Source organism: Gossypium raimondii, chromosome 6, assembly GCF_025698545.1.
Source record: "Gossypium raimondii isolate GPD5lz chromosome 6, ASM2569854v1, whole genome shotgun sequence".
Lineage (NCBI taxonomy): Eukaryota > Viridiplantae > Streptophyta > Magnoliopsida > Malvales > Malvaceae > Gossypium > Gossypium raimondii.
This window is the reverse complement of record NC_068570.1, coordinates 4805866-4920486: the sequence shown is the minus strand read 5'-3', so window position 1 is coordinate 4920486 and position 114621 is coordinate 4805866. Positions and strand designations below refer to the sequence as shown.

Below are 114621 nucleotides of genomic sequence, written 5' to 3'. Positions count from 1 at the left end.
ATAGCTCAAAGATATCAAAGTTTCAGTTTTAGTTTCAGATAATCCTAACTTTCCCGGAGCAAGGGTGTCTGTCATTGTGTCTCTGTTTTTTATTCACTGTCATACCTGTACGAACGAAAAATAGAAAATTTGTTTTAATTGAAATTACTAATTTAAGGTAAAATTCATCAACTGTCTTTAAATTTTATTTAACATTACATATTCTAAAGGCAGCACCAATACACGGAAAAAAAAATTTTGTTGGTGCTGACCTGTCAATAGCCGGCACCAGTAAATGAAAAGAATTTTTTTTGAGTGCTGGCTTGTCAATAGCAGAAACTAGTACACGAAAAAAATAATTTAGGTACTGACCTGTCAATGGGCGGCACCAGTACATGAAAAAAAAATTTGGTGCTGGCATGTTATTATTATTATTATTATAGTTTTGAGTCATTTTTGTAAGACTTTTAGGCTTTAAGGTGCAAAAAAAAGAACAAAATATAAAAGCCAAAGAAAGAGTAGGTAGTGAAAGTGTTTTGAGCTTCGAAAGACTAAAAAGGCAAGGATGGTCATATTTTTCCAACTTTGTGAACAAAATATATAGAACCCGTAACATAAAAAACCAAAGCTCAAGGGTATCAAAGTTTCAGTTTCAGATAATCCAAACTTTCCTGGAGCAAATGTGTCTGTCATTGTCTCTGTTTTTTGTTCACTGTCATACATGTATGAACTAAAAATAGAATATCTGATTTAATTGAAATTACTAATTTAAGGTAATGTTCATCAACAGTCCCAAAATTTTATTTAACATTACATATTCTAAAGCCAGCACCAGAACACGGAAAAAAAATATTTTTTTTGTGATTGCTTGTCAATGGCCGGCACCAGTAAATGAAAAGAATTTTTTTTTGAGTGTTGCGTTTTCAATAGCACAAACCAGTACACAAAAAAAAAAATTTTAGGTACTGGCCTGTCAATGGGCGGCACCAGTACATGAAAAAAAATTTTGGCTGCTGGCGTGTCATTATTATTATTACAGTTTTGAGTAATTTTTGTAAGACTCTTAGGCTTTAAGGTGCAGAAAAAAAATATAAAAGCGAAAGAAAAAGTAGGTAGTGGGAGTGTGTTGAGTTTCGAAAGACTAAAAAGGCAAGGATGATCATATTTTTCCAACTTTGTGAACAAAAGATATAGAACCCGTAACACTCAAAAACAAAGCTCAAGGGTATCAAAGTTTCAGTTTCAGATAATCCAAACTTTCCTGAAGCAAAGGTGTCTGTCATTGTCTCTGTTTTTTGTTCACTGTCATACCTGTATGAACTAAAAATAGAATATCTGATTTAATTGAAATTACTAATTTAAGGTAATGTTCATCAACAATCTCAAAATTTTATTTAACATTACATATTCTAAAACCAAGACACCGATTACATGGAAAAAAAATATTTTTTGGTGATTGCTTAATGGCGGCACCGATGTGAAAATTTTTTTTGAGTCTTTGGCTTGTCAATAGCGTAAACCGATTACGAAAAAAAAATATAGATGCTGGCCTGTCAATGGGCGGCACATGAAAAAATTTTTTTGGGTGCTGGCATGTTATTATTATTATTATTATTATTATTATTATAGTTTTGAGTCATTTTTGTAAGACTCTTAGGCTTTATGGTGCAAAAAAAAAAAGAACAAAATATAACAGCTAAAGAAAGAGTAGGTAGTGGAAGTGTTTTGAGTTTCGAAAGACTAAAAAGGCAAGGATGATAATATTTTTCCAACTTTGTGAACAAAAGATATAGAACCCGTAACACAAAAAACCAGAGCTCAAGGGTATCAAAGTTTCAGTTTCAGATAATCCTAACTTTCCCGGAGCAAGGGTGTCTGTCATTGTCTCTATTTTTTGTTAACTGTCATACCTGTATGAACTAAAAATAGAAAATCTGATTTAATTGAAATTACTAATTTAAGGTAAAGTTCATCAACAGTCTCAAAATTTTATTTAACATTACATATTCTAAAGCCAACACTAGTACACGGAAAAAAATATTTTTTTGGTGATTGTACATCAATGGACGGCACCGATAAACAAAATTTTTTTTTGAGTGTTAGCCTATCAATAGTAGAAACGATTACATGAAAAAAAAGTTTTAGGTGTTGGCTCATTAATGGCCGGGCACCAAGACATGAAAAAAAATTTTGGGTGGTGGCGTGTCATTATTATTATTACGCTTTTGAGTCATTTTGTAAGACTTTTAGGATTTAAGGTGTAGAAAAAGAAGAAAATATAAAAGCCAAAGAAAGAGTAGGTAGTGGGAGTGTATTAAGTTTGAAAGACTAAAAGGCAATGATGATCATATTTTCCCAACTTTGTGAACAAAAGATATAGAACTCAGTAACACTCAAAAGCAAAGCTCAAAGGTATCAAAGTTTCAGTTTTAGTTTCAAATAATCCTAACTTTCCGGAGCAAGGGTGTTTGTCATTGTCTCTACATTTTTTGTTCACCATCATACACAGTATGAACTAAAATAGAAAATCTGATTTAATTGAAATTACTAATTTAAGGTAAAGTTCATCAACAGTTCCTAAATTTTATTTAACATTACATATTCTAAAGCTAGCACTAGTACGGAAAAAAAAATTTTTTGTTGGTGCTAGCCTCTCATTAACCAAGACCAATAAGCGGAAAGAATTTTTTTGAGGGCTTGCTTGTTAATAGCAAAACGATTACGAAAAAAAAAAATTTTACGTCTTGGCGCATTAATGGTGACACCGATTACATGAAAAAAATTTGGTGCCGGCATGTCATTATTATTATTATAGTTTTGAGTCATTTTGTAAGACTCTTAGGCTTTAAGGTGCAAAAAAGAACAAAATATAAAAGCCAAAGAAAGAGTAGGTAGTAGGAGTGTTTTGAGTTTGAAAGACTAAAAGGCAAGAATGATCATATTTTTCCAACTTTGTGAACAAAAGATATAGAACCCTTAACACTCAAAAGCAAAGCTCAAATGTATCAAAGTTTCAGCCAGAGATAATCCTAACTTTCCGAAGCAAGGGTGTCTATCATTGTCTCTATTTTTTGTTCATTGTCATACCTGTATGAACTAAAAATAGAATATCTGATTTAATTTCAATTACTAATTTAAGGTAAAGTTCATCAACAGTCTCAAAATTTTATTTAACATTACATATTCTAAAGCCAGACACAGACACGGAAAAAATATTTTTTTGGTGATTGCTGTTAATGGCGAGCACCGATGACACAAAAAATTTTTTGAGTGTTGGCTTATCAATTGTAGAAACCATTACGAAAAAAAAAAATTAGGTGTGGCTTGTCAATGGGCAAACACCAAGACATTAAAAAAATTTTGGGTGGTGACGAGTTATTATTATTATTATTGTCGTTTTGAGTCATTTTGTAAGACTCTTAGGCTTTAAGGTGCAAAAAAAGAACAAATATAAAAGCCAAAGAAAGAGTAGGTAGTGGAAGTGTTTTGAGTTTGAAAGACTAAAAGACAAGAATGATCATATTTTCCCAACTTTGTTAACAAAAGATATAGAACCCGTAACACTCAAAAGCATAGCTCAAAGGTATCAAAGTTTCAGTTTCAGATAATCCAAACTTTCCCGGAGCAAGGGTGTCTGTCATTGTCTTTTTTTTTTGTTCACTGTCTTACCTGTATAAACTAAAATTAAAACATCTAATTTAATTGAAATTACTCATTTAAGGTAAAGTTCATCAACAGTCTCAAAATTTTATTTAACATTACATATTCTAAACCCAGCACCAGTACACGGAAAAAAATATTGTTTTGGTGATTGCCTGTCAATGGCGATACCAATCTAAAATTTTTTTTGAGTCTTGGCTTGTCAATAGCGAAACCATTATCTGAAAAAAAATTTAGATCTTGGCCTATAAATGGGTGGCACCAATTACATGAAAAAAAATTTGGTTCTTTGCGTGTCATTATTATTTTTACAGCTTTGAGTTATTTTTTAAGACTCTTAGGCTTTAAGGTGTAGAAAAAAGAAGAAAATATAAAAGCCAAAAAAGAGTAGGTAGTAAGAGTGTTTTGAGTTTTGAAAGACTAAAAGGCAAGGATAATCATATTTTCCCAACTTTGTAAACAAAAGATATAGAACCAATAACACTCAAAAGCAAAGCTCAAAGGTATCAAAGTTTCAGTTTTAGTTTGAGAATCCTAACTTTCCCGAGCAAGGGTGTTTGTCATTGTCTCTATTTTTTGTTCAACATCATACTGTATGAACGAAAAATAGAAAATTTGTTTTAATTGAAATTACTAATTTAAGGTAAAGTTCATCAACAGTCTTTAAATTTTATTTAACATTACATATTCTAAAGCCAAACCAATACACGGAAAAAAAATTTTGTTGGTGTTTGACTGTCAATAGCCAACACCGATAAATGAAAAGAATTTTTTGAGTCTTTGGCTTGTCAAAGCGTAAACTAGTACGAAAAAAAATAATTTAGGTCTTGACGACTGTCAATGGTGACACCGATTACATGAAAAAAAATTTGGTGCTGGCATGTTATTATTATTATTATTATAGTTTTGAGTCATTTTGTAAGACTCTTAGGCTTTAAGGTGTAAAAAAAGAACAAAATATAAAAGCCAAAGAAAGAGTAGGTAGTGAAGTGTTTTGAGCTTTGAAAGACTAAAAAGACAAGGATGGTCATATTTTCCTAACTTTGTGAACAAAATATATAGAACCCATAACACTCAAAATGAAAGCTCAAAGGTATCAAAGTTTCAGCCAGATAATCCAAACTTTCCCGGAGCAAATGTGTACATCATTGTCTCTGTTTTTTGTTCACTTGTCATACATGTATGAACTAAAATAGAATATCGATTTAATTGAAATTACTAATTTAAGGTAATGTTCATCAACAGTCCCAAAATTTTATTTAACATTACATATTCTAAAGCCAGCACGAACACGGAAAAAAATATTGTTTTGGTGATTGCCTGTTAATGGCCGGCACCAAGAAATGAAAAGAATTTTTTTGAGTGTTAGCTTGTCAATAGCACAAACCAAGACACAAAAAAATTTTAGGTCTTGGCTTTGTCAATGGCTGACACCAAGACATGAAAAAAATTTTTTCTGGCATGTCATTATTATTATTACGTTTTGAGTAATTTTGTAAGACTCTTAGGCTTTAAGGTGCAGAAAAAACAAAATATAAAAGCGAAAGAAAAGTAGGTAGTGGGAGTGTGTTGAGTTTGAAAGACTAAAAAGGCAAGGATGATCATATTTTTCCAACTTTGTGAACAAAAGATATAGAACCCGTAACACTCAAAAACAAAGCTCAAGGGTATCAAAGTTTCAGTTCGAGATAATCCAAACTTTCTCGAAGCAAAGGTGTACATCATTGTCTCTTTTTTTGTTCACCATCATACCAGTATGAACTAAAAATAGAATATCTGATTTAATTGAAATTACTAATTTAAGGTAATGTTCATCAACAATCTCAAAATTTTATTTAACATTACATATTCTAAAACCAAGACCAAGACGGAAAAAAAATATTTTTTTGGTGATTGCCTGTCAATGGCCGGCACCAATGTGAAAATATTTTTTGAGTCTTGACTTGTCAATAGCGAAACCAATTACTAAAAAAAAATATAGATCTTGGCTTTGTCAATGGGTGGCACATGAAAAAATTTTTAGGTCTGGCATGTTATTATTATTATTATTATTATTATTATAGTTTTGAGTCATTTTTGTAAGACTCTTAGGCTTTATGGTGCAAAAAAAAAAAGAACAAAATATAACAGCTAAAGAAAGAGTAGGTAGTGGAAGTGTTTTGAGTTTCGAAAGACTAAAAAGGCAAGGATGATAATATTTTTCCAACTTTGTGAACAAAAGATATAGAACCCGTAACACAAAAAACCAGAGCTCAAGGGTATCAAAGTTTCAGTTTCAGATAATCCTAACTTTCCCGGAGCAAGGGTGTCTGTCATTGTCTCTATTTTTTGTTAACTGTCATACCTGTATGAACTAAAAATAGAAAATCTGATTTAATTGAAATTACTAATTTAAGGTAAAGTTCATCAACAGTCTCAAAATTTTATTTAACATTACATATTCTAAAGCCAACACTAGTACACGGAAAAAAATATTTTTTTGGTGATTGTCTGTCAATGGACGGCACCAGTAAACAAAAAGAATTTTTTTTGAGTGTTGGCTTGTCAATAGCAGAAACCAGTACATGAAAAAAAAGTTTTAGGTGTTGGCCTGTTAATGGGCGGGCACCAGTACATGAAAAAAAAATTTTGGTGCTGGCGTGTCATTATTATTATTACAGTTTTGAGTCATTTTTGTAAGACTTTTAGGATTTAAGGTGCAGAAAAAAGAAGAAAATATAAAAGCCAAAGAAAGAGTAGGTAGTGGGAGTGTATTAAGTTTCGAAAGACTAAAAAGGCAATGATGATCATATTTTTCCAACTTTGTGAACAAAAGATATAGAACTCGTAACACTCAAAAGCAAAGCTTAAAGGTATCAAAGTTTCAGTTTCAGATAATCCTAACTTTCCCGGAGCAAGGGTGTTTGTCATTGTCTCTGTTTTTTGTTCACTGTCACACCTGTATGAAAGAAAAATAGAAAATCTGATTTAATTGAAATTACTAATTTAAGGTAAAGTTCATCAACAGTCCCTAAATTCTATTTAACATTACATATTCTAAAGCCAGCACTAGTACACGGAAAAATTTTTTTTGTTGGTGCTAGCCTCTCAATAACCAGCACCAATAAACGGAAAGAATTTTTTTTGAGGGCTTGCTTGTTAATAGCAGAAACCAGTACACGAAAAAAAAAATTTTACGTGCTGGCCTGTCAATGGGCGGCACCAGTACATGAAAAAAAATTTGGTGCCGGCATGTCATTATTATTATTATAGTTTTGAGTCATTTTTGTAAGACTCTTAGGCTTTAAGGTGCAAAAAAAAGAACAAAATATAAAAGCCAAAGAAAGAGTAGGTAGTGGGAGTGTTTTGAGTTTCGAAAGATTAAAAAGGCAAGAATGATCATATTTTTCCAACTTTGTGAACAAAAGATATAGAACCCGTAAAACTCAAAAACAAAGCTCAAGGGTATCAAAGTTTCAGTTTCAGATAATCCAAACTTTCCCGGAGCAAAGGTGTACATCATTGTCTCTATTTTTGTTCATTGTCATACATATGAACTAAAAATAGAATATCCGATTTAATTTCAATTACTAATTTAAGGTAAAGTTCATCAACAGCCTCAAAATTTTATTTAACATTACATATTCTAAAGCCAAAGACCAATTACACGGAAAAAAATATTGTTTTGGTGATTGCCTGTTAATGGCGGCACCAAGAAAAAATAAATTTTTTGAGTCTGTGGCTTGTCAATAGAAACCATTACAAAAAAAAAATTAGTTCTTGGCTCACAATGGGCGACACAGAGACATAAAAAAATTTTGGGTGCTGGCATGTGATTATTATTATTATTGTCGTTTTGAGTCATTTTTGTAAGACTCTTAGGCTTTAAGGTGCAAAAAAAAGAACAAATATAAAAAGCCAAAGAAAGAGTAGGTAGTGGAAGTGTTTTGAGTTTCGAAAGATTAAAAAGGCAAGAATGATCATATTTTTCCAACTTTGTTAACAAAAGATATAGAACCCGTAACACTCAAAAACAAAGCTCTAGGGTATCAAAGTTTCAGTTTCAGATAATCCAAACTTTCCCGGAGCAAGGGTGTCAGTCATTGTCTTTTTTTGTTCAACATCTTACCAGATAAACTAAAATTAAAACATCTAATTTAATTGAAATTACTCATTTAAGGTAAAGTTCATCAACAGTCTCAAAATTTTATTTAACATTACATATTCTAAACCCAGCACCAGTACACGGAAAAAAATATTGTTTTGGTGATTGCCTGTCAATGGCGGACCAAGAACTAAAATAAATTTTTTTGATTCTTTGGCTTGTCAATAGCGTAAACCAAGATATCTGAAAAAAAATTTAGATGCTGGCCTGTCAATGGGTGGCACCAGTACATGAAAAAAAAATTTGGTTGCTGGCGTGTCATTATTATTACAGTTTTGAGTTATTTTTGTAAGACTCTTAGGCTTTAAGGTGCAGAAAAAAGAAGAAAATATAAAAGCTAAAAAAAGAGTAAGTAGTGGGAGTGTTTTGAGTTTCGAAAGACTAAAAAGGCAAGGATGATCATATTTTCCCAACTTTGAGAACAAAAGATATAGAAGCCGTAACACTCAAAAGCAAAGCTCAAAGGTATCAAAGTTTCAGATTAAGAGAATCCTAACTTTCCCAGAGCAAGGGTGTTTGTCATTGTCTCTATTTTTTGTTCACTGTCATACCTGTATGAACGAAAAATAGAAAATATGATTTAATTGAACTTAGTAATTTAAGGTAAAGTTCATGAACAGTCCTTAAATTTTGTTTAACATTACATATTCTAAAGCCAGCACCAGTAAACGGAAAAAACTTTTTTTTTGTGCTGGCCTGTAAATGGCCAGCAACAGTACAACAAAATAAAAATTTTTTGGGTGCTGCCGGTTATTATTATTTTTCCAGTTTTAAGCTATGTTTGTAATGCTCTTAGGCTTCAAGGTGTAGAAAAAAGAAGAAAATATAAAAGCCAAAAAAAGAATAGGTATAGGAGTGTTTTGAGTTTTGAAAGACTAAAAAGACAAGGATGATCATATTTTCCTATCTTAGTAAACAAAAGATATAGAACCCATAACACTCAAAATGATAGCTCAAAGGTATCAAAGTTTCAGTTTCAGCTTCAGTTTCAGATAATCCTAACTTTCCCGGAGCAAGTGTGTCTGTCATTGTCTCTGTTTTTTGTTCACTGTCGTACATGTATGAACTAAAAATACAAAATTTGATTTAATTGAAATTACTAATTTAAGGTAAAGTTCATCAACAGTCCCAAAATTTTATTTAACATTACATATTCTAAAGCTAGCACCAGTACACGGAAAAAAAATATTTTTTTGGTGATTGCCTGTCAATGGTCGGCACCAGTAAACGAAAAGATTTTTTTTTTGAGTGCTAGCTTGTCAATAGCAGAAACCAGTACACAAAAAAAAATATAGGTCTTGGCCTGTCAATGGGCGGCACCAGTACATGAAAAAAAAATTGTTTCCTGGCATGTCATTGTTATTATTATAGTTTTGAGTCATTTTTGTAAGACTCTTAGGCTTTAAGGTGCAAAAAAAGAACAAAATATAAAAGCTAAAAAAAGAGTAGGTAGTGGGGGTGTTTTGAGTTTCGAAAGACTAAAAAGGGAAGTATTATCATATTTTTCTAACTTTGTGAACAAAAGATATAGAACCCGTAACACAAAAAACCAAAGCTCAAGGGTATCAAAGTTTCAGTCTCAGATAATCCTAACTTTCTCGGAGCAACGGTGTCTGTCATTGTCTCTGTTTTTTGTTCACTGTCAAACCTGTATGAACTAAAAATAGAAAATCTGATTTAATTGAAATTACTAATTTAAGGTAAAGTTCATCAACAGTCTCAAAATTTTATTTAACATTACATATTTTAAAGCCAGCACCAGTACACGGAAAAAAAAAATTTGGTATTGCCTGTCAATGCCCGGCACAAGTAAACGAAAAGAAATTTTTTTTAGCACTGACTTGTCAATAGCAGAAACCAGTATACGAAAAAAAAATTTAGGTGCTGGCCTGTTAATGGGTGGCACCAGCAAATGAAAAAAAAGATTTAGGTGCTAGCGTGTCATTATTATTATTACAGTTTTGAGTCATTTTTGTAAGATTTTTAGGCTTTAAGGTGCAGAAAAAAGAAGAAAATATAAAAGCCAAAGAAAGAGTAGGTAGTGGGAGTGTTTTGAGTTTCGAAAGACTAAAAAGGTAAGGATTATCATATTTTTCCAACTTTGTCAACAAAAGATATAGAACCCGTAACACTCAAAAGCAAAGCTTAAAGGTATCAAAGTTTCAGTTTTAGTTTCAGATAATCCTAACTTTCCCGGAGCAAGGGTGTTTATCATTGTCTCTGTTTTTTGTTCACTGTCAAACCTGTATGAACGAAAAATAGAAAATCTGATTTAATTGAAATTAGTAATTTAAGGTAAAGTTCATCATTAGTCCATAAATTTTATTTAACATTACATATTCTAAAGCCAGCACCAGTACACGGAAAAAAAAAATTTGTTGGTGTTGGCCTGTTAATAACCGGCACTAGTAAATGAAAAGAATTTTTTTTAGGGCTGGCTTGTCAATAGTAGAAACCAGTACACGAAAAAAAATTTAGTTGCTGGCCTGTCAATGGGCGGCACCAGTACATGAAAAAAAAAATTTAGTGCTGGCATGTCATTATTATTATTATAGTTTTGAGTCATTTTTGTAAGACTCTTAGGCTTTAAGGTGCAAAAAAAAGAAGAAAATATAAAAGCTAAAGAAAGAGTAGGTAGTGAGAGTGTTTTGAGTTTCGAAAGACTAAAAAGGCAATGATGATCATATTTTTCTAACTTTGTGAACAAAAGATATAGAACCCGTAACACTCAAAAGCTAAGCTCAAGGGTATCAAAGTTTCAGTTTCAGATAATCCAAAATTTCTCGAAGCAAGGGTGTCTATCATTGTCTCTGTTTTTTGTTCACTGTCATACCTGTATGAACTAAAAATAGAATATCTGATTTAATTTCAATTACTAATTTAAGGTAAAGTTCATCAACAGTCTCAAAATTTTATTTAACATTACATATTCCAAAGCCAGCACCAGTACACGAAAAAAAAATATTTTTTTGGTGACTGCCTGTCAGTGGGCGGCACCAGTAAACGAAAATATTTTTTTTTAATGCTGCCTTGTCAATAGTAGAAACCTGTACACGAAAAAAAAAATTTAGGTGCTGGCCTGTCAATGGGCGGCACCCGTACATGAAAAAAAAATTTTGGGTGCTGGCATGTCATTATTATTACAGTTTTGAGTCATTTTTGTAAGACTCTTAGGCTTTAAGGTGAGGAAAAAAGAAGAAAATATAAAAGCAAAAGAAAGAGTAGGTAGTGAGAGTGTTTTGAGTTTCGAAAGACTAATAAGGCAAGGATGATAATATTTTTCCAACTTTGAGAACAAAAGATATAGAATCCGTAACACTCAAAAGTAAAGCTCAAAGGTATCAAAGTTTCAGTTTCAGATAATCCTAACTTTCCCAGAGCAAGGGTGTTAGCAAGTGCTGGCATATCAATTGCAGAGACTAGTACACGAAAAAAAAATTTAGGTGCTGACCTGTAAATGGCCAGCAACAGTACAAGAAAATAAAAATTTTTTGGGTGCTGGCGGGTTATTATTATTTTTATAGTTTTAAGCTATTTTTGTAAGACTCTTAGGCTTAAAGGTGTAGAAAAAAGAAGAAAATATAAAAGCTAAAAAAAGAGTAGGTATAAGAGTGTTTTGAGTTTCAAAAGACTAAAAAGACAAGAATGATCATATTTTCTTATCTTAATAAATAAAAGATATAGAACCTGTAACACTCAAAAGGATAGCTCAAAGGTATCAAAGTTTCAGTTTCTGTTTCAGATAATCCTAACTTTCCCGGAGTAAGGGTGCCTGTCATTGTCTCTATTTTTTGTTCATCGTCATACCTGTATGAATGAAAAACAGAAAATCTGATTTAATTGAAATTACTAAATTAAGGTAAAGTTCATTAACAGTCTCTAAATTTTATTTAACATTACATATTCTAAACCCAGCACCAGTACACGGAATTATTTTTGTGCTGCCTGTCAATAGCCGGCACCAGTAAACGAAAAGATTTTTTTTTGAGTGCTGGCTTGTCAATAGCAGAAATCAGTATACGAAAAAAAATTTTAGATGTTGGCCTGTTAATTGGTGGCACCAGTACATAAAAAAATTGGTGCTGGCATGTCATTATTATTATAGATTTGAGTCATTTTTGTAAGATTCTTATGCTTTAAGGTGCAAAAAAAAGAACAAAATATAAAAGCCAAAGAAAGAGTAGGTAATGGAGTGTTTTGATTTTCGAAAGACTAAAAAGGCAAGGATAATCCTATTTTTCCAACTTTGTGAACAAAAGATATAAAACCCGTAACACTCAAAAGCAAAGCTCAAGGGTATCAAAGTTTCAGTTTCAGATAATCCTAACTTTCCCGGAGCAAGGGTGTCTGTCATTGTCTCTGTTTTTTGTTCACTGTCATACCCGTATGAACTAAAAATAGAAAATCTGATTTAATTTAAATTACTAATTTAAGGTAAAGTTCATCAGCAGTCCCAAAATTTTATTTAACATTACATATTCTAAAGCCAGCACCAGTACACGGAAAAAAAAAATTTGGTGATTGCCTGTCAATGGCCGGCACCAGTAAACAAAAAGATTTTTTTTTGAGTGCTGGCTTGTCAATAGCAGAAACCAGTACACAAAAAAAAATTAGGTGCTGGCCTGTCAATGGGCGGCACCAGTACATAAAAAAAAATTTGGGTGCTGGCGTGTCATTATTATTATTACAGTTTTGAGTTATTTTTGTAAGACTCTTAGGCTTTAATGTGCAGAAAAAAGAAGAAAATATAAAAGCCAAAGAAAGAGTAGGTAGTGGGAGTGTTTTCAGTTTCGAAAAACTAGAAAGCAAAGGATGATCATATTTTTCCAACTTTGTGAACAAAAGATTTAGAACCCGTAACACTCAAAAGCAAAACTCAAAGGTATCAAAGTTTCAGTTTCAGATAATCCTAACTTTCCCGGAGCAAGGGTGTCTGTCATTGTCTCTGTTTTTTGGTCATTGTCATACCTGTATGAACGAAAAATAAAAAATTTGATTTAATTGAAATTACTAAATAAAGGTAAAGTTAATTAACAGTACCTAAATTTTATTTAACATTATATATTCTAAAGCCAGCACCAGTACACGGAAAAAAAATATTTTTTTGGTGATTGCCTGTCAATGGCCGGCACTAGTAAACGAAAAGATTTTTTTTTAGTGCTGGCTTGTCAATAGCAGAAACCAGTACACGAAAAAAAAATTTTAGGTGCTGGCCTGTCAATGGGCAGCACCAGTACATGAAAAAAAAATTGGTGTTGGCATGTCATTATTATTATAGATTTGAGTCATTTTTGTAAAACTCTTAGGCTTCAAGGTGCAAAAAAAAAAAAAAAGAACAAAATATAAAAGCCAAAGAAAGAGTAGGTAATGGAGTGTTTTGAGTTTCGAAATACTAAAAAGGCAAGGATGATCATATTTTTCTAACTCTGTGAACAAAAGATATAAAACCCGTAACACTCAAAAGCAAAGCTCAAGGGTATCAAAGTTTCAGTTTCAGATAATCCTAACTTTCCCGGAGCAAGGGTGTCTGTAATTGTCTCTGTTTTTTGTTCACTGTCATACATGTATGAACTAAAAATAGAAAATCTGATTTAATTTAAATTACTAATTTAAGGTAAAGTTCATCAACAGTTCTAAAATTTTATTTAACATTACATATTCTAAAGACAGCACCAGTACACGGAAAAAAAATATTTTTTTGGTGATTGCCTGTCAATGGCCGGCACTAGTAAACGAAAAGAAAATTTTTTTTGAGTGCTGGCTTGTCAATAGCAGAAACCAGTACACGAAAAAAAATTTTAGGTGCTGGCCTGTCAATGGGCGGCACCAGTACATGAAAAAAAAAAATTTTAGTGCTGACGTGTCATTATTATTATTACAGTTTTGAGTTATTTTTGTAAGACTCTTAGGCTTTAATGTGCAGAAAAAAGAAGAAAATATAAAAGCCAAAGAAAGAGTAGGTAGTGAGAGTGTTTTCAGTTTCGAAATACTAAAAAGGCAAGGATGATCATATTTTTCCAACTTTGTGAACAAAAGATATAGAACCCATAACACTCAAAAGCAAAGCTCAAAGGTATCAAAGTTTCAGTTTCAGATAATCCTAACTTTCCCGGAGCAAGGGTGTCTGTCATTGTCTCTGTTTTTTGGTCATTGTCATACTTGTATGAACGAAAAATAAAAAATCTGATTTAATTGAAATTACTAAATAAAGGTAAAGTTAATTAACAGTACCTAAATTTTATTTAAATTATATATTCTAAAGCCAGCACCAGTACACGGAAAAAAAATATTTTTTTCGTGATTGCCTGTCAATGGCCGGCACTAGTAAACGAAGAGATTTTTTTTTTGGTGCTGGCTTGTCAATAGCAGAAACCAGTACACGAAAAAAAAAATTTAGGTGCTGGCCTGTCAATGGGCGGCACCAGTACATGAAAAAAAAATTTGGGTGCTGGCGTGTCATTATTATTATTACAGTTTTGAGTTATTTTTGTAAGACTCTTAGGCTTTAATGTGCAGAAAAAAGAAGAAAATATAAAAGCCAAAGAAAGAGTAGGTAACGGGAGTGTTTTGAGTTTCGAAATACTAAAAAGGCAAGGATGATCATATTTTTCTAACTTTGTGAACAAAAGATATAGAACCCATAACACTCAAAAGCAAAGCTCAAAGGTATCAAAGTTTCAGTTTCAGATAATCCTAACTTTCCCGGAGCAAGGGTGTCTGTCATTGTCTTTGTTTTTTGGTCATTGTCATACCTGTATGAACGAAAAATAAAAAATCTGATTTAATTGAAATTACTAAATAAAGGTAAAGTTAATTAACAGTACCTAAATTTTATTTAACATTATATATTCTAAAGCCAGCACCAGTACACGGAAAAAAAATATTTTTTTGGTGATTGCCTGTCAATGGCCGGCACTAGTAAACGAAAAGATTTTTTTTAGTGTTGGCTTGTCAATAGCAGAAACCAGTACACGAAAAAAAAATTTTAGGTGTCGGCTTTGTCAATGGCTGCACCAATTACATGAAAAAAAATTGGTGCTGGCATGTCATTATTATTATAGATTTGAGTCATTTTTGTAAAACTCTTAGGCTTTAAGGTGCAAAAAAAAAAAAGAACAAAATATAAAAGCCAAAGAAAGAGTAGGTAATGAGAGTGTTTTGAGTTTCGAAATACTAAAAAGGTAAGGATGATCATATTTTTCCAACTTTGTGAACAAAAGATATAGAACCCATAACACTCAAAAGCAAAGCTCAAAGGTATCAAAGTTTCAGTTTCAGATAATCCTAACTTTCCCGGAGCAAGGGTGTCTGTCATTGTCTCTGTTTTTTGGTCACTGTCATACCTGTATGAACGAAAAATAGAAAATCTGATTTAATTGAAATTACTAATTTAAGATAAAGTTCATTGACAGTCCTTAAATTTTATTTAACATTACATATTCTAAAACCAAAGACCAATACATGGAAAAACTTTTTTTGTGTTTGGCTTTGTCAATGGTCGACACCGATAAACAAAATTTTTTTGAGTTTTGGTATCAATTGTGAATACGAACAAAAAAAATTTAGTACACAAAATGGCCAGCAGATGAAAAAATTTCAATGGGTTGCCACATGGAAACCGATACACGAAAAAAATTTTGGGTGCTGGCTGGTTTTCATTATTATTTTTACAGATTTAAGTTATTTTTGTAAAACTCTTAGGCTTTAAGCAGTAGAAAAAAGAAGAAAATATAAAAGCCAAAGAAAGAGTAGGTAGTGAGAATGTTTTGAGTTTCGAAAGACTAAAAAACAAGGATGATCATATTTTCTCAACTTAGTAAAAAAAAATATAGAACCCGTAACACTCAAAAGCATAGCTCAAAGGTATCAAAGTTTCAGTTTCAGTTTCAGATAATCGTAACTTTCCTTGAGCAACGGTGTCAGTCATTGTCTCTATTTTTTGTTCACTGTCATAGCTGTATGAATTAAAAATGGAAAATCTGATTTAATTAAAATTACTAATTTAAGGTAAAATTCATCAACAGTCCCTAAATTTTATTTAACATTACATATTCTAGAGCCAGCATTAGTACACGAAAAAACTTTTTTGTTGGTGTTGGCCTCATCAATGGCAACACCGATGAATCTTAAATATTTTTTTTGAGTGCTGGCTTGTCAATAGCAGAAACCAGTACACGAAAAAAAAATTTGTATGTGATGGCCTGTCAATGGGTGGCACCAGTACATAAAAAAAAAAAATTTGGGAGCTGGCGTGTCATTATTATTATTAATGTTTTGAGCCATTTTTATAATACTTTCAGACTTTAAGTTGCAGAAAAAAGAAGAAAATATAAATGCCAAAGAAAGAGTAGGTAGTGAGAGTGTTTTGAGTTTCGAAAGACTACAAAGGTAAGGATAATCATATTTTTCCAACTCTGAGAACAAAAGATATAAAACCCGTAACACTCAAAAGCAAAGCTCAAAGGTATCAAAGTTTGAGTTTCAAATAATCCTGTTAATGGCCGACACCAATAAACGTAAAGAATTTCTTTTTTGAATGATGGCTTGTCAATAGAAGAAACCAGTAAACAAAAAAAAATTTATGTGCTGGCCTGTCAATAGGCGGCACCAGTACATGAAAAAAAATTTTGGTGCTGGCGTGTCATTATTAATGCAGTTTTGAGTCATATTTGTAAGACTCTTAGGCTTTAAGGTGCAGAAAAAAGAAGAAAATATAAAAGCCAAAGAAAGAGTAGGTAGTGAGAGTGTTTTGAGTTTCGAAACACTAAAAAGGCAAGGATGATCATATTTTTCCAACTTTGTGACCAAAAGATATAGAACCCGTAACACTCAAAAGCAAAGCTCAAAGTTATCAAAGTTTCAGTTTCAGATAATCCTAACTTTTCCGGAGCAAGGGTGTTTGTCATTGTCTCTGTTTTTTGTTCACTGTCATACCTGTATGAACTAAAAATTGAAAATCTGATTTAATTGAAATTACTAATTTAAGGTAAAGTTCATTAACAGTCCCTAAATTTTATTTAACATTACATATTCTAAAGCCAGCACCAGTACACGGAAAAACTTTTTTTTTGTGTCTTTGGCACATCAATAATGGCACCAATGAACTAAACGATTTTTTTTAGTGCTAAATTGTAAATAGCGTAAACCATATCTGGAAAAAAATTTTAGGTAATCTTGGCTCAGAAATGGGCGGCACCAGTACATGAAAAAAAATTTTGGGTGCTGGCGTGTCATTATTATTATTACAGTTTTGAGTCATTTTTGTAAGACTCTTAGGCTTAAAGGTACAGAAAAAAGAAGAAAAAATAAAAGCTAAAGAAAAAGTAGGTAGTGGGAGTATTTTGAGTTTTGAAAGACTAAAAAGGCAAGTATAATCATATTTTTTCAACTTTGTGAACAAAATATATATAACCCAAATCACTCAAAAGCAATGCTCAAAGGTATCAAAGTTTCAGTTTCAGATAATCCTAACATTCCTGGAGTAAGGGTATCCGTCATTGTCTCTGTTTTTTATTCACTGTCATACCTGTATGAACTAAAAATAAAAATCTGATTTAATTGAAATTACTAATTTAAGATAAAGTTCATCAACAGTCCCTAAATTTTATTTAACATTACATATTCTAAAGCCTACACCAGTACAAGGAAAAAACTATTTTTTTTTGTGCTGGCCTGTGGATGGCCGGGACCAATACACGAATTTTTTTTTAGTCGTTGCCTATTAATTGCAGAAACCAGTACACGAAAAAAAAAATTAGGTGTCGCCTAAAATGGCCAACCGACCAAGAAGAAAAAAAAGTTTTGTTTCTTTGGCGGGTTATTATTATTTTTACAGTTTTAACCTATTTTTGTAAAACTCTTAGGCTTTAAGCTGTAGAAAAAAGAAGAAAATATAAAAGCCAAAGAATGAGTAGGTAGTGGGAGTGTTTTAAGTTTCGAAAGACTAAAAAACAAGGATTATCATATTTTCTCAACCTAGTAAACAAAAGATATAGAACCCGTAACACTCAAAAGCATAGCTCAAAGGTATCAAAGTTTCAGTTTCAGTTTCAGATAATCCTAACTTTCCCGGAGCAAGGGTGTCAGTCATTGTCTCTGTTTTTTGTTCACTGTCTTAGCTGTATGAACTAAAAATGGAAAATCTGATTTAATTTAAATTACTAATTTGAGGTAAAATTCATCAACAGTCCCTAAATTTTATTTAATATTACATATTCTAAAGTCATCACCAATACACAAAAAAAAAGTTCGTGCTGGCCTATCAATGGCCGACACCAATAAAGAAAAGAATTTTTTTTTAGTGCTGACTTGTCAATAGCAGAAACTAGTACACGAAAAAAAATTTTAGGTGCTAGCCTTTCAATGGGCGGTATCGGTCCATGAAAAAAAGTCATTTTGGGTGCTGGCGTGTCATTATTATTATTAAAGTTTTGAGCCATTTTTATAATAGTGCAAAAAAAAGAAAAAAAATGTAAAGGCCAAAGAAAGAGTAGGTAGTGAGAGTGTTTTGAGTTTCGGAAGACTAAAAAGGCAAGGATGATAATATTTTTCCAACTTTGTGAACAAAAGATATAGAACCCGTAACACTCAAAAGCAAAGCTCAAAGGTATCAAAGTTTCAGTTTCAGATAATCCTAACTTTCCCGGAGCAAGGGTGTTTGTCATTATCTCTATTTTTTGTTCACTGTCACACTTGTATGAACTAAAAATAGAAAATCTGATTTAATTGAAATTACTAATTTAAGGTAAAGTTCATCAACAGTCCCTAAATTTTATTTAACATTACATATTCTAAAGCCTGCACCAGTACACGGAAAAAACTATTTTTTTGTGTCAGTGGCTCATGGATGGCTCGCACCAAGACACTAAATTTTTTTAGTCGTTGCCTATTAATTGCAGAAACCAGTACACGAAAAAAAATTTAGGTGCTGTCCTGTAAATGGCCAGCACCATACAAGAAAAAAAAAGTTTTGGGTGCTGGCGGGTTATTATTATTTTTACAGTTTTAACCTATTTTTGTAAAACTCTTAGGCTTTAAGCTGTAGAAAAAAGAAGAAAATACAAAAGCCAAAGAAAGAGTAGGTAGTGGGAGTGTTTTAAGTTTCGAAAGACTAAAAAACAAGGATTATCATATTTTCTCAACCTAGTAAACAAAAGATATAGAACCCATAACACTCAAAAGCATAGCTCAAAGGTATCAAAGTTTCAGTTTCAGTTTTAGATAATCCTAATTTTCCCGGAACAAGGGTGTCTGTCATTGTCTTTGTTTTTTGTTCACTGTCATACCTGTATGAACTAAAAATAGAAAATCTGATTTAATTTAAATTACTAATTTGAGGTAAAATTTATCAACAGTCCCTAAATTTTATTTAATATTACATATTCTAAAGTCAGCACCAATACACAAAAAAAAAATTTCGTGCTGTCCTGTCAATGGCCGACACCAGTAAATGAAAATAAATTTTTTTGAGTGCTAGCTTGTCAATAGCAGAAACCAATACACGAAAAAAAAAATTAGCTGCTGGCCTTTCAATGGGCGGCACCAGTACATGAAAAAAAGTCATTTTTGGTGTTGGCGTGTCATTATTATTATTAAAGTTTTGAGCCATTTTTATAATACTTTCAGACTTTAAGGTGCAAAAAAAAGAAGAAAATATAAAAGCCAAAGAAAGAGTAGGTAGTGAGAGTGTTTTGAGTTTCGGAAGACTAAAAAGGCAAGGATGATCATATTTTTCCAACTTTGTGAACAAAATATAAAAAACCCGTAACACTCAAAAGCAAAGCTCAAAGGTATCAAAGTTTCAGTTTCAGATAATCCTAACTTTCCCGGAGCAAGGGTGTCTGTCATTGTCTTTGTTTTTTGTTCACTGTCACACTTGTATGAACTAAAAATAGAAAATCTGATTTAATTGAAATTACTAATTTAAGGTAAAGTTAATCAACAGTTCCTAAATTTTATTTAACATTACATATTCTAAAGCCAACACCAGTACACGGAAAAAAAACAATTTTGGTGCTGGCCTATCAATGGCCGACATCAGTAAACGAAAAGAATTTTTTTTGAGTGCTAGCTTGTCAATAGCAGAAACCAGTTAACGAAAAAAAAATTTAGGCGCTAGCCTGTCAATGGGCGCACCAGTACATGAAAAAAAATTTTGGGTGCTGGCGTGTCATTATTATTACAGTTTTCAGTTATTTTTGTAAGACTCTTAGGCTTTAAGGTGTAGAAAAAAGAAGAAAATATAAAAGCTAAAAAAAGAGTAGGTAGTGGGAGTGTTTTGAGTTTCGAAAGATTAAAAAGGTAAGAATGATTATATTTTTTCAACTTTGTGAACAAAAGATATATAACTCGTAACACTCAAAAGCAAAGCTCAAAGGTATTAAAGTTTCAGTTTCAGATAATCCTAACATTCCCGGAGTAAGTGTGTCTGTCATTGTCTCTGTTTTTTGTCCACTGTCGTACCTGTATGAACTAAAAATAGAAAATCTGATTTAATTAAAATTACTAATTTAAGGTAACGTTCATCAACAGTCTCTAAATTTTATTTATCATTACATATTCTAAAGCAAACACAAGTACACGGAAAAAAACTTTTTTTGTTGGTGTTGGCCTGTGGATGGCCGGTACCAGTAAAGGAAATTTTTTTTTAGTGCTGGCCTATCAATTGCAGAAACCAGTACATGAAATTTTTTTTAGTGCTGGCCTATCAATTGCCGAAACAGTACACGAAAAAAAATAGGTACTGATTGTCAATGGGCGACACCAGTACACGAAAAAAAAATTTTGGGTGATGGAGGGTTATTATTATTTTAACAGTTTTAAGCCTTTCTTATAAAACTCTAAGGCTTTAAGGTGTAAAAAAAAGAAGAAAATATAAAAGCTAAAGAAAGAGTAGGTAGTGGGAGTGTTTTAAGTTTCGAAAGACTAAAAAAGCAAGTATGATCATATTTTCCTAACTTAGTGAACAAAAGATATAGAACCCGTAACACTCAACAGCATAGCTCAAAAGTATCAAAGTTTTAAGCCATTTTTGAAAGACTCTTAGGCTTTAAGGTGTAGAAGAAAGAAGAAAATATAAAAGATAAAGAAAGAGTAGGTAGTGAGAGTGTTTTGAGTTTCGAAAAACTAAAAAGACAAGGATCATCATATTTTCCCAACTTAGTAAACAAAAGATATAGAACCCGTAAAACTCAAAAGCACAGCTCAAAGGTATTAAAGTTTCAGTTTCGCTTTCAGATATCCTAACTTTCCCGGAGCAAGGGTGTCTGTCATTGTCTCTGTTTTTTGTTCACTGTCATACATGTATGAACTAAAAATGGAAAATCTGATTTAATTGAAATTACTAATTTAAGGTACAGTTCAACAACAGTCTCTAAATTTTATTTAACATTACATAATTTAAAGCCAGCACCAGTACACGGGAATTTTTTTTTTTGGTGCTGGCCTTTCAATGGCCGACACCAGTAAATGAAAAGCTTTTTTTTTGAGTGCTGGCCTGTCAATAGCAGAAATCAGTACACGAAAAAAAAATTTTAGGTGCTGGCCTGTGAATGGGCGGCAACGGAACATGAAAAAAAAATTTGGGTGCTGGTGTGTCATTATTATTATAGTTTTGAGCCATTTTTGTAAGACTCTCAGGCTTTAAGGTGCAAAAAAAAGAAAAAAAATATAAAAGCTAAAGAAAGAGTAGGTAGTGGGAGTGTTTTGAGTTTCGAAACACTAAAAAGGCAAGGATGATCATATTTTTACAACTTTGTGAACAAAATATATAGAACCCGTAACACTCAAAAGCAAAGTTCAAAGGTATCAAAGTTTCAGTTTCAGATAATCCTAACTTTTCCGGAGCAAGGGTGTCTGTCATTGTATCTGTTTTTTGTTCACTGTCATACCTGTATGAACTAAAAATAGAAAATCTGATTTAATTGAAATTACTAATTCAAGGTAAAGTTCATCAACAGTCACTAAATTTTATTTAACATTACATATTCAAATGCCAGCACCAGTACACGGAAAAAAAAAAACTTTTTTTTGTGCTGGCTTGTGGATGGCCTGCACCAGTACATGAAATTTTTTTTGAGTGCTGGCCTATCAATTGTAGAAATCTGTACACGAAAAAAAATTTAGGTGCCGGCCTATAAATGGGAGGCATCAGTACACGAAATTTTTTTTTGGGATTCGAGTCGGGACGCTTTAAATTGGATGTAAAAACATGAACCGTATATCTTTTTGTGGAATCAGCGACATTCAAGGCATACTCCCTTATATGTCTTAGAGGAAGGGTTCCCTCCTACGCCCGAGTACGCAGCGTGGTATATGGCACACGGGAAACCATTTATATTTCAAGGCCAGTACATGCTGATCCAAAGAGACGCGCAACCTGAATTTTCTCGATGGCAACCATGAATGCTCACCCGCGCAGTAACCAACTTCTGCCATTCGTGAACATCGAGTCTAATACTACATTGAACCCCGATCTCGAGGCCCAATATGAAGCATCCTACTCATCATCACACAACATGGATCCGGATCCGCTGCGTGAAATTCCTCACACAACAGCCGAGTACACTAGAACTATCCAATATCATTAGAGCTATAATAACCGTTAACAATACTGTCATTATACATTTCAAACATATTAGATAAATTATTTAAGGTATGATTTGGAACGAGGAAGACGACAGGCTACAAAAAAAGTTCCTACCGCTACTACAGTGGCAGCAAGTGTAAGAAGCGATATATGAGTAGGCTCCTCCATGGCATTAGGCAACCATACATAAATGTTGTCAAGGATGCAAGGTGCACTCTGGGAGCTAGAACCCTTATATTGCCTCAGGCGTAGGGTGCAAAAAATGTGCTAACTTAAGTTAAATAAAACGCGACTTTGAAATGTAAAACCCACATTACAAAATCATTTCCGCTTTCCTTTTTTCCTTCTCCGTATTTTTTATCATTTGTTTATAACCCATAAAGTCTAAAACCCTAGAAAATTCCAAGCCCCCAAAACTATATAAGAACACTAAAATACCATAAATCAAATTCAATCAAAAATTCCTTTCAAACACATATAAGGGAAAGCAATTACATTTAAAGCACACCTAAAAAATAATTGTACGTATAAAGCAGAAATTCACTTTCTGCTGCCAAAAAGAAAATTGAAATCTAATACTTACTGGAAGGAAGTGAATGAGGCAAACGACAAGCTAAAGGCGGCACATTGGAAGAAGCTACAACCAACGCTGAAGTTTGATTAACGAGTTTGGGTTGAGTAAAATATGTTGAAGGATTCTCCATTTTATGGAATTTTTCTTTCTTTCTTTACTTGATAAGCCTTCTAGGTAGATAGTTTATTCTAAATGCTATCAATTTTTGGGGTATTTTACCAAACTGACCAGAAAAATTTGATATTTTAAAAAATAACTCAGGTTTAAAAACAATCACCAAAAAAACCTAAAATGAATAGTAAAAAGGGGTTTCAACTTGTCAATGGCCGGCACCACCTGGTATTTTGGACCCATGATTATCTTATGATAGTTCAGACTTTAAAAAATTGAATTTTTTTGTTCTGGCCTGTTAATGGCCGGCACTAGTGTTTTTTTTAAAATCATTATTGGGAATTATCCATATTTATGGAAAATCAAAGATATGGGTATCAAATAATAGAAAGTCAAAGATATGGGTATCAAATATTAGAAAGTCAAAGATATGGGTATCAAATATTGGAAAGTCAAAGATATGGGTATCGAGATATTGGCATAATAAAATCTGAGATATTTGCAATATATGGTCCCCAATTGTAAAGTGACTTTGCAAGTTGATCCCTGAACCTCAACTATAAATAAGCATGACCATCTCTCATTCTGTATCTCAAACTTGCCATTCTCTACTTAAGGCATTGTTTTCTCTCTCTCTCTTTGTAAATTCTCACTTGTATTTTTGGAGTGAAATATATTTGGTAGTGCCCGAGGACGTAGGCAAAATTTGCTGAACCTCGTTAAATTCTTGTGTTCTTTATTGTATTATTCTGCATGAATTGTGAGTGTGATTGTAGTGATTTATTGTGCTATTAAATTACGATTAAGGGATATTCTGGTTAGGAAAGACCTGGTACTTAAGCGATCCTTGTGATCCACCTCTCTTTCCTGGGAATTGAACTTAGTGTGTGTTGACACCATTTTTTTGATTGAAAAATGGGGTCGACTTGGGTTTTAAAAATAAAAACAAAAATGGGAGTCGCCACCAATCTTTTTTGATGAGGTGTGATCGGGTCACCTTGAAAAGTGGTTGTTTTTAATAAACGATTTAATTTTTATTAAAACAACGATTTTGGTCTACGAAATTCAGAAAACGGGTTCGGAGTCGATTCACATACGAGGAAGGATTAGCACCTCGTAACGCCCAAAATTGGTACCTAGTTGATTATTTAATGTCTTGATGTCGAAAATTAAAAAAAACTTGAAAATAATTTAAAAATACGATCCCTCTTTATATTGTGTTATTTTAAAAATACCCGAACAAATCAAAATGAAAAATGCCTCCTTATCTCGAAGTAACAAGATGTCACATCCAGTGAGTTAGGACACGACACCTCGTATTTTGAGAGTAAGCTTGTCTTTTTATTTTTTATTTAACCTCATTTGTTTTAATTTTAAAAGGATATTCGATTATTTAGGATCAACGCGAAAAAATCGAAGCCCAGTGTAAGTTAGGGCACGATTTCTAATTTTCTAAATATAGAATATTACCTTTATTTTGAAATTTTGTGTTTGGAAAATTAAAAGGATATTTCGCCATTGAGGATTAACGAGAAAATCGAGACCCAAGAAGATAGGGTACAATTTCTCAAATTTCCAAAATACAAAATATTACCTTATTTGAAATTATGATTTTTTGAATAATAACGTGTACAACATTTGAACGAAATATATTTATTAGGTTGTGAAGAAAAAAAAAATGAATGCGACTTTGAAATGATGAAACGAAATGGAATGATAATATATAACATGAAATAGCAATTTATGAATAAATGATACACAAAATATACATGAATATGAAGGAACAAATTATGGTACACATAATAACAATGAACACCCAATGCATATTACTTCAACCAATATTAATAATCAAATGAAAATAAGACAAGATAACATATAAATCAATTTAAAGTAAATAATAATTTAAAATAAATGAATTAAGAATGACTCAAAATAAATAATAAAAATTATATAAACAACTTTAGGAAAACTTAACACAAATAAAAATAAAATAATAAATATACATGGCATTCGTTTTCAAAAGAATATGTATATATAAAAAATTTGAAAGATATGTATATGTATATATTTAAAATAAATAACGTATATATGAAAACTTGGAATAAATAATGATGAGTTTAAAACAGTTTACAATAATATCATAAAAGGAACTCTTAAATACTATAAAATAGAAACAAAAGCAGTAAAAAAAAAAAACGTATATATAAACAAGAAATGGGGTTAAAGTGTATGATTGGAATCAAAATAAAATTGAAGGATAATTTTAAAAATAAAAAGGAACGGAGGGCCAAAATGAAATGCTACTGAGGACATGGGGCCATTGCATAATATTTCCGGTCCCTCACAGCATCGTTTAACGTGGACCGATTGGAACAAACGAAAATATGTGGCCAAAATTAAAATGAAACAAAAGGCAAGATTGAATACGCCATGGATTAGAGGGACCAAAGACGCAAATTTCCCATTAGGGCAATAGTGCATGTGTCTTCCTCCCTAAACGGCGCCAGATGGAATCTTATGAATAAAAAAATAAAGCCCTAAAAGAAATCAACCCCATTTCTTTCTCCTTCTTTCGACAATCCAAGAACCCCAAATCCCTCAATCCCTTTTCTAGACCGCTCCAAGTCACCGCCATGGCGGTGGTCGGCCTCATGTGATGGAGTTCTCGATCCGTGGAAGTCTACTCGAGGGCCCGAACTTTTGGAAGGGAGTCGAGGAGAAAACAAGACCTCTGCCCTCTCGAGCTGCGGCGAAAGGACCATCGCCGCCGGTCAAGTGCCGATTCGGGTATTTTTTTCTTTTCTTCTTATTATATTTTTTTTGTTAAAACCGATTTGTAAAATGAATAAATAAATAATAAAAGAGGAAAAATAAAAGAAAAACAAAAAACCAAATGAGAATAATCGATTCAACCTTTTCAAATCTTTGTTTTATTTTTGATTTTTTCGATGAGCGTTAAAAAAAAAATACAACGATTAGATTCGAGCTTTTATAGCCAAATTAAAAAAACACTTTCTTCTTCTTTCTTGTCATTAACTACCCGCGTGCCTTCTTTTTGCCATTGTATTTAATTTTTGCGATGTCGACGCGTGGACGACCGGTGGTTGGCGAGCCTTGGCGGTGGCGTCGTGAGGAGGTGGAACGCGCGCATTGCTTTGGAGCTCTGGCATGCGGCGCTGGGCTTAGGGTTTGCTCCCTTCTGCCGAAACTTGTTAAAGTCATTTGGGCTAGGTTTTTTTTATTTTGGGCCCGTTGGGTGTTTTATTTGGGCTAGCAAAATTGGGTTTTTTTTAATGTAAAATGAACTGTTATTTTTGTATCTGGGCTTGGGTAGAAATTGGGCTTTTACAGCTGCCCCTCTTTGCTTATTTTCGTGTAACGAGAATAAAGCAAAGACTAAGAAAGACCAATTTTGCCTGTACTCGCCGAGTTCTGACTTCTTGATGCCTTTCTTCTTCAAGTGGCCTTATTCCAATCTACTATGTCTTGCCGCTTTGATCCACTTCGCGGCATATTTAGAGAGATTTAACTTCAATCCACTCTACTGCAACTCCGTGGGGATGAAATTTGTGATTTTAGTCAACTCTCACTGCAACTTCAGAGAGATGAGATTTGTGTCTTTGTTCGCTCCGCTACTGCTTAGGGAGATAAGACTTGACGCGATCTGCTCCACTATTGCTTAGGGAGATAAGATATGTGGTTTTGTCCGCTTCTCTACTGCTTAGGGAGATAAGACTTGATGCGATCTGCTCCACTATTGCTTAGGGAGATAAGATCTGTGGTTTTGTCCGGTCCGCTACTGCTTAGGGAGATAAGACTTGATGCGATCTGCTCCACTATTGCTTAGGGAGATAAGATCTGTAGTTTTGTCTACTCCGCTACTGCTTAGGGAGATAAGACTTGATGCGATCTGCTCCACTATTGCTTAGGGAGATAAGATCGTGGTTTTGTCCGCTCTCTTACTACTTAGGAGATAAGACTTGATGCGATCTGCCCACTATTGCTTAGGAGATAAGATCGTGGTTTTGTCCGGTCCGCTTCGCTTAGGAGATAAGACTTGATGCGATCTGCTCCACTATTGCTTAGGAGATAAGATCGTGGTTTTGTCCGCTCCGCCATCGCTTAGGAGATAAGACTTGATGCGATCTGCTCCACTATTGCTTAGGGAGATAAGATCTATGGTTTTGTCCGCTCCGCTACTGCTTAGAGAGATAAGACTTGATGCGATCTGCTCCACTATTGCTTAGAGAGATAAGATATGTGGTTTTGTCCGCTCCCCTATTGCTTAGGGAGATAAGACTTGATGCGATCTGCTCTACTATTGCTTAGGGAGATAAGATCTGTGGTTTTGTCCGCTCCACTATTACTTAGGGAGATAAGACTTGATGCGATCTGCTCCACTATTGCTTAGGGAGATAAGATCTGTGGTTTTGTCTGGTCCGCTACTGCTTAGGGAGATAAGACTTGATGCGATCTGCTCCACTATTGCTTAGGGAGATAAGATCTGTGGTTTTGTCCGGTCCGCTACTGCTTAGGGAGATAAGACTTGATGCGATCTGCTCCACTATTGCTTAGGGAGATAAGATATGTGGTTTTGTCCGCTCACCATCGCTTAGGAGATAAGACTTGATGCGATCTGCTCCACTATTGCTTAGGGAGATAAGATATGTGGTTTTGTCCGCTCCGCTATTGCTTAGGGAGATAAGACTTGATGCGATCTGCTCCACTATTGCTTAGGGAGATAAGATCTGTGGTTTTGTCCGGTCCGCTACTGCTTAGGGAGATAAGACTTGATGCGATCTGCTCCACTATTGCTTAGGGAGATAAGATCTGTGGTTTTGTCCGCTCCGCTATTGCTTAGGGAGATAAGACTTGATGCGATCTGCTCCATTATTGCTTAGGGAGATAAGATCTATGGTTTTGTTCGGTCCGCTACTGCTTAGGGAGATAAGACTTGATGCGATCTGCTCCACTATTGCTTAGGGAGATAAGATCTGTGGTTTTGTCCAGTCCGCTACTGCTTAGGGAGATAAGACTTGATGCGATCTGCTCCACTATTGCTTAGGGAGATAAGATATGTGGTTTTGTCCGGTCCGCTACTGCTTAGGGAGATAAGACTTGATGCGATCTGCTCCACTATTGCTTAGGGAGATAAGATATGTGGTTTTGTCCGCTCCGCTATTGCTTAGGGAGATAAGACTTGATGCGATCTGCTCCACTATTGCTTAGGGAGATAAGATCTGTGGTTTTGTCCGCTCCGCTACTGCTTAGGGAGATAAGACTTGATGCGATCTGCTCCACTATTGCTTAGGGAGATAAGATCTGTTTTTTAATCCACTTCCTACCAATATAAGAAGATAGGACCTGCTATCTTTGATCCACTTCACGCTAATACATGAAGACAAGATCTGCTTCTTCGATCCACTTCGCCACCTGTATGGGAAGACAGGATCTGCATCTTCGATCCACTTCCTACCAATATAAGAAGATAGGACCTGCTATCTTCGATCCACTACACGCCAATACATGAAGACAAGATCTGTTTTCTTCGATCTACTTCGCCACCAATATGGGAAGACAAGATCTGCATCTTCAATCCGTTCTCTGGGAACATGACCTATAAAATCAGTTTTATAGACCTATTTATGCCTAGTGTTTAGGATGACATGATCAGAATAAATCAAATGCTCCTAACTAGATGTGTATGAATGTAGAATGTCATGAGAATGATCCCGTTTTAATGTTTGGGTTGTCATTACTCGAAATTTATTAAAGGTTCTATCACCGATGCCTTCTCGTTTAGTTGGCATCTTTGACAGAAAAACCAAGGAAATAGTTGCAAGTTAGACTATTCTTCCTCCAATGCTTCTAACCCTTAAGTTTGGTCAGTTCTAAACAACAGTCTTGTTTTAGGTCCTCGTACTATTTAGAAGCTTTCAGAGTAATATGTAGAACTCATTCTGCTTGAATATTATTAGTCCAGTAATCGTTATTTCAATGAAAAATGCTTGAAAAAGATTATCAAAATGGACAAGATGAGATTTTGTTGAGAGCAAAGCTCGAAATGAATAAATCAATCAAGATAGCAAATTTTGCTGAGATACGAGATGAATAAGATGAAAATGATCATCACAATGGATAAGATGGAAATTTATTGAGAGCAAAACTCTAAATGAACAAATAAAAATTTTGCTAAGATATAAAAATGAATAAGATAAAAACAGGTGCCCCAGATATCGCAGTATGAGCTTCTCCGTACAAACTTCTTGAGGACCCTTTTTAAACTTGATATGTGTTTAGAAGTCCTAGAAGACTTTGTTGATGCCCCGAGGTGTAGCATCTCTCCTTCTTGTTAATCCAGAGAAGACAAGATTACCGTATGCCTCATCTTTGATCAAAAATTTAAACTGCCCATTCCTGGGTTTTCAATTCAAAACCCCTTTGGTCTCAAGGTGCCCTTTACGGGTTTTCGCCTTAGCCTCTCCTTTTTTTTTTTTTAGGCAAAGTACTTCTTCACTGAATCTGAATTCACAGGATTGGGCAAGCTTTTGCCATCCATCTCGGTTAAAATTAATGCCCCTCCCGAAAAGGCTTTCTTTACTACATAAGGTCCCTCCCAGTTTGGCATCCACTTTCCTCTAAAGTCTTTTTGTATGGGAAGGATCTTCTTCAATACCAAGTCCCCTTCAAGGAAGTCCCTAGGACGAACTTTCTTATTGTAAGCTCGTATCATTCGCTTCTGGTACATTTGACCATGACGGACAGCTTTCAGCCTCTTTCCTTCAATCAAGTTTAGTTGGTCATATCGGGATTGGACCCATTCTGCCTCGTCTAACTTTAGCTCTGATAACACTCGAAGAGAGGGATTTCAACCTCAATTGGTAGCACCGCCTCCATTCCATAAACCAAAGAAAATGGTGTTGCCCCGGTGGAAGTCCTGACTAACGTTCGACAAGCATAGAGGGCGAATGGTAACTTCTTGTGCCAATCTTTATAGGTCTCAGTCATTTTCCTCACAATCTTCTTGATATTCTTATTGGCCACCTCCACCGCGCCATTCATTTTTGGACGATATGGTGATGAGTTGTGGTGCTTGATCTTGAATTGACTACAGACTTCTGCGATCGTGCTATTGTTCAAGTTCAATGCTTTGTCAGATATAATCCTTTCGGGCATTCCATACCGACATATGATTTCCTTTTTTAGAAACTTGCCGACGGCTACCTTTGTGACGTTGGCGTAAGAAGTAGCCTCTACCCACTTAGTAAAGTAGTCAATCACTACAAAAATGAAACGATGTCCGTTTGAAGCCTTTGGCGATATTTGTCCAATGACGTCCATGCCCCACATGGAGAAAGGCCATGGGGAGGTCATGACGTGAAGAGGTGAGGGAGGCACATGAATTTTATCTCCGTAAATCTGGCATTTATGGCACTTCTTAGCATATTTGATGCAATCTCCTTCCATGGTAGACCAATAATATCCGAATCTCATGATTTGTCTGGCCATTGTGAAACCGTTAGCGTGTGTTCCACAAATACCATCATGGACTTCTTCCAAGATCTGCTTGGCCTCCACAGCGTCCACACATCTTAACAGCACCTGATCCTTTCCTCTTTTGTACAGGATCTCTCCATCTAAGACGTAGTCATTAGCCAGCCTTCTCAACGTTCTCTTGTCATTCTCAGTTGCTTGGCTCGGGTATTCATGATTTCTCACATATCGTAATATGTCCTGATACCAAGGGTTGTCATCTTTTTCCTCTTCCTCGTCAACGTTACAACAGTGGGCTGAAGCATCATAATGCTCATTTGGATAGGCTTTACATCCTCTTGTTTATTTACTTTCATCATGGAAGCCAATGTAGCCAAAGCATCGGCCATTTGATTCTCATCTCGCGGGAGATAACAGAAAGTGATATCATCAAATTCTTCAATCAATTCGAGAACCAGCTTTCGGTAACTAATCAATTTGGGATCCCTTGTCTCCCATTCGCCTTTGAGCTGATAGATTACAAGTGCGAAATCTCCATACACTTCTAGTATTTTGATTTTACATTCAATAGCCGCACGGATACCCATAATGCATGCTTCGTACTCTGCCATGTTATTTGTGCAATCAAAGTCTTATTTGCTGGTGAATGGATAATAATCTCCATTCGGAGATACCAAGACTGCCCCAATTCCGTTGCCTACGGCGTTTGAAGCTCCGTCGAAGTTTAATTTCCAAACATCGCCTCTTTGGCTATCATCTTCAGCGGTTGCTACATACATCAGATCCTCATTTGGAAAATCAAAGCTCAAAGGCTCATAATCTTCTAAAGCTCTGCTAGCCAAAAAATCTGCTATTGCGCCTCCTTTTATAGCCTTTTGACTCACATAAACTATGTCAAATTCAGACAGTAAAATTTACCACCGGGCCATCCTTCCGTTTAGAGCAGTCGATTCCATCATGTACTTCAGAGGGTCCAACTTTGAGATTAACCAAGTCGTATGGTATAAGATGTATTGTCTCAATCTCCGCGTAGTCCAGACCAAGGCGCAGCATAATTTTTCAATTGTTGAGTATCTCGTTTCATATTCAGTGAACTTCTTGCTGAGATAGTAGATTGCTCTTTCTTTCCGTCCTGACTCATCATGTTGGTGAGCACAAACCCCATGGAATTTTCAAATACTGTCAAGTATAGTATCAGTGGCTTGTCCGGGCATGGTGGCATTAGTACTGGGGCATTGGACAGGTAATGTTTAACTTTTTCAAAAGTCTTCTGGCACTCCTCGTCCCATACACCGGGATTGTGTTTCCTAAGAAGACGGAAGATGGGGTCACATTTCTCAGTTAACTGCGAAATGAATCGAGCGATGTAATTTAGTCTTCCCAGAAAACCTCGAACTTCTTTTTGAGTACTTGGCGGAGGTAATTCTTGTATGGCTTTAACTTTGTCTGGGTCGATTTCAATTCCCCTTTCGCTGACTAAGAATCCCAGCAGCTTTCCTGATCTAGCCCCGAAAGTACACTTGGCTGGGTTAAGTTTTAGCTGGAATTTTCTTAACCTTAGGAACAATTTTCTCAACACTTGTACATGCTCTTTTTCAGTTCTAGACTTCGTAATCATGTCGTCAACATAGACTTCGACCTCCTTGTGCATCATGTCATGGAATAGGGTTACCATGGCTCTTTGATAAGTTGCCCCGGCATTTTTCAATCCGAATGGCATCACCTTGTAACAAAACGTTCCCCACATAGTTATGAATGTAGTCTTTTCCATGTCTTTAGGATGCATTTTTATCTGGTTGTATCCTGAGAAGCCATACATGAAGGAGAAAAGTGAGTATCCAGCCATGTTGTCCACCAAGGTATCAATATGAGGCAGTGGGAAATTATCTTTTGGGCTGGCTTTGTTCAAGTCTCTGTAGTCCACACACATTCGGACCTTCCCATCTTTCTTAGGAACAGGGACTATATTGGCTACCCATTCTGAATACTTGACCACCTGTAAGAAACTAGCATCAAACTGCTTCTTAACTTCTTCCTTTATTTTTAGCAAGACATCAGGCCTCATCCTTCGAAGCTTTTGTTGAACTGGCTTACATTCTTCCTTTATAGGCAGTCGGTGTACCACGATATCAGTACTCAACCCAGGCATATCTTGATAGGACCATACGAAGACATCTTTAAACTCTTGAAGTAACTCAACGAGGTCTCGCCTTGTTTCCTTAGTAATGCCAGTACCAATCTTTACATTCCTTCCATCTTCTAAGCTCACGACTTCTACTAATTCCTTATAGGGTAGGATTTGTTTTTCTTCTTCCTCCACCATTCTCAACAGATCTGGAGATAAAACGCTGTCTTGGTCATCTTCAAAATCCTGAGAATCATCTATACTCACGTATTGTTCAAAAAGGGATTATGAGTCAGTAACAGCGTCACTCATCTCGTTGATATCTGAAGACCTGTTATTGGGACGAAAAGAGGCCCAAATAAAAGAATCTAAGAATACTTGTGTGCACAGTATGATTATAAAATGGAATGAAAAATAATGAAAGAATATTTGCTCAATGTGAGACTGAATGATAAGTTTTCATTGAAATTAGATTTTGGACATGTGCCTTTTACAAAAGATTCTTGTTACCCCCAGGCTTAGGGCAACAAGTGTTCTGAACATTACTCTGAATTAGTTCTAAATGTTACAGGGATCTCTTCTGCAGTCCAGTTATTCAGAACGCTACCAGGTTCGTAAGGGCGAATACCCGATAAATTCCTTTCCACCCTTTCTTCCGCGGATATGGCATTGATGTCCAACCTTCCGATCCTTCCTTCTGTAACCTCATCCTTCTCTTCAGGGTAGACAATTCCCCCTGAAACAAAAGTCTTAGATATATGGGGAAGGGTTATCGGTCCCCACTTGGCTTCTATCCCGCTCAAACGTGTCCTTCTCTTTTCTTGCTTTTCTCCATCTCCTTCCTCCTTTCCCTTGCATTAGGCTTATATCCCAAACCATAATGGTCCTGTTTGTTAACCAGGATTGGTACTTTGACCCGTCCCTGGAGGTATTTTCCAAGTCCTCTTCCAGGCAACGCTCCCTTTCCCATCATTAGCTGTAAGCTCATTGAAGTAGCTTTGGATATCTTAGGCTCCGGAATTTTGCTCCTTTCGATGACAAATGTGGCATTTACGAATTCCAATGATTGGAATGAACATTCTATCGCTTCACTATCGGCCTCTATGTATGGCATATCATCGGTGACTGATGCATATCATCGGTGACTGATGCAATGATGTCTTCTTCCGCACCTATAGTCACCAATCGACCCTCTACCACCAATTTCAACTTTTGGTGAAGTGACGATGGTACAGCCCCTGCAGAATGGATCCAAGGCCTCCCTAATAAGCAATTGTAAGATGGTTTGATGTCCATTACCAAAAAGTCCACCTCGTATGTACTTGGACCAATCAATAGAGGTATCTCGATTCTTCCCATCACTTTTTTTTTCAGTGCCATCAAATGCTCTCACTATATTTTGGCATGATTTCATGTGAGAACTATCCACAGGTAGCCTGTTTAATGTGGATAGGGGTAAAACATTCAGTACCGATCCATTATCAATGAGCACCCCCGGTAGTGTACACCCCTTGCAACGGGCAGTGATGTGTAAGGCCTTGGTAGATCCCATACCACCTGGCGGAATCTCATCATCGTTGAAGAAAATGAAGTTATCGACATTTATGTTATTAACCAGGCGATCCAGCTTGCTCACAGAGATATCGTTAGCAACATAAGACTCATTTAGCACTTTTATCAATGCATTACGATGTGTCTCCGAACTTAGAAGTAACTCGAGCACTGATATACGAGCCGATTGCTTATATAGTTGCTCCACCATGCTGTACTCGCTGTGCTTCAAGAATTTTAAGAATTCTCTAGCCTCATTCTTAGTCACGGGTTCATTAACTTGTGATCTCATTCTGGCCGTCTTTGCTTTGTCTTGTTCAACTGCCACAGCTTTTCCTTTTGTAGTCTCTCCTTTTGTATTTGTCGGGTCGTAGCGTTTTCCTGCTGCGCGTATAAAAACCTACATCATTACCCTCTTCTAAAGCATTTATCGGGTTTTCCTTCCCCGGGATCATCACATTGCAATTATAATTCTAAGGAACCTTTTTGCTATCCTGGTAAGGAAAGGCTATAGGTTTTTGGATTACGACCCTCGGCGCCAGTTGTATTCCTGATCCTGTGTTTCTTGGCCTTGAAATAATTACCACCGGGTGATTTTGGGCTTTTCCCGTAGGTCCTTCCTCCGAGGCAAAAACTTCTCATTCTTCTAGTCCTTTGATCTCCTCATAAAATTCTAGCTCTTTGTTGTTCATCAGATTTTGTACCATGGCCCTAAATTCAGTGCAGTTTTGAATGTCATGGTCCTCTTTAGCATGGAACTCGCAATATTTCTTTATTCCTTCGGGCCTTTCCTTTGATTCTTGCTTGATTAGACCTACCTTTGTCATTTGTCTCCAAACCCATTTCAGTGGGGTATTCACATTCGCAATGTCATCTTTGATTCTCCTTCCCCCATTCTCAATTATTGCATTTACTCCATTATCAGAAAAATTGGGTAACGGATTCCCTGCCACGTTTGGTCCCGATGGGTTGTCAAACTTTACGATCCCCATATTAATGAATCTTTCCACCGTCTTTTTAAACGCAGTGCAGTTCTCAATCGAGTGCCCCGGTATCCTTGCATGGTATTCACATTGGGCATTCATGTCATACCATTTAGGGTATGGAGGTTGCATGGGCTCTAAATAATGTGGAGATACTATGTGCGCATCAAATAGCTTCTGATACAGTTCCCCGTAGGTTATTGGAATGGGCGTGAATTGAAATCTCTCTGTGTTAGTCCTTGTGTTGGGCCTTGTGTTGAGCTCCTGCCTTGAGGGGACCTGGTAACCGGTAGTTATCATTTTTGGGGGGCCAACGGTAATCGGTTTTGAATGGCTCTTGCTATATGTGCTTACATTGTTCACTTCGCCATCCTTCTTCCTTGGGGCCGATCTTTTGAAGTTTTCCCCTGTGTCAATTTTACCGCTCTTCATTGCGTTTTCAATCATTTCACCGGACATTACCATATCCGAGAAGCTCTTGGTGGCACTCCCCAACATGTGGTTGATGAATGGTGCCTTCAACGTGTTGATAAAAAGCATAGTGACCTCTTTTTCCAAAAGGGGTGGCTGGACTTGCGTTGCCACTTCCCTCCATCGTTGGGCATATTGCCTGAAACTCTCATTTTGTTTCTTTTCCATGTTCTATAACGTAATTCGATCAGTTGTTATGTCTGTCACATGGCCATATTGCTTCATAAAAGCTTGCGCCAAATCTCTCCATGAACCGACTTTAGCACGACTCAGCTGGTTGTACCACCTGGTTGCAGACCCGATCAAACTGTCCTGGAAGCAATGGATTAACAGTTGATCATTGTTGACGTATCCTGTCATCCTTCGACAGAACATAGTTATATGAGCTCCAGGACAACTAGTCCCATTGTATTTTTCAAATTCCGGCATCATAAATTTCGGAGGGAGTACCAGATCAGGAACCAAACTTAAATCATTTGCGTCAACTCCACATTGGTAGTCGATGTTCTCCATGGCTCTGAATTTTTCCTCTAGCCATCTACACCGCTCTTCTAGTTGTTTTGGCAGGTCCATTTTTGATTTCTCCATCTCTGCTATGTCATCGAGATTAGGGACCACAGGGTTGGTAGGGTTGTCACCGGGGTTAGAACCCGAGCCTACTTGAAAATGCATTGGTACCGAGGCACCGGCCCGATATTGAGGTCCAGGTGCTCCTTGTGGGCATATGTCTAGTCGTGCCTGGGTACTTGTCGGGGTAAAACCTGGAGGATAAACAGGATCCTCCTGATCAACCCCCGAATTAATTACAGGGCTCTTTCCTTTATCAGCCAATAATTGTGCCAATTGGCTCATAATTCTTTAGGATTCCAGCGCGTCCTGTTGGATTTTATCCAATTGTTCTTGCATCTTTTCCTGCATTTCTTTTTACATTTGTTCTAGCCTTTCTAGCCTCTGATCCATTGCTTTTGTTTGACGTCGAGTATCGTAGTGATATTTGGTTGGATTTTTGTTGGTTTCCAGGGTAACTGTGACAATTTTGATTAATTAGGGTCTTTTTAATGAAACTTAATGCGTGTAATGAAATGTAATACAAATGTATGAATGCAAAGGGAGGTATTGATCCTAATTCAATTTCATTAGAAGAACTCGATTTAGAAAACAAATTTCTTTACATAAAATGGACTACATATATGGCTTTGCCCTCATACTCAAAGCCTTAATACTCATAAGGAGCCGAGCTAACTCTCGACCTCGGCTTGATTCTGATTCATAACTTAAACTCAGCACATCAGCTTGAACTGCTAAGGTTTGCAGATGATCAGCTACTTCTCGTACTTGAGTAACAGCTTGTCCCATAATGTAATCTCTATCTCTAATCTGATTTTAGGCATGATGGAACTGCTCCTGGTACTGTTTGTTACGTCTTTCAAGAAGCTCCACTTGTTGTTCAGAATTGTGCAATGCGTCCTCAAGCTCTCCCATCTTTCCTTTTAGTTCTTCGATCTTGTTTAGGCTTACTCTTAACTCTATCACAGAGTTGCGAATACGGTGCAAATAAAGCGACTTTTCCAACTCTGCTACCTGGGCTTTTAATTTTACTTCTTCATTCTGACATTCTAACAAGTTTTTCTCCAAAGTACTCTCTCGGACTAGGGCGCCTTGAAATTTCTTCTCCCACTGATCAGCTTTAGCCTTTTCTTCTTTGATCTCATGTCGCCACTACTCTGACGTTTTACCCAAACCGGCAGTTCTTATCGACACTCGCAGCTTTTTATAATCCGTTTTCAAACTATCTAAATCTTCTTCAGCCTTATTTTTCCCTTTCCTTAACTTCTCGGCTTCCAACTTGTGAATATCGACATCTAATCCCAAACGCATCTTTTCTTCTTCTAATTGCTCAATTTTCTTTCCCAATTCCGAACTTCTCCTTTCGAAGTCCTGTTTAATGATTTCAAGTTCCGACGGAACCACTTGTAGATATTCTTCTATCGGTCGAACATCCTCTTGGCTTGATACGGGGATGTTATCATTGATTCTTCTTCCCCACCATGAATTATACTCGGGAGTTGTCATCGGGTTTACAGAAAATATCTTCATTCTATGGATTTGGTTCCAAGCATTTGATATTTCACGAACCTTCTTCTTGTAATTATCCTCTTTGAATGAAAATTCGCACTGAGCCAACCCATGTGTCACCGGTATGAACTGCCTAGACCTGTACTGCCTCAAGACCAGCAAAGGGGCGTATCCAACGGCTCCCCAAATTTCAAGCAAAGGAACCCAATTGAACTCTCCACACCGATACAGAATTTCACTAGGGATCATCCATGGGGCTCTCCACTCGATATCCTCCTTTGAAGGTTTTAGAGAATCACCAACCACTTCTCTTCCGTGATATCGTCTCGTCTTGGCGTAGCCTCTAATTCTTTTAATGGGGATAGTCTTCAGAGAATACCTGGTAGGAGATCTTCTCTACTTTCCAAAAGTGACTATGGAACCACACTAATAACAATTGCGCGCATCCGATGAACCTTCCTTCACCCGCTCTTCGACATGCACTTAGAGATCTGAAGGTTTCAGCCAAAATTGCCGGAACCAGTGTGACCCTCTTGTCAAGCCTGTCAAACAAATCTGAAACTGCTTCGTCCACATGCCCTAATGCCTTGGGGAAAATGACCAAACAATAAATGCTGAAAGCGAAAATGTCGACCCTTTTTCTCACATCCGGATGTGCCAAGATCAGATCTCGCAGATTTTTCCAAGGCATGCACTTGTTGTCTCTTTTTTGCTTAATCCGGGCTGTAACCCATTGCTCGCTCATCCCTGTAATACTCATTAATTTCTTCAAGAAGTTCGGGACATATGCCGCTCTCGAATAGGCCCTATCGACTTGGATCCTCGGACACCGTAGCAAGGCCGTATATTCTTCTATTGTAGGTACCAAATCTACTTTCCCAAACGTGAAACAACTGTAGGTCGGATTCCAATACTGCACGAGGGCTCGAAACAAGTGTTTGTCTATCTTTACGTCGAGTAGATAAGGCAAATCACCATAGTTACTATAGAAGAGCTGTCTGACATCATCACTCCACTGATCCCAAATTTCCTTTAGTTCTTGTAGGCTGTTTTGAGTTACGCTGATTCGAGTGAAGTCCTATAACTCTGACACGTATCCTTCCACGAGGCTATCACCCTTTTCTCGCTGAACTTTTTCGGACCAAACTCGGACGGCCGCATTATCTTCCACTTTACCAAGAAACTCCCTTTCCATGTTGAGCTCTCTATTTAAATACTGAACGTGAATCGACACCTCCTTTATGATGAGAATGTCATGCAATCACAATTAAGGTAAAAGAAAAGCAAGTCAGTACAACAATAAACTAAAATTCAAAGTATACAAGGAATAATAATTAAAGCTACTATTCAGGAAACCACTAGGGGTCGAGATGATTCTACCTAGGGTAGGCTCTTAGGGCTCACTATATGCGGTTCGGCTCTAAAGTAAAGGTACCCGAACCAACAGATTCCTCGATCCTCACCCATTATAAGCTCATACGGATTGAGTTCGGTTCAGGGGAATACATTTCCCTATGGCTGCACGAAGATGAAAATCTCACGAAGACATAGGTACGGATGTATCCCGAAAGCGATTCGCTATCCTGCACGGAGGTGAAGACCTCACGAAGGAAATAGCATCTCACTCCCACTTAAAAGGGGTGACCCAAGGTCATGCAATGCAATGTGCAAAAATACATCAAAACTTAAACCAACATTACAATTATAAAACCACAATGATGAAGATTGTAACAAAGACGAATGCAAATGCAACGAAAGGATCGTAAATTTAAACCAAATTTTTAATTTTCGATAAAAAGACAAAAAGTAATCAACTCATGGCTTGACTCTCTTGTTTCTTCCCCAGTGGAGTCGCCAAGCTGTTGACACCATTTTTTTGATTGAAAAACGGGGTCGACTTGGGTTTTAAAAATAAAAACAAAAATGAGAGTCGCCACCAATCTTTTTTGATGAGGTGTGATCGAGTCACCTTGAAAAGTGGTTGTTTTTAATAAACGATTTAATTTTTATTAAAACAACGATTTTGGTCTCGAAATTGAAAAATAGATTCGAGTCGATTACATACGAGGAAGGATTAGCACCCTCAAGACGCCCAAAATTGGTACCTAGTTGATTATTTAATGTCTTGATGTCGAAAATTAAAAAAAACTTGAAAATAATTTAAAAATACGATCCCTCTTTATATTGTGTTATTTTAAAAATACCCGAACAAATCAAAATGAAAATGCCTCCTTATCTCAAGTAACAAGATGTCACATCCAAGAGTTAGGACACGACACCTCGTATTTTGAGAGTAAGCTTGTCTTTTATTTTTATTTAACCTCATTTGTTTTAATTTTAAAAGGATATTCGATTATTTAGGATCAATGCGAAAAATCGAAGCCCGATAAGTTAGGCACGATTTCTAATTTTCTAAATATAGAATATTACCTTTATTTTGAAATTTTGTGTTTGGAAAATTAAAAGGATATTTTGCCATTGAGGATTAACGAGAAAATCGAGACCCAGAAGATAGGGTACAATTTCTCAAATTTCCAAAATACAAAATATTACCTTATTTGAAATTATGATTTTTTGAATAATAACGTGTACAACATTTGAACGAAATATATTTATTAGGTTGTGAAGAAAAAAAAAATGAATGCGACTTTGAAATGATGAAACGAAATGGAATGATAATATATAACATGAAATAGCAATTTATGAATAAATGATACACAAAATATACATGAATATGAAGGAACAAATTATGGTACACATAATAACAATGAACACCCAATGCATATTACTTCAACCAATATTAATAATCAAATGAAAATAAGACAAGATAACATATAAATCAATTTAAAGTAAATAATAATTTAAAATAAATGAATTAAGAATGACTCAAAATAAATAATAAAAATTATATAAACAACTTTAGGAAAACTTAACACAAATAAAAATAAAATAATAAATATACATGGCATTCGTTTTCAAAAGAATATGTATATATAAAAAATTTGAAAGATATGTATATGTATATATTTAAAATAAATAACGTATATATGAAAACTTGGAATAAATAATGATGAGTTTAAAACAGTTTACAATAATATCATAAAAGGAACTCTTAAATACTATAAAATAGAAACAAAAGCAGTAAAAAAAAAAACGTATATATAAACAAGAAATGGGGTTAAAGTGTATGATTGGAATCAAAATAAAATTGAAGGATAATTTTAAAAATAAAAAGGAACGGAGGGCCAAAATGAAATGCTACTGAGGACATGGGGCCGATCACAAATATTTCTGGTCCCTCACAAGCATCGCTTAACGTGGACCGATTGGAACAAACGAAAATATGTGGCCAAAATTAAAATGAAACAAAAGGCAAGATTGAATACGCCAGGATTAGAGGGACCAAAGACGCAAATTTCCCATTAGGGCAATAGTGCGTGGTCTTCCTCCCTAAACGGCGCCAGATGGAATCTTATGAATAAAAAAATAAAGCCCTAAAAGAAATCAACCCCATTTCTTTCTCCTTCTTTCGAGACAATCCAAGAACCCCAAATCCCTCAATCCCTTTTCTAGACCGCTCCAAGTCACCGCCATGGCGGTGGCCGCCTCATGTGATGGAGTTCTCGATCCGTGGAAGTCTACTCGAGGGCCCGAACTTTTGGAAGGAGTCGAGGAGAAAACAAGACCTCTGGCCCCTCTCGAGCTCGAACCCGACGACGGCAAAGGACCATCGCGGCCACCCAAGTGCCGATTCGGGTATTCTTTTCTTTTCTTTTATTATTATTAATTTTACTAAAACCGACTTGCAAAAGAAATAAATAAAAGAAATAAAAGAGGAAAAACGTAAGGAAAAAGCAAGAAACCAAATGAGAATAATCAGATTCAACATTTTCAAATCTTTGTTTTATTTCGATTTTTTCGATGAGCGTTAAGTAAAAAAAAATACAACGATTAGATTCGAGCTTTTATAGCGAATTAAAAAAACACTTTCTTCTTCTTTACTGTCATTAACTACCCGCGTGCCTTCTTTTTGCCATTGTATTTAATTTTGCAGTGTCGACGCGTGATCTAACGGTGGTTGGCGAGCCTTGGGCGGTGGCGGCGCGAGGAGGTGGAACAGCGCGCATTGCCGAGCTCTGGCATCTGCTACTGGGCTTAGGTTTGTTCCTTCTACTAAAACTATTAAAGTCATTTGGGCTAGGTTTTTTATTTTGGGCGGTGGGTGTTTTATTTGGGCTGGCAAAATTGGGTTTTTTTATGTAAAATGAACTGTTATTTTTGTATCTGGGCTTGGGCAGAAATTGGGCTTTTACAGCGTGATTTTTTAGTACAATAATTTTACTCTTTTACACGCTTCCGCACAACAATTGATATCAAGAGCTAGATTCGTACTTGGGGAATACGATCGTTTACAGCACTGTTCATGTACTGTAGTTGGGATTGAGGAGAAAAAATGGAAAAGTCATCGTCATCAACAAAGACTACTGTGACCAATGCGAAATTTGAAGTAGAGAAATTTGATGGTACCAATAATTTTGGTATGTGGCAATGTGAGATCCTGGATGTCTTATGTCAGCAAGAGCTGGATATAGCCCTTGAAGAAAAACCTGACAAGATGGATGACAAGGAGTGGGCCAAGATCAATAGACAGGCATGTAGAACAATTCGCCTATGTTTGGCCAAAGAGCAGAAGTACTCTGTCATGAGGGAGACATCAGCGAAGAAGTTGTGGGATACACTGGAAGAAAAGTTTCTAATAAAAAGTCTTGAAAATAGGCTTTATATGAAAAAGAAACTTTATCGATTCACGTATGCACCCGGTATGTCGATGAATGACCATGTGAACTCATTCAATAAAATTTTAGCAGACTTGCTAAATTTGGATGAGAAATTTGAAGATGAAGACAAGGCATTACTGTTGTTGAATTCTCTTCCTGATGAATATGATCATCTTACCACCACATTGCTTCATAGGAAGGATACAATCACATTTGATGCAGTCTGTAGTGCGTTGTATAGATTTGAGACTCGAAAGAAAGATAAAAAAGATCATAGAGATACAACTACAGAAGTCTTAACGAAGAAGAGGTCGTTCATGAACAACAACTGTAGAAGGAGTAAGTCCAAAGGAGACACGCCAAAGATGAATGTGCTTTTTGTCGTGAGAAAGGCATTAGAAAAAGAATTGTCCTAAGTTACAAAAGGGTAAAGCTATTTCTGATGCATGTGTAGCGGAGCATGATGAGGAGTCAGACTTTAGCTTTGTTGGCATGGCAATGGCATGTCATACGAGATGAGTGGATTTTGGATTCGGGATGTACTTACCATATGTGTCCTAATAAGGACCGGTTTTCTAGTCTTAAAGAACTAGAAGGTGGAGTTGTTTTATGGGCAATGATAGCGCTTGTAAGACAATGGGAGTAGGTACAATCCAATTGAAGAATCACGACGGCTCAATTCAAGTCATGATGGATGTTCGCTACATACCTAGCTTGAAGAAAATCTTATCTCATTAGGGGTCCTAGAATCTAAAGGGCTCACAATCACTTTGAGAGATGGATTACTAAAGGTAGTAGTGGGGTATTGACGGTGATGAAAGGCACAAGAAGGAATAATCTGTACTATTTAAATAGAAGTACGTTATTGGATCAACATCAACACTTTCTCGAAGATGCGATTCGGAGGCTACCGTGTTATGGCATATGCGATTGGGACATGCTGGTGAAAAAGCTTTGCAGAGTTTGGCGAATAAAGGCTTGTTGAAAGGTGCAAATTCTTGCAAATTGGAATTCTGTGAACATTGTGTTCTAGGCAAGCAGGCGAGGATAAAATTTGGTTCAGTAATTCACAATACAAAAGGAATTCTAGACTACATTCACAGTGATGTGTGGGGACCTACTAAAGTGGCTTCTTTTGGAGGTATGCACTATTTTGTTACTTTTGTTGATGATTATTCAAGAAAAGTATGGGTGTATCTAATGAAAAGGAAAAATGAAGTTTTGGATTTATTTCTGAAATGGAAGAAGATGGTGGAGACCCAGACTGGTCGAAAAGTCAAACGACTTCGATCAGACAATGGTACTGAGTACAAGAATGATCCATTTCTACAAGTATGTCATGATGAAGGCATTGTACGACACTTCACTGTTCGAGATACACCACAACAGAATGGGGTGGCAGAACGTATGAATCGGACTATACTGGAAAAAGTTCGATGTATGTTGTCCAATCTTTGGATTGGGCAAAGAATTTTAATGAGGCGATTACATATCGTGCCATCTAATTAATCGGTTGCCATCACCGCAATAAATGGAAAAACTCCTATGGAGAGGTGGGCTGGTAAACCTGCTACTGATTATGATTCTTTACATGTTTTTGGTTCCACTGCATATTATCCTGTAAAAGAATCTAAGTTAGACCCAAGAGTAAAGAAAGCATTATTCATGGGTATAACTGGTGGAGTAAAAGGATACCGTCTCTGGTGTCCTGATACAAGGAAAATAATTTTTAGTAGAGATGTGACTTTTGATGAATCAACCATGATGAAGAACAATGATTCACAAAAGGATAACACAACCAGTGGAACTTTGCAGCAGGTGGAGCTTGAAAAGGTTAATGAGGATCCAGCTAATATTGAAGGAACAAATGATGAAGAAGTTTCGGCCCAAGAACTTCTACAGCAACATGATTCAATTGCATATAGAAGGCCAAGAAGAGAGATTCGTATGCCTGCTCGCTTTGATGATATGGTGGCTTATGCACTTCCAATTGCAGATGATGATGTTCCTTCTACTTACACAGAAGCAAGAAGTAACTCTGATGGTGTAAAGTGGAAGCAAGCTATGATTGAAGAAATGCAGTCTCTTCATAAAAATAGGACTTGGGAGTTGGTGACACTACCTAAAGGAAAGAAGGCAATTGGATGCAAATGGGTATATGCAAAGAAGGAAGGATTTCCTGATAAAAATGAAGTTCGATACAAGGCTAGATTGGTAGCAAAGGGTTACGCTCAGAAAGAATGAATAGACTACAATGAAGTATTTTCTCCAGTTGTGAAGCATTCGTCTATTCGGATTTTGCTAGCCTTGGTTGCGCAATATGATCTTGAACTAGTTCAGCTCGATGTGAAAATCGCATTTTTACACGGTGATTTGGAAGAGGAAATCTATATGACTCAGCCAGATGGATTCAAGGTTGCTGATAAAGAAAATTGGGTTTGCAAACTGACAAAGTCGCTTTATGGATTGAAACAATCTCCGAAGCAGTGGTACAAGCGATTTGATCAGTTCATGAAAGGGCAAAGGTATACAAGAAGTAAATTTGATCATTGCGTGTATTTTCAGAAGCTACAAGAAGGATTTTTCGTATACTTTCTCTTATATGTTGATGATATGTTGATAGCATCTAAGAGTAAAGTTGAAATTGAGAGATTGAAGACTCAACTCAACCTTGAGTTTGAGATGAAAGATCTAGGTGAAGCTAAGAAGATCCTTGGCATGGAAATATGTAGGGATAGAGCTCATGGCAGAGTTAGTTTGTCTCAGAAGCAATATTTAAAGAAGATACTACAGAAGTTTGGCATGAATGAGCAGACTAAAGCTGTAAGTACCCTGTTGGCTTCTCATTTCAAGCTTTCTGCACAACTATCCCCTTCGACAAATATGGAAAAAGAATACATGTTACAAGTTCCGTATTCTAATGCAGTAGGTAGCTTGATGTATGCAATGGTGTGTACAAGACCCGACATTTCACAGGCAGTTAGTATAGTGAGCAGGTATATGCATAATCCTGGAAAAGGACATTGGCAAGCTGTGAAATGGATTCTACGGTATATTCATAAGACCATGGATATTGGATTACTGTTCAAGTAGGATACTACACTTGGTAAAGGTGTTGTTGGGTACGTTGATTCTGATTATGCCGGTGATTTGGACAAACGAAGATCAACCACTGGTTATGTGTTTACTCTTCTTGGAGGACCAATAAGTTGGAAGTCTACACTGCAGTCTCTGATTGCGTTGTCAACCACGTAAGTTGAATACATGGTCATAACAGAGGTCAGAAGGAAGCTATTTGGTTACAAGGTATGGTTAAAACCTTGGGATTGGTTCAGGAGCATATTAATGTGTATTGTGATAATCAAAGTGCTATTCATTTAGCAAAGAATCAAGTCTATCATGCACGTACAAAGCATATCGACGTACGTTTCCATTTTGTGCGGAAAATTATTGATGAGGGGAAAATTCACCTTCAGAAGATTAAGACTACAGATAATCCCGTAGATATGATGACCAAGGTGGTAACAACAATCAAGTTCAAACATTGTTTGAACTTGATCAATATTCTGCATGTTTAACAGTTGAAGAAGGCACTATCAAGTGTTGTTGACAAAGGCAGAGAGAATTGTGTGAAGATAAGATTACTCGAATCAAATCTTCAAGGTGGAGATTATTGGGAATTATCAATATTTATGGAAAATCAAAGATATGGGTATCAAATATTGGAAAGTCAAATATATGGGTATCGAGATATTGGCATAATAAAATCTAAGATATTTGCAATATATGGTCCCTAATTGTAAAGTGACTTTGCAAGTTGATCCCTGAACCTCAACTATAAATAAGCATGACCATCTCTCATTCTGTATCTCAAACTTGACATTCTCTATTTAAGGCATTGTTTTCTCTCTCTCTCTCTTTGTAAATTCTCACTTGTATTTTTGGAGTGAAATATATTTGGTAGTGCCCGAGGATGTAGGCAAAATTTGCTGAACCTCGTTAAATTCTTGTGTTCTTTATTGTATTATTCTGCATGAATTGTGAGTGTGATTGTAGTGATTTATTGTGCTATTAAATTACGATTGAGGGATATTCTGGCTAGGAAAGACCTGGTACTTAAGCGATCCTTGTGATCCACCTTTCTTTCCTAGGAATTGAACTTAGTGTGATTTTTTAGTACAATAATTTTACTCTTTTACACGCTTCCGCACAACAGTAGCATACTGGTATATAAAAAATTTTTAAAAAAGTTTTTGTTTTGGTGTTGGCCTGTCAATGGCCAACACCAGTACACGGAAAAAAAATTTTGGGTGCTGGCCTTTCAATTGTCAGCAACAGTAAACGAAAAAAAATTGGTATTGTCCTGTCAATGGTCGACACTAGTATAAGAAAAAAAAATTTTGGGTGTTAGCCTGTCAATTGGCGATACCAGTACACGAAAATTTTTTTTTTGGGTTGGGCCAGGATGCTTTAAATTTGGCGCAAAAACATGAACCGTATATCTTTCAGTGGAATTAGAGACATTTGAATGCGTCCTCCATTGTATGTCTTAGAGGGAGGGTTCTCTCCTACGTCCGAGTACGCAGCATGGTATATGGCACACGGGAACCCCTTTATATTCCAAGGTCAGTACATGCTGATCCAAAGAGACGCGCAACCTGAATCTTCTCGATGGCAACCAAGGAACGTACAACCGCGCAGTAATCGAGTTCCGCCATTCGGGAACATTGAGTCCGATACTACCTCGAACCTTGATCTCGAGGCTCAATATGAAGCATCTTACTCATCATCACACAACATAGATCCGGATCCGCCGCATGAAATTCCTCACACAACAGCCGAGTATAGTAGAACTATACAATATCATTAGAGCTATAATAGCCCTTAATAATACTGCCATTATATATTTCAAACATATTAGATAAATTATTGAAGGTATGATTATGGAACGAGGAAGATGGCAAGCTACAAGAAAAGTTCCCGTCGCTGCTACAGTGGCAGCAAGTGTAAGAAGCGATATATGAGTAGGCTCAAGGGTGCAAGGCGCACTCTGGGAGCTAGAACCCTTATATTGCCTTAGGCATAGGGTGCAAAAAATGTGCTAACTTAAGTTAAATAAAACGCGACTTTGAAATTTAAAACCCACATTTCAAAATCATTTCCCATTTTCTTTTTTCCTTTTTCGTATTTTTTTATCATTTGTTTACAGCCCATTAAGTCTAAAACCCTAGAAAATTCCAAGCCCCCAAAACCAAATAAGAACACTAAAATACCATAAATCAAATTCAATCAAAAATTCCTTTCAAACGCATATAAGTGAAAGCAATTACATTAAAGCACACCTAAAAAATAATTGTACGTATGAAGCAGAAATTCACTTTCTGCTGCAAAAAAGAAAATTGAAATCTAATACTTACTGGAAGGAAGTGAATGAGGCCAACGGGAAGCTAAAGGCGGCACATTGGAAGAAGCAACAACCGGTGCTGAAGGTTGATCAACGAGTTCGGGTTGAGTAAAATGTGCTGAAGGATTCTCCATTTTATGGAATGTTTTTTCTTTTTACTTGATTAGCCTTCTAGGAAGATAGTTGATTCTAAATGCTATCAATTTTTGGGCTATTTTACCAAACTGACCCAAAAAAATTTATATTTAAAAAAATAACCCAAGTTTAAAAACAATCACCAAAATAACTTGAAATGAACAGTAAAAAGGGGTTTCAGCCTGTCAATGGTCGGCACCACCTGGTATTTTAGACCAATGATTGCCTGATGATTGTGTCAGACTTTAAACAATTGAATTTTTTTGACCTGTCAATGGCCGACACCAGTGTAATTTTTTAAATCGTAATGTACTGGTATACAAAAATTTTTAAAAAGAAATTTTTTTTGGGTGCTGGCTTGTCAATGGCCAGCACCAGTACACGGAAATTTTTTTTTTGGTGTTGGCCTGTTAATAGTCGGCACCAATACACGAAATAAAAAATTTTGAATGCTGGCCTGTAAATGGTCGGCACCAGTACAAGAAAAAAATTTTGCGTGCTGGCGTGTCATTATTTTTTTTTACATTTTTAAGCCATTTTTGTAAGACTCTCAAGTTTTAAGGTGCAGAAAAAAGAAGAAAATATAAAAGCCAAAGAAAGAGTAGGTAGTGGGAGTGTTTTGAGTTTCGAAAGACTAAAATGACAATGATTATCATATTTTCCCAACTTTGTGAACAAAAGATATGGAACCCGTAACACTAAAAAACAAAGCTCAAAGGTATAAAGTTTCAGTTTCAGATAATTCTAACTTTCCCGGAGCAAGGGTGTCTGTCATTGTCTCTTTTTTTGTTCACTGTCATACCTGTATGAACTAAAAATAGAAAATCTAATTTAATTGAAATTACTAATTTAAGGTAAAGTTTATCAACAATCCCTAAATTTTATTTAACATTACATATTCAAAGGTCAGCACCAGTACACGAATTTTTTTTTTGGTCTTTGGCTCACAATGGTCTGCACTGAAGACATGAAAAAATTTGTGTGTTGGCTGTCAATGCCCAAAGACCAAGACACAATTTTTTTTTGAGTGCTGGTCTGTTAATGGCAAACACCAGTACATGAAAAAAAAAATTTTAGCTACTGGTCTGTCAATCGGTGGCACCAGTACACGGATTTTTTTTTTTGTAGTTTGGGTCGAGACACTTTAAATTGGGCACAAAAACATAAACCGTATATCTTTCTATGGAATCAGCGACATTCAAGGTGTTCTCTCTTGTATGTCTTTGAGGGAGGGTTCTCTTATACACCCGAGTACGTAGCATGGTAAATGGTACACAGGAAACCCTTTATATTCCAAGGTCAGTACATGCTGATCCAAAGAGATGCGCAACTTGAATCTTCTCGATGGCAACCAAGGAACACACAACCGCTCAATAACCGAGTTCCGCCATTCTGGAACATCGAGTCTGATACTACCTCGAACCCCGATCTCGAGGCCCAATATGAAGCATCCTACTCATCATCACACAACATGGATCCGGATCCGCTGCATGAAATTCCTCACACAACAGCCGAGTACACTAGAACTATCCAATATCATTAGAGCTATAGTAGCCTTTAATAATACTGTCATTATATATTTCAAACATATTAGATAAATTATTGAAGGTATGATTATGGAATGAGGAAGATGGCAGTCTACAAGAAAAGTTCCTGTCGCTACTACAGTGGCAGCAAGTGTAAGAAGTGATATATGAGTAGGCTCCTCCATGGCATTAGGCAACCATACATAAATGTTGTCAAGGGTGCAAGGCGCACTCTGAGAGCTAGAACCCTTATATTGCCTCAGGCGTAGGGTGCAAAAAATGTGCTAACTTAATAAAACGCGACTTTGAAATGTAAAACCCACATTTCAAATCATTTCCCATTTTTTTTCCCTTTTCTGTATTTTTTATCATTTGTTTACGGCCCATTAAGTCTAAAACCCTAGAAAATTCCAAGCCCCCAAAACCATATAAGAACACTAAAATACCATAAATCAAATTCAATCAAAAATTCCTTTCAAACGAATATAAGAGAAAGCAATTACATCTAAAGCACACCTAAAAAATAATTATACGTATGAAGCAGAAATTCACTTTCTGCTGCCAAAAAGAAAATTGAAATCTAATACTTACTGGAAGGAAGTGAATGAGGCAAACGACAAGCTAAAGGCGGCACATTGGAAGAAGTAACAACCGGTGCTGAAGGTTGATCAACGAGTTCGGGTTGAGTAAAATGTGCTGAAGGAGTCTCCATTTTACGGAAATTTTTTTCTTTCTTTACTTGATTAGCCTTCTAGGAAGATAGTTGATTTTAAATGCTATCAATTTTTGGCTATTTTACCAAACTGTCCCAAAAAAATTGATATTTAAAAAAATAATTCAGGTTTAAAAACAATCACCAAAATAACCTGAAATGAATAGTAAAAAGGGGTTTCTGCCTGTCAATAGCCGGCACCACCTGGTATTTTGGACCCATGATTGCCTGATGATTGTGTCAGACTTTAAACAATTAGATTTTTTTTTGTTCTGGCCTGTCAATCGCCTGCACCAGTATATTTTTTTTTTAAATCGTAGCATATTGGTATACAAAAAGTAAAAAAAAAATTGGGTGCTAGCCTGTCAATGGCCAATACCAGTACACGGAAAATTTTTTTTTGGGTGTCGGCCTGTAAATAGCCGGCACCAGTACACGAAATAAAAAAATTTTGAATGTTGGCCTGTAAATGACTGCACCTGTAAATGGCCGACACCATTTTATGGAATTTTTTTTTTCTTTCTTTATTTGATTAGCCTTTTAGGAAGATAGTTGATTCTAAATGCTATCAATTCTTGAGCATCTGCTACTCAAATAGAGACAAAAAATGGGTACAAGCCTTGTACTACAATGTAACAACCAAAAATAGACGTCAACATAGTAAATTAATAGGTGGACCATATTTTCCCAACTTTCAGGCATTTTTGAGCCTTTTTTGTAAGACTCTCAAGCTTTAAGGTGCAGAAAAAAGAAGAAAATATAAAAGCCAAAGAGTAGGTATTGGGAGTGTTTTGAGTTTCGAAAGACTAAAAATACAAGGATAATCATATTTTCCCAACTTTTTGAACAAAATATATGAAACCCATAACACTCAAAAAGCAAAGCTCAAATGTATCAAAGTTTCAATTTCAGATAATCCTAACTTTCCCGGAGTAAAGGTGTCTGTCATTGTCTCTGTTTTTTGTTCACTGTCATACCCGTATGAACTAAAAATAGAAAATCTGATTTAATTGAAATTACTAATTTAAGGTAAACTTCATCAACAGTCCCTAAATTTTATTTAACATTATATTAAGATAACTCGATTTCAAAACTAACATATTCAAAGGGTTAATAACAAAATTAACCCTAAACTATAACTAAAATATTATTTTAATACATTTAATTTTTTCCTAACAACAATTCTAAAAACTTTTAAAATAATCTTAAAACATCACAGTCTACTTTAAGATTTTCTAATAATTTTTGAGTATTGAGATCTCTAATAATTTTAAAAGATTTTTTTTAACATAAGGAAATTTATTTTAATAAATTTTTTGTTTAGTTGGTGATTAATATTAATATGTGGATATTTTATTTAAATAAAATAAAATCATTTATGAAAATGAGTTATAGTAAATATTATTATGTGGAAGTGTTTATGTTTTAAAATAATATGTTTATTCAATTTTGTTTGTGCATATACCAAAATGGGTTCATTGATTAGAGCAATTGATCTCACTGCCATGATGATTAATGTCCCGGTAAAAAAAATTTGCTACTTGCTATCCATGAGTGTTTTATAAATTTGCACATCATAATTTTTTAATTAACATATTTAACTAATAAGGTAATTTGTTATGGACAGAGTAAGTACCATGTCTTGAGAGAGCATGTCCATGGTTCGAGCTACTTGCCAGACAAAAGTATTTTCCCTTATTTGGATGCCACAGGATTTGGGATAGCAATATTGTTTAGGATGCTCGAGCTTAAAGTCGACTTGATATCCGTCTTCGTTGAGAGGTGACGCCCAAATACTCACACATTTCATTTACCGTGTTGGGAGTGCACCATCACCTTAGAAGATGTTGCATTGCAACTCGAGCTCCAAGTTGACGGTGCTATAGTCATGGGTTCAAGTAAAGTGATCAAACCTGCAGTTGCTTGGACGATTGTTAGGTGATGGTGCTGGTGAGTTTACTAGTTTGAAAAACAATGTTTTGTTTGCACCGACAATTGTTTTCTTCCTATATATATTAACATTAATTTTTTAATCGACATGAATTTAGGGATAAGAATGGGGAGAAAAAGTTTGATTTAATCCGAACTTTTAAAATGTTTGAATGAGATAATTCTGAGATAAAAATAACGATTTTGTTTCTTATTGCTTTTTATTGAAGCTAATGCTTTTCAACTCAAAACTAAAAACAGTTCTTTAACGACATTTCCTTTTCTAATTTTTATTTATAATCGAATATATTTTTGTGTAATATTTATATTAGGTACGTACTTATTTTTTATTGAAATAAATTTCAAATATACGAAATTAAATTTATAATGAGTTCTAATTAAATTTATAGATAGTTAATATTAATTATTTGCAAATATTTATATTGCATATATTGAAATATTAATAAACTGTTTTTATATTTTTATAAATTTGAACATTATTTAGATATATGTATATTTTCTTCACAATTTCATATTCAAATTGAGCATTGTATTTCTTAAATTTTATAGCAATAGTGAACATTAAAATTTTGAACCACAAATTGACTCTAAAAATATAATTTTAATATAAAAGTATTGAACTTTTTTATATGTCTAAATAACATAATTAGAAAACATATGCGTGCTTATTTATTAAATTAAATATGTAAATAATATTAAATTTAATATTAATTCAATCAACACTATTATTTATATTAGATTTTATTATATGCAATATGGGTGAACAAAATATAAAATAATTATATTTATAAAATAAATCAATAAATGATTATTAGTTGAGTAATAAGAGTTTTCTATATGAAATTATTGATCATATGTTTAATTTGTAAATAATGTTTTTAAGTTTTTTATTTAAAGATTATATAAAAGTAAGAAAAGATGAAAGTATTCTTATAATAATATTAATAATCCTCTAAAGTAAGGGTGTTTTAGTAATTGAGTTAGTGTCGATTTAACTCGTGACATCAACTCAGTCACATACTTTATTAAAACGTGTGTGTATATATATATAGATGGTGGCATGGGTGTAATCTCTATATACAAATTTTATAATAGTTTTGTTTAAAAATATAAAATACAAAATTGTAATTTTAACCGAGTTGGTGTGTGGTTAACTTGTACACCAACTCAATCAATGGTTTAAATAATAGTATGAAACAAAATTAATGTGGGTGAAACAAGGTGCATTATTTTTGTTAATCAAAACTTATGTAAGAATTATATAAGTGATTGATTTCATCTAATTGAGTTCAATCATGAAAAAAACCTTTGAAATTTTAATTCAAATTAATATTATTTTGAAATTAAAATTTTATATTTATGTATATAACTTAAATCTAAAATTTGAAATTTAAGTTCTCATAAGCAACTTTAGAATAATAATTCATAAGAAATAAAAATAATAGAAATATAAACATTTATTTTATAAATTGTAAAAATAAAATAAAATATTTAAATTAGCTTCAATCATATTCAACCATTTTCTTATCAATTCAACCTTTTTTTTTTTTTTAATTTAAAGCTATTGATTGAACTAGCCGAATCACTATTTTCAATTCAATTGTCTAATCCAATTTGATTCTAACAATTATGATTTCAATGAACTCCTAATACAATTGACAAAAGCGAAAGCCTCAGACCTTGAGTGCCCGAGCTTGAGTTATACCTTAGGTAACTCATATGTAAGCTGTCTAGATTTACTTTAGTTTAAATCCCTACGAGTCCTATCTAAAGTTATTTTAGTTTAGGTAAGTTATATCTTATTTGTGCTTTGTAAGATAAATTTTATTTATTGGTAATTATTTTTTGTATGATTTATTGGTAATGGTTTGGATGTATTTTTAGGGGTGAAATTGTATATTTTTACGAGTAATTTCATGATCTTTATAATTTTACGAGATTAAATCAAATTTTATTATTTTAAGAAGATAAATTATAAATTTACTATTATTACTTTAAAATTTTATAAATTATAAAAAAAACCAAACAAAAAATTTTTCCATTAGCCCAACCAATCAAAATTTAATAAGAAAATGAACCAAACTCTACAATCTAAACCAGTTTTCGCTCTTAATTTGTCTTTATAAATTAATTTACTTTATAATTTGAAAATATAAAGAAAGCGAGTGTAGAACACGCGCAGGATTAGACGAGTGAGGTAGAGGCGAGGCTGTTAAGTTGGTCGTGGGCTAAAACTGTAAATTTCTAACCAACCAAACGAAGGCCTTTTTCTCCTGACGCTAACAGAATTTTGCCTTCTGCCTGTTTCTCCGACCCCGTCTCTCTCTTTCCCCGATTCTGCCCTTTTTCAACATATCCTGCTTTCTTGTTTCCTTTTTTTTTCTGTAAACCCTAAGCTGACCGATGCCGCCTCCACGGCCGCCGGCTGCGGAGGTTCGCCACGTCGATTTAAGGATCTGGCGAGCTTGCGCTGGCTCTTCCGTTCAAATCCCCACTGTTAACTCTATTGTTTACTACTTCCCTCAAGGACACGTGGAACAATCTTGCGGTTCGACTCCGTTACTCTCTTCTCTCGTGCTCTCTAGGCCTCTCATCCCTTGCGTTGTCTCCGACGTTCATTGCCTCGCCGATCCCAGAACTGATGAAGTCTTCATCAAACTCTTCCTCGTCCCTGTCGAGCCTTCTAGACTACCCAATCAATTTCTAGACGTTAATGGTGAAGTTGAAGATCCTGATAAGATCGTGTCCTTCGCCAAGATTTTAACGCCGTCCGATGCCAACAATGGCGGCGGATTCTCCGTCCCCCGGTTTTGTGCTGACTCTATTTTCCCGCCTCTTGACTACAATGCTGACCCGCCTGTTCAGACTCTCACCGTCACCGACATTCGCGGCGGGGTTTGGGAGTTCCGCCACATTTACAGAGGAACGCCGCGTCGGCATCTGCTCACTACGGGATGGAACAAATTTGTTAATCAAAAGAAGCTCATCGCCGGCGATTCTGTTGTCTTCATGAGGGACTGTAATGGGAAAATGTTTATTGGAGTCCGTCGGGCTTTGAAGAGAGGAGAAGGCGGTGGGGATTCCAGGAGGTGGAGAGAGCCAACTGGTGGAGGAGCAACGAAAGGGGACGGAAGGGGGAGGATGACGGCGGAGGTGGTTGTGGAAGTGGCGGAGAGGGCCGCGAAGGGGTTGCCATTCGAGGTTGTGTACTATCCTCGGCCCGGTTGGACAGATTTCGTGGTGAGAGCGGAGTTGGTGGAGGCTGGACTCAATATATACTGGGCTGGTGGGACCAGAGTGAAGATGGCAGTTGAAACAGAGGATTCCTCGAGAATGACGTGCTTTCAAGGGACGGTTATTTCTGGTGCTTTGTCGGATTCCGGCCCCTGGATTGGCTCTCCTTGGCGAATGCTTCTGGTAAAATTGCCTTGGACTCAGTTGTTTTAAATGTGGTAGTTAGATTGATTGCATTTTGCTGATAACTTCGACATGCTTATTTAGAACAAGCTCTGATGGTAGATTTGATGGGGTGGAGGAACTAAGGTTGGAATAAGATTACACAGTTATAGGCTTATAGCGGCAGGCAGCATTATACTTGGTCTATATCAATTTTTGTATATTTTCACTTTTAAGTAGTGTCCTTACTGGGGATTCTCAATCTTGAGTTTGTCTCCGTAGGAAGTTTGCCAAGGTTGGGGTGGTGCAATTCAGAGTTTAGTAATTGATTTAGATTGGGAATGGTTTGCATAATTTTCATTATTTACGGGTTGTGTTTGATGGCTTGTTATGCAGTGGTTTCTCATCCGGAGTAACATGGTATGTATTTGTGTTGATGTTTGATTGTGCTTGAATCTAAAATTCTGTTACTTATATATTTGTTAAAAGAATAAAGTGCTTATGTATTCAGTTTTGAGCCACTTGCTATGTTAACTTCAACTCCCATCAATTGGGTAAATTTTAAATTTGATGCTTATTGAAATGTATCTTGTGATACTCTCATCTTAGTAGGGAACAAGTGAACTTTTAGTGCTTCTATAGAGGTCTTGTTTCATCTGCACCTTATCTGTGTGTTTGTGACTGGTAATAATGGCGGAGTAGTTTCTTCTATGTTTTATGTTTTCTCATTTTAGAGGTCGCATTTTAGGGGTTGGGTTAGTGCTAGGATGTGGATTATTTAATCTTACATTTAAGTTTTTGAGAGGTATTAAGTGTTTTTCCATTTTTTTACATATAAAGTATCTTCATCTTTACCCTTGCTGACTCATGATTTCATTATCTTTATATCATTAGGTTGCATGGGATGAACCTGATCTCCAGAATGTAAGGAGAGTGAACCCATGGCAAGTTGAAATTGCTACTTCCTTACCGCTTCAGTCTTCATTTCCCTTGGCGAAGAAGTCCAAGTTTTCTCAGGAATCTGGGCTGGCTGATGCAGAAGGAGAAATAATGTTCCCTATGACAGGGTTAACCAATTCAACAATGAGGTACATGAATCCATCACTGTTGAATTACAATTCTTTTCCTGCTGGCATGCAGGGAGCCAGGCAAAATCATTTTCACGTGCAAGGTTTAACCAACCATGTGAGTGAGAATACCCCAATGATGTCCACTGATGCTTCATCTAGCAACTATTGGGTGCCCAAGTTAAAGAGGATATCCACTGAGCTTAACATTGGCAGTTCACAGTCTGACAACTTGTCCCCAGATAGCCAGAGCAGCATGGTATCCTTTGGCACAGAATTTACTGAAAATGCAGGCTGCAACTTGAGCAAAGTAGGTGTTAATTCGTTTCAACTGTTTGGCAAGACGATTCATATGAAGGAGCCTGGTGGAAGCATGTTTGGTAATGTTGGTAGCATGGAAGATGATAGTGGTAAAAGATATGATGAAGCTGTGAGAGAAAAGAACTCGTTAGATCTTTCATCCACTAACGACTATTCAAAGCTGCATGACAGGATAGATGTCAAAAGTGAGAGTGCTTCAGCTTTCAAAGGCTTTTCTTTGTGAATGAATCCAAGTCCACATCAAGCAGATGAGTAACTGTTTAGGTATGGTTTCTCTGATTGAATTTCACGAACCATTCAACTATCTTAAGTGTGTTGTTTTTACTGTCCAAGTTACAGCAATTGCTTTGCCTTTTTTGTAATATTTGTGATCTTATATGATTTGCTTTCCATTTGTGTGGCAAGGACATTATAAATCTTTATCTGTTGGGCATCCTGTTCCTTTGGAAATGCTCTATTTTGTGCTATTGTGTTTGTGGATCGTGCTCTTAGGTGGTTATACATTTTAAATTCTTCGCCATGTTTTAAATCATGCATTTGAAAGGCTCATACCCGCTTCTTCTCTAACACAAAACTGGAATACATAATAGTTCTCAGTTTTTTTGGGCCTCTGCTGACTGCGAGTGTCAAATCAAATAATTCCCTTATATTCCAAAAGATGTGTTGGCCATTATTTGTGTTTAGCAGTATGTGGAGCAGTAAAACCAGGCTTCGATTGGAGTCCTGAAAATAATCCAAAAGTCACCCCAAATGCATGATTTGTGGGTAAGGGTCTATTAAAAAACTAACTCGGGGTCTGTTCGGCATAAGACAGTGGTATTATGATGCTTTGATTCGTGGGTTTATATCTTTTTGTCATGTTTACAACTTGCTTGCCTGAGTTGCGCTGCTGCCCTTACTGGTAGTGATTTATTTTGCAGGTAATTTAGGGTGGCAGTACATGGTCAGTAGTAGATGGGTGGAGACACTTTGACTGATATATATATATATATATATATATATAAGAAAATTGTAGACATATATGGCGTTTCAGAACAGTAGAGATTTGCATTTTGATTGAGTTTGGATTGTGAAGTGGAGATGATCTAGTGAGCTCATAATAATCCAAATTCCACATGCTTGTTCGGCCGTTTTATTATTTGACCCCTTATTAGGCAGTGATATGATACAAAACTCCTTTTTCTTTAAAGAAAATTACATTTTAAATTGTGATTTTGGCCATATTCATCAAATATTGATTTTCCTCTTCTACAAATCACATCATCTTGCAAATATATATGCACAAACTTTTAGGTTACGTTTTTAAAAAAATTCAAAAACATGTTTCATAAGTATAAATAAAATTTGTTTTAGTAGTGAAAAATGTTTGATAATTATAATGAAAATATGAGAAATAAAATAATTTTTTGCATATTAATTAGAGTATTAGATTTAATATTTAAAATCTCTTGAAAAAGATTTAAACCAGAATCATATCATTTAAAGTTTAGTGAAAATAATGAAAACAATCTTTTATTCTTTTTGAGTTTTAACATTTTTCATTTTTCAATAATAGGAAGGCGAAAATGGCATTTATTTTTTGAAACCAAATGAAATTTTTGTTCTAGGTTGAAATTACTAAAATCTCTTTCAAACTGCTATCAATATTTAAAATTGCCAGTAATGGTTAGCTGCTGTTAGAGGTGTTTATGGGTTAAGATGGATTGAGCTTAATTATTATATTTGTCTAAGCTCAACCCAATTTAAAATATGAGTCTAAAATTGTTTTAAAGCCTGTTTATTTTTGTAAATGGTTTTCCATTCTCATTTAAGTCCACCCATATATTTTAAAATTTTTAAATTTAATATTTACAAATTTTATATATTTTTATTTATTAAAATTTATATATATAGGCATCTTAACTTTAATATTTATATTATAATTTTTTATATTACTATATATTTAGTTTTTTTTGTCCAAATTCATTTCCGAATTTAATAGTTTTGCCCAAATACTCTTTAATTTTGGGTGGACTTTCGAGCTTGAACAAATAGTCTAACCCACAACCAACCCACGACGAACTTGAAAGAACTCTATCTTAACCTATTCAAACCTAAATCCCAACCTTAGAATCATGTTTAAGAACTCTTAAACTCTCAAAATCCATCAAAATTTAAGCTCACCCATTTTCTCTCTCTAAACCATCTTAAACTCTCAATAATTATAAAACTCAATACTCAATCAAACTTAAAATCCTATCTTCTCAACATGAATCCAACTCAAGAACACCAAATAAAAACCAAATCAAAACTTTGGGAAAATGAAGAAAAATAAAATAAAAATAAATTTTCAATGGTTTAAAATCATATATTAGAGGCTAAAATACCAATAAATGCCATTTTTTTTTAAATTATGGAAATAGGCTGAATTTTTTAATATAGGAAGCAATCTCATATTGTCTAGGAACAAGCTGCAAACTTATTCATGAGTCTCCTACATTGCTTAAGAAAATAAGAGAAATGAGACTTTTGGTCTATATAAATACATGTTTTGTAAGTTTTATTTCCATATTAATAGCTGGCACAAAAAAAAAGGTCCTACTTTTAGTGTTGATGTGACAAAAAGTGTTTCTAGTTAAAAGTATTTTCTGTCAATAAAATTGATCCTACTTTTTTCTGTCAATAAAATTAGTCCTACTTTTAGTGTTGATGTGACAAAAAGTGTTTCTAGTTGAAAGTGTTTTCTGTCAATATGTTAAAAATGCATTCAGTTGGAAGCGTTTTACCAAAATCGGTCCATTCTCATAAATATTCAAATTTTTTATCTATTTTTATAATTTAAAAAAGCTGGCATTTATTGGTATTTTAGCCCATGTTAGAAAACACTTTGCCTTGCGGGAAAATAAATATTGGATCAAGAAATCTCAAAACTCAACTTCCACCTCTTAGCTCCCATACTAGCATGAAACACAAAGAAAAGAAAATGTTGATATCTTGATTTCCAAATCTTGTTTAACAAAAGATTTTAATGGAAAACGAAGTTACTAATCTGAACTAAAGATTAACAAGAAGAGTTGAAAGAAAATTGTGAGAATATTTTTGATAGTTTTTGGAGTAACAATCGTGAGAATGAGGATTTGGCATTTTCAAAATGGTCAATTTGCCTAGATGGGCTTGGACAGTTCTCCAAATAAGGACCTCTCCTTACCCAAATGCTATTTCTAATAATCACACATTGATGCCACTAATTTATTAATTTTACAATTTAATCCATAGACCTTAATTTCGAAGCTCTTGCGCTAATCAGTTATTAATGACCACCTACTAAGTAATAAACACTAAATCCCCTGCCAAATAACTTGGTTTAAATAATCCGACCCAAAACCAAACATCTCAAAATTTGGGGTGTTGCAATAAGTAATAAAAAGTTACATACCAATTATGTGTGTTCATGTCCTGATTTTGAGACAATGGCGGATTTCCTTTATAGAGCTACTCAAATAGTAAGTGAAATTAAGAGAGATCAAGGAAAATTGCATAAAGATTTCTTTAAGGATATGTCTGGGTGAGAGATTTATAGGAGGCATTTGTAGTTCGGTTTGCAATGCCAATATTGGATCTGAAAAAGGAAATATACGTTTTTTTTTTAACAATCTCATTATAGGTTCTGATCATATTTGCTCTTTTTGACATAATGCCTAAAACTACCCATAGTTTCTCCCCAACTCATAAATAGGAGAATAATGCATTTCAGTACACTCAAACCCACGTCCTCCTGCACTAATCGAACTAAGACTTGATCGATCAAAAAGGAAAAAAGAAAATATAAGGTGAGTTGCTTTGTGCATTGAAAATGTAATTGGGGTGAGTTTGAAAGTTATTAGGATGAGATCGGTTGAATCTGGTTTTTTGGATTTTTTTTCGAATTGTCTATCATATTTCAGTTTGATTTTCAATTTTTTATATTGCTTTTTTTTTGTGATTTTTGGACTTATTTTTTTAAAAAAAGGGTTCTATTTTATAACATTTGAATATTATTAAGTAACGTTTCAAAGTTTTTATTATAAATATTTCTAAAATATATATTTCAAGTAAATAAAAATAATGAAGAAATTTATATGATTTAAAAAATTAAATAGAAAGTTGTTTTATTATTTTAAATATAAAACATTTATTTTTACCTCATAAAATATTAAAATTAATTATAAATTAAATAAAAAATAAAATTTAATTTGATAAGATAATCAAATTTTAAATACATCCATTCAAATCGATTTTCGATTTTCTTGTTCCAACCCTAAAATTTGGGTTAACTAAATATATTATATATTTATATTAAAAAATTTAAACTAAATAATCAAATGGTTTTATTTTATTTTTTGTAATTTCATTAGCCAATAATTGAGAACTTAAATTACTATAATTGACTTTGAAATAAAAAATACCAAATGGAATAAAGTAAATAGAATGAAGGTTAAGATAGGCAATTGAAATGGTGGGTGGTGTCTGCTGTGGACACTTACTGGAATAAGCCAAACACTAACTTCGTAAGTACCATAACTTTGTCTCTGCATAAACTTGAAGTAGTTACTGTTGTTGTTGTTGTTTTTTTTTTTTTTTAAATTATTGTAAATGTGTGGTTTCAGTAGTGGGTGTAACGAGGGAAAAAATGTGTAAATTTGGAAAACAAACAAAATAAATAAGGTAAATACCCCCACACTTCTAATAATATGTAGTTCAGGTTCGATTCTCGTTCTGGGTATGGAACAGTTTTAAAATTCGTGACCAATATTTACTTCTTAATGAATTTGTAGAATGCGAATAATTAATTACTGGGCTCGCTCATCTGAAAAATAGAGAAATATGGATGATCCATGGTAATGATAATTTGTTGGCTATTTTACTCATCTGACCCAAAAAATTAATATTTACAAAAATAACTCTGGTTCAAAAACATTCACCAAAATAACTTGAAATGAACAGTAAAATTGGGTTATGGGAACCAGATGGCCGGCACCACTATTTTTTATTAAAAAAATAATTTTTGGAGTTTTGGACACTAGAGGTTGGCACTCATGTATTTAAAAAAATATATTTAGGGTGCTGACATACTGATGGCCGACACCCCTTTATTTGATTAAAAAAATTACACCATGTTTGGTTTGGTGTATTGGCATGTATTGGCTATGCCAATACACCCCTAATCGGTGGGCCCTACCTAATCCCTCTCTAATCCGCCGTTTGGTTCAATGTATTGCTAATACGCGTGTAATCCATTACTTCCCTAATCGGTGAAAACCACTGATTTCTATTCCCCCTCTTTTGCCCAGATTAGGTACCGCTTCAGCAAACCCTCCCTGTTTTACCCTCCCCGATCCCCTTTGTTTCTCTTCTATTCCTTCTACTTTCATCCGATTTGCTTCCTTGTTTCTTTGCTTTTCTTTTCTACCGATTTGCTCCCAGTTTATTTTCTTTTCTTTTCTGCCGATTTGCTCCCCCCGTTTCTTTTTGGTTTTCAGATTAAAAGAATCAGGCCACGTTTGGTTGGCACCCTCTTTATTCTTGGGAGAATATCAATGCCTTTGTTTGGTTGGTTCCCTCAAATACGTAATAGGGATTCAGTGCTGAATGCTTTGAATGGCCATTCCGACCATGGCCGAATAGAAATAAAGAAAATTCTTCCCAAAATCTCGTTCACACTTTCTCTGCAAATGCGTTTAAAGTTGCTTCTTTTATCACAGCATTACACTTTCAGGTTAGCAGATTTTTCTTTTCAAGTTTAATTTCATTTGGTTTCTGTTCTTGCAATAATCAAATTTTGTTTAGAAGGGTTTTCGGTGATGGGTTTTCTTTAAATTTTTCTAAAAATATAAGCTACAACTCAACTCCCAAGTCTCTGTCTTCCGGGGGAGATAATGTTTCGTTCTCTTATGGGAAACCTATGGACTAGAATTGAATTGCTTGGAGTCAATCGTAATCACCATATCGATCTCTTCCTCTTAATCCTTGTTTTGCTGCTGGAGAGGACAAAAATAAACTAATTAATGGAGGAGATAACTCAAAATTTGATGAATTTATATTGTTTGTAATACTCACGCATATCTCTTTTGCAATATTTGTCATTCTTTAAGTTAGAGTTTTATTCCCAAATTTCTTACTCATAATCACTTAGTCTTCATTATTGTATTTTACAGTATTTCAGATTTGTTTCAGGTTTGGAGATAAGGTGCAACAGATGAAAATTTATTAAGAAATATACGTTATAGTGTTTTGGAGCAGACAAGTTGATGTCCAGACACTAGAGGGTCAAATGGAAACAGAAGTTATGGTAGCGGCAGTATAGACGGCTCCGTCAGGTATAAATGGAGTTGAAAATAGATATAGATGTATCTGCATCCTCTTCCAAGTACAAGATGTCTCCAATTCCCTATTATTGTAATATAAATTCAACTAGTTTAGGTGGATCTACAATTTATTGGGGCATTACTTGTTGGCATTTCTTTGCGTTTATCACATTTATTGGTGTCAAAATACAATATGCTGAAGTGTGTCATCTATTACTCTGTTCGAAGTAATAACCTCTAATTTGAAATGGTTGTGTCAGTTCTTCTAGTGTTCATGTATCAGGGTTGGGTGACCTAAACATGCCATACTTCTTGCAACTTGCTGTCAAGTGCGATTACAATTAGGTCTCCTTTCCAATTTTGTTGTGACATTGGAACCTCTACATGTCTTGCTCATCTTTTTGTTCTGCCAATGATCTGGTATTCTTTTTGGCATTACCATCTAACATTATATATCCCTTCCTATTGTTGTATTGGAGCTATTACTTGTTGTGATGCATGGTGCATTCTCCTCCCACTGCAACACACATGCAGATGCACTTGTTCTTTCTCACTTCCATTTTCCTGTTCACTGTCTGTTACATTGTATTTCTAAGCATTTGTCTTGTTGATTTGTTATTTTCTACTGGTTGCTATTGTGACATATGTTTAGCTTCTTTCGATGGCATTGCAAAGGAACTTATATTGTTTCGATGGCACATATATTTTATTAATTATTGGATAGGTGGAGTATTCATGTGTTTATACCAGTATTTTTGCAAAAACATACAACCATGACAGTATTTCATGTATGTGTCAACAAAGACATACTTGATCCAACTTACAATAGAATTCTAGTAATGATAACAATAAACTATCCACCAAATGAATTTTACAACTTTAACCTTAGAAAAAAGGGCATTATGTGCTATATAACAACAACATAAACTCCATTACTTTTCGTTTTCATGATCTCGTAAATGGCATAAAATCCGAACTTAATGGCATAAAACAATAGAACTACGTTCTATTAGTAGAAAGTAGATTATAAAAGAACATTCTACATACCAACAGCAAAATCACCCCAAAAGAACTCATATATTTCTCTCCCAACGCCCCAAAGAAATATTTGTTATAACTCTCATTGACAACATCAATAAGCATATGCGCTTTGAGAGTAATTATTGTTTAGGTTGGGTTTGAAGTTCTTTTACTTGACTATTTTGTGTTTATTCGGATTTCTTTTAATGGTAATTGTTTATTTATCGCAAGCGAGTGTCGATATGTTATATTGATTCTTATTTAGGGTGGAGAGTTGAAGCTTTGAAACTTAAATGAATTAGCTTTTCCTTGAGCAGACACCATGAAAGGCCATCTTATAACTGGAGTATGATGTTCACAAGCTCATGCACCTAGAGGAACCGACTTAAATTTTCCTTTCACACGATTGGCGCTCAAAGAAGACTAATTATGGGAACTAGCAACAACTTGTTCGCTACAAAAAATAATTCAAAGATGAGGTAATTATAACCGATTGGTGGAAATGCATATATGTGAAAAATGAAAATCTTCATATCAAGCGTATTCAGTTTTCTTGTTGACCATTCCTGATTGCTCACCGCTCAAAAATTCAAACCATTTTATTGGTTTTCACTTACTTGCACTGCAAATTCACCACTCTTGTTGAACATGAAGAGGGTGGTCGACGACAAAATTTCTTGCACTCGATAATTGCCTTCCGTATGCAAGTTCTTGTAGGTATCTAACATAAGTTTTGACCATTTCGTTTAGGTTCTTTCTTTTGGTCTTTGCTGGAAGCTAATTAATGAATTCGGCTTTCTCGATCTTTTAGATTGTTGATATTTAATATGATCCGAGGACCTTATGAGGTTCAATACGATGAAGAATGGCTGGCAATAACACAGAAATTGAACTGTCTTTCCTTTGACCTTCTGACGTGGAGACTTTGGGTGTGTGTATACATGGCATTTTTGTTTGGCCATGCCACTCATCTCGCTCGCTCTCTCTTGGATGGTTTTTACAAGAACTAGTGAGCCGACAACTGCTGTTCTAATATGTAGGAGAACACAGCTCTGACATGCAAAAAATCGATGTTCAAACTTTTTGATGTTGTAAAACTATATAACATATGGATTATGATGTAGAATTTCATTTTCATCTAACATTTTCTTAATATAAGTTAATTATGTTTATGCAGAATATAATTCTCAAGTTATATTTTGATTTTAGTAAATTCATATAAGAACATTTTATTATTAAGAATTTTATGAAATTATATATCATTATTAAATTATATTTAATATTAATTATTTTAAATTGTATAAATTCATATAAGAAAAATTATTATCAATAATTTTATGAAATTATATATTATTATTAAATTATATGTAATAATAACTATTTTAAATTATACAAATTCATATAAGATAATTTATTAGTTATAATTATTTTAAATTTTATTAAATCATATATTTTAATTAAAATATATTTAATATTAATCATTCCAAATTATCTTTTATAGTATCATATATTATGATTTGAGTAAATTCATATAAGAATATTAATTATTAAGAATTTTATTAAATTATATATTTTAATTATAATATATTTAATATATTTAATAATAATTATGTTTAAATATGATTAAATTATTTATTATTGATAATAATAATCTTATTAAAATTTAAATAACAATAACAATAATCATTTACCAAAATAAATTTATGCTAAGAGTATTCTAGTCATTTTAGTTTTTTCCATTATGCTATTACACCTCTATTCCATTCAACCAAACACAAGATTACTATTACGCCTCTATTCCATTACATTCAACCAAACAGTTGATTTGCTATTACACCTTTATTCCATTACACCTCTAATCCAATACAGCGAACCAAACGTGCCCTAAGTGCCGGCCAACAAAAGCCCAAAGTCACCCAACAAAAGAGATGGGAATATTGCAACATTAACCCATCCTTATTTTTCCATCTTTTTTATTTCTCAAGTTTAATTACATCTTTTTTAATATGCACAATTAAATTAGATTTTTTTGATAAAATTAGAACCTACTTTAATAATTTTCATCTTTTATAATAATTTAAATAAAAATTACTAAATTATTATTTCTTTTATATTGAAAAATAGCGTATAATATATTTATAAATTTAGAAACATTTAAATAGTATCTAAAAAATAATTTTAAATAAACTTAAAAATTTTAAATTTAGAAACGTGTAACATATTTATAAAAAAACTTACCTTAGATTAAATTAAAATTTAAAATACAAAAATAACATGTAAAATAATATCTATAGATTAAATTTGGTTATTTATAAAAATAAAAGAAACATAGATGATGTGTGGTAATGAAAATTGGTCCTATACGTAACGTAACTTTGCCATATTCTGCACCCACACTTCCAATACCATAATGACTTACCAACATTTCCCCTAAGCCATGTACCAAATTTGATGTTGTTTTAAATAATAACTCGAGTTTTTAAGTGTTATTAAAAAGTTTTTTATTTTATAATTTTAATTATAACGAATATAAATTAATATATAAAAATTAATTTTATAATTTTAATTTAAAGTGGTATTATTGATTCAGTATTTTATATTTGTTTCAAATTTATTTAGCAGCCATTCATGGAAGATGGAACGCATGACTTTTGGGTTGGGACAAAAAGCATGACAAGTGGAAACCCCCAAATCACAAATTAGTATTCCAATTAGAGTTAAGTTAAATTAAATTAGGCTATTTCTAAAAAAATTGTTTTTTGAATATATGTTTCACACATATTTAAATTGAGTTTTTCTTTTACTTAATAATATAAAATAAATAAATAAATATCAGGATAAGACCATTAATATTTACGAAATTAGGCAAACACTACCAATCGGTGGTACCTGTATTTCAAACCCAAAATACGACCGGTTGCGGATGTGACCCATCCGTGTTCTAATACATAAAAATTATTATATTAGTTTTTTTCTTTCATCTTAAAAAATAGTTTATTATAAATAATAGGGTGCCACCTGACAGCTCGGTGGCACTATTAAAAAAACACGTATTTTGGGTTTGAAATACGAGTACTGCCGATTGGTCAGGCAATACCAATTATTTACTGTAATGTTTGCCTAGTTTCGTGAATATTAATGACATTATCCTAATCTGGCATTTATTTATTTATTTTATATTATTGAAGGAAAAAAACTCATGTAAATTTTGTCACTCTATTTCTATCCTAATATTATATAAAAGAAAATTTAAGTTAAGTTTAAGGTTTAATTTTTTTAATTATTTTAATTTCATAAATATAAATTTATCCAGTTAAATTGAAGTAGAGATTCTATTGGGTGTGGATAGTGTATTACAATAATTACAATAAAAGATCGATATGTGTTTTTTTAGTATTTTTCTATGCCTTTATAGGATATTTATCAACCATATGATTCTACTTGTGAAGTTTAAAAACTCCATTGATAGTGTACCAAATAACTCTCTAATTACATAGATTTGAACTTTATGATGTGAATGTTTATTTATTGGTGTCTAAAACGACTTTTTATGATCACCTTGATATGTAAATTATTCTCTTTCAACTATACTCACTTTTTTTGTCAAAATTTTTGGTCAAAAGTGGTTAAACGTGAGTTTTTTAGAATTTTCAAATCAATCATGATAATTCATTTTAATTCACTTCGATTCTTAATTTTTCTATGTTAATTTTGGGTTTTTGAATTTATTTTGACAAAATAAATTTTATTTTATAGTGTTTCAGGTAAAAAAACTTATTTGATTAAGTTTCAAATTATTTTACATAAATATTTTTAAAGTTCAAATAAAAAATAAAAGCTAATAGCTCTTATATTGTATTTTAGAAAAAATATATAAAAATAATTTTTATATATAAAATGTTTATTTTACTTCATAAAGAAATTATATTAACGATAAATTAAAAAAATAGAATTTCATTCAATTTGAGTAATGTATTTTTAATTTGTATCCGAAAATGATTTAAACACCACGATTTAGATCAAATTTTAGTTTCTCAATTTTTAAAAGTGGTATCTCAATTATACTTTCATTATCCAAATCATCCCAAACGTCATCTCTATTAGAAAATACTCAACCAATTAAAAGTTACCATGTGACACAAAAATCACGTAAGTATATTGTTGTGTATTTATTTATGTCTAATAATTTAAAAAATTATAAAATGAAAAATTATAAAAAAGAATTTTTTAGTACATAAAATTCAAAAACTATTTTTATGAAGCTTTTTATAATATATTAATTACATAAAATTTAAATTATATTTAAAGTTAAAAGATATATAAAATAAAAAATAAAAATAGAAATATTCAAAAAATAATTAGGAAAAAATAAAATTATATTTTATAACATATAAATTATATAAAGTAAAAAGGTTATATATGATTATATAAAATATGAATAACTCAAACAACATATATGTAAAATATCAAATTAAAAGTTGACCAAAGTTAATCGATAAACGTGGATTAATGCCCAGATCAATGTTCAATCAATGGACGTTGCTTATATGGTTTTTTTTGCCACATTTCACTTTGTGATTGAGCCACGTCATCATTGATCATAGTTAATTAGTTGTTGTCTATGAGAGTACCAACATAGGGGAAAAAGTAATGTAAGTATCACTCCTGACCAAAAGAAATTTAAATATTAAAATGAGAAATCAAATATAATTTAGATACCAATTTATCATTTAAGTAAATAAAAAATCCAATTATATTCAAAATATTTATATGATACATGTGCAGTTTTCATAGAAAAACTTTTTTAATTTTAAAATTTATACATAAAATATTTTTATCATCCAATTTTATTATATATACAAAATTGATATTTATCTATTAAAGTTAATCCATGGCATAAAATTGCTTAATTTGAATTAGGGATTCTTGAATTTGAGAAGGATTAGATATAGAATTAAAAATTAAAAGATTTGGTTGGAATATGCCTAAAGACCAATAATTAGATAATTATAATATATTCATTTTTATTTATTAATAAAGAAATTTCCATTATTATGCTCCATCTTTTTTCTCTGTATTAAATAAACTGAATAATAATGTCTTTGAAATAGTTTGACTATCCTTGAAATTGTTCCTAGTCTAATATTCTTGTGGGTTAGGGAAACAATAATATATTGAGGTTGGTATATGATTGATTGATGACAAAGTGTTCATCAATACTATGAGTACATGTTAGAGGATAATATACTGAATCGACCCATTATGAGAATGCTATTGGATAATTATGTGAAAGGCGCAACAATTCTCATAATGATAATGGTGTATGTGATCTTTAGGCTTGAGGTCACTAATAGTTCCCAACATCAGGATTTGTACATTTTGGTGTTGCCAAAAGGATTTTATAACTAGATTCACTATAAAGGTTGTTGGATATACCACAAGTTATGTAGAAAGATATGCGTGACCAAAATAAGATTTGCCAATCTCGCATAATGAGAGCGATATCTTGTGCTCTTTGATAAAGTGAGATTAAAAATGTATGGTTGTGTTCTAATGATTTGAAATGAGATATCAGAATCGTTTGTATATCTAAGTCTAATCAAGAATCAAGAAATGAAAGATTGAACTATACAACTATAATTATTTTACGACTTGTGTTAAATCTAGATAACACAAACAAAGGGAAATATTACGTGGTAATTTTATCAAAAAAAGGTTTTATCGGACCACGACTTTCTACAATTTGGGTAGCAATGATGCATTACTAGATGTCACTCACTATTTGTAAGATCAAAAGTATTTTAATATTACTACAATGTTATAGAATCCTACAAGATCGCACCCTATGATCAGATCGATTGGAATATGAAGAAAAAGTGGGATTATAATTAAATATAGTTTTGAAATTTGTCAGATTATACCAAAATATTTATATAATTAAATTAAATATAATATCTGACAATTTCAATTATGATTTTTACAAGTGTTTGTCACATAGAAGGAAAGAACCAATTAAAATAAAGTGAAATATATTTAACTGATTTTAATAAAACTCAAATATATTTCACATTTACTTTCATGTTACTTACTATTGATGGGTTAACCGAAAAAGACAGAGAGGATGGTGAGGATGTGTGGTTCACCTTGTTCTGTAAAAGGTGGAGAGCCTCTGATCAAGGTGGAAAAAGGCAAAGAGAATGGTGAGGATGTCTAGTTCACCTTGTTCTGTACAAGGGGGAGAGCCTCCGATCAAGGTCACATTTTTTATAACATTTACATAACTAAAATAAAATTTTTGATAGATTTTATTTAATAACAATGTCACATTAAATTTAAAGGTGGTTTAAATGAGATTTAAATATATCTTCTATCATAATTATGAAATAATTACAACATACATCATCATGTATTTACTTGGACAGAAATTCGTACTAGATAGCACAAGAGAGAATTTCATATAGTCTCTTAAAAATCAAAGAGTGAATTCTAGTCATTCAAATTAAGTGGATTATGTAGAGGTCAAAGCGAGAAAAGTTGTGTTGTGAATTCGGATTATCTACTTAGATCAACCAACGTTATATTTCAAAACCTTTTCTTTTTCTCCAATATATCATAACGCACATGAATTCGTGGTCTGTGATCATCATATTTAATTTTTCTCTATAAGATATTTCTTGCCACTTTTTGTGGTGAAAGAGAGAAAAGAAAGATAAAATTAGGGGAGGGGAGAAACTAGAAAGATATTTATATTTGTATCATACTCATATTATTTTTTTATGATAATTATATTCCAGATATTATATATTTACATTATGAAAATAGACTGAAATGTGATGACTTAAAATGTTTAGGGACTTAATATGTAAATTTTCTATTTTAATTGACTACTGAAAAAGCGGTTTTATATTAATAGGTCATTACAACTAAGTGACTGTGAAGAAGTTTTCTTTTCATATTAATATAAAAGCTATTAGTTAAAATTGTTAATTTCCTTCAAATATTTTTATATAATATAAAGGGTTAGTTATATTAGTTAAGACACTATTGAGAATGGTATTTTCTTTTGGTTTAGTTAAGAAGCATATTTTATTTAATTGTTTTAATTTTTTAAAAAATATTAAATTATACTAAGTGTGACTAAATCGTAAATTTATTAATAATTGGTGGATAAAATTATAAATTCACCGGTGCACACGTCTGACATCCATAAGAAACTTAACATACTAGAGGCCAACTTGTAACTTTTTAGAGTTGAATGAATAAGATATAAACTTATTAATAGTTTCATACCCTTAGATGTAATTTACCCAAAAATATATAAGCATGGAAAAACAAAATAGTACTTAATTTAGTATCTCCACAGTAGAAGCAGTCAATGAGTGAAGAGATAAAAAAAAAAACATTTTTTAATTAAAGAAAGAAAGAAAGAAGAAAAGGGTACTCGAAACACCCCGCCCCCCTCCAAAACAAGTGATTCCTTCATCTACTACCTTAACATTATCAAATTTCATAGTACTGGTGTTGTGTTTCTTTTTTTTTTTTTTTAAATTCTACCTATGACTGCAAAAATCCAAAAGTTTCTTCCTCCCTTCAACAATCTCATCAAAGAAATCATCAATTTGGGCTATTATACTCTCTGTTCCACATCTTAACACCCCAAAACACCCTTTCATCTTCTCTACTCTTTCCCTTATCCCTTCTTCCCTATTTTCCCCTCCTTTTCTCTCCATTTCTTCCTTCACTTCTTCCATCGCCATTTTTGCCCCCCTGTATTCGTACATCAATATCCCTCCTCTCCCATTCATTTGGTTTATCTGTTCGGCTACTCTTTGCTGCAACCTCGCCGTTGATATCATGAATGTTGACCCGAAAAACAAGCACCCTTCGTACCCTCCTCGTAGGAAACTCGATTCCGGCCAACAATACACCAGGCCGTACAACAAGATCATCAGCAACAACGAACTGACGTTCCTCATTGCGTATAATACTCCTCGGAAACCATTGAATCCGTTCAGCTTTGATTCGATTGAAACCCTCTCGTCGAACCTTAATGAGAGTGGTTGGATTCTGGTTTGCATCAACGCTTTGTTTTCTTCTTCAAGCCCCAAAGCTTCTCTTCGACACCCGGAAATTGCTCGGATTATCTGTTTGGGGAGTTTTTTTAAAACAAAGATCAGATATTCAGATCATCATCAATTAGAAAACCATAAAAAGGATTCACATTTGGGGGTTTGATTTAATGACCTGTCTAGAAACCTGGGGGTTAAGATGGCGATGATTATCGAGAGAAGAAGTGATGTTAAACCCTGCAGAGAAATAATTTTCCATGCTAGAAAGGCCTGTTTTAAGGACATGACAAGCTTCCCAAAGCTTGGAGCTTTCATCCATGTATTCATCAAGCCACTTATCACCGACGGGAAGATGGAGTTTTTGGACAAGGAGGAGGAGTTGGGAGTGGAAAGATCGAAGGAGGGAAAGAACCCTTTGAAGGAATTGGATAGACATGAAGTTATTAGAGAGAAAAACACGTTCAAGATCATCTATGCCACGAGTGAGGAAGGTGTAGAAGCCATTGACTGAGGTTGTGGAAGATGGATCCATGGTTGAAAGGGAAGAGGGTTGAGAGAGTGAGAGTAAAGTGGGTGGGGAGAGGGGGAAAAGGTTATAAAGAGAAAGGGGGGGATATTTAGAAGCTCAAGTTTCAAAGGATTGATAAGGATCGTTGGGAGCAATGACGGGTGTTTCCTATTGTGGGGAAAGGATGATTGGTAATATGCCATTTTCTTTGTTTAAATAATCTCTGTGTTTAAATGCTAATGATTCCATAAAGTGAATTTTATAATTCAATTTCTGAATTCGGAAAATGCTAATTAATTTGAAAATCACACCAATTTATTGCTGAATCAAGGATGGGTTTATTAGTATTGGAATTTACAGTTTTATATAATAATAAAAAAGAGATGAGCTTTGTTGGAAAAAAGAAAAAACCTCCCTTAAAAGCATGAACTTTCTATTTCTTCCCTCTTTTACTCTGATTTCTCACCATTTAATAGGGCAAGTGGGTATTTTGCAAATTGAAAAATGGAAGTTTTAAAATGATGTAGAAACTACATTGTTCAAGGATGATAGACTAATTGGGGTTCATTGGGTTATAAAAAGTTTGACTGATTGACATTTGACTCAGATTTTGCTGGCTAATTGTAAATCATTCTTAATTTCTTCCCAATTTAGAAGTTTTTATTTTCTTTCTCGAGCAACTGAATGGAGTCCTTCGCTTCACCATCCAAGCAATCCATTCTATTGAAATTTGTGGGTTTTGTTTTTCCTAGACATTTTTATCTTTGATCCTTTCAAAAGGAATGGGGCGGATAATCAAATTAATTTTCTGGGTTTAATTTTGTTAATGATTTGAATATTCATGGATGTGGAGGTGGTCTCGTGGGATTTTGGAGAATGGGACAAGTAAAGAGGATGTTGGTCTTTTCAGATTTTAATTACTGCCATTGATTCAAACGCCCGTCCCTTAATTTTGTCTTCGATCTAGAACTAGGAACTAGCAGCACACCCTTTAATTATGGAGTTTATTCTAAAATATTTCTTATTTTTTCATTAACTAATGGTGTTATTCTTCGCAATAAAATATATATTATAAGATTTTTTTTCTCAATTAAATGTAGAGTCTAATTATGTTAGTTTTTTTTTTTTTTATCCACAACATTTGAATTTAAGACTTGTTGATATAAGCATTCAAGAGGAAATACAGAAGAGTAGGTGCAGGAGCGAAGCCAGAAATTTTTTTGAGTACGGGTTAAAATTAAGTTATATATTTTTACGATAACAAAAGTAAATTTCATCATTTTAATAGTCTATTTTGTTATAATTTTTAAGGGATTAAATCAATTTTTTTTCTCATTTTTAGAGGTCAATGTGTAATTTTACCATATACTAATTTAAAATTTTTAAAAATATAAAAAGACTAAATGTGAAAACTTTCATTTTAGGGGTGATCGAGGGCCTTGCCAACCCCTTTGGCTCTACCCCTAAGTAGGTGGTGATAAAAAAGAGGTCGATTAATCTATAACAAACGAAGAGTTAAAATAAACGATGGAAGTAGGATGAGGTACAAATGAGTAGGTTGCGTACTATTAGAAAGCTAGGTTTGTTGAATGAAAGGAGGAGAGAGGTCCCCTCTATGTCGTGCTATGGCGTATTTATAGGTGAGAGTTTCCTTTTCCAATTACATCACATCATCAATAATTTTAGGACATGATTGTCGTGTAAGACTCTAACATTTCCTTTTATTGAAGAGATACAAGGTTACTAGGTCTCAATGATCCTCAAAGGATCCCCTCCCAATGAGCACACAGTCACTAAATTAAAATTATTCATGGGTATTTTCTAAATCAATTCTCGTATTATCACGTGTCAAAATAAGTATTTGCCCAACTTAACAAAAAAAATGGTTATACCAATTGATGTTTAACTAGTGTGTATGAAAGCATTATTAAGAATTTATTTAATCATTATTTTTAAATAATTCATTATTACATGTTTCTTATATGGATGAGGTGCTTATGAAATTGATTGAGATGATAGCTATAAAAGGAAACATATAATCAATCAATTGCATTTTTAAATCAGTAAAAATATATTAAATATAATTTTTCTTAAATTGATAATTAAATAATCTGGTAACTATTTTCATTTTTTTCTTAAGCTTTTACTTGTCCATTTCTTGACACTAATTTGTTTTGTAGCTTTATAAAAATTTGTAGATTAAAAGAGATTAATGTAATCATGCTAATCAATAATGCTAATAAAAACTAAAACTAAAAATTCTATCAATTCTTAGGAAAGTAATCATCTTAACATAGTTTTTTTGAAAGGTAAATTTGTTAATTCATTTAATGAATAGAACCAAATAATTCAGGAAAAAAAAACAATACGCGTAGTTGGTAAAGAACAAGCTTCATCAACATAACAAAGGTTTTAGCCTCAACATTAATAGAACATTATGACACGTTGACAATTGGCTTTGTCACAACTCAAGCACAACATATTTAAAGTGATTGCAAGCACTTAATACGATAATGAAATCAACCCCGGATGGTCTAAAGAGGCGAGCAAAAATTGATAAAATAATCGAGCATTCGCCAAACTAGATTACATGCGTAAGCAAGACTAAAAAACGTTATACAAGAGCAGACAAAAACTTCTAAAACTGAAGACATATTAAACAATGAAAAAACAAACAAAAAAAACATATAAAACTTAAGACAACATAGGTCCAAATCGACTTGTGAAATCATTTATTATTCTGAAAGACTCTTAAAACAGAAACGGATTAAGAAGTTAACGAAGAGCAACCCACTTTCCTAGAAAAATTATTGGTGGCCGATGGAGTTTTAGCGGACGATAGACACTGTCATCTGTCCATTATAACTTGCGAATACAACAAAGATACCCACAAAATAGATCAACAAACTGAAAAGAGAGAAGACATGTGGAGTGAATGAGAAGAAGAAAGAAAGAAATGGTTGGTGAGAGAGAGAAAAAGGCGAGTGATAGCTGGCTTGGAGACTGACACCGCCACTGGTCAAAATAAAAGATAAGAAACAAACGACTTAGAGAAAAAAAAGTGTTTAGGGTTTTTATTTTTATTGGTCTCATATATTTAAATTATATAATATATAAAAGGATAATAAGAGTTGTATATATATATTTGAAGTTGAGAGTTATAATTATTTGGTTAATGAGAAATTGCTCAATTTCATTTTTTTTTTTTGCCTTATTTCTTAAAATAAATGCAACATATATTTATTGGATCCTAGCAAACTGCTCAAAATTATGATAAAATAAATATATTTTTAAAAAAATCCCGAAATTGCCAAGTAATAAACAAGGCTTTCTACATGGAATCCAAAAATTGTTGAGGAAATTTGGGCAGCTATTGATTTAGGATCAGATGACGAGATTGGTGGGTGAGAATTTGTTTGCTCTTCTTTAGCAAAACAAAGACTTTCCAAGGAAAATTTATAGAGGGAGTTGATTAATTAGTAAAAAGAATTTTAATTATATTTATATAATTTTTTATTTGATAAACATATTTATAATTTATTCGATGTAAAAACTTTCAACTGTTAAGAAAGGGCAATTTACCAATAAAAGCCCCTTTTTTCAAAAATTACCGAAATGGACCCATTTTTTAATTATTTACCGGAATGGTCCTCTTCCGGGAAATCACGTCCACGTCAGCGCGATGTCAGGGTACGCGTCAGGAAATCGTGTCCACGTCGCAGCGAGATGCCGACGTGGGGCCGATTCGCCCGCAGCGTGAACAAGACTCCAACAAATCAAAAAAATATCGGGCCCATTTCGATAGATTTTAAAAATATAGGGCTTTTTTGGTATTTTGAAAAAATAAATTTTGAATCTTTTTGTATTTGTATTTATTTTTTTAATCAATTAACTCTTCAATATTACATCAATAGCAACAAGTACAAAAAAGATTCAAAATTGTTACCAACAAGATTTGAACTAAGGTACTAAGGGAAAAGAACAAGCATCTTAACCAACTAAGCCAAACTAATTAATTGGCATATTATAGAAATATTGTTATTATCTTAATTATATTACTTAGTTCTAACGATTTATCGGACCTATTCCATACACGTGTCAAATCAGAAAAAATAATACAATAATTCTGTAAAAAAAATCCAGTGTTTACTTCAAATAAATAAAGAAAATAATGATTTGAATGTTTCAAAATTCAATTTTAAACTGAAAAAATCGAAATTTAGGGGCAAAAAAGGATCTTTTTCGATGAAAACTACGGCAAACCGCCTTCAGCATTTGTCATCGCGTAGATCTCGAAAAGTTATTCGAAATAAAAAAAATCGTCTCAATCGGACAACCGAGCCAAAAGTTATGGCCTTTTAAAGTTTTCCAAGCTAAAAAACATAAACTGTTCATCCACGTTAGCAAATCGCGTCCTCGTAGGCACGATTTGTGTCCACGTAAGCAAAGCGCGCTGACGTGGACGCGATGTTCTGACACGTCCCCTGACATCGCGTTGACGTGGACGCGATTTCGGGGAAAATGGCCCATTCCGGTAAATAATAAAATACCGGGCTCATTTCGATAAATTTTTAAAAAAATAGGGCTTTTTTTGGTGATTTGCCCGTTAAGAAAATATATAAATAATTTAAGATAATTTGTTATATTTCTTATAAAATTCTAGTATTTAACTCTATAAATAGTAAATTATATTACCTTTATTAAAGTTATTTAGAAAAGAAATAAAGTGGTCAAAATTATGAGAAAAAATTAAGGCAAATAATTTGTTGACTTCACCCTCTTTGTTAAAGCATTAGAATAGGGGGAAAAAATTGGTAAAAGTGTTGAAGGCCTAAAAATTGATAGGACACGTGTCGGTCCAAAAACTACACAACTGGATTTGGGAAATAATTAATATTTATTTAAAAAAAAATGAAGCTAAAAACATATTTTCTGCAACCAATCATAGCTAAGAGTGGACTTTGAATGAAATCATGAAAGTTCAGTGGGGCCTCTGTTGAATGTTTTGTTTGATTATTAAGACCAGCAAATTTTGTCCTCTTTAATTAATTTTGATCTTTTTGAGTAAATTTCTTAATCATAAATTTGGCATTTCATGATTTTCTTTTTGTATACTGCCAAATCTAACAATTCTTTTTCTTTTGTTCCAAGATAATAATTATACAGGTGGGAGAATTATTTTATTATTACGTTCGATTGCTATTGGTATTGTTACTACTATAACATGACGTGGGTTCGAGTGCGCTGAAACGCATTATCCTCCTATTTAAGGATTGAGGAGGGATTATGAATAATTCTAAGCATTGTATAAAAAAAAGATATAATAAGAATCTATAATGATATTATATTAAAAATTATTTTACTTTTTATTTTATTTTATGGCCATAAAAGAAATCATGGGTAAAAAGAGTTCATCAACTCAAAAATGATATGCAAAATAGTTTCAAAAAAACCTATTATTTTTATTTGTGATTACAAAAAGAACAACTTAATCACTTGGGGGTTTTTTACAAAAATATTATAAAAAAATAAAAATTTACCAAAATATTACAACTTTTTTTTATTTACCAAAATATATAAACTTTTTTTATTTACCAAAATATATAAAAAAAACTAAAAAACCAAAAAAAAACAAAAAAAATCAGGCGGATGTGACAATTCACTGGTCACGTCAATGGTATTGGCGGCACCAAAGGTGCCAAAACCATTGGCGGCACCAGTTGGTGTTATGGGGGGGGGTCGGTGGTGGGGGCAGAAGGAGGGAAAGAAATAAAGAAAGAAAGAAAGGAGAGGAAAGAAAGAAAAGGAAAGGAGAAGAGAAAAAAGGAAAGAAAGAAGAAGAAAAGGAGAAGAGAAGAAAAAAGAAAGAAAGAAGGAAAGAAAGGGAAAGGAGAAGAGAAAAAAAAAGAAGAAGAAGAGGGAAGAAAGGAAAAAAAAAAGGGAAAAAAAGGTAATTTTATTTATAAATTTGAATGTTTTTGTAATATTTGTGTGTTTAAAATTTATGTAATGTACATTATAGTTATTTTATTATTTTATGTAGCATATATATTTTATGAAATATATTTAGAATGAAAGAAAAAGTTAAAGTACATTGTATGTTGATTAGGAACTTTTTATGAAATTTACTTATGAATTTGAAATTAAAATTTTAGGAAAATAGCATTAAAAGAAAATGACAAAGAAGTATGTTTAAGAAAACATAAAATACGAAAAGAAAAAACGAGAATTGTATATTTATCGAAAATAATAAAATGCGAAAAAAATGTGAAAATGTACATGTAATAAATGTAAAACATAATAAATTGAAATAATGTAAAATTATAAAATAAAAATTACGATTTTTTAAAATAATAATATGTGGATAAAAAATACGAATAAATGGCAAGTAAGACAGTATTAGTAAATGTTTTTAAAAATTTAGAAATAATTTATACAAATAATTGGAAAAAATGTAGTGAAATAATATAAAATAATAAAATACAAAAGAATATAGTTTTATTGAAAGTAATAAAAATCGGAAAAATAATAATAAGACCAAAGGGGGGAAATGGTTTATTTCGGTTATTTACCAAAATATTACAAAAAAATACCAAAATATTATAAAGTTTTATTTTATTTACCAAAAGAATAGAGGAAAAAATGGTTATGGAGGGAATAAAAGGTGGTACCAATATGTGGGTAATTACTTTTTAATCCTTCCTTATTTATTAATAAATTTCAAACATTATGCACCTGAAATAATGTAAAATTATAAAAGACTAAGTTAATGATATTTTTAAAGTAATAAAATGCGGAGAAAAAATACGAACAAATGGCGTAAGTAAGAGTGTATTACTAACTTTTTAAAATTCGAAACAATTAATACAAAATATTTCAAAGAAAATGTTCGAAATAATTTAAAACAATAAAATAGGAGAATAATATTTTTATTTAAAGTAATAAAATTAAAAAATTATACGAGCAAAGGGCAGGGGTAAGGGTTAATTTTTTACAGCAAATTAATTTAAATAACACACTCGATTAATAAATTTCAAACATTATGCACTGAAAGAATGTAAAAATATAAAATTAGGAATTATGATATTTTTAAAAGAATAAAATGCGCAGAAAAAAATACGAATAAATGGCCGAAGTTAGATTTTTTTACTAACTTTTTTTTTCAACTTGTAGGCATCGCAATGGCTGAATTGATTCGAAGAGGTATTAGACACATATCTGATGCGGCTAATAACGCGGTATGATTTATTATTTGTTAATCAGGAGTTCTATTTATTTAAAAAGGATATACACAATATATAGAAATAAATTATGCAATCGTAATATTTTTTCTGTTATTCAACACTATCAGGACTCGTTCCGAGTATTAAGGGCTGCGTGAGTGTTTTAAAGATAGCCCCGGATGCACGATTTATGCCGTACCTGGAGCTAGCCGGATTTGGGTCAGTAGCATTGATCCGGTCGTCCGACTTGCGATTTGATTTATTATCCGCGTTAGTGGAGCGGTGGCGTCTGGAGACCCATACTTTCCATTTTCCGTGCGGGGAGTGCACGGTGACATTGGAGGACGTTGCAATGCAGCTTGGGCTCCCAGTTGACGGGAGTCCCGTTACTGGACTATCTTCATTAACCGATCCGGCTGCAGTTTGCTATCAACTCCTAGGAGAGTCACCAGAGGACGGTGATAAATTTTTTTCCGGCATAAAATTTACATGGCTAAGAGCCAAAATTTGTCGACTATCAGCGACCGCCAGTGAAGGTGAGTTGATGTGCGCTGCTCGAGCGTACATCATGCATTTGATAGGGGCACTACTCATGCCTGATGCAAACGGCGACAGTGTGCATTTGTCGTACTTGCCTCTGCTTGCTGATTTGTCTACGGCTAGGTCGTACAGTTGGGGTTCGGTCGTTCTAGCAATGCTGTACAAGGAGCTTTGTCGGGCGACAGAGCCTCAAGTTAAAGACATCGGCGGATGCCTCATACTGCTGCAGTCATGGGCCCTTTATCGGATGCCATTTTTGGCGCGCGTTAGTCACCAACCCTATCTATATCCACTGCCACTCAGGTGATAAAATAAAAATTGTCATTATTTGTAGTCATAATATATTGAGTAATGTTACCAACCCTAAACCCTATACTATTTTTGGTAGGTGGACGACCCATCCAGGAATCGGGAAGTCGAGTGATGTCCCGATATACCGCATGAGGATTGAAGAGCATGCCCGGGAAGGGGTAAGTTTCTATTCTAATATTCATGACATACATGGTATTTCTATATGTTACTCACATGTTATCGGTCTAACTCGTTACAATGTTATTACTCATGCAGTTTATATGGATGCCGTATCGGAGGCCGAAAATTGCAAATGTTGTACCCCCGTCCGCACTCGTTGATTCCCACACATGGTGCACAAACATACCAATTATAAATTTCAACATCGTCGAGTGGTATCACGGCGATCGGGTGCTTCGGCAGTTTCGCTGCATCCAACCTATCCCGGATCCGCCGTGCCAGTTGGGGGAAGATCACGGCTTGACAAAGAGAGGAAGGGTTCAATTGGACTGGGGAATATATCACCGGAAATACGTCGTACTGTGGTACGATCGATTGAGCCGAATTCCTCAGATGGTTATGGCTACCGACCTGCAGCCATCTCGACAGTATACAGAATGGTACCATAGTCGCGGGAAGCCGTATTTACTTGGAGTACAATCGACGATAATCCTCCTGTACGTTCAGCAAGTTGGGGGATCGGAAGCAGACAGCTCGATGGATCTGGATCCGACGGCATTTTGTCCTACACAACAGGCAGAGCCCGGACAATCAGAATCAAATGAGGAATCACATGGCTATCATCCGGATTTGTTGAGCGGTGAATATTATCCGAGCTACGCAGAGGGCGAATATGCGTTTGATTTTGAACTGTTTGGCTCCCCCCGGCCGCAGTACGGCATGCCCGGCTCGTCTGACACGTATCCGCCGTATTATGGGACTCATGATGGTTCAAGTTCATCGGCGGCGAACGAGCGACAGGACATTCCCTCTATGTTTTCCACTCCCCCACCTGCGTACGATGAGGATGTTGGTCGTCGCCCAGGCCGTGAGCGTCGACCTCCGCGTAGATATACCCCCCGGACAACACCATCGAACCATCAACTGTAGGGGTTTAATGCATTTTTTCTATAACTCGTATTATTTGTATTTTAGATATCTCGGATGTTCTGAATTTTATGTATAGGTATCAATTATTCAATTTTTTCATTATATTAAAGCTCAATCGAATTATGAATGCCTCTATTTTCGATATAATCTTAATAATTCCACAACGCTCACATGGTATATTATAACTTAATCTGGAAACAATATGGATACAATTTAAGCGTAAGCATAAGCCGAATAAGAAAATTTATTATTAATAAAATTACCTTTTATAACAACATACATAAAAAATTTATAGCTTTAGCTCAATTTTGCCCCGATCCTGACGACTGTCCAACATGAAAGTTTCGGTTAGGGCATTTATTCTGGCTATGACCACGTAACCTACATATTCCATAGCGCTTTCCGTCAGATTTCTCTCTAATGTCCATCTCATTACGGATTCTGCTTGACTGCGGACGACCCCTTAGATTCCTCCGTAGCCCTCTGTCTGGGAGAAGCTCGATAGTGATCGGCGGCACCTCCCACGTAGATAGGTCCAGCAGGACGGGAAACTCATTCTCCCAGACACGCAATGTGCGCTCCAGCGTATACACATCATCGACATATTATTCAGCATCAAGGTTGACTTTAGCACACGCTGCCACGACATGCGCACAGGGGTAATGAAGTGTTTCGAACTTCCTGCACTCATACCGTTTGTTCCGGAGATCAACTCCGTAAGACCTAGGTCGACGACCGATGTTCCCAGTAACTCGAAACGTTTCCAGTCGTCGTGAATATATTTCCACGTTCATTGACCTCACCAACGGACGGTTTACGACCATTGCATCCCTCACATGTTCAACAAACACATGTCCCGCCTGAATCTGGTCGACTTGCTGCTGACCCATTCTTGGCATCAAAGTGGCCAGCCTGTAGAAAGTAGCAGAAAATACCGATGCAATCGGAAGATGACGTGTTTTCAACAAGACTGCGTTGATCCCCTCGTGGCCATAACGAAAGCCCTCGTCAGCACTTTGAGCCCACTGCCACGGCTCCATTGTGCGCAACCATTGTCGAAAAGATGTGTTTGTCTGCCCCTCCATGTCACTCTCAAGTCGGGTCATTCTTTGCCGGAAAATATGTGGCTCTAACTCGTACGCTGCATACGTATTAACGAAAAATAAGTGTTGACGAGTGGATAAAATCAAACATTACAGCTTATATTGAAAATATAAGGTTATCATTTACCCATTGCCACGACTTGTCTCTTCCAGTCTGCATTCCTATAATCTTTATGGAAGTTTGACGCAATGTGACGAATGCAGTAAACGGATCTCCACGGCACACCGGAACGCCTAATAGCTGCAATTAAACCCTTCCCTCTATTGGAGATTATGCAAATGTTATCGTTTCTAATAACATACCTCCGCAGATTTGTGAGGAAGAATTCCCAAGACTCCATGTTCTCTTTATCTACGATAGCAAATGCTATCGGGAGCACGTTCATATCGTCTTGAGCAAGCGCAATAAGCGATTCGTGTATATTTTCCATACGACCAGTCCCATGCACCTGCACAAGTGGCTTGCAGTGGGGAAATGCCCGCACACATGGATCGAACGTCCAGAACATCCGATGGAAAATCCTTTTTGCCGGCTCTAACTGCTTATCCGGGTCGTAAGATGGACTGGTCTGCAACTCAATCATAATCCCCGGTACGTACTCCCGCATAGCAGCTATCCAACCTTGAATCTCGTTATACGACGAATCGTAATCCCCATACAGTTGCTCTATCGCCATCTGTTTAGCTACCCATGCCTTTCGATATGAGACTCGATACTGGAATCGTGCTTGCATTTCCGCAATGAGTACCGAAACTCTAATAGTCGGCATATCCTTCACCATTGGCATGATACACGTACAAATAGTTTTCGAATCAAGTTTTCCATGATCTTCTGTCATACGTGTTGATGTGCATGTATGAGGACCAACAAATTTTCATATCTCCCACATCCGAGAACTTCTAATGAATGCAACAGTATCGCCAATTGCGACCTTCACGCCTTCCAACACTCCCCAACATATGTTGTCAGAGTAGACATGGAGACTTTATAATCCACCGATATCTTCATGCTGTACCGTTTAATGGCATATACGCAATCTTCTTTACAATTGAATCTCTGGCCTATGAATAACTCATCATCATCAGATGTTACGGCCAGCCCGTGAGAATGATCTATTTCAGGGTACTCCGGAAACTCAGATACATACGCTGCATCGGGATCTATGAGCGACATGTGTGGCCCAAGATTATTGTGTATCACAATACGCCGCATCTGCTCCCCGACCAAACAAGCGTTAATGCCTTCATCGTTGTTGACATCTTCAGCGTCAATATCATCAGGTACATCGTCCAAATCGGGATCAACGTCACTATCGACCTCTTCATCCCAATGATCGCCACCACCTTCTACTTCGCCGGCACATTCTTCTTCACTACCAACCATGTCAACATCGGGTGTAATATTCAGGTCGATACCGATCCCACCCATGGTTGATTCACTATCAACGTATGATATTAGAGCCACCATCCGCGGTTCTTCAGCCCCGTCTTCTTCATCAGATGCATTTTGCTCTATACCGGCTAACTCAGTAAATAAGTGAATCGGTGCATTCTTCTCACTCCCATTCCCACAGTACAGATCGACCATTGTCTCCACGTCTTCGTCATCTACAAGTTCCATTTCGACGAATTTGACCGGGTTTGTCGAAACTGGAAACTTGTAGAAAATTTTTGATATCCTTCTCCCACAACGTCTATGGATTTTTGCATTAATCCTTGCCTTCATTTCATCGAACGATACATTTCTATTAAATCTCATTGCTATTTGTTGCCGACATTCAAATGCACATCCAACACTTGTTGTCAATATGACTCCATCGAAATAAACGCATACAAGAAACTTAGCATCCATCTTCAATATTTAATCTGTCAAAAAAAAACAAAATCTCATAAAAATCTGAACAGTAATCAATTACTTAAAAAAATTTATACTCAAAATAATACACAAAATAATACACACTAAAATTATTAATTTTATACTACGAATAATATTAATAGTTTTATACTCAAAATAATACACACTAAAATTATTAATTTTACTAAAAAAACTAACTATAATAATAATACTAATTTTTACTAACTAGTTTATTTTCAGTAAATAAAAATAATAAGTAACCATAATAATAATACTAGTTTTAACAATAATATTACTAAGTTACATCTTAATACATTAATAACATCTTCATACTAACAACAACAACAACAACAACAACAACAACAACAACAACAACAACAACAACAACAACAACAACAACAACAACAACAATAATAATAATAATAATAATAATAATATTAACTAATACTTTTATTTTGAGTTTTATTAATCTTAATAACTAAACTAAAACAAAAATATTATAAAATATACAAAATAATAACAATAATATAATCAATTTTTTTTAAAAAAATACCTCCTTTTTCTGCTCTTTTTCTCTTCTTTTCCGCGCAACTCTTCTTTTTTTTTTGATTTTTCTCTCTTCAGCTGGGTAGAGGTCGTATTTATAATATGAGTGGTGCCGCCAATTAGTATGGCACCATTGGTGCCGCCAATGGCATTGGCACCATTGGTACCACCAATGGCATTGGCACCTTTGGTGCCGCCAATACCATTGGCGTGACCAGTAAATTGTCACATCGATCTGATTTTTTTTACAGGTTTTGTTTTTTGGTTTTTTTTGATATATTTTGGTAAATAAAAAAAGTTTATATATTTTGGTAAATAAAAAAAGTTGTAATATTTTGGTAAATTTTTATTTTTTTTATAATATTTTTGTAAAAAACCTATCACTTGGCGTGCAAGTGTGAGCAACTTTTTCTTACAAGAAAATGGGCCAACCAAAATAACATTATATTGATATTATCGTAAATAAAATTCGATTCAATTTAAAAGATCGATAAAAATTTAAATTTTGAGTTAATCTAATCGAGTCGAGTTAAATTTTATAATTCAAATAACTAAAATAATTTGAATAATGATCAATGTAAATATCATTTTGGTCTCTCACAATTTTGAAAACGAGCAAATTAGCCTCTCTCTCAACAAAATTATAAAAAAATTCAAAATAATTTTAAAATTTATATTTTAAAAAGATTATAATTTTAAAATTCCAAAGAACATATAAAGAATTTTAAAATTTTAAAATTTTTAAAATAATAATTTTGGAATCTAAATAAATAAATTAATGATTCAAGTTTATCATATTAAATATTTTATTTTTTCTTGTTTTGCTTTGACAAAGTTTTCAAATATATATGCTTCCAAATTTTTGTGCTTTAACATAGAATTAATTATACTGTAATAAAATTTTAATTTGACATGTTTAATTTTTCAATTTAACTTGAACAATTTCAATCAATTTGACTCGACTTGATTCAAAAAATTTAAATCAATTAGGATGATAAAATAGTACTCATCAACTTAATTAACTAAATTTTTTATTTGATTCGATTAAACACTCACCCGTTCTCATATAAAATTTTTAATAGAATGCTTGAAATAGGGTATCAAATTTACCTTCATTCTAAATGTTTTATATAAAAAATTGATAAAAATATAACATGAAATTAACATTTCTTTAAATCTTTGTTTATCTCTTTTGTTTTTCAAGTAGTAATTTCATTAATTAAAAAAGTAAGAATGAACGAAAATGATGACTCTAAGGCACCAAATAACAAAGAGAAATTAAAAGACTCTTTCAATAAACAAATCAAGAAGAAAATGCTTGCTTGATTCAAAGTCAACCTATACCGGTTCGAGGGGGCAAAAGCAACATTGACCCAATTAGGGATGATTAGAGGTGATATTAGTTCGATTCAATCGAGTTTTTTAGATTTTTTGAATTGTTTATTTTATTTAGTTCGGGTTTTTTTTTTATTTTTCCCTGTTATTTTTTTTGTTCTGAATTTTTAGATTTATTTTATTAAAATGAACTTCATTTTATGGCTTTTAAATATTATTTGACAAAATTTGAAGACTTTTTTCATAAATATTTCTAAAAAACAATAAAATTTCAAGAAATTTTAAATTATTTTCACTATCTTAAATATAAAAGATATATTTTTTATAATAAAAAAGGTAATATTAATTATATATTAAATAAAAATAGAATTCGATTCGATTTCAGGTAACTGCAATTTTTAAACTTTGCATTCCATAAACCGTCTAAATACCTCGATTTAGGTCGATTTTCGATTTAGTTGATTTTTTTGCTTAGCCCTAGGGATGACAATGAAGCGGAGTGAGGGCGGATGTTGCCAAATCTAGTGTCGCTTCACAATTTGTATGCTTTGCCCTATCACTCGTCCCACTCCATTATAGATATGTAATGTTAAAAACTACTACAACCTTTATGAATGTTGGATTAATCCATCCTTGCTCAACACCGCCCAACTTCAATTTATTTTTTGCTAGTTATTTCTAATATTTTCTTTCTTTTTAACGAAAAGTAAATATTTAAACATAAAACATGAGTTTTTAACACATTTTAACTCTTTTAATAGTTATAAATATACATGTGTAAATAGTAATTTCATATAGTAGAGCAAGGTGGGGTAGCGCAAACAATTACCACAACTACTCCATATTTACCGTCCAAAAAATTTTACCTAGTCTCACTCCATAATTACTTTTCGAAAAAATCCGTTCTATTTCAGATTTGTCATCCTTAAAACCAATGAAACCATCAAAGAGAATACAAATATTGTTGTCTAACTCCATCAAAACAAGGTAAGTATGAAGAGAAAATCCTAGGGTTCATCCAAACTCCCTAGCAATAACATAGCACTTTTTCACATGAAAATATAGCAAGCATAGGTAAAAAAAATTTGCAAGAGGCTAAGGTGCTAAAGACTTAAAAAAAAGTTGGGATAGAGGGAAAAAGACATGAGTTGAGAAGAAAGGATCCCGATATTATCAAAATTATTTAAGGTCCATAGGGTTAAAATTCTTTTGGGGTAATAGACTCTAGCCTAGTTTCCCCTCTTTGACTAACATTGATAATGAAAGGATGGAAGCCTTTCCATTGCTTTCCTTCCATTTCCTTTCCCTTCTACTTTTTGGTTTGAAGTAGCCAAAATCTCCACGTTAAGATGATTCCTTCCCACTATAGGTACCATTTAGGCCCTTTCTCATCCCTAAAAGAGGGAACCATTTCTAAAGAAATAAACAAATTTACAATCTTCCTCAAACCCATCAACTAAGCATTTATAGTAATGTAATGTAGTATTAGTGGTTGTAGGCTTTTAGTAAATGGGTATTTTTAATCAAAGCTAATAGAGGGGGTAATGCTTTAGTTTTTCTTTTAGAGACTATGGTTTTGATTTAGTGGAACATTTTTTAGCAAAATGCCAAATTGATTAAAAACTTTGGCTCATCATGTGCTAAGTGGGAATATTCCACATGTTATAAATTCTATGGCTGCAACCTTCCATTTGGTGCTCAAAAGATGTGACCAAAATAAAAATTTCACAGCTGATCATGTTTTTGTTTTAGTCTTAATATTTTTGTTTTAATGAATTATTTTGGGTTTATCGTTTTAACTTTTTTTTTTGAATGATTTATGAAAATATTTAAAAAAATATTATTATTAAAAATGATAGGAGTTGATTAAAATTCAAATAAATGAAAAAAATTAAAAAGTAAAAAATCTTGTAATCGGTAGAGATAAAACCAAACCAATACAATATTAGTAATTGCCACTGTTATGAATTTCTTTTTTTTTTTTACACATAGACATGAACTACAATAGATACACCCTTTTTTTTATAATTAAATTGCGATTTATGACGATTGAGCCTAGTTCAATTTGTATAGGTATTGTTGCTAATGCAGGAGAATGTGGGTTTGAGTGCATTGAAACATATTATCCTTCTATTTATGAGTTTGGGAGAGGTTATGAGTAGTTCTAGGTATTGTATTAAAAAGAGCATATATGATTAGAACCTATAATGAGATTATTAAAAAAAAAGTTGCGATTTATGGTTGTCTTTTTTTGGTCAAAATTTCTTACTTCTTTAATTTTAAATATTTGATTAATTAAAATTTATAAAACATAAAATAAAAAATTGACCATAAAAAAGTGATAAATTTATTAAGGCAAAAAGATTATTAAAATATTGATATGAAAGTATAATTTTGTACTAGGTAAAAGTGTTATGGAGGCTCTTATATTAGGAATCAGATTGCATTTTGATTCATCCATTTAAAAATAGACAAATTAGTCCGATACATTAGATCTAAGAGTAAATTGACTATTCTATAAAAAATTGGTACGTTAGCATGCGATATCGTGGCACACCATATGTAATTATCTTGTTGTTTCATCAACTACAACAATTTTTAATAATTTTTAATGGAAAAGTTTAATTTATTCTTTGAACTAATGTACAAAGATTAATTTATTTATTTTTAATAGAAAAGACAAAATACAATCTAATTCTTAATCTGGAACCTACATGATAATTTTACCTTTTAATTAAATATGTTGATGACCGACACTTTTACTGATAACATACAACATAAGGCAATATTAATAAATCGAAGTTATGTTGATTCAACCACAAATAAAATAGTAAAGAACTTACGTTGGTATATTGGACTGACATTTATTTGGGGTTTGATATTTGAAAAAAAAAACATTAGTTTGTCCCAAATATTTATTGGAAAAGAAAAAGGAAAAGACGGTAAGTGTGAGGCAGATGTAGACACATAGCGGCGGGGGCGCAGGAGAAGATTGAAGTGGTCCAAATAATTAATGATGGAAGGCCCTGCAATTAACTTAAACAAACTGCAGTCATGTAGTAGGAAAATTAATATAATCCTTTGAGTTTAATGGACACCCTTTGATTCATTTAAGTTTGTACCCTATTTGGATCAGCCTGGCTCCTTTTTCTTTTCTTTAAGTGAGAAGAATAGGGGATTAATGTTAGTTGATAGCTGACAATTCCCTAGAAAGTTCCTCTTTGAAATCACTAACAAGCCAGCTGTTAGATGCTCAAGGGATTGGGTTAAGAACCAATGAGTGCTTTTATTTATGGTTTTTAAGTTGGAGAAGAGAGGGACCGTCGTCCATGATTTCTGGTTTCGCCCTAAAGTGGCATTGGCATTGGCATGCTCCATGGATTCCAACCCTACTAAATTCCTTCCAAGGTACAAGTGTCAGTTTTCTTGGCTTAGGGCTAGGAAATAATTACAGACTTGTGCGGAGTTTCAAGGCAAAAAAAGGAAGAAGCTTTGGAGCCAATCAAAAGAAAGGCTAGAACATGGCTGCATTATTATTATTATCATCATCATTATTACGAGAAGTGTATAAAACAAACAACTGAAAATCTCTGATTTAAAAGCATTGCGGCTTGGTGGGCTAATAATGGCATTGTTAGGGGGAAGCTTAGGTTAGGGCGGCCTTTGTAGTTCAAAGCTGCATGTAATCATATATGTTCTGTTAAAAACCCAGAAAAAAAAGAAAAAGAAGATTCTGAATTTAATAAAAGAGAAAAAGAACTTTATGGATTTAAGCATTTGTTTATGTAGTTTGGTTTGAAATATAAAAATGAAGAGAGAGTTTGGAGTCCATGTAGCTAACAAAGCGGACTGTTTTAGAGAAAAAACAATGGCAGCTTACTTTCTCAGCTGATTTACCAAACAAATTTCATTCTTTCTTTTGTTTGGAAAATAAGCAATCAGGAAAGTGGAGACATCTGACAATTGTTTTTTTATTTAACATAAGAGTTGGTATTTAGCATTAAAAAAATTGTTTTCTCAACAAATGGAAATTTCAAACGAAGTAGAAACTTATGCATGGATGGAAGAATCATAATGAAGACGCCGATGTAACTCAAACGTTGAATAATTTGTTTGGATTATCTAATTATGATGCTGAATGAAGAATGAAGCAATGAGACATCATTTAATAGAGGCTCGGATTCAAATAGTAGCGATGAAGATTTCTTTAATTGATTGGAATATACCAACGTTGAATATTGTAATGATGTGAGAATGAGCCTGTGGAAGATGAACAAGATAGTGTTGTGGCAACAAGGCTAACTAAAGGAATGTGATTAAGAAACATTGATGAATTATTCTACTTTTATCAAAGTGCATGCTGTTTATTGTGGTGAATAGATCATTGGCTAGAAAAAAATATGAAGTCCCCAATTATACTTGTGATAAAGGTGGCAATTGTAATGATAGAAAGAAGAATATAAGAGAATTGCTTGTCTTACTAGAGTCAATGTTAGTTTAGGAGATGATGGTATGTGTTGTGTTAATAGTTTAATTACAATTCATTCACATGAACTATGCTTGACATTTTAAGGTTAATGTTTGCCCACAGACATGTTTCTAAACAGTTAAAAGAGAACTCTTGAGGCAAATGGCATGGCCAGTCTTCAAGTTTGCAAGAACATTAAATTGGTCTAAGTTCAATTAGGTGGTCCAGATCAAATAGAGTGTTTTCCAGATAATTGTAGAAATTATATTTATAGCAATCGGAGGCTAATTGTGCAAGAGGGGCTGTTGAGTATTTGCGCAAGTTTTCTTTTGTGAAATGCAAAATAAAGATAGAGTTAATGTTGTTTTAGGAGGCGATGGTATGTGGTGTGTTCATAATTTAATTACAATTCATTCACATGAACTATTGCTTGACATTTCAAGGCTAATTTCTATCATGAACATGTTTCTAATCAATTAAAGAGAACCCTTGAGGCAAATGACATGACCGGTCTTCAAGTTTGCAATAACTAAATTGGTCCAAGTTCAATCAGGTGAGCGGAATGTTTACCTGAGAGTTGTAGAAATTATATTCATGGCAACCAGAGGTTGATCATTCAAGGGTTTGAAATTGATGGTTGTGGAAGATTAAAGAATATCATTTGGATCCATCTTCGAAGTATGAAGACATTTAGGTGTACTTTGGTGTGCTTTGGTTTCACGTGAAGATGTAGGGGCATTTAGGTGGTTGTTTGTTATATGAGACATTCAACCTTATTGGATTTTGATTAGGGGTGAGTGTTCGATCGAATCGAATGAAAAAAATATTTTATCATCCTAACTCTATTTGAAAATTTCTTGAATCGAGTTGAGTGAGATTGAATTCAAATCGAATACATTTGTTTGAGTTAAATTAAAAAAATGACTTTAGTATTGTTTATTTTATGTAATATTTTTGAAAATATTTTTTAAAAAGTTTTTAAACATGATCATACAAAGAAAAATTGAAATAAACAAGTGAACAAATAAAAACAACACCACATGAGTTCAAGTAAACATGAGTCTAAATAAACAACAGCAACAACACAACAAGATTATAATAGAAAACATAAGCAAAAGTACAAAATATAGCAAAAAAACTATACCTGTCCAAACAACAAAACAAAAAATAAAAATGACACAACAAAAGTCTAATAAACTAGTAGCAATAACACAATAAGATTATAATAGAAAACACAGCTCATGTGAGCATATATGGTCACAGTCACAGCTTGTGTGAGCATTTTCTCGAGTATCCGATGTTATTTCTTTTGATTCAATGGGTATTAAAGGCTTAATTTAGTGAACTTAATTATATGAAATGTTATATGATTTTGATAGATGAAATGGAAAGTGTTGGTAAAAATGTTTGGAAATGAATGAATGATGCATATTGGAGATGTGATGAATGAGATGTATATTGATATGCTCCTAATACATGTTTCATGCTATGGTAAGATTATATGTTTCATTATTGAACTCACTAACTTGTGGGATTTGTGATGTGAATAAGAATTTAATGAATTCGTGAGCATATTAATGGAATTATGCATGAATTGTATAAATTGATCCTATTTGGTAAGTTTACGTTTATGATTTATACAAGCTTACTAAATATTAGTTGCTTACGTTAGTTGTTTTCTTTTCTTGTAGATCATTAAAAATCTCGATAAGTTGGAATCAAGTCGGAGCACACACACTATCTGTCCCTCCTCTCAGTAGAAGTTTTGGTCGTTTTGATGTTGGTTATAAATGACATGTACTAGGAGTTTTAAAGTTCTTTTGTTGTGATGATGTTGTTAAACTTTAGTTAAGGCATACTTATGGATATGTGTATCTTTTGGTTTTTGGCTTATAGATGTCTAAAATGCATGTGCTTTTGGCTATTTGGTTGGTGCTTCTTGGATATGGTTGAAATATGTTAAAAAAATGAATGTGAATGAAATAGATGAATTAGTATGTTTGGCTTGTTTATAAGGTAAGGGTTGGTGATCTTTCAATTTGATGTTAGTTTGGTATATGAATTGTGGTGTTAATGAGGGCATATTGGTTAGACATTTAAGTTGAATGTTTTGGTATGTTTTAAGCATTTTTGAATGTGTTTTGAAGGTATGTAATTGGTTGATTTTGGTTTGGCTTGACGCTTAAGGAATGGGTAATGTTTTGCCTTGTTTTAGAAGCCATTTTAGGTGTACATAGCCTGAGACATGGGCTGCCACACGGCCGTGTGCCTTACACGGTCATACCACACAGCCTTGTGGACTATTTAATTTTGGTGCAGGTTTGTCCCACATGGTCTTAGGTTGTTACACAACCTGGAGACACATTCGTGTGACCTTATTTTGAATCACACAGTCTGCGACATGGTCGTGTGACCCTATTTCGAATTGCACATGGTTTGGTGACATGGTCGTGTGACTCTAATTTCGAACTGTACACGGTTTGGTCACACGACCATGTCCCTAAGCCCCACGGCCTGTGGGCTATGTCACACGGCTGTGTGATCCCTTCCAGTTTTTCTTACATTTTTCTATTTTGTTTCAAATAAGTCCCTAATTTTTTCCGAATTAATTTTTAAGTTCCGTAAGCTCGATATTTAAGGCTCGTAACCGTATATATGCTATGAATGATTATTGGTTTTGAATATTTAGTATTTTAATTAATAATTGAATGGTATTATGTTGTCATTTTATTTGATAACTGTCGTAATATTCCGACAACGGAGACAGATTAAATGTGTTACATAACATATTAATACCTTAGACCGATATTTTTTCATGAAACCTTTCTTCGGCCATCTCATATAATAAAATTTCCAAATTTTACATTTTACTTTTATTGTCAAAATATTTCTTTTGTACTAACAAGACATAAACACAACAAAAATAATCTTTTGTCACTGCTTGCTTCATCATCTCCTCACAGACATTGGAGATTTGGAGCCTACAAAATCAGTGTCAATTAATGTAGAAATGAAGCAATATTAATATATGAACAAATTGGATTGAGGTTTTCTTTTCATTTTTATGTCTCATTTCCTTGATTTTTTTCCTTTTGGTAAATCTGATTTCAACTACTAAATCATTATAAAAGAAGTATTCTTTTGAATTTCATCTACTTTGATTCTGATAAAGAAAACAGCAGGAACATAAACTTTCTCAAATTTATCAAAAAATAAGAAAGAAAAAAAACAGTAGCCTCCTATATGAACACATCAACAATCTATACATGGTCGAATAGGGGTAGGTTTAGCCTAAAAAAAAGTAGGAACATAATTTTTAGGGATTTAATTTTGGGGTTTACCGTTTTCAATTTCCAGACCATCTTCCTCAATCCTTAGGATCGTGTGAGGCTTAGTTCGATAGGCATAGGTGTTGGGCGAAGCGGTAGCAAAGCTTAGGTGGACGGTGATAATGCAAATGGGCGATGGCCGGATGGGAGAGGGATTTTAATCCTCAAAAACTGATGAAGAAGAGATGGTTTAGAGATTTTTTTTGGGGAGGATTTTGATTTGGGGGTAAAGGGTGAGTGGGGGAAGTAAAAGGTTTTCGGGTACAAATGTAAAATAATTAGAGTAAATAATAATATAAATTTATTCGAATTCGAAAACTCAATTCGACTCAAACTAAAAATTGGAAAAAAAAATCGAGTTAATTTGATTAACTCTATTCGAATAATTTAAAATTCAAACATTTTTTTTTAAAATTTTTTGAATTAAATTGAATTTTACTCACTCATCTTGATAGAACCGTGTGTAAGCATAACAAGTAATGACCAATACATTAATTTTGAATATGGAACATGTACACAAAGTTGCGAAAAAGGCTCAAGTATCATTCTATGTATGCAGTAGAGAAAAAAAGAATTGAATCCACTAACTATAACAAAATTCGAGACATGATGGGGAGAGAAATGAAAAGTTGATGAAGTTGTATGGCGAAAGGGAAAATTGAGTTCCTATTTATCTGACTTACAAAAAAAATATCAGAAAGGGCTCCTAGTGGATTTTAGGTGAAATGCAAGTCTGGATTCTCATATATTGAAGTAGGTTCATATGCAGTTATTGAAATAATATCGGTGTGAGGTAATTGTTCCTTCTAATGGTATAATCATCCTAGGGTGGAGAAGAAGGATCTATAATGAATAATTATCATAAAAATACATTAGTAATCTAAATTTCTGATTTTTTTTAAAATAAAAACAACATAAAACTTTTCCATCTCTTCTTCTTCAATATTTCAACAATGAGAATGAAATGAACGAGTATAAAAATATCATAAGTAATAAGATAAGAATGACGTGGGGAAGGGAAGAGGAAGACAATCAACGATTGAGTTTCATGTTGGGAAAGGGAAAAATGATTTTCTGGATGAGTGATAAGTGCTTTTGGACTTTTTACACGTTGAACTATGTACAATAATTACGTAGAGAAAGATTCTCAAATTTCAATTTCAATTTACTGTAATGGTTAATTAGTTAGACATTTTACTATCCCAAAACCTTCTTGTGGACATTCTGGATACTATTTTTCTGTGCGAATACCTTTTTCCATCAATAAAATACTAAAATTGAAATAGTGAAAAGTAAAACATGCAAAAACAGAATGCTTAATAGAACCACAATGGTTCGAACCTATCCATTATAACATGGAAGATAGTGTCACTCACTCAGCCTACTAGCCTTCTATAATGTTGGAGAGGGAGAGCCAGGTTGGGGCATACATATGAGTAAGTGCATGTTTAACCAATTTTTACTTTAACAGCCTGCCTGGCTAGCATGTTAAGCTTTAATATGAGACCATTAATTTCATATGGAACACTGAAGAAAACTCTTTAGTTTCAAGAATCATATTAACAACATATCAATACCTAAGAATTCAATTACTGAATGAAGCACTCAATGTTTTAAGAGAAGTGGCATAAGCAATGAATTTTGCTTGTCAGTGGTTTGCTAGTCATCATTTAAAGCCGCTTAGACACTTTAATGAGCAGTATCTTGGAAATGCACTGTATATTCCAGCTATATGTTCTGTCGACCAATTTGTTCATTTGTCTCAACTCAGTCCATATTTGAGTTGGTACTGTCATTTTGAGTCCTCCCTCCATCAGCAGATCATACCGCACAAGTCATTTATCCTTGCCTGTGAAATGTTGGTGAAAGGGAAGACCCTGGTGTTGCCATTATACAAACAGGTCAATGTCATCTCTGAGTTGCTCTTCATGATCTGCAATTACATGTCAAGGCATTAATATGATTATCAAGTCGGGGAGTTGCCTAGAGACGAGACTGAATGCAGTTAAAAAGAAGCAAATCACTAAGCATGCTACCACTAATAGCTTTTTCATACTTACAATTCTAGGATACCGTGTTGAAGATTTGGTAAACTTAAATGGTGATTTGGTAAACTTAAATGGTGACAATAGAAATTAGATATTTGGTTTTCATAATTCATGGCAATTATTATATGGATTAGAAAGGAGAATTTCACTATGGAATTAGATAGTAACTGCTTTGATGCTTTTGCTCACTATCACAAGGACTGTACTCATCACAAAATGAAGCAAAACAAGAATCAAAATGTGTATATATATACCTCACATGTATTTGGTCCATCATTGCAGTTCCACCTTTTGTAAGGGATACAGTCAATGAATCTACACCATCCGCAATAATGGTTTATATCAATGCCTAGGAATAATGCTACAAGACATCCAGAAAGCCTGCAAATGAAAGAAGACCCTTATCTAAGATCTAGCTCCGGAACGGTGAACAACAAATTAATTCAGCTTCACATTTAGGTGAACAAAACTTACAGAATAACAAACAGTATAAGAGAAATGCTCCTCAGAATCGGCCTGTCTAGTGCCAGTTTCTGCTTCAGTTTAATGGTACTCTTGGAATGTTTGACACCGCATTCAAACAGCCCTGCTTTGTTTTTAGACATTTGCCTAATCTGAGGGGTGAGCAAAAGCACAAACCCGAGTAGAAGTCCGGATATAAAGGCACCAATATTTGCAAAATTGTCGATGTATGGTAGCAATCCAAGGAGGAAATTCGTCGCCAGAACTGTTATAAGTGCTGCCAAAGCTGCACCCTGCAATCAAACCACAAAAGGGTTTAGTGAACCAAAAAGGTTAGATGGAGATAGATATAATTGGATACAAGGAAAAAGAGTGTTAAGCACCTTGCTTGAGTAAACTTTCCAGTTACGAATAAGCCCAGAAAGCATCGTTCCAAGTAATCCGAACAAAGCACCAGAGGAAGTAACTACAGGGTTATTTCGAACAAAAAGTGAACATACCAAGCTACCAAAGAATGCCGAAAGTAGGTAGATTACCCCAATCCTCACTGTCAATCAAAAGTGAAAAACAATAAGTTCTAACCAAATGTAAGCCCATAAAACATTTAGCTTTGCATGTTTTTCATTGGCTGAATCATTGCAAAGTAAGGGTTATACTTAATACGAGAGAGCAATGCTCTTACAAGGTCCATAGTCTCTCTCTAAATGGATTCCAATAAAGATCATACAGCTGATATTGATGGCAAAGTGTATGATCCCAGCATGTAACCAGGGGCATACGAAGAAACGCCAATTTAGGTGGTTCTGAACCAAAAATGCCCTTCGCAGTGCCCCAACTTTATCTAGCCTGCAACATTACAATCATGATTTCAGTAAGAACACGAAGACCATAACCTTTTTTTTCTTTTTTCTTTTTCCTTTTTCCCCCTCGAAAAAGAGCTCAACAAAAGTCAAGAACTTTGTATGACAGCAGACTGCTTCAGAATAGTAGGCTACTAACAACAATCAAAACCCTTCTTTTTCTTAGACAAGACGACGAATTTCCAGTGCTACCAAAGTAAGGGCATTAATCTTTATCTATTGTTCTTAATTTGCAACTTATTTAACCCTCCCAAAAAAGAAAATCATAGAAAGTGGTTATCAAATTAACTCTAATTATAACTAAAAGTGGAATCGTCAGATCTCTTCAATGAAAAACGATTCAGAGTACAATAACAAATAAAACCCAATAAGATTAAAAGAGGTAGAAAGTGAAAAGAACAGACGTGGAAGCAGAGGGACCAAGCAGGGGATTCTCAGAGAGAGGCTGAAAGAAGACACTGCCCGTCGAGAAATAGTTGAAGAGAGTGGTGGTTATAAAAGCCACGAGATGAAGGATGACCAACAGAGAGATGAGCCATGTGTCCGATGCCCTCTGCCGGTAGCGGGACTTGAAGAAAGGAAGCTTTCCTTCAGGCTGGATGTCCATTTCGGAATTGTCGACGACGGAGGAGTATGTGGGCGGCGGTTCTTGGCCTTGGGGCTTGATTTCGATCTGGGTATGGAGCTTATTGACTGAGGCTTCCCCTTCCATTTGATAGAGAATTAAAAAAGACTGAGCTTCGAGGTTCTTGCACTTTCACTCTATGGAAACTGGAAGAGCCCAACGAAGATTCAACTGTTTTTTTTTTTTGGTTGCAGAGGTGGAGAGAGAAACAAGCTTTTTCTCTCTCTAGACAGTTGAGTTTGGAGGGAAACTTTTTGCCGCGTCTCACTGCTTTTTCAATTTTGCTATATATTATCTCTTTATCTATCTATCTATATATATGATCTGATTTTTATTATTTAAATCAACTTTAAATTTGGATTGTTTCGGGTTGAATTAATTTAGATTCAAATTATTTAGGTTTTTTCGATTTGGATTAATATTGATTTAGGTCATTTCGAATTTTGATAATTTAAGTTTTTAATTATTTAAGTTTAGATTCGATTGATATGGACTAAATTCTTGATCAACTCTTTGCGTATTTAATTTCAAAATAAGAAAGGTTGCAATGTTTGTATATTACAAGCCGATACTTAAGTCGGTTCTAGTCAGTAGGGCTTGCAGGCCCCTAAAATGGAGAAATTTTCATTTAGGTCCTTTATAATATATACAATTTTAAATTAGTAATGGTAAAATTACATTTTAATCTATCAAAAATAATAAAAAATTAATTTAATCCTTTTACTATTATAAAATATACAATTTAATTCTACCCCTCTAAAAAAAAATTCTGACTCCGCCACTAATTCTAGTGGAATTTAAGTATCTACATACTTGTTGCAATTATGAAGGTAATAATATGATTACAATTAATTATGTTAAACATTGATTGTTGTTATATTCAACCATATTAGAACCTATTTGAAGGTCATTGTATCATATTCAAGACCAATTAGGGGTGTGCAAAATTCGGGTAAAATCGAAAAAATTCGGTTAACCGACTGAATTCGGTTAATCGGTCGGTTAACCGAATTTTTTCGGTCGGGGGTCGGTTAATTATTTTTTAATTTTTCAGTTAACGGTTAATTCGGTTTGAAACCAGTTGGTTAACCGAATTTTTTCGGTTTAACCAAAAAAATTAATAAATAAAATTATAATATATAAATAGGCCCACTATTCACCTAAACCCAATCCAAACCCAAGTATTTAACCCAACCCAATTACCCAACCCAACCCCATCATAAAAATTACAAATAATTTAATAAATAAAAATAAAATTCTAAAATTAAAACTAAAACTAAAATCTAAAAGTTTAAAAATAATTTAATTATGTAGTGATTCAATTCGGTTAATTCGGTTAATTCGGGTAATTCGGTTAATTCGGTAAATTTTTAACCAAAAATAAAAAATATATAATTTTCAGTTAATTCGGTTAACCGACCGAATTAACCGAAAAAATTTCAGTTCGGTTAATTTTTTTTGAAAAAATTTCGGTTCGGTTAACGGTTAAAAATTTTAAAAGGTCGGTTAATTTGGTTAATGTTATTTCGGGTCGGTTAACCGAATGAACACCCCTAATTACAATTACTTCTTCTAGATGCTACAATCAAGTCACATCTTTATGAGTATCCTACCAACTCTCATTTCGCGAGGCTCCGACTAAGTTCCAATCTCTCTCCGTATATTAAAACTCTACCAAACTTTGGTTATAGTCCTTCAAATCTCACCATAACCTTCTTAACCATTCCTAGACAGATACAATTGTGTGAACCACCTCCAATTTCCATCTCAAAACATTGCACTTGCTTGTGATAATAAAAAAAAAAGAAAAAGAAGCTATGCCTCTGCCAAATGAAAAACGTTCCCAACATACAAAGCTAAGAAATCCCAAAATATTAATAAATGTTGTATCTTTTTTTTTTTAACATGGAGTATCCGAATAATCTTCATGGACTTGTACTCGTTGATACTTGTTAATATTGAGGTTGTAACCTTTGGGCCCATTTTGATAGAAAAAGAAATCCCAAAATATTGGGAGGAGAATACAAAGAACATCACCAAATGTATTTCAACGTTCCAAACATGTTATCATCAAATCTCATCTCATCCTAATATTGCTCCTCACGATCTTACGATCAACTTGACACAATAGGACATTTATTCAATAGCCAACTTGACACAATAAGACACTACTTGTTCAATAGGGCTTGCACCAAGCACCAAGCACCAAGCACCAAGCACCAAGCACCAAGCTCTGCATATAAGCTCCTTCCATCACAATACCTTCATTATCTATTGAAGCACTACCGCCTTTTAAAGCACTTCTACATACTGCTAGTAGCTCTCGACACAACTGTGTAATCCACTTGTAATCTTCATCTCAATACTTTGCACCAATTGTGAATATAAAAAAAATGAAAAAGAAAATCATAAAATAACGGTTAAAACGCTAAATTTCTTGATCCAATTCAAAAGAAGGGTAAAAAATGAGGTACTCACAAGCTTGCTAGTATAATTCTTTGGCTTCCAAACAATATAAATACAAAACAAGAAAATCTAACTTTGCTGACCTAAAATTATTCTTGATACACAGCAATAAGGATTCATATTTACATGTCTCATGCTCAGGAAGAATATAAGCTTATATATATATATATATATATATTGATGTTTCATACAACAAGACCTGCAAAAGACGATTTTCTTACCGGTTGAGGAACAAACTTCTGGCGTCTACAACCTAGATATAATATTGATGGTAGTCTAAGTTTCTATCTTCACTTCAGATTTAGGCAGGTTCGCGTGGGCGTGCAGACCAAAGTGAACTGAGAGCACGTAAACGATGGAAGTATTCCCCCAAAGCAAGTAAACCTCGAGCTGCTTGACGGGTTGTTAAGATTCGAGCCATCTGTTGCAAAGTCTGCTGGCGAAGGTGATCAGCCTGTTTCGGGAAAGAACACATGCAAAATCCAGAAAACAAATGCAAGTTTTAGCAGCATGTACTCAAAAGTATAACTCAAACATTGTAGACAACTTGAAGTAAACGATGTCAAATAAAGAAAAAAAAAAGAAAAAGAAACTGACAATGAAAAGGTATAGTCATACCTGCTTCACAAAGCCCTCTAGGGCTTGCAATTTATCTATTGCAGCAGCTAGTTGAGCTCTGTAGTTTCCTGAACTCAAATCTGTTGCTACACTCTCGGCTAAGTTCTGCTGAAGTCTATCTATTCCCTGAGAAAGAGCATCTTCAGCTTGTAGAGAAGATTGTTGAAGGTTATAAACCTCCAACTGTTGTTGATCGGTCAAAGGCTCAATTTGTGACATGACAACCTGAACAAACAGAATTTGCAGTTTCATAATTCGTCTGTAAAAAATGTTGTTAATTTTCTTTTTGATGCATAGCTATCGATCTTGGTAGGTAGCTCACATTTCGGAAGAATTACTCATTGCAGAGAAAGCCAAGAAACTATTGGTATGGCCTAACCTTATGCAATGACAATTATCTATACAACAATACGATACCAAACTTGCTAAACGATAATCAACAATCAAACATGCTCAACAATGTTCAGAAATAGAGGGATGAATGGCATAATTAATGGAAAAATGAGTTACGTTCAAGAGTTCTGATGGACGGAATCCTCCAATCCAGTGGAAAAAACGCTCGGCTGTAGTTCTCCAAATGCCTGAGATCAAATAGAAGACGTCTGCCTTTGCAGCATCCGCTTTAATGTGGAACAAATTGCAATAGTGGTTCAAGCTATTTTCTACCAGAATGCGGAGCTCTATATCAGTAATGTGTGCTTGGAGAGCACTTCTAAGTTCACAAATCTTTTTATTTTGCTCTTCAACCCAGTTCCCATATTCCATCTCAAAAGCAGTAATACCTGTAAAGTTCAAATTAAACTATTCTAAAGAAGAAACCAATATGTAGGCACTCAATATTTACACGTGTGATATACAAATAGAAACCTTTGATCCAGCAAACAGAAAAATATATCTAGTTTCTTGAAAGCTATATCGAACAAATCTCTCCCATATAAAGAAAAAAATATTACTGTAAATTAAGATGTTGGGAAGCAAAATGTATTCTGTGAGCCAATCTACAAAGAAAATAATGATAACAGAATTAGATTAGGTCACAAACCAGCATTTGCAGCTGCAGACAGTCCAAAATAACCAGTAGATGCACTGCTTATGTATAGCCCCTGCATCAAGGCAATACCTAATTGAATTGATTTTTCTTGGAAAATAAAGAATTCCTTGTTGAAAAAAACGTGAAAAAATACAAGGAGAAAAGGGGGGAGAGAGAGAGTTTTCACTTCACCTGCTGCCTAGCTCTTTCGAGCTCTTGCTCCAATTGAGCTAGTTTCAAACGACTCGATTCTAATTGTTGAACATAGGCCTATAACATTGAGTTAAATCATAAATGGTCCATACAGTGAAATAACTCCCATAAGCAGATATGTCATATAGAATGGATTTTTGGTCTACCTTTTTCCGCAGACGACTTTTGCGAGCAGCTTCACGATTTTGTGCCAGACGTCTCTGTATCTGCATGTATTATGTGTCTTTTAACAAAATATAAATACAATTGAAACTAGTAAGAGGGAACAAGCAGGTCTAGATTATAAAACAGCTAATAATGCAATTTCATCACCTTATCTGTTGGCTTATTTGTTCCTTGATCACTTCTGGAAGGTTCGGTTTTCTCGGAAGATATATATTCGGCCTATGATTTAAATCACAACAATTTAATTATAGCCTGCAACTGGAAGAAAAAAGAAGCTCAAGCCACCTACCAAATAAACAAAACTGAATACAACTTCACCTTGTTTTCTAGCCTAACATCCACTTGTAAAACTGTCGATGATCCCGTTTTTGGACTGTCTTCACCGTTGAAGGTGTCTCCCCACTTGTTTATCTGGTGGAGTTGCTCATACATTGCCTTCCTTCTCGTAAGTTCGGTTGACAGAGAGCTCATACTCTATCAAACAACTGCAACAGAATAAAAAACAGATCAACAGCTGATTATAAGAATGCATAACAAAGAAACTAAATGGAACTTGGACTTCCTAAAGTAGCAATCAAATCTTGGACAAGGACAAAGTGTCCAGGTTTTAACAATGCTCACACGGTTTCCTTACCTCTGTCTAAGGGTAAATCTCCATGGCTTGTAAAAGATACAGTCATACAAAAGGCTGAAAAGGAATGCACAACAAAAATCAGCTCAAGTATTAGCAAAAGTGGGCTAAAAGTCTCAAGAACTACCAACCAAAAACATCAATGGTGAGTGATATGTTGAAAGGGACAGTCAATTTTTGTTTTGCTTTATAGGGAACAGAAGTGGAACTTAATCAATGGAGATTTGTTAAGAGCATCCCTCTTTTCCTAGTACTCAATACAAATAACGTTGTCATATTAAGGCTTCATGTTTTCTTCAAAGGCAATGAAATCTGTAAAATGGCATTATTGCCTTTCTAGAGCCAAATCAAGGAATCAAAGCCATTAAAATATGAACCTAGTTTCTCAATAACATTGCCGACAGAGAAATCTATGTGCAGAGAGTCAACTTCATCAACTGATAACCATATACAGAGAGTCAAGTAAACATATCATGAACTGAAAATACAAGGAACTCAACTTTTACATTCAACTCATGCTCTTAAATTGCTCCAAAATTACAATCATCCACCAAGTAAAAACAAAAGAAGTTCCTACTTAATCACCCTATATTACCAAGAATCAAAAAATAAGAACATGGTCAGCAAAAAACTCAAACACCACCCAGTATATATACCAAAACCACTTAAAATTTTCATTTTTTCTCATAAACCCAAACCACAAAAAGATTGAAATTTGAAAAAACTTCACCAACAAACCTTATGGAACAACTGAACTTCCCAAAACTTGAAGTTCTTCAATAGAAATAAAAAAGAAAAAGAAAAAGAAAAAAAGAAGCCCAAATGAACACTCAAAAGCTCACCACTCTTTGAAATCAAACAAAGAATCAAAATCAACCCACAGACAGAAACACTTAATAAATAGTGATGAGAAAAAGAAAAAGGAAAAAAAATGTGAATTTTTTTATTCTCTCAATCGCTACAGTCAAAGGTTAACGTCTGAGTGTTCCCACTTAAAGCAGCAAAAATATAAAGTAAAGAAAAACGGGAAAATGCTAAACCGAAATGCGCACAACTTTTTATCCTACGCACCCCACACTGCCTTAACCTACGTCACTTATTACATCAGTTTACGTCACCCTTTAACGACCATTGCTGACGTCATTTCCCGGGGAAAATAGTAAGGAAGATTCACCCCCACAAGCATTTTCTGATTGTCGTCCGTTGAGGTCCCACGTGGTGGTAAATGATTGGATGGTGAGTTCAGTTGTTGGTGAAGATAACAGACAACCACTCAAGTCTTTTTGTAGACTTCCTTTCTCGTTTCCATATTTCCAATAATAAATTTCTATTTTTTAGAAACCAATGGAAGTTTCTCTTCACTGCAAGTTATGTGATTCTGTGTCAACAGAGCTTTTATATTTTAAAATTACACTCATTTTAAAATATATTAAAATTTTTATCCTTTAAAAATAACATTCAATAAATAATAAAATTTACTGTTCAAAACTAAATTATCATAATAAAATATGAAATATGTATGATATTAATATAAGAAATTAGATTAAATTATGAGTAAAACGAAATTTACACACATAAATACATCAAATAAATAATGCTAGTATCGTGTTGACTAATGCATTTTTGGTTGAGTGATAAATTTAAAATTTTACTAATCCAATTGATGTGAGTTCAAATGTGGCTATATATTTTTTGTTAAAAAAAATATTAAAATACCCTTAAATAGTATAACTTGTTTTAATTATAGAAGGATATTTTCGTATTTTTCTGACCGTGTTGGTGACCCTATTGAGGGTGACACCAACTCAGTAAAGCACTTAATAAATAGTAAGTATAATAAATATATACAACTGATGGAGATAATAACTTGTGCAAATTAAAATAAAATGTATAAAATACTTTAAAATGAATCTTTGGTTGAGTGATAAATTTAAGATTTTATTAATCCAATTTACATGGGTTTAAATCCCACTATATGCATAATTTAATTATTTTTATTAAAATGAAAAGACTAAAATACACTCAAATAGTATAACTTATTTTAATTACGAAAAGATATTTCCATAATTTCCTGACCGAGTTGATGACCTGATTAAGAGTTACTTCAACTCAATAAAACACTTAAATAATAGTATAGATAGATACAACTGCCGGAAATAATAACTTGGGTATATTAAAATAAAAATGTATAAAATACTTTAAAATAAATTTTGGTTGAGTGATAAAATTAAAGTTTTACTAATCCAATTGATATGAGTTCAAATCCCACCACATAGGGGTGAGCATTTGATCAAGACGAGTCGAATCAAGTCAAAAAATGTTTAGTTAGTCAAGTTGACGAATCCTATTTTAGTTATCAAACTCAATTTGATTTTTTTTTCGAATTGAGTCGAATCGAGTTAAAAAATTTCGAGCTAACAAATCCTATTATTTATACTCAATATCGCGTATACATGAACCAATTATTTAACTAGTAGATGAAGTACAAGATTATTTAACTACATAAACAATATAATGATTTTGTCTTTTAATTTAATGGATAAGCATTTATTAAAACGAGATAGTTTTGCATTTTAACTTAGTAATTTTGATTTTAACTTTAGAAAAGGTAAATATTTATCAAAACAACGTAGTTTTGTCTTTTTTATTCGATTTTCAGATAACTCAATTATTTAATTCAAAATTTAAAATTTCTATCGAGTTTTTCAATTGAATTGGATTTTGCTCATCCTTACCACCATATGCATATTTTAATTGGTTTTTGTTAAAATGAAAAGACTAAAATATACTCAAATAGTATAACTTATTTTAAATACTGAAAGAGCATTTTCATAAATTCCTAACCGAGTTGGTGACTTTATTAAGAATGGCACAAACTAAGTAAAACACTTAAATAATAGTATGGATAAAAATAATTAATAAGTAAAATATATAGAAAAGCTTAGCTATGTTATTGTAACTAGTTCTTATCTCACGAATATATGCCTTTAATTATTTTTTATCATTTGATAAAATATTTTTATTTCATGAAATTAATATTTTATTTCAAATTATAATTTAAGTAATTATATAATCTATACTATTATTTAAAAATTGATAGAATTGGTGTCACGAGTCAATTGAACATCAACTTGATTAGGAAATTATGAAAATATTTTTTCGTAAATTAATTGAGTTATATTATTTGAGGGTGTTTTAATCTTTTAATTTAAAAACCAAAAAATATATATGGCGAGATTTGAATGCTCACCAATTGAATTAGTAAAACCTTAAATTTACCATTCAACCAAAGTTTCATTTTGATGTGTTTTATATATCAATTTATTTTAATATGCACAATTTGTTATCTCCATCAGTTGCATATATTAATAATGTTGTTAATTGAATTGATTTTACAAGTTAACTTGACACTAACTCACAATTAATGACAAAACTCGATAAATAATTGTAGTGCATTTAGTATTGTTTATATGATTATTTATGTATTTAAATTTCGCTTTTACTAATAGTATAATCTATTTTTATTTTAATATCATATATATTTCATGTGTTGCTATGATTAATTAGATATTGTTTGGAAAATCACTTAATAATTAAATTTGAATGTAATTACTTGTAATTACACAAGTGTGACATCTGGGTCCTACCGAATTGAGTGTAATTGGAACACTCAATTATACTTTCCAATTCTTCACGTTACACTCAAATCAATTTTAAAATATCATTTTACAAATTATAAAACTATATTATAAGTATGAACACGAATGAGTATTTGGGATGATTATGATAACAAATTTCTTATATTATAAATCTAAAATTACATTAGAAAAATAATTTATATATTTTATAAAATTATAAAAAATTCTTATATTATAAAACTTAAAATGTTTGTAAAGTTATGACAAAATAGTTTAATATAAAAATAATTTATATATTATAAAAGTGTCATAATATATCTATTTATAAAAATTTTATGGCTAAGAAATATGAACATAATTTATTTATGTACTCATGCTATATATTATAAAATGTTATAGCTTTTTATCATAACTTAGTTATAAAAAATAATTTTCATGGAAAAAATTATATTATTTATAAGAAGTGTTATGAAAGTTATTGAGCAATTATATTATTTTTACTTAATTTACGTAAGAAATACAACCTAGCATAAAGTCTTTTTCCTAATTAAGTTTATATAAGTTTTCGTAATTAAAGCTACAAACTATTTAGATTGTGAACTCGAATATTATAAGGTCGATGTTAATTATGCAAATACAAAAAGTTTTATTGCACCATATTATAGGGTATGATACCATTTGAGATAATGGTGCCAAACGCAACTATCATAAATAGCTTGTGAACTCTTTAATGTAGTTGAGATAAGAATATTTTCCATATTAACATCACCTTAGTATAGTTTAAAAAATAATGTTGGATCGTACTAGCATGTGGCATATTTCATAACTTGAATTATATGGAATAGCTCAACAAATATGCACTGGAATAAGTAGATAAAATTGCATACGATGCGATTCAATTTGCATATGTTAAATATTAAAAAGAAATAACCCACAAATATGCACTAGAACAATTAAATAAAATTTGCATATGATGTTTATTTTTCTTTTAATTTTTATTAATAATTGTATTATCAACTACTTTTTAGACTAACATAATACATATAATGATTTGATTTAATTTTTGTTACTTGTTTAGAAATTATCTTATAATACTAATAAATATTTTATAGTAATCAATATTTTTAAAAATATAAATTATGTAACTGTATGGTTACAATTTGTAGTACCAAACATGACATAGAGAATTTCAATTCTTTGTAATCATAAGAGACTTTAATTACACTTTTATTCAATTACTCTGTGTTCTTCAAATAGACTTTTAGTTTCAAGTTATACATTTTATTATTTATTATCTGTTATTTTTAAACACACATCTATATTCTAAATCATGATTTTTATAAGCATATGCATATGATAAAATTTTTAGTATTAAATAATTATATTTATAATTTTTTTAAAAGATGTACTGTTATAAAATAAAGAGAGACGGAGAGAATAAAGAACAAAGAAAATATGAAAGCAATAAAGAATGTACTTTATTGTTCAAAGAGAAAATTTACAATGCTTGATCACAATCTCTATTTATAGGCATAAGAAGTATAAAAGAAGTAGATATTTAATTCTAATAACTATTAGAATTTAAAGTACATCAAAATTTTATCTTGATCATGATGGACATCCACTTAATAAGATATTCATAACATTACCATGTTTATTAAACATGATCTTATATTTAAAATTTTCAGTGTATTTAATAAAAAATAATTCTTTTAAAAGAATTACAATCTCTTAAACTTGTGTTGTATTCGGAGACTTTGATCTTTCTCAAACAAATGAATGCAAAAGATTGTAATTTCCTTTTACTAATCTTGTCTGTAGTGGGAGGGGTGAATATAATTTATAAATTGGGGGAAAGAGAGTATGGGGAGGGAGTCATGACGGGTTGGTCATATTGACGACAACGCAAGCATCAAAAAAGTAGTATCGTCATTTTGAGAGGTGACACTATTTTTTTAACGCTTGTGTTGCCACCGACATGATCAATTGGTCACGACTCCCTTCTCAATACTCTCTTTCTCTTTTCCCATAATTTCATTTCAACTATTTTGATTTTCTTTTTAAAATGTACTATTTGACTCCCCTTATTCAAACAATGGTTGTCAAGAGTTGGTCTCGCTTGACTTGACGGTGACACTAATATTATGAAAAAATTATGAAAAATGTGAAAAATGAGTATATTCTGGTTAAAATCTTATTGTCCCTTGTTAGTTTGACGACACAACTTTAAAAATGAGTATTTAAATTCATTGGTGTACTTATTTTTTAAAATATTTTTATTTTTATCTTTTGTTGACATGGATCTCCATGACAATATTTGTTGGTTGACGCAACATTTGTTAACAACCACGTTAGAGTTGTCATTAGTTTCTAACAGTTAACGCTAGTCAAATGGTCTCGTTGGTTGAAATTATCAATTTAGGGCTCAATTGGGTACAAAATATTTGGAGGGGTTAAATGACTTTTTTTTTTCAAAAAAAAAATAAATAAAGAGTTCCAGGTCTTATTGTACCAATAAGCCTTACTAATATTGTCTCTTCCACCAATATCACATTTGACATGCTTTCACCACCTATTTTGCTTCACTTTGAATATATTGACTTGAAAATCACTACCAATTACATGGATATTAGATATATCTATTTCCATCTCGCCTTAATTCAATTTGATTTAAAAGAATAGATTTTCAATATGGGACAAGTCCCTATACTCTTCATACGTTTAGAATTTAGTCCATCTATTTTTAATTTAATTGCTAACGTAATCAAAATTCTTTTATTAATTTACATCCATTACAACAATATTTTTAGAAATTTTTCTTTGATGATTCAAGTTTTATCATATCTGTTTATGACTAAGCTTTCTTCATAAATACTAATATTATTTTCTCTATAAAATTTTAATTACGCCTACATCAGTACAATTCGTCTGGTCTTAATTTATAATTAAATTATGAACATATTAAAAAAATATTTTTTTTATAAAAATACTATTTAGTCAATGTAATTTGGTTTTAGAGTTGTCTATGAGTTGAGTCAGACTCTAACAAAATTCTAGGCTCGATTGATAGGGCCCGTGCTCGGTCCAACCTGAAAAATGGATTTAAATTTTTTCTTAAGCCCGGCTTGAATAAAAATGATAAAACTCGGGCTCAGCCTAACTTGCCCGTATTCATATTTTTATTTTATTTTATTTATATAAAAATATTTTAAAAATATAATACATCAAAAACACTAAAAAAATTAAAATAAATGTTTCTCAACAATTTAAAAATAAATTAAAAAAGTCTTTATACTTAAATAAAACTAAGATAGATGCAATTTAACAAGCAAAATTAATAATAAAACAAGAGTTATACAATATCCGAATAATAACAACAAAATATTAGCAACATAATAGTGAAATAGCAGTAAAACAGTGGAAAACAACAAATTTTTTTCAAATTCGGGCTAGACCGAACCCAAACAAAAAAACCTTACCCAAGGCCTAACTCGTTTTCCAAACAGATTTTAATTTTTTGTCCAAACCCTCTATATTTTCTATCAAAGCTATATATGTGACTGGCTAGCTAGTGCAACATAAAAATCAAATATTGATTGTTATTATTTTGTACTCATTAATATGGAGTCTTTGTCATTGGATCTTCATTTCCTATACATAAATAGATAAAGGAAACAAAGAAAATATATTACCCATGCATATCACACTGCTTATTTGTTAATGCAATTAAAAAAGAAACTCCTTTTAGCACATGCAGATGAGCACTGAGATGTGGGATATGGATTTGTTATTATGCTTACATACAATTCTCGACATTATTATCACGGATGATAATTAATTAAGATTATTACCAACTAACCAAAGCACCTTCTTTTTTTGTGATAAAAGAAACAAATTACATCAAAATCTCCATTAACTTTATCTCTTTGCAACATCTCTAAGACTTCATCTTTATCAAGCAGTCAGTTATGTATTAGCTTATCTAGGAATATACTTAATTCACCACTGTCCTTCAAATTTTAAAATTCGTTGAACTGTCCTGAACATAGTGATTCCTGACTCTTCCCTCCCATTTTCTTGCAGGACTCTAACTACCTCCAAACTATCAGTCTGAACTGTACCCCTCTTGAATCCCTTACTCAATAAAAAAAGAATATCATCTAAGATATCCCATAGCTCGGCCTCAAAGGATGTGCAACGCCTCAAAAATCGATTAAATCCCAAGATTAAATTTCCAAACTAGTCTCGTAGCACCTTTTGAACAAATTAAAAAGATGTTCCTCAATGTAGTTTTTGTCTTGTTTAGCTTAAGATAATGGGGAAGAGGAAGAGAGAGGATCCGTATGCATAAAGGTAATAAAACATGTCCACTATACAAGTTAGGTCATCTAGAATTAACTCATTTCTTCACATTTTTAATGACTTTTTCCCCTTACTATTATTATTATTATTATTATTATTATTATTATTTGTATTTAATATATATTATCTCAACTATTATAAAATTATCCCACGTCATCATATATAATATTATAAGGTCTCAAGCTCATGTTGATGTGGACAATATATTTTTGACACATGACATGCTTATCATGTTGACACATGGCAATACAATCTATGTATATATTTATTTTCTGTTTTAGATTAATAGAAATTAACTCTAAATAAAATTAAATATATTTAGAAAATCAAGGAAATTTCTATAAAATCTTTTAATAGATTTTATATATTTTAGTGTTATAGTTTAAAATGTGAGACTTCAATGTATATAAATAAAAAAATCATCTAATTTGCTTTTAAATCATAACCTATGATAAGAAATATAGGTGATAATTTTATTTATCTAATAAAGTTCAAATTTATAATTTTTAATTATTATAAATTTCGAATAAATACTTCATCCAAATTTTATTATTATATAATAAAATTAGAAAATATAAATTTTAAAATTTTATTAGATAAATGAAATTATTACTTATCTAAAATTCAGTGTTCTTATTTCAACTTTATCTAAATTTTTACTTTTATAAATATATTCAAATATATGTGATATTTTTATTTGAATTTAATATATTTAATTTCAAAGTGATAATAATACAATATTAAAATTTAGATGAAGCATTTATTTGAAATTTACAATAATAGTTAGGAAGAAAATTATAAATTTGAATTTCATTAGATAAATACAATTATCACCTTTTCCCATCATCATCATCCTTTTTCCATCTTCTTCTACTCGTTTCTTTCTCTCCCAACGATAGCCAATTTTTCTTTCTTCTCATCTTAGTTATTGTTTCATTCCCAACCTATTCTAGCTTTCAAGCTCTAAATTTCACCATAGATTCTAGTAAAACTATGATATATAGAAACTTCATGGCAAACTAAATTTTGAGAAAACTAGCAAGAATACATCTAGAATAAAAAAGAAAAATTAGGGGTTTGAGTAAAAGTGTAAGGTAAGGTGACGAGATTCTTAAAAGATTTTATACTTATTTCATTCTAATGCATGGAAAATGGTGAGTGGTTGTTATTTGAATATTAAAATTATGTGTATTATGTTATAGAAGAGAAAGAGAAGAAGGTGGATAAAGGTAAGAAAGTTGCAAAGGAGTAAGGAAGAAAAATGACTAAACATCCAAGTATTTTGTTGTAAATATATCAAGAATTTACTTTATTTAATTTAAATCCTAAATAAGAATGTGATAAATTGGTCTAGTAATATTCATGAAATATATTTATAATTGGAAAAATGATGAAATGAAAAATTGAAATTATTTGAAAGAAAAATGATATTAAGATAATAGATTGAAAGTGTATGCTTAGTAAAAGTAGAGAAAAGACTAAATTGCAAAGAGTGTAAAAAGAAAAATTAGATAAGTGAATAGATATTGACATGAAGTAAATTAGTGTAATGTTAAATGTAACACCCCAAACCCGGCTTAGTAGTTAAGACCAAATCTGAAGAGTTACATTAACATTATTAGGAAAGCAAACTTTTATAAACACAGTTAAAAACTATTTAACAGATTATAAACATTCTTAAAACCCCAGTCGATAATTCAACAATCTTAGAAAGTCATAATACAAAGATAATACGAAAATTAATGATAATATAAAAAGGGTGATAAAGCAGAATGACCGAGCTTCCATTACGCCGACCTGATTAAGACTGTGAGTTACCTGTAATTCAATCAATAGACAAAATGAGTTGAGAACTTAGTGTGTAACCGATATAAATTCAATTGGAAGCATAACTATAACAGTAAATTCCTAAACTCATTTCAAATAGAATTAGAGAATGTCTAGTACAATCTTAACAAATCAGATGAATGGCAGAATAATTAATGTTCAGATACAGAACAGATCAGAAACAGATGCAATTTTCCTACCCCATCCGCCACACACCATCTCCAACCAACCCAACACACCGTTAAAGGAATTTAATACCCATCCAGCACTACACACTACATAGTGTCCGTCCGGCATGTTCAACATGATTGCAGGCTAGCTGTCAGATCAAATTGTGATAAAACGTCAGACTCACATCTAAATTGTGGCTTAGCCATTGAACAAGAACAAATTACTTCCTCCTTTACACAATTCTTATCCCATGCAAATGCAGATAACGGATGTCAGATATCAAGAATGTACACACAATTATTCAGATATAGTTCACAATCAGGTAGTACAGATCAATATCACCAACAGTCATCACAATCAGTATACGTTTAGATAGTCAACTACTCGATCTCAGATCATTAAATAACAACTTATACGGTCTAATTTAGATTATATGTACACTATGGAAGGCCTACATTTGCGTCAGACGACATTTACGGCCACAGGATAAATCTCATTCTAACCTACACGCCCGTGTGGTTTTACACGGCTTAAATGACTAGCCTGCATGGCCCTACATGGCCTAACACATGCATGTGCCGTCTGCCTGTGTAGTCCTTAATGGCAAACAGTGAGTTACACGGTGTAACACCCTAAACCTGGCCTGAACGTTATGGTCGAATCTGGCGATGTCACATGATAGTACGTTTGAAAACCGTATTATTGCTAAAATCGTTTTCCGTTTAGAACTAATCATTATCT

General features: G+C 33.3%; 4 protein-coding genes and 1 pseudogene across 7 annotated transcripts; 1 reads left to right on the top strand and 4 right to left on the bottom strand.

Moving 5' to 3' along the window:
• Window positions 1–29551: 29551 nt before the first annotated feature.
• Window positions 29552–36531, bottom strand: LOC105771686 (uncharacterized; annotated as a pseudogene).
• Window positions 36532–54540: 18009 nt separating this feature from the next.
• LOC105774251 (auxin response factor 17) lies at window positions 54541–58045 on the top strand. Its single transcript, XM_012596671.2, has 3 exons — window positions 54541–55677; window positions 56551–57308; window positions 57965–58045. Exons 1-2 carry the CDS (start codon window positions 54664–54666, stop codon window positions 57265–57267), a joined length of 1731 nt encoding a protein of 576 aa, XP_012452125.1. The 5' UTR covers window positions 54541–54663; the 3' UTR covers window positions 57268–57308; window positions 57965–58045.
• A 13660-nt stretch (window positions 58046–71705) lies between these two features.
• LOC105774167 (uncharacterized) lies at window positions 71706–73184 on the bottom strand. The gene is made up of 2 exons (XM_012596545.2): window positions 72632–73184; window positions 71706–72531 (listed from the first exon to the last, which is right to left on the bottom strand). Exons 1-2 carry the CDS (start codon window positions 72986–72988, stop codon window positions 71938–71940), a joined length of 951 nt encoding a protein of 316 aa, XP_012451999.1. The 5' UTR covers window positions 72989–73184; the 3' UTR covers window positions 71706–71937.
• A 23007-nt stretch (window positions 73185–96191) lies between these two features.
• LOC105772318 (hypothetical protein) lies at window positions 96192–99021 on the bottom strand. Its single transcript, XM_012593611.2, has 6 exons — window positions 98539–99021; window positions 97957–98120; window positions 97658–97821; window positions 97287–97567; window positions 97067–97193; window positions 96192–96697 (listed from the first exon to the last, which is right to left on the bottom strand). The coding sequence occupies exons 1-6, from the start codon at window positions 98844–98846 to the stop codon at window positions 96578–96580; spliced, it is 1164 nt and encodes a 387-aa protein (XP_012449065.1). The 5' UTR covers window positions 98847–99021; the 3' UTR covers window positions 96192–96577.
• Window positions 99022–100705: 1684 nt separating this feature from the next.
• On the bottom strand, window positions 100706–104863 carry LOC105774129 (transcription factor TGA7). 4 transcript variants are annotated; one of them, XR_008197019.1, is made up of 11 exons: window positions 104621–104862; window positions 103886–103939; window positions 103570–103736; window positions 103399–103470; window positions 103233–103292; window positions 103066–103143; window positions 102886–102946; window positions 102354–102625; window positions 101844–102068; window positions 101447–101679; window positions 100706–101124 (listed from the first exon to the last, which is right to left on the bottom strand). XR_008197019.1 is itself a non-coding variant. In XM_052632831.1 (11 exons), exons 4-11 carry the CDS (start codon window positions 103720–103722, stop codon window positions 101527–101529), a joined length of 1074 nt encoding a protein of 357 aa, XP_052488791.1. In that variant the 5' UTR covers window positions 103723–103736; window positions 103886–103941; window positions 104384–104468; window positions 104621–104862; the 3' UTR covers window positions 100706–101526. The 4 variants fall into 4 exon arrangements, 3 of the variants coding, with proteins under 3 accessions (XP_052488791.1, XP_012451949.1, XP_012451951.1); XM_052632831.1 differs by adding an exon at window positions 104384–104468 and having other exon boundaries at window positions 100706–101679; window positions 103886–103941; XM_012596495.2 differs by having other exon boundaries at window positions 100706–101679.
• Window positions 104864–114621: the final 9758 nt, after the last annotated feature.

What these genes read in the sequence shown, in the direction of transcription:
- LOC105774167 (XM_012596545.2), bottom strand. Translation starts at nt 72,988, where the DNA reads ATGGATCCATCTTCCACAACCTCAGTCAATGGCTTCTACACCTTCCTC. An exon ending in ACCCCCAGGTTTCTAGACAG is followed by an intron (nt 72,532 to 72,631) that starts GTCATTAAATCA and finishes CTCCCCAAACAG; the next exon opens with ATAATCCGAGCAATTTCCGG.
- LOC105774251 (XM_012596671.2), top strand. Translation starts at nt 54,664, where the DNA reads ATGCCGCCTCCACGGCCGCCGGCTGCGGAGGTTCGCCACGTCGATTTA. An exon ending in CTCCTTGGCGAATGCTTCTG is followed by an intron (nt 55,678 to 56,550) that starts GTAAAATTGCCT and finishes TTATATCATTAG; the next exon opens with GTTGCATGGGATGAACCTGA.
- LOC105774129 (XM_012596497.2), bottom strand. Translation starts at nt 103,722, where the DNA reads ATGAGCTCTCTGTCAACCGAACTTACGAGAAGGAAGGCAATGTATGAG. An exon ending in ATGTTAGGCTAGAAAACAAG is followed by an intron (nt 103,471 to 103,569) that starts GTGAAGTTGTAT and finishes TTTAAATCATAG; the next exon opens with GCCGAATATATATCTTCCGA. An exon ending in CAAATAAGCCAACAGATAAG is followed by an intron (nt 103,293 to 103,398) that starts GTGATGAAATTG and finishes TAATACATGCAG; the next exon opens with ATACAGAGACGTCTGGCACA.
- LOC105772318 (XM_012593611.2), bottom strand. Translation starts at nt 98,846, where the DNA reads ATGGAAGGGGAAGCCTCAGTCAATAAGCTCCATACCCAGATCGAAATC. An exon ending in AGAGAGAGACTATGGACCTT is followed by an intron (nt 97,822 to 97,956) that starts GTAAGAGCATTG and finishes TTTGATTGACAG; the next exon opens with TGAGGATTGGGGTAATCTAC. An exon ending in ATGGACCAAATACATGTGAG is followed by an intron (nt 96,698 to 97,066) that starts GTATATATATAC and finishes ATGTAATTGCAG; the next exon opens with ATCATGAAGAGCAACTCAGA.